The sequence below is a fragment of the Conger conger genome, chromosome 4 (genome assembly GCF_963514075.1).
Source record: "Conger conger chromosome 4, fConCon1.1, whole genome shotgun sequence".
Classification (NCBI taxonomy): Eukaryota; Metazoa; Chordata; class Actinopteri; order Anguilliformes; family Congridae; genus Conger; species Conger conger.
Genome location: NC_083763.1, coordinates 8,962,264 through 9,105,909, shown reverse-complemented (window position 1 = coordinate 9,105,909; position 143,646 = coordinate 8,962,264). Strand labels below are relative to the sequence as shown.

At 48.3% G+C, this 143,646-nt stretch overlaps 3 protein-coding genes and 1 non-coding gene across 4 annotated transcripts in view; 3 read left to right on the top strand and 1 right to left on the bottom strand.

The window, feature by feature from the left end:
• timm44 (translocase of inner mitochondrial membrane 44 homolog (yeast)) overlaps positions 1-10,399 on the top strand; it is an 11,545-nt gene extending 1,146 nt beyond the window's left edge. The window contains exons 2-13 of the mRNA XM_061239630.1: positions 1-99; positions 261-437; positions 1,124-1,204; positions 1,366-1,515; positions 2,072-2,208; positions 3,377-3,462; positions 4,732-4,824; positions 5,341-5,465; positions 5,606-5,656; positions 6,256-6,345; positions 7,187-7,297; positions 8,324-10,399. The exon at positions 1-99 is cut by the window's left edge and continues 6 nt beyond it. Of these exons, the coding sequence (XP_061095614.1) occupies positions 1-99; positions 261-437; positions 1,124-1,204; positions 1,366-1,515; positions 2,072-2,208; positions 3,377-3,462; positions 4,732-4,824; positions 5,341-5,465; positions 5,606-5,656; positions 6,256-6,345; positions 7,187-7,297; positions 8,324-8,443 (1,320 nt within the window). The 3' untranslated portion in view covers positions 8,444-10,399. The remainder of the gene's footprint in view (positions 100-260; positions 438-1,123; positions 1,205-1,365; positions 1,516-2,071; positions 2,209-3,376; positions 3,463-4,731; positions 4,825-5,340; positions 5,466-5,605; positions 5,657-6,255; positions 6,346-7,186; positions 7,298-8,323) is intronic.
• Positions 10,400-32,841: 22,442 nt separating this feature from the next.
• Positions 32,842-44,332, top strand: LOC133127277 (cortexin-1). Its single transcript, XM_061240023.1, has 2 exons — positions 32,842-32,976; positions 42,468-44,332. The coding sequence occupies exon 2, from the start codon at positions 43,552-43,554 to the stop codon at positions 43,813-43,815; it is 264 nt and encodes an 87-aa protein (XP_061096007.1). The 5' UTR covers positions 32,842-32,976; positions 42,468-43,551; the 3' UTR covers positions 43,816-44,332.
• Positions 44,333-47,911: 3,579 nt separating this feature from the next.
• fbn2b (fibrillin 2b) lies at positions 47,912-121,192 on the bottom strand. Its single transcript, XM_061238308.1, has 64 exons — positions 121,017-121,192; positions 113,837-113,919; positions 112,941-113,042; positions 107,986-108,081; positions 107,456-107,551; positions 99,875-100,072; positions 96,668-96,793; positions 91,654-91,779; positions 88,232-88,384; positions 85,713-85,913; positions 84,900-85,043; positions 83,411-83,530; positions 82,896-83,021; positions 82,252-82,374; positions 81,102-81,377; positions 80,254-80,307; positions 79,702-79,827; positions 79,322-79,447; positions 78,843-78,962; positions 77,362-77,499; positions 77,094-77,144; positions 76,625-76,750; positions 74,533-74,760; positions 74,026-74,151; positions 73,215-73,343; positions 72,678-72,803; positions 72,064-72,189; positions 71,417-71,539; positions 71,190-71,315; positions 70,298-70,423; positions 69,626-69,748; positions 69,163-69,285; positions 68,923-69,048; positions 68,187-68,309; positions 67,814-67,936; positions 67,183-67,344; positions 66,596-66,664; positions 66,081-66,206; positions 65,568-65,693; positions 64,659-64,808; positions 64,441-64,512; positions 63,769-63,894; positions 63,104-63,229; positions 62,459-62,584; positions 61,957-62,073; positions 61,138-61,266; positions 60,767-60,886; positions 59,892-60,017; positions 58,968-59,120; positions 58,333-58,398; positions 57,880-58,005; positions 57,190-57,309; positions 56,720-56,842; positions 55,969-56,100; positions 55,277-55,402; positions 54,305-54,511; positions 53,542-53,667; positions 53,090-53,212; positions 52,395-52,511; positions 51,715-51,843; positions 50,996-51,115; positions 50,338-50,569; positions 49,580-49,742; positions 47,912-48,361 (listed from the first exon to the last, which is right to left on the bottom strand). Exons 1-64 carry the CDS (start codon positions 121,190-121,192, stop codon positions 47,987-47,989), a joined length of 8,628 nt encoding a protein of 2,875 aa, XP_061094292.1. The 3' UTR covers positions 47,912-47,986.
• trnae-cuc (transfer RNA glutamic acid (anticodon CUC)) lies at positions 81,447-81,518 on the top strand. Its single transcript has one exon. It is a non-coding gene; the product is annotated as a tRNA-Glu (tRNA).
• Positions 121,193-143,646: the final 22,454 nt, after the last annotated feature.

Below are 143,646 nucleotides of genomic sequence, written 5' to 3'. Positions count from 1 at the left end.
GTCAGAAGGAGCTGTATACTCTTGTCCACGTGTTCTTATGCCTCCACATACAGAAGATATGCCTACAGGATATGTGGGCCCCTCGCAGTCCCCTCACAGGTAACAATACCCTGATTCTAATTTACTACAAAATACGTATATCGCTGTGATAACTGCCTCTTCATGTACTATATGGGTACAGCGCAGTTGCTATTATATTGTGGAGCGTATTCAAGTGTGCGTCTGTGAGGTTTTTGAATGTTGTTGGCGTGCCGTCTCAGGTACGGTATGCGTCGGGCCGCGGAGGTGGACGCAAGGGCTTTTTGGGAGAGTTTTTGGACACCATCAAACAGGAGCTCAGCAAAAACAAAGAGATGAAGGACAACATCCGGAAGTTCCGCGAGGAGGCGAAGAAGCTGGAGGAGTCGGAAGCGCTCAAGCAGGCGCGGAAGAAATACGTAAGTGGCTCTCGTTCGTAAGCTGCGAACTGGAACGAGACCAATAACGCTACCGTGTGCGCGTGCTTAAGGATCCCAGTCACAGTTCTCTTAGACTGTTAGACCGTTTCCCATCACATTTTCATCTAAATGGTAAATGGTCTGGATTTTATGTAGCGCCTTTATCCAAAGCGCTGTACAATTGATGCCTCTCATTCACCCATTCACACACAACTCATACACCAACGGCGATTGGCTACCAACCAGCTTGTCTGGAGCATATGGGGGTTAGGTGTCTTGCTCAGGGACACTTCGACACATCCAGGGCAGAATCGAACCGACAACCCTCCGACTCCCAGATCACTGCTCTTACTTCCTGAGCTAATGTCGCCCTATTAAATAAATAAAATTAATTATATGTAATTAAATTAAGTAAATAATGCCCCTCAAAACCGAATGTGAAGGAATAATAGAGATATCTAAAATGTTTTCATTTTGTGTTCTGGGCTAATACGTATTGGCACTACCTGAAATTTCTTATCAGTATTGCTTCAAGTAATATATAATTCTATATAGGCATCAACCATATTGACATTCCCGTAGGGACTGGCATATCTTCATGAATCTACATTGCCTCATGAGATGGCAACTGTTGATGGCAACTGTTGGTCCAATATATCTCTTTCTCATTCCTCCATTGCTCTTAGAAAACTATAGAGTCTGAGACCGTGAAAACCTCTGAGGTTCTGAAGAAGAAGCTGGGGACAATCTCGGAGTCTGTGAAAGAGGTGAACCCAACTGACGCTAACGTTACACTGCTGTGCCTCCACTGTTAAAGTTAATGCTAGAACTTACTGTACGTCTGTTCAAACTGCCACTTTTGGATCAAATGCGTGTTGAGTGTACATTTGAGTGCCCGAGCTGAGGTCAGTGTGCGGTTTGAACGCAGGGTTTGGAAGAGGTGGGCCGCTCCGACCTGGGGAAGAAGATCAAAGAGGGGGTGGAGGAAGCGGCCAAGACGGCCAAACACTCGGCTGAGAGCGTGTCCAAGAGCGGGGAGAGGCTGGGCAAGACCGGGGCCTTCCGCGCCATATCACAGGTATGACCCCGGAGCAGTCCGCTCAAGGGCCCAACTTCAGTTTGAGTATGAGGGTCAGGGGGCAAGCCCCCAGAGGACAGGTATGGGCCGATCTGAAATAAGCCACTGCATTTAGTCATTTATTCAGTGGTTAGTTAATTCAGCCATTTTATTGCTGTTCAATCAACAGGAGTCCGCTCTGACATTTGAGTCCAGGAGAACCTGCTTTTGTCACTTATGGGACAGTGTGTTGAAATGGAGAACTTTCAGGAATGATATGTCTCCATTCAGATTGTGTAAACACCAGAAATTTTAAGAAGTCCGTAAATATTGGCTTAGCAAGTTAGCAGGCTTGCAAAAGCAAGTAAATTCAGTTTATTTCCCGAATCTTGGAAGATCTGGATGTAATCATACGTGAAGCCATGTGCTTCAATTGCCTTCAGTAGGCTGTTACTCTTGTACAATTGACTCATTTGCTAATTTCTATCCGGTCACAGTGCACTGAGCACCCCCTGGGGGACTTCATTGCTGGTGTGTGTTTGTCTCTGACCCTCGTTTCACCTGTCTGTGGCCCCAGGGCATGGAGTCGGTGAAGAGGGAGATTGACGACCTGGGCGAGAGTGGCCCCTACCGGCCCCCAACGCGATTACGGAAGAGAAGCGACTTCTCCTCCAAGGCTGGGGCGGCCGAGTCCAAGGTCTTCGAGGCCAATGAGTACGTCTCTCTCCATCTCTCCCCGAACGCCATCGGCCCTCTGCATTCTCCGCACTGGGTTCATTCTGTACATATCCTTACTAATAATAATGATAAACTTTACTTGTAGAGCACATTTCATGCTCGGCATGCAACTAGGGGCGACATGGCTCAGGCAGTGAGAGCGGTCGTCTCATTGGCTCAGGCAGTGAGAGCAGTCGTCTCATTGGCTCAGGCAGTGAGAGCGGTCGTCTCATTGGCTCAGGCAGTGAGAGCGGTCGTCTCATTGGCTCAGGCAGTGAGAGCGGTCGTCTCATTGGCTCAGGCAGTGAGAGCAGTCGTCTCATTGGCTCAGGCAGTGAGAGCAGTCGTCTCATTGGCTCAGGCAGTGAGAGCGGTCGTCTCATTGGCTCAGGCAGTGAGAGCGGTCGTCTGGCAGTCGGAGGGTTGCCGGTTCGATCCCCCGCCCGGGCTGTGTCAAAGTGTCCCTGAGCAAGACACCTAACCCCCAAATGCTCCTGACGAGCTGGTCGGTGCCTTGCATGGCAGCCAATCGCCATCGGTGTGTGAGTGTGTGTATGAATGGGTGAATGAGAAGCATGGATTGTACAGCGCTTTGGATAAAGGCGCTATATAAATGCCGACCTTTTACCATTTACCAACTCGAAGTGCTTTACAGAGCAACAAAATCATCTAAAATGGTGGAGCCATTCAACAACATTCTTTTGTTGTACGTCGCTCTGGATAAGAGCGTCTGCCAAATGCCAATAATGTAACGATAAGAGCTTTGGATAAGAGCGTCTGCCAAATGCCAATAATGTAATGTAAAATGTAAATTCTATATTTACAACACCAATAGTAAAACAAGGCAAACGGTAATTTCTGAGCTTATCTCAAGCCCCTCCAACATCATCACATCAGGAAGGGGCGTATTAGCGGCCCGATGCTGCTTCTTTTCCTTCTGCAGTCCGTCAGCCGATCAGCCTCTGTTCAGCGTTCAGTAACCCTGCCAGCCAAACCCTGCTGAAATGGCAGTTTAGCCAGTCATATTGCCCCATAATGTTCTTACCTACAGTCAGTGCTAACAAGGTAAGAACAAGTGTTGAGCTGGCAATGCCACCCAGAAGCTCCTCTAGTCTTGTTTTAACCCCAAAAGGCTAAATGTTGACGCTGGAACTCTTTATTTCAGAGAAGCCATGGGTGTTGTACTCCACAAAGACTCAAAGTGGTACCAGCAATGGAAGGAATTCAAGGACAACAACATGGTTTTTAACAGTAAGAATATTCTCTATACCCTTTCTGTTTCTTGTAGTTTTTACATTATGTAGGGATGCTGACGCTACCAATTCACCCTGTTCCCTCTGAATCTAATATTTGTATTCATCCTGATTAAAAAGGCCAAATTGAAAGTTGTTTCATGCTAATATGGTCATGTCATGCCAATTGTAGCCACTAGGTTGAGCCAGTAGACAATTAAATGGCTTGATTCTCCAAGTGAGACCTCAGAATGGTGCTTGATGCAGAGGTGCATGTTAGTGAACTGTAATCACCTAGAAAGAAGCAGCTACCTCTGAGAGAAGGGGAGAGGAGCAGGTGCGAGACACGGTGTTGGCTAGTGCAGGTTAGCAAACGGTCTTCTGGTCCAATTAAAGCCTCCTTAACCTTGGCACTAATGAGGCCCAGTTAATGAGCACAGGGTAATGGGAGCACTGGTGTCTCGGGGGTCCGGGGGACCAGTAGTAGCTGGGAGCGGGGGAGAGGGGGCGCAGGTGAGAGGCGGTGTTTTACAGGGCGGAGGGTCAAACACAGGGATGGCCTCGATTCACCATTTCAAACGGGCGGTGCTAAAACCAAAATAGTTTTTATATAGCACCATAATTACTGATTAGCCACTTGGAGCAGACAATTTGTTATTGTTATTATTATTATTTTTATTATTATTATTTTATTAGTATTATTATTATTATTCATTATTCATTAATTCAGCGTTCGGGCTGCATTGTGGGCAGTAGTTGTATCTGTGGAGCAGTGGTCCTCACTCCTGGTCCTGGAGAGCCGCAGGGTGTGCTGGTTTTCGTTTTCAATCAACAGCCAATTCAGACCGCAGAAAACCAGGTGGGCTGAGCTAATTGTGTTATTTAGCTGCTTTAATTAACCAATTAAGTGCTGAGTAAAAACAAAAGCCAGCCCACCCTGCGGCTCTCCAGGGCCGCGAGTGAGGACCCCTGCTGTAGATGTAAGCGAGTAAGGTGTCAGTGCAGTGGCTGGTAAACGGTGGCTCTGTGGAAAAGCACTGCGTGGCAGTCCTGCCTCGCCCTCTTGTTTTCGCGGCCTGGTCCCGGAGCGCTGGAGGACTGAGCATCCCAGCAGCACCCTGGGGCTTCATTAGGCGAGGGCAGCGCTGCTACCCAGCTGGCGGGGGCAGCGGAGTGAGACGGGGATTTGGCTGCTCAGCGGAAACTCCCGTGCTACTGGAACTGAGCTGAGCTGGGCTGGGGTCTGTCATGACGGCCGTCTGTCTGTCTGTCTGTCTGTCTGTCTCAGGGTTCTTTGAGATGAAGATGAAGTACGACGAGAGCGACAACACCTTCATCCGAGCATCGCGGGCCGTCACGGACAAAGTCACCGACCTCATCGGTAAGCCTCGCCTCTCACCCCCTCTGCCCCCTTCACCCCTACCATTACAGCAGTTATTCTGCTCACACTTTTATCCAAGGTGACTTACCTTTGATTTAACAAAGCAGGGGCTAACCCCCCCCTCAAGCAATGTGCAAAGAGGTTAAGGGCCTTGCTCAAGGGCCCACAATTGCACAGATCTTATTGTGGTTACACTGGGGGTTGAACCACCAACCTTCTGGGTCCCAGTCATGCAACTTATCCTATAGCCTATAGGCTACCACACCTCGTTTGGTAACTGTACCTTCCTGCCCCAGACTCCTCAACAGTACCTCTGACATTATTCTGCCTTTTCCCCACAAGTCTGATGGTTCCACCCCAGTCAGCACTTAGCATGCTAATTCATCATTTTTCAATGATCTCATTCATTCTGGGGAATCTACATTTCAACATCCGAAAGCATCTATAAAAGGCAAGAGCTATATCCGGGACATTTTCGTGACCGTGACCTCACAATAGTCCGTTCTGTCTGGTCAGGCGGGCTGTTCTCCAAGACGGAGATGTCCGAGGTCCTGACGGAGATCCTGAAGGTGGATCCCAGCTTCGATAAAGACTCTTTCCTGAAGCAGTGTGAGCGGGACATCATCCCCAACATCCTGGAGGTGAGCAGGCCGGCGCGGTCCTCCCGGTGCATCGTGGGACCTCTGCAGTGCGCTGTGTGGGTTGAGTGAATCTGTTGGGGGGGGTGGGGTCTGCGCTGATGTGGGTCGGGTCTCTCACACCATCTCCCCTGTGGTTCCAGGCTATGATCCGTGGAGAGCTGGAGGTCCTGAAGGACTGGTGTTATGAAGCTGTAAGTGCAATTAGGCCTCTGCATCGATGACTTTGTTCATTTACTCATGTTTGTTCCTTGAGCTATCAAGACTTAAACTGTGAAAGGTCGTCCAGTAAGATTCTGAGGTGGGGCCTGTGTGGCCCCTTTTATTTGACCCTTGAAGGTGTAGGATCACGAACATGTGATGACGCTGAGGCAATGATCACTACTGGTAATTGAAAGCAATTGAGTTCTCGGATCACAAATGCAGTATGCGATTAGAATGTTCTAGTGGTGAACATTCTAATGATGATGTAACAATCACTACTCGTAATTAGTGTTCTAGAACACTGACTTAGAATTTTGTAATTCAGATAACCTGCTGTTGAAAGGGTCAAAGTCCCTTATAGGTTAAGGGTCTTTAGATAACTATAGTCCCTTATTGATTAAGGGTCTTTAGATAACTACAGTCCCTTACAGGTTAATCGACTTTAGATAACCAGAGTCCCTTAAAGGTTAATCGACTTTAGATAACTATAGTCCCTTATAGGTTAAGGGACTTTAGGTAACTGTAGTCCCTTATAGTTATGGTTCTTGGTGCGGGTGGGCCTTTAAACCCCCTCTTCTCTCCACTGTAGACGTACAGTCAGCTGGCTCACCCCATCCAGCAGGGCAAGGCCATGGGGCTGCAGTTCCACTCAAAGATCCTGGACATCGACAACATCGACGTGAGTCTCTGAGTGACGGCCTGTGACTCTGCTTAACCCCGCTTTCTGCCTCGCCCTGCATTTCACACAATGTTTGCTCAGTTTTCACTGTCTCTGCACAAAAGTAGTTACTCATTTATTTTGGCTGTCTGTTAGAACCCAACCCCCGTTGTGGTTTACATTCACTTTCAAGGGGTGGCCTAGCCAAGAGTGCAGCTTACACATATGCAACCGCTGAAATATTCTGTGTGTCACGCGTGTGTATGTAGCGTGGTTAGCTCGGGCAGTCCGCTAGTAAAAGGATGGTGAAGTGCAGCGAAGGCTCGTAAGCAGGTTACCGCGACAACGCTCCCTGATGACATAATCTTCAGATTCAAAATCAAAAACATTGTTTGCCCTAGGCTAAGGTTGATTTCTCCTTTAGCTGACTGGTAACACGTTTTTGTCCAAGAAACCTTTGGATTAGTCAGAGGCTAATGGTGCCCATGTCCCACCTCAGACTCGGGCACCAAAGTCATACCTGTTTTCATGGTGTGAAATTGCCCCTGGGTATTGGGGGCACTAGGGGGGCTGTATGTGAAATGGGTATTGGGACACAAAATGCCCCTTGAGTACTGGGGCAAGATGGAGGCTGTATGTGAAATGCCCCCTTGGTACTGAGGCACTATGGGAGCTGAACTGTAGCTGTTTGGGTCTTTCCTTGTGATCTTTGCTTCTTCTCCTCTTCATCATGGAGACTGCAGCTCATACAACTGAACCTGTAATAATAACTAATTCGCCCAGCCTCCTCTATTTCGGCCTCACAAGGCGTACGCTGTGTGTCTGCACAGCTAATCTATGTCTCTGTCTCTGTCTGTCACAGCTGGCCATGGGCAAGATGATGGAGCAGGGCCCAGTGCTGATCATCACCTTCCAGGCCCAGCTGGTCATGGTGATCCGCAGCCCCAAAGGAGAGGTGGTGGAGGGGGACCCGGTGAGTGTGCCCTGGGGGTGGAGGAGAGGGACCCGGTCAGTGTGCCCTGGAGGTAGATGAGGGCAACCCGGTGAGTGTGCCCTGGCTGGGAGTCGAGGAGGGGGACCCAGTGAGTTTGGCCCATGGGTGGGCTAGGGGGCGCTGGAGCTCAGTTTGGATCAGTGTTCTCCCCCAGCGCGTGCCCATAGCAGACCCGTGGCTGGAGACGGGCAGCTTTGTGGCTGAACAGCCGTCTCTTTTCTTCCTCTGTGGTAGTTACTCAGACGGTAATGGGGCTTATGGGACGTCGGGGGAATGCGGCCGTGGGTGAGGTAATCCTCGCTCCGCGTGATCGATCGCGGTGTGGTCCTGCTCGCTCGCCGCAGCCAGACAGAACCAGGCGCCGGTATCGACCCGACGATTATGGGCCGGCCTGTAAAAGCCCACTCGGCACCGCGCTGTAAATCTGACTCGAGTGCTCAGTGAAGGCACCTCGGATGGGCGCGCCTCTGATTGGACAGGTGCAGGCCTGGCTCTGGCCAATGGTGAGGTATGCTGGCACATGGGCCTCCTCAAACGCTACAACCTTTTCTGCCAAACTGACAGCTCTGAGATGGGCAGAAATGCAAAGACCCAGACAGAGAAGAGCCTTTGGGGGATTTCATAACCTTTTTTTGTCACAATTGAGACCTGCTCACAAATTGCGTTTACTCATATAGAACTAAAAACTGTTAATTAATGTCACTCACAAAGAAGCAACGGGTTAAAATCAAAGAGAGAGAGAGACCAAGAGACAGAGAAAGGTAGAGAGAGCAGGACAGCTGGTGAGAGACAGAGACAGATAGAGATTGTATTAATTATGTAATTATTGTTCAGGTTTTACTTTTACATACTGTTAAACATATGTATTTTTCATGTTTGCTTTGGCAATATTTACTGACGTATTTCCTGCCAATAACGCACATTAGAGTGGCAGAGACCAAGTGAAGCTGGGTCAGTGTAGTGTCCCTGGCTCTGACCCCCTCCCCTCTCCTCCCTCCCCTCCAGGAGAAGGTTCTGAGGATGATGTACGTGTGGGCGCTGTGTCGTGACCAGGAGGAGCTGAACCCCGACGCCGCCTGGCGTCTCCTGGACATCTCCGCCTCCAGCACGGAGCAGATCCTCTGAGAGAGGGGCCCTCAGGACCGGAGGGGCCCCCAACCCCCCCATGGGCCACGCCTTCCCCAGACCGCCCGGTCTGATTGGCCGAGGCAGCATCCTCGGGGCGGGGCTGGGCGTGTCCTGCGGACTGAGCTGACCTGCGGTGGCCTCTGGGCCTCAAAAAGACACGAGAGTCTCACTCAGCGACACGGGGGTGTGTGGAAATCTGCCATTCATGCCTACAATTTTGTAAAGAGGCTCAATCACATTGTAAAAATTCAGGAAGCCAAATCAGGAAGTATATTTATTTATGAAATGATTGTCTTTTACTGCATCCCGTTGGGCGCTGTCCATCTGTGTAATAAAAAAATAAGACGTTGATGTTTATGTGCGTTTCAGCAGAAACCAGGAAAGTGAAATGCAGCGTGCTGCAGTTTTTTAGACTTGCCTTAAAACAAATCTCCGAGCGGGGAATTTCTGCTCAATTACCCAGCGTTTAAAAGCACAGCTACATTCCGCGTCTTCGGGAAGGGGCGGGTTGCTATAAAACGGCTTTTTGGAGAAGCGGTTTAATCTCTCTTTGGTGGCCCGCACGGTCAGGCGGGGGGGTAGCGGGTAGCAGAAGACGGGCGTGGCACTCCGCACGCTCCGCTTGGCAGAGGTCCTCCTTGGCGGGAATTGGAGGCGTCTCCACGGCGACGTGGCGAGCCGCCAGCGCGCACCTGGTCCGCAGACGTCCCTCGAGCGCAGCGCTCGCTCCGAGCTCACGCTCGCCTCGCTGAGTTTTTAGGTTCGTGCGGCTCCGCCTCTTGTAGAGGACGTCGAGCCTTTTAACCGGTGTCCCTAACAGCCCTGAATTGCATTGTGGGATACGTTTGTGCAGGTAAATCACTTCCCTTTAACCCCGCCTGAAATTTAACATTGAATGTTACAGACGCTTCTGTTTCTTCTACACGATCTGATTTTACATGATTCAAATTGGCAACCACAGAGTGGTTATTTACATTTCAAAACCATAGAATTATAATGTTCTATCTGACGTTTTTGACAAACCTGAGTTAATGGTGTCATAAATGTTGTTTATAGGGCAATTTGATGGGATTTTGAGATTGTACATTGAGAACTTTTAGGGTGTGTCATTTTGATTTATGAAGAACTGCCCTACATTTCGGCGGCACGGATGGTGCAGTGGGTAGCACTGCCGCCTCACAGCAAGGAGGTCCTGGGTTCGAATCCCCGTTGGCCGGGGCCTCTCTGTGCGGAGTTTGCATGTTCTCCCCGTGTCTGCGTGGGTTTCCTCCGGGTACTCCGGTTTCCTCCCACAGTCCAAAGACATGCATGTTAGGCTGATTGGAGAGTCTAAATTGGCCGTAGGTATGAGTGTGTGAGTGAATGGTGTATGTGCCCTGTGATGGACTGGTGACCTGTCCAGGGTGTATTCCTGCCTTTCGCCCCAATGTATGCTGGGATAGGCTCCAGCCCCCCTGCGACCCTGTTCAGGATAAGCGGGTTCAGATAATGGATGGATGGATGCCCTACATTTCAGTTTTGCGGTGATGGGGCATGAAAGCTTTGAAGATCAGATCAATATCACTAAACTATTCAGAACGCCGATAGAACCTTATAATTTATTGCATCAATGCTGGCAGATGAATTGAGCCATGTACTGTATCTCTGTATTTGTGGTGAACGTTTGAGTTGACCTCGGTAAAGAAACCTTCTCGGGTGAACCGGGAGGCTGTCTCAGAGGGCCTGAAGACTGAATGCTGCAATCGCTTAAACCATTATGCACAACTAACAGAGTAAATTGTTTCCTGTATGAGTGAAATGGCTGGAATCCAACCGAAAGGAGAGTGAAGTGCTGTAGAGTTATTCCATTAAGTCCGTGCCCCAGTTAGTGTGGGCAGAGTGCCACCTCTCCTCTCCCTGGGGGATTGTGCTACGTGTACTGCAAACAGTGTTGAATAAAGACTCTAGCCTGCTGACCAACGTCATCACATTTCATTTACGGAAATGTAGTGTCTTATTTTTCAAACAAGGTTTGAGTTTGAGTTTTGTTTTTGTTTTATATATATTTTTTTTAATCAATAATGTCAATTGTATCACTTTAAAAAAAAAATCCCATCTCTTTTAAAATTTGTATACTCATAGATTTTTCCCCCTTTAAGCTCTGGCTCTCGTGTGTCTTTGATTGACCGATAGCGGACAGATGTGCTGGCTAATATGCTCACACACCCCACCCCAATGCCACCACTGCTCAGTTGTTTTAACAACCGAGTACAATACACCCGTAAGACGGACACACACATTTATGACCGCCTGACAACTGATCGCCGTGGTGATCCTCTTAGGGGCGTGTCCTCTCAGACCGGGGGGCCGGGTGAGGACAGCGGAGTGACCGAGTGTTGTCCGGACGTTGAGGAGGCGGGGGTGAGGGGGAGCAGATTAATCACCTGTCCTTGGAGGGGGGGTGGCGGTGGGGGGGGGTGCCATGGGGGAAGCCTGATAAACAAGCCCAATGTTGCCTATTGATTCACACCTCCCTGCTAGCAGCCTGCCTGTTGGGGGGCCCTCGTGATGAATCCCCCAGTGAACCTCACTGCGCTGAGACTGCAGCTGTAACACTGTAGCTCTGACAGTCCTGATCTCTCTCACTGCTCTAACACAGAGTCCCCCCTCTCTCTATGCAGCTCGAACACAGATCCTGACCTCCCACTGTCTCTAACACAGAGTCCCCGTCTCTCTCACTGCTCTAACACAGAGACCCCCCTCTCTCTATGCAGCTCGAACACAGATCCTGACCTCCCACTGTCTCCCTGTCTCTCTCACTGCTCTAACACAGAGTCCCCATCTCTCTCACTGCTCTAACACAGAGACCCTGATCTCTCTCATGCTCTAACACAGAGACCCTGATCTCTCTCACTGCTCTAACACAGAGTCCCCCCTCTCTCTATGCAGCTCGAACACAGATCCTGATCTCCCACTGTGTCTCTAACACAGAGTCCCCGTCTCTCTCACTGCTCTAACACAGAGACCCTGATCTCTCTCTCTGCTCTAACACAGAGTCCCCATCTCTCTCTCTGCTCTAACACAGAGTCCCTGATCTCTCTCACTGCTCTAACACAGAGTCCCTGTCTCTCTCACTGCTCTAACACAGAGTCCCTGTCTCTCTCACTGCTCTAACACAGAGACCCTGATCTCTCTCCCTGCTCTAACACAGAGTCCCCCCTCTCTCTATGCAGCTCGAACACAGAGTCCCCATCTCTCTCTGCTCTAACACAGAGACCCTGATCTCTCTCTCTGCTCTAACACAGAGTCCCCATCTCTCTCTCTGCTCTAACACAGAGTCCCTGATCTCTCTCACTGCTCTAACACAGAGTCCCTGTCTCTCTCACTGCTCTAACACAGAGTCCCTGTCTCTCTCACTGCTCTAACACAGAGACCCTGATCTCTCTCCCTGCTCTAACACAGAGTCCCCCCTCTCTCTATGCAGCTCGAACACAGAGTCCCCATCTCTCTCTGCTCTAACACAGAGTCCCTGATCTCTCTCACTGCTCTAACACAGAGACCCTGATCTCTCTATGCAGCTCTAACACAGAGTCCCCCCTCTCTCTGTGCAGCTCGAACACAGAGTCCCCGTCTCTCTCACTGCTCTAACACAGAGTCCCCATCTCTCTCACTGCTCTAACACAGAGACCCTGATCTTTCTCACTGCTCTAACACAGAGTCCCCATCTCTCTCACTGCTCTAACACAGAGCCCCTGTCTCTCACACTGCAGCTGGGAAGCCAACTCTCCAATTTCTTTTGCTCCCCTAAAATGGCGGTGACTATATATGAAAAGGGATGTAATTCCTATGCAGAAGACCCGATATGATATAAATAGCCTCAAGGTAGAAGTGACAGTCTGCACCTCAACCACATGTTCATTGTTTCCATTTTAAAATGTGCTGGCGTACCGAGCCATGAGATCAAAAAGTATACCTCTGTCCAAAAACTTACGGACCTCAATGTACGTACGCAGTCCCTGAGGGAAACCCTGTGATATATGTACAAACGTCCTGGACAGAAGATGAATTGAGTACACGCAGACATACGCAGCACGACATGTTCATTTCACACAGATCCATACACACACGTTAAGTGTAACGCAGACATTCGGACGTAGACGTTATCTGTGACAAGAGTCAGATCAGAGACCTCAGGCGCCCGAGCGCAAATCTTGCGAGGTGATCTCACGCACACACACGCCTACGTTCAGGGACACGCTCGAAACCCCCGTCCGCCCTACATCGCAGCCCGTCTGCCATGACAAACGTTCGCTGACGCCACCCTGTCTCTTGACAAAGTCTCCGTCTCAAACGGGGGAGCGGCAGCCTTTTCGGCGCGTCCCTAAGCTGTCTGCGCGACGACGCGCCATCGACACGGGACGCGGGGGCTGCCAGGTCCGCTCCCAGACGCAAACTCTCACTGACACATGCCCAATATACCCCCCTCCTCACGGACTTATTGACCTCCGCCAACCTGTGGCCCACGTCACCGCCAGCCACTTTCAGCTGGGGACTACCGGCTCTCTCAAATAAACGCTGTAAGGCTTCAATAGCCCTCTTCAACCAAGGGTCCATAAATTAAGCTGCCATTTTATAGTTATGGAGGTACAGTATTTTTAGCATATTCTGGGCATATACCCTTTCCAAATTAAATATTAAATATCTGAATGTTTTTTGTGTTTTTGTCCTGTATTTGGCTTTTATGAACGTGTTATTGAATTGCAATTTGATATACAGATGTTTCTTATTTCTATTTTAATGATCGTATTCGTCCTTGGTTCTGTTTAAAGATGTGTTTCCTGTGTATTTCCACGCCCCCTATATGTGCAGTGAGCATAGCACAGTAACGCATTGATCCTGGAAAACATCCTTGGCCTGCATTGATTTTAAACTGACCTTTAATTTCTGCTCTCTGTTCAGTGTCCATTTAAGGTGTGGATGTTTTTATAAATCAGGCCCCGGGGTGCTCTCCTTCCCTCAGTCACACCTGGAACTAGGGGGCGACATGGCTCAGGCAGTAAGAGCAGGCGTCTGGCAGTCGGAGGGTTGCCGGTTTGATCCCCCACCTGGGCTGTGTCGAAGTGTCCCTGAGCAAGACATGTAAACCCCAAATGCTCCTGACGAGCTGGTTGGTGCCTTGCATGGCAGCCAATCACCGTCAGTGTGTGAGTGTGTGAGTGTGTGTATGAATGGGTGAATGAGAAGCATCAATTGTCCAGCGCTTTGGATAAAGGCGCTATATAAACGCCAACCATTTACCATTTGGAAGGCAGCTGCTGCCTCCAAGACTGCAAACAGCAGGTCGTCCAGCAGGTTCAGCTCCTCCAACCACAGATTATGTGTACGTACCTCTCCATATGCTTCATATGCTTTTATTTAATGTATTTTTATCAACTCGTATCTGTAACTATGTTACTGAGCTAGCTAGTTTGCTAATCTGCCGTTGTTAGTCAGCTAGTTCTAAAAGCTGCTGCCTTCCAGGCGTGACTGAGGGGAGGGGAGTATCTTGGGCGAGATCAGGTCTGAATGGCTGGAGATGAAACGGACTGAGTGGTCACACGCTGCCAGCTTTCCACCATGTTATTTTCTGTTTAATAAACATTTTGCTCGCTTATCTCTCTGACATGGCCCCTCTGTTTAACCCCCACCCCTGCCCCCTTTGTTTTCCCTTCCTCTTCTCCCGAAGCTCCAGTAATGTGGCCGTCCTTCAGTTCAGCCTCTCCACCGAGCCTGCACCACAGTCCCATCATGCCTTGCTCCTGCCAGGCCGGGGGGAGGACGTGGCCAGGGCTTGTTCTGCCCTCCTTGGGGCCTTGTTGGTGGAGAGAGAGAGAGTGGGAGAGCGAGAGAGAGAAACAAAATGTTCTTGGTTGCTCTGGAAACATGTAGAACAGTAAGTGTATACCAGTAAACCCTGAGGCAGAACAGAGAGAAACAGCATTTAGATAGCACAGCTGAGGCTCGACACACTGGGGTTACTCAAGAGGATGCTCGATGATAACAGCCTTCAATGTAGTGACGGGAAACATACAGTAAAGCATACAGTACAGGAAAGTATTATAAAGAGTACAATACGCCTTTTGCTTTATTAGCTTCAAAGGAACTCTCATGGTTGATTTTACAGTGCATGTCTGAGGTTTTGCAGACGCCTCACTGCAGTCTTGCTGCTGGAGAATACCCCTGCACTGATTCAGTCTCGTGTTCAGTCAGCCGTTAAGACGCGGGGCTGAACCTCCCCGACACGCCGGGGCTGGAGCGCCCCCCCGCGCTTAAACCGGACCCCCCCGTTTCGAGCCCCCCGGCAGGGCGAGCTGCCATTGTCTCTGCCCGTCAGCGCTACCGCGGAAAAAAGGTCAGGGAGGCGTCCGGGGGGCCGCCCGAATTAGAGCGGGGCCCCCTCCGGACCCCGTCTCGAGGGCCGGAACGTGGACATCCGCTCTCGGAGCGTCAGAGGAAGGGCTGCGAGTCCCGGGAGTTCCGGGCCCCGGGGGGGGGGGGGGGGGGGGGGGGGAGAGGCGGAGGGGATGTTAATGCAGCCTTTGAACCAGTACAGAATTACCACACGGGGCTTTTACAATGGCGGATTCTGAGAAGGGCAAGTTAGAGGGGAGAAAACAGTCGCTCTTTATTCAGCTTTCTTTAGTCCGGTCCCCCGGGGCCTTGGTTTCTGAAGGCCCCCATTCAGGAGGTATTTACATTGCCTGAGCTGTGCCAAGCCGAGATTAGTTTGAAATTTATTTTCATTTATAATATTATGCCACAAAGCCAAGTCACCCTGGTTTTCTTATCATGATATTGGATGTTGATTTGCTTGGGTGTTTCTTCTTTTTCTTTTATAATCATTGTTGAAAAGGTGATGTTTGTTTCTTTTAATTTTATCTTCTTTATTCTTTCTTGTGTTGCGTTGCCTCCTTTGTGGTGTTTTTCCTTCACCAAAGATGCTCTTTCCAGCTGTTTAGTTCTGTTAATGCCACTTGAAAATGGCATTTGATCATTCATGGCATGTTTATTTACTCTATTCTATTCATGATCATGACCTCCAGTTCAAGATTCTCGGGCCATTCAGAACACATACTGTACGTCTTTAGGTATTGTAGGCACATTCAAAAGGATGTGTTATTATCAAGCACAGTTTTTGTGTCAACACATATTGTGTCCAGATTACTACTTTTGTGTTGACATATACAATTTCTGTGTTACAAAGGGAGACTTTTATACAGATGTATAAAACACAAAAACACAAATGTAACATGGATGTGTAACATTACACCTGCAGTCAGTTTCACAGACGCTGGACTAAAGTCCTGGACTGAAATGAGTTTTGTATGGACAAAGTTCTGTGTCTTAATCTGTGCCTGTGAAGCTGGCTTTTGGCTTTTTTTCTGTTTTGAGTGCATACCCTGTTGTAAAATCCTACTATGACCACTTTAAAATTGAGCTGGTCAAACTGGTCATAAGCTGGTCTGGCTGGGTCTCAGCTGGTCAACCTGCTGTTTCAAAACCTAGCTTGAGCTGGTCAAGCCATGTCAAGCTTGGAGCTGGCTAATGCTGGTAGGTTACGTACCTGTTGTGCACTGTTCTTTTCGAACAGGGTTGTGTGCCTTGATGCTTTTGAGAATCTTTGAAGGAATAATCAAATTCGCCTGAGACTGAATTGGTCCTGGATAGCATTAGCCACAACGGCCTGGTCTTTAATTGTATGGAGAAAGGCCACGTTGGACTGACAGTGACACTCTCACACTGTAGCTCCGCGCTGACAGCGGGTCAGAGGGAGCGGTCGGAGATGTGCCCCCCCCCGTCAGTAATGCGCTGAAGCTGTCCGTCCGTCATGCTCCCTGACACCCTCGCCCGGGGAAGGGGGGTACAGGGGGTCGTGCCAGAACTCAAACCCCGGGCATTAGCCCTGCATGCCGGCCGCTTGCAGTCTCTGCTTGCCGTGGAGCTGCATACGATGGGCTTATAAGAGCGCGGCGAGGTGGAGGAGAGCGGGGAGCCAAGCAGCCAAGTGGTGGTGTGGCTGGGGATGGAGGTAGGGGTGGGGGTGGGGGTGCACCCTCTCTAAATCAAACCTAAATCGTGTCTTTCCTTCCGACACTCTCACCGGGCCCCCCCCCCCCCCCCCTCCTAATTGCGGGGGCAGATTCTTTACCAGAATGTCTGTTTCTCTCCTGGAAAAAAAAAAAAAACAGGAAATCCTATTTCCATTGATCCGGAGAAAGCTTCTGTTCTCCCCGGTAGCACTGTTCAGGGAGGTTATTTGTCAGAAGATTTAGTGGGTAGTCATATCTGGCGCTCAGACTGGAGACAGAGGTAATTTTTTTCATAAGAGGGGAAAGGGTTCTAGGCAGGAAATGCAGGATTATATGTTAAGCACAATTAAACGGCTTCGTAAGTGCTCTGGCCGTGTTCGTGACTGGGGGCTTTCTGCTGCTGTAGGCGTCTGCTGCAGGTCTGGGCCTCTCTTTCCGTTCTCATCCTGTCTTTTCTCCAGAACGTTTCGGTCCGGTGAAGCCAAGAAAACAGGGCGGCAAAGCCTCCCCGTGTAGCCTCCTAAGCTTTCAAGATCCCAATGACGTTTCCCTTGCTATGCGGGTTATGAAGGAGTTGAAGGTGCTATAGAAACACTGTGAAAGTATCGAAACATGCACAGTCCCCAAAGAAATCCACACAATCCGTGTGAAAAAAATATGCATTTAAACAAACCATTTGGAATTCTGTGAAGTGGTGACATCACAACAATATGTGCATTTGCATATATCAGCTTTCAACATGGCCCACCTTGTAGCCAGAAGAAATCAAGGCACCAATCAGCTCGTCAAGAGCAATTTGGGGTTAGGTGTCTTGCCCAGGGTGGGATCAAACTGGCAGCCCTCTGACTGCCAGACGACTGCATGAGGATACTGTTCTACGCTAACATTTTCTCCCCAGGAGTAAATTTGCAACTAAGTTGAAAAACTTCAGAGCACACGCATGCATCTCGATTAGTAGATTTCCACTTAACATGTAAATGCGGCTGAAACGCTCGTATGGAATCACAATCTATCGACAGTCACAGATGGCATATCTATGGATGTGTGCAGCCCTAGCGGGGGCCTTAGTGGGTGTGTGTAAAAGGGTCATTGATCCTTGTCTCTTTTTTTTCTCCTTTTTTACCGCGTCCCAGTTCTAATTTCCCTCTCAGCTTCGCAAGCATAGCTGTAATCAGCCGAGTGATAAGAGCTAAATGAGTTTGGAGTGATGGATCCCTCCTCGAATAGCAGGACTGTGAGGGCCTCCTCAGATAGCGGGATTGTGAGGGCCTTCTCAGATAGTGGGATTGTGAGGGCCTCCTCAGACAGCGGGATTGTGAGGGCCTCCTCAGATAGTGGGATTGTAAGGGCCTCCTCAGATAGCGGGATTGTGAGGGCCTCCTCAGACAGCAGGATTGTGAGGGCCTCCTCAGACAGCAGGATTGTGAGGGCCTCCTCGAATAGCAGGATTGTGAGGGCCTCCTCAGATAGCAGGATTGTGAGGACCTCCTCAGATAGCGGGATTGTGAGGACCTCCTCAGATAGTGGGATTGTAAGGGCCTCCTCAGATAGCAGGATTGTGAAGGCCTCCTCAGATAGCGGGATTGTGAGGACCTCCTCAGATAGTGGGATTGTAAGGGCCTCCTCAGATAGCAGGATTGTGAAGGCCTCCTCAGATAGCAGGATTGTAAGGGCCTCCTCAGATAGCAGGATTGTGAGAGCCTCCTCAGACAGCGGGATTGTGAAGGCCTCCTCAGATAGCGGGATTGTAAGGGCCTCCTCAGATAGCGGGATTGTAAGGGCCTCCTCAGACAGCAGGACTGTAAGGGCCTCCTCAGATAGTGGGATTGTGAGGGCCTCCTCAGATAGCGGGATTGTGAGTTTGATGGTACGGGCTTGGGGAGGGGGAGGCTGACACCTTGCCGTCTCCTTTTTCGGCTGGCCGGTGACTATGAGGACGAAGCCAGCTCTGTCCGAGGTGAGGAACGATCGTAACCCCAATGTGTGGAGGGGGGCGAGCTTCCAGATGCCATGGGGAGACCACTGAGACGATGGAGGTCTGTGGGCTACACAGTTCCAGACAATTTTCTGGGTGTGGACCATTATTAAAATGGCGTATACTAAAAATATATTGGAAAAAATATATTAGCAAGTTATTGCAAATATGAATTTATATGGGCAAATTATTGTTCCTCTCAGATATTGCTGTATTTTACATATTTTCAGGCCACATGATAAAGTCTTTTTGGAATGCTTTTTCAAAATGTAAAAAGTCAGTGTTGGGGAATTTACCAGTAGTGATTGTTACAGCAGCATTTGAATGTTTAGTTAGGAATCGCATATCCCATATTTCTGATCTTACACATTAAAGTAGTATATTCTATTTGCATACTGGAACAAGAGACAGACTAGCCACTGCTACAGTGAGGTAGGTGAAACACCCTTGTGTACGGGTGTCTCTCTTTCCTCTCCCCTCCCCTCTCCTCCTCTCCCCCTCTCCTCTCCTCCTCTCTTCCTCTCCTCCTCTCCTCTCCCCCTCTCCTGCTCTCCCCTTCTCTTCCACTCCTCCTCTCCGCTCCTCCTCTCTTCCTTTCCTCCTCTCCCCCTCTCCCACTCACCTCCTCTCCTCCTCTCTCCCCCTCTCCTCCTCGGCTCCTCTCTGTTCCTCACCCCCCCGCCCCCCCGCCCCCCCGGAGCGCAGAAATGACAGACAGCTTCACCTTTGCCACAGGGGTAGCCGCTGCCACTGCCGCTGCTCACAAGCGATTGTTTGCTCTGCTAAACTGACGTTTAATCTATCAGCGTAAATCAACGCCGGGGGCGGCGAAAGGGCGGGGCTCGGGGGCGGGTGACGGACAGACCTCTCTGCGGCCGGGGCCCCTCCGCTCTTAAGACCCTATCAATAACAGTAACGATGATGGAGATCCTATTAGATTAACTTTCTGCTCGCAAGAAAAGAGGTCGTTCTATTATTAATTATCGCGGGAGGCCGCTGAAACGCCTGGCGGGGTGAACACTGGCAAGCGTTCAGCACAGGTTACCGGGCTTTCACAGTTCTCTTGGCTTCGGGCATTAATTACGCCCCAGAAAATGTCGTGCCCCCCCCCCCTTCCCTCCTGCTGTGAGTCCATAGGGAGACCTCAGCAGGTGGGGGGTCACCATGGCACCGAATGGCTGCTCACAAATTATTCACAAGCTTCTCTGCGGTGTCTTTCCTTACCTCTTACCTGAACTCTTAATGCTGATGGCGTAATTAAGACGCAGCGCCGCAAAGACGCAGGCGGGGATCACAATCCCCTGCGGCCGCAGGAGAATGGGAATTCCCAACGAGTCGTTGGAAAGTAAAATAAAAAAATAATACAAAAAAAAAGGTTCATCCAATAACAACAGCCTAGCCCCGAGAGCCGGTGGCAGAACCGAATGGGGTGCTGTACAGTGAGAAATGACATGGCGTGAAGGGCAGCTAAGTGTTAAAGTCGCGGGGGAAATGAGCTCGGGGTTGGAGGCGATGGGGGTTGTTGTTGCAGAGCAGTAACTGCCTGGCCTTCCCCACTCTCTCACAAATAAAGGTACAAAACGTGCCTAAAAAGGCATTAAAAAAAAGCAAGCAGCTAATGTCGTTGTTCTGGTGTACCACACACCTGGAAGTCCTGTTCACTCCCATTCACTGTGCTTCTGGTACCTATTAGTTCTGGGCTTACATTACAATTTGTTCTGTAATAAGCTATGGTATATGTAATGGAATGTCACACGACTTTGCCATAATCATTTATTATCAGCTTCTAATGAGAAAACATTCCATAATTTCTATGCATATTGATATATTGTGTAGGTATAATTAAACATTTTTTGATCAAAAAAACAAATAAACAAGTTAATTGCCTAATTAACTTAGTTTTGTATTAATTGCCCACTCTAACTTTGTGTTCTCTATTCGGAAACAAATGGGTGAGGTGCTCGTTATTTACCAGCGCCTTCGAATGTTTCTATTTCTTGGGGATTAAAAATGTAATTTTGTATTAACCTTTCATAGCCCAGCTGTTTATGGTATGTGTCGTTTTTTTATTAGTCTTTACCAATATAAATCATTTGTACACAAAAAAATATATTTTGCTTTGCTGTGAGAACCTGGTCGCCAGTTGATTATCGCTCTTCCACAATCTGCTGTCATGTGTCCTGTGGCCTAGCCGTCGGCAGCTCATTCTGAGAGTCATCTGTGAACTCTACTGTTGACATTATCGTACCATCTTTTGAAATAAAGACTCCTAGATCTACCGGGTTTTCCAGACTGAATTCATCACCTTTGCTGCAAATCAATAATGTAAAGATCTTTCCGACAACTCAACCACCGGACCGGTGACAGAAGTGGTGTCGAGACATCAGAGAGAATTAATTACCACGGTCAGTTAATCCTAGTTATTTTATGCATGTATTCATTGAAAGTAATGGATTTCTATCGAGTAACTCTTGATACGGAAATCTGAAACAGAGCTGTCTCTCAAAGCGGCACACATACATTTCGTGAAACAGCATTAAGAAACAGAGACTTGCGGTGATGTAAAATACGTGGTGTTGAATGTGTCGCTGTTTGGCGAGACCTGACGGATTGGACCTGGCCAGCCTGGCAGAATAAATAGCCATATTAGCAGCCGTACAGCTGGCCTGTGCATCGCTTACTGGGCTATGAAATCTGCACCGTGGCGGAGACCGGGTCCTGCTCCGTGATAAATGAGTTATATTCCCCGGTAAAGCGTATTAAAGTCAGATCGCATGATGGATAGCAGAAGGAGGAAAGGGAGGGGACGTGTGGGAGGAGGGTATGGGAAGCAGAGGAAGCCTTTGATAAAATATGAAAAGAGAGGAAATTAAATCCCAGACCAAAATATCAAAATCAGCCTTGTTTTTCCAAGTTGTCTGATGACTGAAGGGCAAATTAGAAATGTTGTGTACATTTCTACTATATGACCCACGCCCACCTCAAAACTGTGTACCCCTGTTGATAGAGCAAATATTTAGGTGTTCTCAAAAGAAATGAGACAGAGCTGGCTTACAAATCCCCAGACTAGAGTGCGTATCACTCTCTGGTAGGTCACAATGCACTGAGTAAAACACTGAGAAAAATGTTTTTTGTTCTTTGCTCAAATTCTTTCCCTAACTTAAACGATCTGTGCAATCCAGCGGCAGCCTATATCCCAGTGCAGTGTTACTCACCTTATGTTTGCATTCAGTCCTACAGTGCGCTACACCACCTGATCTAACCAATTATTAGTGCTTGACTGGGACCGGAAAGGTTGGTGGTTCAAGCCCCAGTGCAGCCACACTACATTACATTACATTATTGGCATTTGGCAAACGCTCTTATCCAGAGCGACGTACAGTTGATTAGACTAAGCAGGAGACAATCCTCCCCTGGAGCAATGCAGGGTTAAGGGCCTTGCTCAAGGACCCAACGGCTGTGCGGATCTTATTGTGGCTACACCGGGATTAGAACCACCGACCTTGCATGTCCCAGTCAGGTACCTTAACCACTACGTTACAGGCTGCCCCAATCAGCTGCTGGGCCCATGAGCAAGGCTGTTAACCCTATGTTGCTCCAGGGGAGGGGGGGGGGGGGTTTGTCCCCCTGTAAGTCGCTTTGGTTAAAAGGGTCAGCCAAATAACTGTAGTGACAATGTTAAGTATGAGATGTGCAAAACCCAAAAAAGAAACAACTGCAATTGCTCATCAATCATGTCTGAAAGAACTGTTATATTTGCTTGAAGCCCGTGACTCATCCACACAGAGTGCATTCAGGCACCATTAACCTTCTCTCTGTCACTTTTACCAAGTTAGAGGATACTCTTGCACTTTCCTCACAACTCCGCCGCAGAAAAGTCGTGAAATGTCTCCCATGAGCCTTCTTCATACATCGGTGGCTCTTCCCTATGCAATTAAGAGAAGCCCATCAATAAAAAGCATACTTAGACGGTGTAAAATCCATACAGTTTCCCTTAATTACGGCCCGCACTCCTTCGCTCATAAGTAAGGTTTTTTTTTTTTTTTTCATTTTTATTATTGATGTTTTCTCGTCTTGGAACACTTCATTTTATAGTGGCAGTAATTACACAGAAAGTATAATTTAATTAGCTAAACGTCATCGTAAGCTATGGCAAATAATTGCTTTTCAGCCCGGTTTAATTTTACACTGCCACAGTGCTGCGCGCTGGCTAATGGTGAAACCTCGTCATGGGCTGCGCCGTGTGGAGGGTGGGGGTTGCACATGCAATTTCGTGGGTGGGTGCTCGCTCCTCGGCTGGGAAGACCCACGGCCCTCCTCTGGGTCCCATTCCTCCTCGGGCTTATGTCATCCCGTCGACATCCTGATCTGGATGAGACGTCCAGTCGGCCGTCTCTGATCCACGCCACGTGAAGCCGGTTAATGAGGGAACGTCACTGCGCTCGCGAGCGCCCGGCCCTAGAGAGCACGATCTATCGGAGGCGGAGAGTCCAGGGGTCGGAAAGTAAAAGTCCTGCCATATGCTTCTTGCACACGATGAACTCGGCTTTGGATTTCGCTAATTAGCTCTACCTCCTGGCTGAAGTAACTGTGCTAATTAGCAAATCCAGGTAATTGGAACAAAATGCTGAATACTGATTTTCCAACTCGACAATCTGTATGGGCGCGATTAACATGTGTAGATACAGTACAGTATGACTGCCGTCTTACGGCCTGGTTTGCTAAGACTTTTAAGTGCACACAAAACCTTTTAGCACACACAAAATCAATAACGTGACCAATGATTGGTGATGGTATTTGTTTTGCGCCAATTGCCCCCTGGTTGTCTTGTTCTTTTTGCGTGTGCTAAAAGGTTTTGAACATACTAATGGTCTTCATAACCATGGAAAATACATAATGAGAAAGTAAAAGTGCTCTCCAGCACTTTAATGCTGAAGGGTTAGCCATGCTAAAGGTCTTAGTAGGCCAGGCCCTTAGCGTGTGCACTTCAGTTGTCTTCATTTCAGTCCTCCCCGGATGGGCCGTGTTTGTGCAGAGCTAAGGTAGGCGATAGACCAACCGAAAGAGATGCATTGCAGCCCTACAGCCTCCTGCTCGTGCGCCATACCGTAGCTCTGCTCTCATTCCTCATCCATTTATTTATACATTTTTCATTAATTTATGAAAATGATCAGTCATTTTTAATGGGCCCAGAATTAATACGCATATGGGAGAGGTTTACCGCGGGCATCATCAGTCATCCGGGCCTGTTAGCCTGTCTCTCCTCTCCGGTTCCTCTCCCGGTTCTCCCCCCTTAGGAGCGCAACTGCGGAAATGGAGATCTGTACTGCAGAATGGCTCTCATATACTGCAGACAGGGCCCTCGCTAGTGGTAGGTAGTGGGTAGTGACAATTCTAGGGGCCCATAGCTTGTTGGGGATCACAACTGGAGAGAGCTCACAAATATTCCAGTAGGATGGGGGAGGGGTCAGAGAAATATTCTTTCAGAGGTCCGAACTTCTGAGAATTCCTAGCTGCACCCCCACATTTACCCTGCTTTCAAGTGATGATGGGTTGCTAGCTTTCTCCAAGTCGGGAGTACAGCAAGACTCGGTCATCTGACTCATTCACGTTCACATGCTTTATGGTCGGACGATAAAAAGAAAGATTATGTGTGACTGCATGTTAGTTTCTACGGTTCACTTATTCTTTTATTGTATGACATTACTTTGGTCTGTTCGACCATGTTAGCAAGTTCGTGGCCAATTTGAATTGATCATCCAATGCAATAAGGTGATGATATGGCGTGAAACTATAGACCGTAAATCTGACACCACTTGAAAGCAGGTATAGAGCCTTGAAAGACTAGGAGAGCAGGACATCTTAAACAAGGAATGAGATACAGTAGTCGAATTCAGTAACCAACTCTATTTCAGTTTGTTTATGGGTCTGGGACTCCTGGCCTGCAACCATTTGAATGCATTGGGTCGACCTGTGAGATGTTGTGTCTGCTCAGTAGAGGTGACTTGGGGTCATTTGATATGGAGGCTTGGCCAGTCCCTTTAATATAGATTTTCTTTTCTTATTTTTTGTTGGACTTTCCTTCCTTTTATTTTGTCTCATTGAACCGTTGGAAGCCTTGGTATCTGAATTTAGAACAGAGACAGTCAGCACTATTGGCACTGCTAAATTATATTATTACATATCGTATGGTCTGCACTTGCAGAATGCCAGCTTTAATGCAATGAAGATGGATTCATGCTTCCTGATGTATCAGCGTAAATTTCCCAAATATCTATTGTATCATAGAGAGATCTTCTATACTCCTACTCCCCTGTTTTCTGCATACATCTACAGCATTGGGGAGCAGCGAGGGCCATATCTGTTTCTGGTTTTCTATCTATCTATCTATCTATCTATCTATCTATCTATCTTTGGCATCTGATATTTTCGCTACAATTCTTGATAAGCAAATTAATAACAGCCAAAGACTATTCTTGTGTCCGTACATTAAACATTCTACTGTGATCTAATTTACGAGTGGAGCAGTCTTGGTGACATGGGAGCAAATGTACAGAGGAGTAAATTTAATTGTTTTAAAAATCCCACTGGTGTATACAATCAGTTAGCTCATTTAGGCAGGGTAATTGATGGAAACAAAAACCTGCATAAACACCGACCTTCCAAGACTGGAATTGCCCACCGCTCATCTAGAGTAGGCATTGTGGTGATAGTATCACTAATGTGTGTTGCACCGGTGTAAACTAAAAAAGCTCCACTTGAACAAAATGAGAGAATACCAACTTAGTGTTTCATACAGGTCCACAAGACCCTGAGGCTTTCTGTCTACTGCGGCCAACACAGGCCTGCTATGTCCTTCATGCTGACCGTTTTGGAATGGCCAGCTGGTCTACTCACTCTTCCTGGAAGAGCAATACCAGTATAAGGGAAAAGTACATGATTTATGACTGTACACTCAGAACAAAAGAAGGGTTCTGTTCTAGTACGAGTACTGGCTGCCACCGCAAAATGGCCGTCTGGAGGACAAAACACAAAGGACCGCTCTGTCAAACCATGTCCCAGCAGACAAACACATCCCGAGTAAACACAGGTACGGTGCTTCAAACTGTTTACCATTATCGATCGGCCATGCATAATTAAGGCCTGATGAATATTTAAGTGTGCATTAAGGCCTGAAGTTGTTTATTTTAGTTCTAACTGCAAAATAGGGTAGATTTTTCATATGAGTCGGGCATCAATACTGGATATCCAAGGCCAGTAAAGTGCTCATTGTATCCACTTAGTAGTTTCATTTTCACTCAGTTATGCTCGGTCCCTGCTATAAAATCCAGCTATGACCATCTTGAAAATCCAGCTACCAACTGTTTCAAAACATAGCTTGAGCTGTTTCTTTCAGCAGGGATCAATTCAAATGCTAGAGTAAGCTTGTGCCTAAGCACTGTTGCTAAAGATTTGGACTACTGGTCTGTTTGCTCATCCACTGCCAGGCTCAGGAGGTTCTAATGTCAATCACTCTAAACCTGGCTCTAGGCAACCACAGCTGGTTCGTAGGGCATCATACATCAGGCAGGGTGGGGGTGAATGGTTAAAAAAAAAATCAAAACCAATGCATTCCATCCATGATAGTGGATCTACTACCACCCCGCTCTTGCCCTTGCCCGGTCCATACTCACTGCTCAACCCCTCATACTCATACCTCCCCCCCCCCCCCCGTATTAGTAGTTGCTCACAACAACCCCTCCTGTTCCCTGTTCCATCCTGGTTTTAAGATGGCCCAGTTGGTGTGAAGCTGACTTGGCGATAGTCAAGCTGGCAACAAGATTCTCCCGACTTTGCAACCCTGCTGGCAAGAGCATATCCAGTTGGTGGCCCCGCTTGGTACAGACAGTAGACCATCTCGGCCAGTAGACCATACAGGCGGCCTGTAGCGTAATGGGAAAGGTAAATAATTGGGACAGGCAAGGTTGGGGGTTCGAATCCCAGTGCAACCACAATAAGATCCGCACAGCCATTAGGCCCTCGAGCATGGCCCTTAACCCTGCATTGCTCCAGGGGAGGATTGTCTCCTGCTTAGTCTAATCAACTGTACGTCGCTCTGGATAAGAGTGTCTGCCTAATGCCAATAATGTAATGTTATGTAATCTCCGAATGAAGATGCTAGTTCCAGCTAGATTCTATCTCAGGCTGAGAGCTGGATGGTCCACCAGGGAAGAAGTCGCCCGTGATGGCCCTGCCTTTCACCATAACCACTCCTCTTTACCCTGACTCACCTTATGAGGACCAAGGGGATTAGCAGCTACCTGAGCTTTAACCTCCCGAGGCCCTGTGTCCTCAAATGAGAACATTACATTTTGGCTTCCCTGAGCTCAGCACAGTACTCCTCTTAACATAAGTGAAATTCAATTAAATTGAAATAAAATTTATATTTTTTAATATTTTCACTGCGTCAAGTTTTTGTAATCCATAAACCTTGTAAAATGCTGTGAATACTTTAGCTTTGTTTCTCCTGGGTCTCTGGAGGGAAGTTGCAAAAGCTCCACCAAAGACGCCCAGAGGGGACTGTGGAAAAGCAAGAAGCCCTGCAATGTATCTGGCAACAGCACAGCTCTGAAAATGCAATGATCGTGCATATTCTGTTCGCACTACATTGCCCTGGATAGCGGCGTCCATCTGCTAAGCTAAATTTGGTTAGTGAGTTGGATGGACAGCCGTGTTAGGGGCAGCGGGATTCAAACAGAGCACTTTACTGATCCGTGAGCCCGAGTCCATAGGATCGGTCCAAGTCAGCACAAATCGGATCGGGTGGTACCGTGTGCAACATACAAGTGGGTCAGGGCGGTGACCATGAAAACTTTAGCGCTAATCGTGCAATCTTCGGGCTAGGAAACTGGCAGGGAACACACAACAGACCATCCCTTCCCTTCTGCAACTCCCCTTCCTGGGGGGTGGGGGGGGATAGAGGCCCTGGTGTAAAATCCAACAATGAAATGACCAGCTACCGGCTCTTTCAAAACATAGCTTGAGCTGGTCAAACCGTGTTGAGTATGGAGCTGGTCTATGCTGGTCAAGCAGCTAGCAGCTGTTTCAAAACATAGCTTGATCCGGTCAAACGACGTTAAGTATGGAGCTGGTCTAAGCTGGTCAAGCATCTACCAGCTGTTTGAAAACATAGCTTGAGCTGGCCAAATCATGTTAGGTATGGAGCTGGTCTAAGCTGGTCAAGCAGCTAGCGGCTGTTTCAAAACATAGCTTGATCCGGTCAAACGACGTTAAGTATGGAGCTGGTCTAAGCTGGTCAAGCATCTACCAGCTGTTTGAAAACATAGCTTGAGCTGGTCAAATCATGTTAGGTATGGAGCTGGTCTAAGCTGGTCAAGCAGCTAGCGGCTGTTTCAAAACATAGCTTGAGCTGGTCTAAGCTGGCCAAGCAGCTAGTTTTAGGGTAGGGGAGCCCCCATGCTGGGCTCACATGTGGGGCCTGCTGGTGCTCTGGCACAGGCCTGACTCTGAAGGACACTGTGCCCATGACAGAGCGCCCAGGGCCGGTGTGGATGGATGCTGCCGCGGTGTGGCTCTTCTCAGCCGTTTGTGTTACAGTGCAAAGCGTAACATGGTCCCATAATCGCACAGAAATGCGAGGAAACAGGCCTACAGTCACAAGACTATAATTGGACATAATTGGCCTCTTCCTGTCGGTGGCAGGGTAGGTTTGGTTGGCATTAAATCATTTTAAGTGTGCACCAGGCACTTGCAGGTTACCGGCTGTTTTCTGCGAGAGAGACCTGCGATTGCCACCTCCTGCCTGTCTTACTGTGTGGCCTGCAGGGTGTAAGTGGCTGGCTCAGGTGAGTGAACGTGATTACAGTGTCTTCCCATCTAGTTATATTGTCTTATTACTCCAACGTTTGTCAGCACATTGGTTTGGCGAGCACTGTGAGGGATATGATTGTTGATAATGGCGAAAGCTGTCCTGCTGATATAACTGCATTTGTGCACAGGGTTGTATATGAAAACTCAAATCTGTATTCTTGAGGTACTGTTCAGTCGATTTGTTCACACCATGATGTCTAACCAAACTTATTTTTGACAGACACTTAAAATATGTGAGGTCTGGGGACCTGCACTACAAAGCAGGATTACTGAGTTGGCTGGATAACTGCACAGAGTAAAAACCTGGAACAGCTCTTTTTACTTCAGTCCATGTTCCTGATTTGGGGGGGTTCCAGGTTTTACTCAGTGCAGTTATTTGGCTAACCCACTAATCCTGCTTTGTGAAACAGGCCACTAGTCAAGCCTACCATTCTTGGAAGTAAATTAAATTTAAAAAAGGTTTGGGATCCACTGTATGGCAGTGTTGTGCCTCCTGATTTGAGCAATGGTTAAGGAAATGGGCACAGCCACATTTTCTCTTTTTGATAAACCGAAAAGCAACAAGACGGGAAATAGGAGAAAGTCTTCTGAAACTGTAAAGGCCACTGCGCTGGGTTTGCGTTGAGAGAAGGAGACAATGCTCTTTACGGGAGAGGGGGCGCATTCTGCCCAAGGGGGAGGCGATAATGGCCCCCCTCGGATCTCATTATCAGGGTTATTGATTCGATCGGGCCACCTGCTTTCCCCCTGCTTCTCCAGCTCATCCACCCCGCCGCCCTGCTGGAACAGGCTGAGGGCTGCCAGCCCGGCCTCTCAGGGGTTATGTGTGAATCCAGCCCCCGCAACACTGACCCGCTGGCTGATGAGACGACAGCGCAAATGACAACACCTACAGACGCACACACGCGCACACACACACACACACATACAGCCACTACGCACACACACACACACACACACACACACACACACGCACACACACACACAGATACACACACACACACACGCACACACATACATACGGCCCCTACACACACAAACACACACACAACAGACACACACACAGATACACACATGCCGTATAAGCACACACACACATGTAAACACTTATACACACATACATACACACACAGAACAGACACACACACAGATACACACATGCCGTATAAGCACACACACACATGTAAACACTTATACACACATACATACACACAGATACACACACACACATGGATACACGCACATGCACACACACATACACAAACACACAGATACACGCACATGCACACACACACACATACATGCACACCGACACACACACAGATACATGCATACTGTATACACATACGCACACACATGTAAAAACCCATACACACATGCACACGGATACACGCACATGCACACACAGATACACACACGGATACATGCACATGCACACACACATACACACACAGATACATGCACATGCACACCCACACACACACACACACACACACATACTGTATACACGCACAAACATGTGTGATTGCGGTTTGCCCACCTGTACTGCCACGTATAAACAGTCCAGCACTATGCCACTGAACACCATCTTCTCTATAACAATTCTCTTTGGGGAACTTTCCACCTCACTTTGAAACCATCCTAAACTTTACTGGTATCTGCTGGTTTACAGTCTACTGGTTTTACAGTCGCCTAAATTAAGGCATTTGGGGAAACTGTCTGAAGGAACTGAATGGTGTGTGAATGCAAACTGTAAAAAGCATGTGAAATTGAAACTTCTGTCAGCATAAAATTGCCGTTGGGTGCAGAGCAGATTTCCAAGCTCCGGAAACACAGTGGCACAGTGACCCTGACCTGGCGGCAGAGGACCCCTAAATCCCGTTACGGGTGGCCTCAGCCTGCCTGCCTCCCAGGGCCCTGTTCCACAAAGCAGAATTACTGAGTTAGCTGGGTAACTGCACTATGTAAAACCCACAAAGCAGGATTACTGAGTTAGCCAGGTAACTGCACTGTGTGAAACCCACAAAGCCGGATTACCGAGTTAGCTGGGTAACTGCACTGTGTAAAACCCGGACCCTGGCCAAATCGTGGACATGGACTGAAATAAAAAGATCTGTTGTGGGTTTTACTTAGTGCAGTTATCCAACTAACTCTGTAAGCCTGTTTTGTTGAACAGGCCCTGGTCTGTAATAATGGCATACCTGAACCTGGGGCTGGGTGACGGCTATCAGTGGAGATTAAAGGGAGGGGGGCAGGGAGAGAGGCAGAGAGGGGGGGGGGTCCACACCCCCTTACCCTGTCTGTGATTTCAACCAACCCCCCTGGTTCACTATAGCAAATTTACACCCCCCTTCCCCAACCCAGTCTCCGATAATGATCTGATACCCCACACCAACCCGCTCCTCCGGTCAAGTTAAAAGTCGAACTCCGCCGCAGGTTCTGATCCGGTGAAGTTGGCGGCGTCCGGGGCGGCTGGCGCTGGTGAGTCCTGGTGCCCCGCTGAGTGGGTGGCAGCCGGCGGCACCAGATGCCGCCGCGGTCACCTTCCATTGGATTGGAGGGTTTCCGCGGCGACCAGGTCGAGAGGTTAAACGACCACCTGCCTTACCGCCAACAGGCTGGGACTCGGTCGGTCGCTGGCACTACGATAACAAATCCTCTCTTTGAAATCGCTTTTTTACCCTCTCTGCATTTTAGAGACTGGTCTAATATCTATTATAAGTCATGTTTTTTTCCTCCGATTTCAAGGAGCTTGTAAAATTCACCAGCTTATGTTTATTGCTGTTACTGCAAAGTTAGAACGTTGTCAAATGATGATACATTATCATGGTCTATTGTGCAGTTTCTTAGAAGTTACCCTCATTTAAGATGACTTACTTTTTTGTGTGTTTTGAATATCAATCATTTACATTGCCAGAAATTTGCTGAAGCAGTGAGTCAAGCTTACAAATTTAGTCACATCTGAAGTTCCCTGATCACTACCCCACACTTGTGTTCTCCAGCTAAATATTTCCACTAATATAAATTACATTATACGTGCGTATAGGCTACAATTATACAAGCTTTATTATTTGAAGTATTCCTCCCTTGACTGTGTTGCCCGATCTGCTATCTGAGCTCGTCCGGTTCATTAGCAGCGATGGTATTAGTGCATGCCCGCTGCCTCACCAGATTTAAAGTAGAGAAGAATTTGTTGGCAGTTGTTCCAGCGGGCACCACTGTTGTTGTAGTAAGCGTGCAGATGGGTGAATCGCAGGAGAACAGATGGTCAACCCAATCAATTTTGCGGGGCAGTGCATAACGAAATGTGTCTGTCTATTGCGGGTGCTGACGTTTTCTTCTCCGGGGGAACCCCCAACGAGCAAGTGCGCCTCAATTCACACGTTGCGCAGACGTTGGATAAAACCTTTGAGAGCCCATAGCTGGGTACTCTTTGGGGACAGTCAAATAAGACACTGGAATGAACTTGATTGCAAATGCAACACTGAAGTCATGAACGAGACTTTATGCGCAAAGAGTATAGCCATTTTCGATTTAACTGTACAACAACATAGCAGTTACTAATAAAAATTCAAATCAGGGCTTTTAATTTAAGTGACGTAAAACATAGCATATATTGATCCAGGATAGCTCCTGTCAGGAATGCACTAAACCACTACATATCTCCCTCAATATCAAATGACAGCTGGTTTCTTCATTCTAAGAACAGTAATGTTGGTTATTATTGGTTATCAACAATGCGCAAATATGTATGTGGCGTCAATAACGATATTATGAAATGCGGTCCTTTGTGTTTGTGATTTTTCCTCCGTGGGGCTTATTGCATGGCGGAAACATCTGTAAATACCCCCTGGTGAGATTATGCGTGTGTAACCAGTAACATATAAAGGTCAGCGTCGAATAATGCGCGTTACATAACACAAAACCCATTCGTTCTACTCATATTTTAGTCTTGAAAAGCGCTTTCGACAAAAGCCTCATGACAAGATGCTCTCAATGAAAAGAGAGACGTATAGTATTTAGAAATTTGTCAACAACACTTGAGCCCTCGGCCAGAAATTGTGTGTAGGAGTAGGCCTACGTCAAAGGGTAATGAGCCTTTGTATATTTCATAGGTTTTATCCATAATAGGATGCATTTCGGTTTTGCATTAATCATTAGATCTCATAAATTAAATGTATAAGCCTATAGATTTTTAGGTCACCAATTAAGTGATTATATTGCGTTGTTGTTGTTATTGATATTTTGGTTGTTGTTGTTGTTGTTGTTGTTCGTCTTCTTCTTCTTCTTTTTCTTCTTCTTCTTCTTATTATTATTATTATTATTATTATTATTATTATTATTATTAGCAGCAGCAGCAGCAGTAGTAGTAGGCTAGTGTAGTAACAGTAGTACAACCGGCTGTGAATTTGGTTGAGACCTCCCAGCTAAAATTGTTTTGGTGCTTTAAGAGGCTGGCGCTTTGACATGTCCCTTGTTAAACAGATGGGCGCCCCGAGCAAGTGAGCGCGCAGAGCACGGAGCTATTAAAGAGAAGCACAGATCGGAGCGACCGCGAGAACTTTGTAGACTTGCAACTTGTAGATAAGGATAACGACGAATCACCACAGACAGCAAAACACTGCGCTGAATTACGAGTAAGTGTGTTAGTTTACACCCTCCTTCAATATGTCAGTTTTTAATCCAGCATTTAGATTTTTTGTTTCGAAATCTGCTACAGGTATTTATGAGATGCTGCCAGGGAGTGTGTAGCCAGTTCACTCAATCTGTTTTTATGACATACTGTAATACCCTGTATCATTGTTATTTATGGACAGCTGATATAATTTACGTGTATGATTTAATATAGTTGATTTTGGAATATATGCTAGTCATGTATTGATCGAGAAGTGTATCTAATGATGATTGCTTGTATTTTTCGCACATATATTATTTTTATAGAGTGGGCGTCTACCATTTATTATATCGTTACTTTTCGTAATGAATTTCGATCTATAACCTTCCTTAACGTCCTTAGAAACAGTGAATCAAGTCGAGTTGTCTTGGTTAAACTGCACAACGAAGAGTCTGCGTAATTATTAAGAACAAAATTCGAACGTGAAGAGACATATTTCCGCGCTAATGCGTCGCGCTGATTTAATAGTGTTTTACTATGTGACTGACAGATCAAGTCATTTTAATCCAACAAAATGCCAAAACACAATTAGCTAATCATAGAGTGGCTTTGCCAAAAATGTGGCAGTAAACGCCTCGTTTCTGTGGTTGATTTTGGCTGGAGGCAAAATAGCCCCCGGGTGGGAACACTCTACTAACTAAAGAAAACAATCTGCACCGGGCCTGCCCTCCAGAACTCGCGAGGTAATCCATAAATTACTCAGAGTTGGGTAGGAAATTGTGAACGGGAGGTATAATATTACTTAATTTATGGATTTTGAAAATGAACGCTTTTGAAGAGTAAATCACAGTCTTACATGACAGTAAGAGTGAAAATATTATAAGTTATTGTAAGTTATTGCTTCGTCTAAAATAATTTATGTTCAAATAAATTCATGATTGCATTTATTTGCGTTTCAGGGGTAGCCTATGTTTTGTCAGGATTACAGGTGTTTTGATACTGTATAACTGTTTGATACCTTTTGTAGAGATATTATTTTTTGCGATTAATATTCATTACAAATTTCACAGCATGTAGCCTATGAAATGCATAGGCCTATGAAATTATATATGTATTATTAATGATACTTTGATCGTCGACTTATATGGCGCATATGCTGGACATTGCAGTTGCACAAGGAACACAATTTGATTTATTTGATTCGTAGAAGCAGAAGGTCCATGCGCTCGGTGGGCCAGTGTGCCATGAAATTGGTATGACAATGTGCGTTTGAAAAACTATAGAATCCCCCCTTCCTCATTTGTTACTGGCGAGCAAAAACGGAAAACTGTTTCGCAGTATTTGCTCCCAGATGTTTTTTTGTGTAGCCCTATGCAACGCCACGTTTATTTAGGCTATATTTTTCAAAAATCTGTCAAAATGTTTCGGTTAAATTATTTGTTTTAACGTGGAAACGGTGTGCCTTATTTTCAGGCTTGTTGAATGAATATGTTTATGTTTTAAGAAACCCTTAAATAAAGATATCTGTTAAATGCACTCATAGGCTACAACATACCAAGAGAGGGGCCAAGGACACATTTACAGTACAATGAGAACACCTTACTTAAAGTGTCATCACCGGTGCTGACGGTTCAGATTTCGAAATCCCTGCAAAGAACCTCTCTTCACTCACGGAGTGTTTGTTAATTCCTGCATTGCACTACGTCGTTATTAATTCACGAAGCCTGTCAACTGTAATGAGTAACTGGAGTTTTTCTCTCCTTTAATCTCGTGTAGGTGTGGCAGTGCTGATCCAGTATGTAGTCACGCTTGCCCAGGGTGTAATCATCAGTAACGCGAGGAGCTTCGGCAAATTGTCCAGGTAGACGACAGCGAAATTAGACGTTGTTATGGGTCGTCATTTGTTTGAAAGTGTCAGAAGGTTCTTCTATCGGTTACAGTAGTCATCCTGGTATATCACACGATGCAATGTACAGTATGGCAGTGGGAACCTGTGCTTGTGTCAAATAGCCCAACTTCACATGACAAAGTAAGGGCGATTCCTAGTAGTATACAAGCTGGTAAGATGTTTTCAAGGCAAGTATCATTCTTTTGCAGTATTGGTCTGTAATTCCCAGAAGACCTACAATACATTTCATTGAAATGTGATTATGAATTGACCAAAACAAGTGCAAAACAAGTTTTATTGGTCGTTTATAGTGTATCAATACATGAAGTCAGCCAACATGTCGACCTTACCTAAGTGGCCTCCATTCCCTTCTAAGATCACTCTTCAATAACTCATTCAATCAACCGAATAATCTGGAGCCAGTTGCTAATTGATACTGAGACTGGTTTTATTGTCTCCATCCCTGCCCGTGGAGTGCCCTCAATGATAGCCCTTTAGCCACACGTCCCGAGTTCAGGGGCTATCTTCTCTTTTGTTGGGAGGCGGAGTGGCTTGTCGGGAGTCGAAGGTGCTGACGTCGAAGTGTGCTGCTAGGGCTCTCTCTTCGCGACTAAATCTGTGAGGTTTGCCATCCTCGGAATTGAATTCCACGGTCGCTGGAGAGCCTCACTACCAGATCCGGTTCATCTATGAATGGTATTAGCGCCCTGCATCCATGCGTGCATCCTCTTGCCATAACACGCATAAACATAAAGGAGTTTAACAGTCTCAGAGTCAGCATTTATCCGCTGCACTCAAACCTGCGCTACAGTAGGAGGACTGTAGTCAGCACACAGTATATACTTTGTCCCCTTTTTTACAAGTGTACTTTCATGTTTGTTGGACAGCAAAAGTCTTAATAAAATTTTGCGTGTGTTGTGACCGTCTTGTTTCTGCAAGAAGAGCCGCCTCAGTCTTCCTGTTGCCCCCCCTCGAAGTTGACTTTTAAAATGGCTGACTTCGCCGGTTCTCCCTCCCCCGGCCTTAAAAATGAATGACGGTCACAGAATGCAATATATATTTGATATTTCCCAGTCGGCGTCAGCTTTACCCTGTCACCACGCCGAGCCACGAGGCGGATCAGAACGGGGCGATTGAGACTCCGCGAGTGCTGACCACTCCGTTTCCTGTCCACTTTGCTCCCGCTTGCATAGTTTTGATTGATGTTATGAAAATAAACCGTACCCTTATTCTGAAGGATTAGCATGCCACGCACCCCCTCTCCCCTCCCCTGGCCCCTCACCCAAGCCCAAAACCGGTCCCCATCTCTGCTTCAGCTCCAACACATCCAGATGGAGTTGGGGGCTGGGTGGGTGAGCAGGGGGCTGGAAGGGGGGGCTTCTATGGACACAAGGAAGCCCTGACAGAGCTGCACTTCGGACAGTCTCACGGCTGACACCCCCCCCCCCCCCCACACACACACCCACCCCCAGCACACTTAAATATTTCACGGCGTGATTTCGAACGTAAATTAAACATGCAACGTCAACGGGTCTGACTGCTCGGATCCTCATTCCGTCTGACTCGTGAGAGCGCTGCCACTGTTTTTAAAGCAGTCTCCCATCGCACCTCCCCCCCCCTTTCACTCCGCGCCTTCGCTCAAATCCACAGGCCTTTGACACGCGGGAGGCTGGGTTGAGTCAGGCTCCTCGCTCTGATCTAATCAGCTCTGCGCCCGTCTGTGTAATACAGGGAAATCAGATACTTTTCCCCCGCTCCTGTGGGACTGCTGCACGCCCCCGTGTGAGATGAAACAGTCCGCAGGCACAGCGTGGAGAGCACTTTAAAGCTCAATCTAGCCGTCAGCGTGGGGTCCTCATGGGGTACTCGAGGGGGGGGTCCCGAAAGGGCCAGGAATCGGTGACACAGACGATCGAGACAATCGCATTGAAATTCTGGAGCGGATGCAACCGCTCTGCAGCTGACGAAAGGCAGGCTCTCCTTCTAATGTTTCCCCTTTTCCCCCAGAACAGCTCCTTATTTCATCCCCTTTTCACACGTCCAACTTACTGTGAGGAAATGCAGCTTTTCACGTACTTTACCCGTAACGGATTTTAATGCCTTTATCGTAGGTTCTCACTGCATTGTGTACACGGTCCTCAAAGGAAACTGGTCACCCTACACTCTCAGAAATAAAGTGACATTGGAGGTAAATGTTTCTTCTTCAAGGATCAGATTTCTCATATGTACCCTGAAAGTACAGTAATGTTCTCTTTGAGTACAAATGAGTCAATTTTCCGAGCCAAATAATTATAAATTAATAATATATTGCTGGCTATGGGTACAATTTTATGTATTTATGCATTTCTTCCTTTTTTATTTCTGAGAGCGTTTTGATAGTCTGGGCTGTTAGTGCTGGCGGTTTTGGATTGTATGCCCCCGTGTTTTAGGAGATTCCATGGAGTACATCCGTCCCACATCCGAATCTTCACTGGGAACAGCTTTGCCGTGAAGATAACAGCAAAAGCGGAAAAGTCCTTGTTCGCTAATGAGTCCTGTGGATTTGATTAATGTTGTGGGCACTTAAACGGAGAAAATCAAAGCCATTGTTTCTCACGTCCGCAACGGACTGCGTCCTTCTAACGCCGCACACAGCGGATCATAATGATGAACGCTTTTAAAGGAACCGACAGATCATTTATAACGCTTAAAGGACAGACATTTACCGGGAAAGTACTGCGTGGATTATACTTCAGTCTTATTGGGAGTGAATGGCGGAAAGTGGAGGGTTTTATATGTGAACCGGCACTCCACGGGAGTAGTGAATGCACAAGTAGCCTCTTTTCTGTGGTCATTGCATTATTTTAAAAGGTCAGCAGTCTTAAGTGTTTTGTCCCTCCCTGAATACGCTTGCTCAGCAGAAAGAGAGAGTGAATTTCTCCATCTCCACAGTCTGTCTGTGTCTTCCCGGAGGTGCCTGGGCTAAATTGGCGATTTAGTCCGAACAGCTGTATTTTTAATTAGAGGACTTTATCTTCGTTATCTGCCTTGACCTGCATCAGCGTGGCGGAGGCAGCGGGGTAAATTCAATTCAACCGCAGCGTGTGCTGATCTCCACTTGCATAATAATAAATACCCGTCCTTTCGCTGAGGTTGCGTTTCCTCCTGTTCTTATTCAGCACTTCGTGTTGCTGGGAAACTGCTGAAATTCATAAAGTTTCTAGAAGGGATGGAAAGACGTACTTGAGTACAATATTGTACTCAAAGATAAAGGACGTATTACTGTGTGTTTTGATTGAATAAAAGCCTCTGTGTGTGAGGTATGCATTTCTATCTGTCTGTTATTGTCCTTGTCCCTAAAATATACATCACCTTGACTCAGGCTCTATATATAGCAAGGATCTGAGCGATTTGACAGTCCTGGAATTTTGTGTACATTCACAGCTGAAGGTGACCTCATCCATGTTGGTCATTAGAAACATGTTGTGTGCACATGTCAGCTTCATTAAAAAGCGAGCTAGTTTGAAAAGTTTTTAATGGCTTGACAACTGAAGTTCTGTACCATCCATTAGCCCATGTTGCATAGCAAATGCATATACATTTATCTCGTTGTGGTAAAACTCACACAAACTCAATCTGGTTTTCCAGGAAGTGGATGGAAAAAAAACTATTAACATTTTATACATTTTCTGCAATACGTACACTTTAAGAGGTGGTCGTATGGTTATGAAGAACTGACAAAATGAAGGAAAAGGTGAATTTTGATTTCAACTTGTCTTTAACAAATAAAGGTTTGCCATAACAAATAAAATCTCCAGGACAAACACAGAAAATGTGTTTTTATCCCCGTTTTCTTTTTGTGTCTTATGGAACTCTCAGCCGAAGTCCACGGAGTTCGTCAGAACTCCCGTCTTCTCCTTGTTTGTGACCTCTAATTACCTCTGGACGAGGGCCAGCAGACGAGCTGTAAATAATGACAAATCAAGCCCGTTTCCGTGCGACGCTTCCGCCCGAGCTTCGCCCATAAATTACGGGCGGGCCGCGTCAGAGGGATGCTGGGTAGTTTCTCCCTGACTGACTGCGTGTGTAATGACGGCGGTACACCTAATGAAATGACGCCGGTGCGGTGCGCTCCGCTCCGGGGAAGGGGGGGGGGGCTGCAGGATGGATGGAGGAAGCCGGCCGGGGCGTCTCTCCTAAACGCCATTTATTTCTTCATTTGCTACGAGGGGGATTTGTCATTGTTTATGTGAGAGCTGGAGGCGCCTCGCTCGAAATGTGCCGTGCGGCGAAATGAATGGCTGTTAAAATTAATGGATGCTTTGGCAGTGGGAAGGGGGGGGGGGGGTGTAATTGTATAATTTCCTTTGTTTCTCATGTCTGAAGACATTGTGGGAGGGGGGGGGGGGGGAGTCAGTGCAGATGAATGAGAGAGAGTGAGGGTGTGGATGACGGAGGGAGTAGGATGGAGCCAAGGGGAAAATAAGCGGAGTAAATCTTTTTTCACCGTTCACACTGATCAGTGTAATGTTCTCCTCCTGTACAGTAAGTGCCTAATGAGCCCCCCCCCCACCGCCCCACCCCGCCATTTTAGTGCCTGGCTGTTGCGTCAGGCCTCTGGAAGCGTCACAGACGGTCTCAAACATGCTCGGAGGGTCATGGCTCTTAGCCATCGTGGCTCCATTAGACCGCTGGCCGCTGGACCTTGGCGGTTTTTTTAGTGCGTAATAAAGGACGCCAGACTACCTTCATCGAGCTGAAGGTGTGTCTCTGCGCTGTTCACAACGCTGTAATGGATCTGCTGGGAAATGGTACTCGGACCCCTGACTCGACGGCCTCTCGATTGAACTCCAGCTGATGTTTAAAATGGCCGCCAAGTAGACCACGTTCATTATGAGTGTTGAGTTGAACCCGGCTGCGCGTGCGAACAAGTGACATGTAATTAGTTAGACGCTTGTCTGAGAGTGGCCTGCGCTGCTCTGTTCTGTGCCCCTTTGAAGCATCGCTGCGCGAGTTTGAGTCGCGTGCCTGTGATCACTGAGAGATGCTCTCTTTGGGGCAGCTCTGGGTGATGCTTCGCTGCTCTGTGTCACTCTGCTCTTGAGAGAGGTCTGGACATGAGACACATGTTGAAAGGGAGACTTGTTTTGTGTGTGTGTGTGTGTGTGTACGTGTACGTACGCGCGCGAGCGAGTGTGTGTTTCTGCTAAAAACAGGGACAGCATTTTTGACTGGCCACCTATGTTGTGGGGACTAGTTTCCTTGTCTGTGTGCATGTGTGTGTCTGCATGTGTGTGTGTACTCCAGGTTACAGGCGGGTGTGTGTGTGTGTGTGTGTGTGTTTGTGTTTTAGTGAGTGTGGTGTGTGTGTCCCCCAGGTTCCCGGTAGGTGCGTGTGTTTCAGTGAGTGTGTGTGTGCGTGTGTTTGAGTGAGTGTGTGTGTGTTTGAGTGAGTGTGGTTTGTGCCTGTGCTCCAGGTTCCAGGTAGATGTGTGTTGTGTTCCAGGCAGGTTAGTCTGGGGTGTGAGGTGAGAACACAGTTGGGAGGGTCATGTGGTGTTGCCATCTGCCCTGGCGCCTCAGTCACACCTGCACTGCCGCAGTCTGCAGGCAGGGGGCGCTGCCCGGGCCCCGTCCCCCCATCACCCAGATCGAGCTCTCATCTCTTCTTCTCCTGCACATCACACAGTTTACCTTTTCCTCTGCTTATATAGTGCACTATCAGAGTACTGGGCCCTGCTCCACAAAGCAGGATTGCTGAGTTACCTGGATAACTGCACAAAGTAAAACCCGGAAGAACTCTTCTCTCTTTCAGATTTGGATGGGATCCAGGTTTTACTCAGTGCAGTTATCTTAGTAATCCTGCTTGGTGGAACAGGCCCCAGATAGGGAACGTGTGGGCACCCTGCCATCCAAACAGCCTTGGACATATATCCTTGGGGGGGGGGGGGGGGGGGCTTTGGATAAACATCAAGTAGCCTTCCCCTAATATTAGCGTGTTGTATTGTAGGGGCAGCCTGTAGTCTAGTGACTCTACGATGCTTGACTGGGACCTGGAATGTTTGTGCAACACCCTTAGCCCTTAATACATCGAGGTGGGATTGGCCCCTGCTTAGTCTAATCAACTGTAAGATGCTAAATAACTAATGTAATGTATTGAGTGGTACTGTTACTGTAAAAAAAAAAGCAAAAAAAAGAATGTTCTGTTTGTTGTCCCCGTCCGGTTGAAATGAGATCTGCGTCCTTGTAAACAGCATGATTGAGGATGCTTGACAGTGTGCTAGTTACTGTGCCTCTCCCGTTATGAGAACGAGCCCCTGAACGTTCAGAGACATGTGATAGGGCGGCGTTCACACGCACAGGAGCACGTAACAATGGCCGACCAGAGGAGGGGGGGGTGCAGGAAACAGGCAAACACTCAAAACCCTCCACGCTCAAGATACTGAGGGGTCCTCCATCACCTTCAGCTGTCCCCTCTCCCTACATCCATTTTGTCTTTCTCCTCCTCTTTATCTGTTCTTCTTCCTCCATCCTCTCTGCCCAACCCCCTGCCCCCCCCCCCCTTCCCACTCCTCCAGATACCTGCTACTGTCACACCGTCCACTGTAGCTATGCGTCTTTTTGATGGACTTTGTTCTGATGCACGGGTGTCATGTTTTCACCTTTAACCCCAACAAGAACAATGGCGTCTAATATAACCGGTGCTTGTTAGCGCCGACCCGTGAAAGGTGATCTAATTACCCCTCTCCTCCTTTCCTCCGCTGAGCGAATGACCCCTGCAATGTGCCGCTGATGAATGAGTGAGGCATTGCCAGTATTAATGACCGCGCGGCTGTATTCATTACCTCTTAATGCACTGGTAATGCGGCGGTAATAATCCTACAAATAATAATGATTAAGGCAAATGTCAGCGCGGTAGACATGCGTACTCCAAGCCCAGCTGGCAAATGCCAACCTGTCATCTTTACTTATGGGTTGGAGCTTAGCTACAGTATTGCACTGTGTGGCGGGGAACGGTGGGGCAGAATGTGCAGATATAAGATGGTCACAGCAGTTTGGTGGGTATGCAATGCATGGGAAGACTTGTGGCGGCTGTGTAACTCTTGACAGATTGCCAGGTCATATAATTGATGGAGAGAGATGGGTGTTCAAGCCCAGCTCTGGCTTGCTGGCTATTCTGTCCACACTAGGTAAATGATGAGCCAAAATGGACGTAATGGCCTGTTTTGGGACTTGTATCACAAAGCAGGATTTTTGAGGTAGCTGGATAACTGCTCTGAGTAAAACACAGAACCCTCCAAAATCTGGAACATGGACTGAAGTAAAAACAGCCGTTCCAGGTTTTTTGACAGTTACATAGCTAACCCAGTAATCCTGCTTCGTGATACAGGCCCCCGGTCATTATTTGTTCAGACGTTCTTGGGTGCATTTATTAGCTCTCAGAGCACCAGGGTGCTCTCTGGCTGTTAGGAAATTCAAAGTGTTTAAGTCCTGGGAGTGTGTGCGGAGCGTGAAGTGGATGCTCTAGCTGAAGAGATGGTTTATCCGAGCGTCTGGTTGTCACACAAAATGGCTGACGAGGTTAACATCATTCAGAGTGAATTTAGGAACGTACCCTTTATGCTTTTTATGTTCTGTGTTTGCAGGGTGTGAGCGAGGGAGACAGGAAGCTGTCAGAGTCGGAGCGGACGACAGCCCGGGACTGCCAGACAGTGTTCCCGCGAAGAGGGACTCGACTCTGGAAACAGACTGTTATCCCTGACACCGCTGGCCCGCAGAGGACGGCCGCGCGTCTTCCCACTGTCAAACTCTGATATCGCCCTGCCACTCTCCCAGCTCAACGAGACAGCCGAGATACTACCGCCTACAGGGCGCCGGCATCGGGAAGAAGGACATTGTGAGCGTCCTACGCGATAGCTGCTTTCCTTACTACTACTGACCGACTGTCAGCTCCTTGATTTAATGCACAATCAGCCTGTGTGTGCATAAGCCAGCCTATCAGAGGTCCTCATCCCCCCCTCCGCTCAGGCTAATGGGCTGTTTAGCGGCTTGAGACCTAAGGTCAGTCAGGTTTACGCTCTCGCACATCGATTAGCATCCCCTCTGATCTCATTAGTTGTATTTTCTGCCCTTTTGCTCGCCTTTTGTTCGAATTATCCGTTGGCCCGCCCCCTTCAGCACACGCTGTAAATAGCGAGTGTTGTGTCCTGGTCCCGTTGAGCTGGAGATTGCTGAGCTCCCCCCCCCCCCCCTTTTAACCACTGTAATTACCGTGTGCTGCTGACAGCACCTGGATATGAAGATCCCATCTGCGGACCATTAGCCCCCGGTGAGCGGATAGGAATCCCCGGCCCGCCTCGTGTGTTTCGCCGGGCTATTTATGCATGCGGGGCAGCTTGTTGTGTCATGTCCAATCAATACACCCCAGCGAGAGTGGAGATGGCGTCGGTGTGATAAATAGGCCTGTTGTCTCCCGCCTCCGCTTCAGTCGCTTTCTAGGAGGGCCGATCAGCTCCAGCCCGAGTTAGATTGCTTTCTCGTCGTGTGTGGGGGCCTTTCTTCCGGTGTGTGTGTGTGTGTGTGTGTGTCTGCCTTCTCGTACTGTAACTCTTGCATCGTTCAGAGCTTGTGTGCACGGCCGCCATCTTAGCCTGCCTCAACCTGGCCAACCTGTCGGCGCTCCCCACCATCCAGACGGTCTGTAAGTTCTGCCGCCGGGCCCCTTGGAGGATGAGCGATGTCCCCACGCTGGACTACGAGGCGCTGTCCCCGGGGCCCTCGCTGTCCGGGGCACCCACCAGCCCGCCGCTCTCGGGCGACGCCGAGCAGAAGACCGCCCTGGCCTTCGTAGGCCTCCTGCTCCTCTTCCTCGTCTTCCTGCTGGTGCGCTGCTTCCGAATTCTCCTGGACCCCTACAGCCGGATGCCCGCCTCGTCCTGGACCGACCACAAGGAGGGGCTGGAGAGGGGCCAGTTTGACTATGCGCTGGTCTAAGGGCGGACCCGTGGGGTACGCCCTTTGAAGCCCGACTCCTCCTGCCCTCCCGAGAGAGGAGACAACCAGTGCACCCTCTTTAGGAGTCAGTGCACACACACTGGCTAAGCCCCTCTAGCGTAGCATTTCCAATCGAGAGGAACGCCTCTTGAGTAGGCCCTGAAAGCACATTGCTGTGAGAGGAATACATGGTATATCCGGAGGGTAGCAGCTCCTAATGCGGCCTGCTGGGAGGTAGCAGAGGCATTATAAATATCACTGACGTAACACAGCTCTCGCCATCACTGTCCTTTCACTGCCTGATAATAGAGCCCTGGGGGCGGTGGTCCACACTGCCGCAGTGACGTGCCGCGATCCGGCTTCTTACGCGTGACTGCGTTTATGTTTGTCCTTGGCACCGGTACAGAAAAAAAAGCGGTGCGATAATACCACCTGATAGCAACAATTTTATGTTACCCCAAACACGTTTCTTATCTGTTTCGGGGGGACAGATGGAAAAAGAAAGTGAATTGAGCTGGTGTATATGTACCCCCCCGTCCTGCGAGTCTATCGAGTAACTGACCAGTAAACTGACAGTAAAAGTTTGGATTGTGTTATTACGACGTTTACAGGAGTTGATTCCCTTTAAGAAACCTGGCCAGATGTTTTGCTTCATACTGTAGTCACATGTTAAGGTGTGTAGGCTTTTGCCTGATCAAACATAGTAGCTCTGTCTGTCTATAACCAAAAAAAAGCCATATCTGTAGAAGGCCTTTAATTGTATCGCTATTGGTCTTTCTCTTAGCTCTATCCTACCTGCCAAGCTTGGTGAAACCTGTTGTGTACGAGAGCAACTTTTAGAGATTTCAGAAATGCTTTATTTTTGTATTCCGACTCTGGTTTTGAGTCCCCTTTTGCAAATATTCACTGTGTTTTTCCTGGTTTTGTAGCTCTTGGCATTATGATTGGACAATGAGTAGCCAATCCTTGGGAAGTAAGGTTGATGAGTTTGTGTTTTGCTCACATTTTTCCAAGATTTGTAAGTAGATTGGATATTTTTCGTACTGTTTTCTTTTTTTGGCTAAGCATAAATTGTGTTTAATAAAATTGGGGTTTTCTTCTCTACCCTTTTGTCTCACATTTTCAGATTTTGAATGAAAAGTTGGTGGTTCAGTTCATTTTTATTTTTCAAATGACTAACAGCAAAAATGATGTGCTAGCACAAAGTGCTTTAATCACTAGAACGTCTGTTGCAGGAAATCTGTTCTCAAAAAAAGACATTCAGACATGAATCATTTAAAAATATAACCCACAATTTTTATTGCCATGTTTGTTTCTGATAAAAGGAAAAAAACAAAAAAAACAAAAAAAATTATGATTGTCAATAACTGGCAGTACAGATTACAGATGTATGTGCCCAGACTCAAAGAAATTATTCTTTTTGAATCTTCCCAGCATTATGAAAATGTTTTTGCAAAATGAGACATTAGTTGGCGAGAGAGAAGTTCAGCCAGGCCTTAGAAATGGGAACGCTGTGGCTCAAAGTGTAGTCATGGAAACCCAGGTACAGTTTCAGGCAGAAATACAGCTCTAGGACCCAAATGCAACTCCTTCCTGAGCTCTTTTTGGGAAAAAAGATGAAGTTTGTTTCTTTCTCCTAAAAAAAAATTACAGGCTATATGGTTTCTATGGTAACAGTACGTTTCAAGTTTGACGCTGAAGCTGAGATACAGTACACACACACACACACATTCCTTTTTTGGCATGTAGTGGCAAATAAAATAAAACAAACAGAAAGAGATACATAGTATACAAGGTCCCATGTTAAACGGTTATGCATAAATATAGCTCAGGCCATTGTACAGTGCAGTAACGATGTTCAGAGAGGAAAAGAATAAAATAAAAAAAATCACTGTTTAGCACCAGATATAAAACTAGACACTCTCAGATGGTGAAGTGCCCAGTGCCGAGTTTGTATCGTTCCTCTAGGCTTAATTCAGCTCCTTGCTGGAACTCCGTGGAAACCGCTGTACCTTATTGTTGTCGCTGGACACCCACATTCTTCTTTGGTTTTTATATTTAAAAAAACAAAACATTTTTACTGTTATGAGCTCAGAGACTTTGAGTTGGACAATATGTAAACAGTGGTCTCTATGGCGATGTTCTAAAATCGGTGCAGGATGCCGACTGTCGTACAGTTTTTTGAGCAAGACAAACTTAATCAGCCCTTTGAGGCCTTCAATCGTGTGTTTAGAATGACGTTTTTTTGGTTTGGCAGCCTTGAAGCTCTTTAAAATAACAAAACAAACAATCTACATTTCACTTAAAAATATACAATTTAATTTTCAAGAAGCAAGTTTAATAATATTGGTTTTCAGCATTGAGACAGAACGGACAGACAAAACACACAACAAAAAAACCTAATAAAATGTCACTTTTTTGCAATCAAGATTCAAGACTGCGATTTCATCACTTTTTGTACAGAGTGAAAGTTGGAATTGTTTAGCACCATTCTTTCGTAAAGAAAAAAAAAACACGATGTATGTGCGGACCCGATGAAGGCTCGACTTACATGAGGTTCAGTGTTTGCCTGCGTGTGCACGCCTCTCTAAATGTGTATAAGCCAGTCGGAACAAAGATGTACATTAACCGCTGGACAGTTTGATTAATTCGTTTTACTACGTTTAATCGCAATTGAAACGATACAGTACGCTACAGTAACTGTGAAACTGAGTCGGTGATAAGTGTTTTAAACTGAACGTTTGTTGCTCAGTAAGGCACAAGAACAGCTCTGTCCTAATTGTAACCATCAAACCGGTGGTCAAATGCTCAGTTTGCTGCCATTTTAGGACAGATCTCCCTGATTCGCATAAAGGTTTCAGTGCGTGATGACACAGTAGAACCAAGAGAATGATCTCCAGTTCAACGTTGTACCCTAAACGGTCGGAATCATTCCCGTAAGCTCTCTCTAGTTCCCGTTAATGAGGCGCCCCCTGCTGCCTAGAGGCAGCAATGACACTGAGCTTTACCGCGGTTGAAGTTAATTCAAGGGATTGAGGTAACAGAACGTGACAACGCATGCAAACACATTGAAGGCACACAGCTCTCCACCAACGACAGAGAGCTGACGATAACAGTACTAACCGTCTATTTTACTTTTTTGAAGTTTGTTCTTAAAAATCAATGTTCCTTTCTTTTTTTTTCTTTAGACCTGAAATGTTGCTTTTTTTAAAGTTGCAGTCCTTCGTGTGAACATTTTCTCTTACTTTGTCTTAAACAGTATAATACATTAGAGATTACACAGAATACTGAATGGAGCAGAGGATAACCTTTGACCCCAGCATTGCGAGATCATGGAGATTACAGAAAGGCGAAAGGCTGTTTGGGTCACAGCTGGCACGGCACACGTTTGGTCCTTCTCCTCTCTCCTCCTGCATTGCGCTCTCGTTCGTCAGGAGAACACAAACATTAAAACATTCGGTGGAGAGAGCCTTGTCATTTATATCAGTCGTACTCTGGTCAGACAACATGACAACATGCCATTCCAGAGACGCCACTCGAACCGAACGGGACAAGGTAAACGTGAAGCTTCCTTTTGACTTGTTAAAACAAGTAACATTCTGTCACTTCTGTTTAGCCTTGCAAACACCCACGTTTTCCCCATCTTTTAACTGAAAAGCCTCTCGAAAACTGGCACCAAACACTTCCGATGCTTCCAGCTCTCGCTGCATCGTTTGTTTTTTCTCCCTCCCCACCTATAGTTACCGCATACAGAATACAGGTCGGGGAGCTTCACCCCTGCCAGGTGCTGGCGATTCCCACAGAGGCGATAGATAGGAGGTGTGACCCAAACACTAGGCACCTTCCTGCAATCTTCTCAAAGAGAAGGGTGGGGGGGAAGGGTGAGGGTAAAGGACGGAGGGGCTCGGAGAACGTGAACGAAAACAACAAACAGAAACTCAAAAAAATAAAAAAAGTGGTGGTTGATAGTTTCAGTTTTTTCTCTCTCTCTCTCTCTTTTTCTCTCTTTTTATTAAAAAAAAAAGGACCCTGCCCCTCAGGCATCGGTTGGTCGTTGTGTCGGGTTCGGGGGGCGGGGCGTAGGGCGGGCGGAGGCAGCTCTAGGGGGCGGCGGGCGGGCGGGCGGGGCGGGGCGGGGCGCGGGGGGCGGGGGGCGCAGGGCGGGCGGCGCTCAGTGCAGGTGGATGTGCAGCTTGATGCGCAGGGCGTCCCCGATCTCGCCCAGCAGGTAGTCGCCGTCGTGCTGGTCCTCCAGCTGCCGCAGCTTGCGCGGGCCGAACAGGGGCAGGCTGGCGATCTCCAGCCGGTACGCGCCGGCGGGCGGCGGCTTGCGGCCCAGCCTCAGGACGCTCTTCCCGTCCCGGCGCTCCAGCAGGCGGAAGTGCTCGCCCTGGTTGCCGTGGGTGATGACGTAGCGCACGTGGTGCTCCAGGGGCTCCAGCGCCGGCAGCAGCTCCAGCAGGGGCTCCTTGTTCAGCAGCGCCGCCAGGCTCAGGTTCATGGGGATGGACGACTGCGTGTCCACGCTGGCCATGCTGACCGACGGCTGGTGGAGGGGAGGGGAGGGGAGGGGAGGGGAGAGAGGGACAAATGCTGCGTTCCATTTACCTCGGAAGTCGGAAGTCGGAGCTGGGAATGACGTCACACCCGAGTTGACCGCATTCCAGTAAACAACTCGGATAACCAAGATGGACGCCTCCAGTGCTATTGTTGCTATCGTTGTAGCCATTGTTAGCAATACCAGTTGAAAACACCACATTACACGGTATTCTATACATACAAACACCGTAGTAACATGTCCACAGATAGACGTTGGACAGTACTACGTATACCACTTATTTAATTACACAAAAACAAAACAGAAGCGCTAAATAATACATTACGAGAGATTTTATTAACCGTTGACGCACGGAGCAGCCATCTTGGATTTCTAACTCGGGGTTACTCAGTTCTTCCGACTTTCCCAGTCGGAAATCCCACCTCAGGGGGCGTTCCAGTTGAAATATCCGACTGGGAACTCGGAAATTCCGACTTCCCAGTACAAATGGAACGCAGCATCAGTCACATCATCCCCCAGGTCTACCTGACTAACGAATGTTCCCTAAAATGCAGGTTTGACATTTACTTCCTCATTAATAATATAACTCAGGGCTTGACCACTGGCTGAGGAGAGGAGACCAAACTGGGACCTGGAAGGTTGGTGGTTCAAGCCCCAGGGTCTAGCCACGAAAAGATCCATGCAGCTGTTAGCCACAATAAGATCCATGCAGCTGTTGGGCCCTTGAACCCCATATTGCTCCAGAGGAGATTGTCGCCTGCTTAGTCTTATCAACTGTAAATTGCTTTGGATAAAAGTGTCAGATAAATAACTAATGGGAGAGAAAGGGAGAACAGATGAGGGAGAGCGGATGGAGAGAGAGGGAGGGAGAGAGAGAGAGAGAGAGAGAGACAGAGAGAGAGAGAGAGAAACAGAGAGAGAGAGGAAGAGAGAGAGAGACAGAGAGAGAGGAAGAGCGGGAGAGAGAGAGAAACAGAGAGAGAGGAAGAGCGAGAGACAGAGAGAGAGAGACAGAGAGAGGGAAAGAGGGAGGGAGAGAGAGAAACAGAGAGAGAGACAGAGAGAGAGGGAGAGAGAGAGAGACAGAGAGAGAGAGAGAGGGAGAGAGAGAGAGAGGGAGAGAGAGAGAGACAGAGAGAGAGAGAGAGAGAAACAGAGAGAGAGAGGAAGAGCGAGAGACAGAGAGAGAGGAAGCCTGATGAGTACCTGCAGCTCGTTGTCATCGCTGTTGCGTCTGTGGCGGGAGCCCTTGCCGGCGTTGCCGTTGATCTTGCACTCGTAGCAGGCCTCGGGGGACAGGGCGTCCTCGTCCTCTCCCTCAGCGCCGGGGCTGTACTGGCCCTGGAAGCCCATGCCCGTGATGCAGTGACTGCAGGGGGGACAGAGCAGAGCGCGTGAGGAACTGGTCTCGCTGGGTATGAGCTGGTCAACCAGCATGGGCAAGCTGGTCTCGCTGGGTATGAGCTGGTCAACCAGCAAGGCCAAGCTGGTCTTGCTGGGTATGAGCTGGTCAACCAGCATGGGCAAGCTGGTCTAGCTGGGTAACTTGTCTGAGCTGGTCAAACCATGTCTAGCTGGGAGCTGGTCTGAACTGGTCAACCATCTACCAGCTGGTTCAAAACATAGCAGTTTTCTTCCACTAAATTCATTTGCAGGTTATTAAATCAAGGCAGTTCCTAATAAAAAGATTTTACCCATTGTAACGCTGAACCTTGTGTTCAAAGTACAGGAAGCCCCCTCTTACAGGAATTATAGTACAAGAAGTCCCCTATTACAGGAAGTAAAGTACAGGAAGCCCTCTATTACAGGAAGTAAAGTACAGGAAGCCCTCTATTACAGGAAGTAAAGTACAGGAAGCCCTCTATTACAGGAAGTAAAGTACAGGAAGCCCTCTATTACAGGAAGTAAAGTACAGGAAGTCCCCTATTACAGGAAGTAAAGTACAGGAAGTATGTCACACTTACCCCTGTCCTGCTCGGTAGTAGCCCCCGGGGCAGCCGCACAGGTAGCCTCCGTCCGTGTTGGAGCAGCCGAAGCTGCAGGGGTTGTTGTTCATGGAGCACTCGTTCACGTCCTGGCAGGACCCGGCCGACTGCTCAAAGTCGAAGCCCGACGGGCACACGCACTTGTAGCTGCCCAGCGTGTTGTAGCACGAGGCCGAGCCGCACAGCTGGTTGCCGCTGCACTCGTTCTCGTCTGAGGAACAGAAAGAACAGAATGAGAAAACTTAAACTGCAAGAAAACCAAAGGATAAGACCACCTCGTAACATCTTCTTTCAGACTTAAATATTAAGACTTGAAATGAGACTGTCTCAATAAGTATTTTAGTCTTATATGTTTAGACCGAAATAAGATGGTATCAACATGTATTTTTGCCTTATATTTAGACTTAAATATTAATACTTAAATAAGATTGTTGTTATAGTATTTTAGTGACTTCGGCATCTGTAAAAACAGAACAGCAGTTGTGAATTGATATGATGTGCTGGGAGTAACATATCTGGCATCAGGTAAGAATGTAGCCCTGCTTTTAGCCCTGCTTTGGAACAATGGATCCACTGGTACACACAGCCACTCGCTTACACACTGGTCATACTGGCAGTGTTGGATAGAGCCACTCACCCACGCACTGGTTCCACTGGTAGTGTTGCACATATCCCTGGGGGCAGCCACAGCGGAATCCCCCCATCATGTTCTGGCAACCGTGCTGACAGCGGTGGTTACCGCCACACTCATCCACATCTGAGAGACAGAGAGAGACAGTGAAGGAGAGAGAGAGCAAGCAAGAGAAAGACAGTGAAGGAGAGAGACAGAATTATATACAGCCCTACTGTCACGGCAATAAAGCTAGCTTGAATTATGAGAGAATTGTTTGTAACCCTAAACTTTTACAACAGTACATGTAATTTGATGCCAATAGAGTACTTAGAAAATGAAGCTGAACTGTGAGCGAGTGAGAGAGGAAGAGAGAGGGACAGAGAGAGGAGGCATAATAGAGATGGCTTTCCCAGCAGACCTGTGAATTATAGATCCCTTCATTATATCTGATGGTGGGTGACTGAGTGACTTATCACAACTGTGAAAGAGGTGGTGGAGTGACTGAGTGACTCGTCATGTATGTGAAAGTGATAGACATGGGTAAAATACGTAATTGTTGTGGATACAAATATTGAGGTGACTGAGTGACTCATCATGTCCGTGCGAGACTGCAGGGTGACTGAGTGACTCATCATGTCTGTGAGAGACTGCAGGGTGACAGAGTGACTCATGTCTGTGAGAGACTGCAGGGTGACTGAGTGGCTTGTGTCTGAGAGTGACCGCAGGGTGACTGAGTGACTCACCCTCGCACTCCACCCCTGTGGTGTCCAGGTTGAAGCCCTTCTCGCACTCGCAGTTGAAGCTGCCGGGGGTGTTGAGGCAGGAGGCTCTGGAGCCGCACAGGGTGGGCTGGCTTTGGCACTCGTTATTGTCTGTGGGACAGACACGGGCGTGAGCCAGAGCACAGCCCCATTCAGACTGACAGGAGCAGACTGTAGCTACGCACACACACACACACACACACAGACACACACACACACACACACACACACACATATGCATACACACACACATACAGTACAGACTCATGCAGGTTAGGGTTAGGATTAGGGTCAGGATTAGGGTTAGGGTTAGGACTAGGGTTAGGTTAGTAAATAATCTTTCTTTCCCAAGTTTGCACTGGCCATTCAGAGTACTGGAACCTTTAAGTGGGAACAATTTAGTCCCTTGTGTGTTGGGAGTTTTAACTAGGGTTAGGATAAGAATTAGGGTAAGGGTAAACGTTAGGGTCTGCTAAATGCCTGTAATATAGTGTAATGCCTCACACAGACACACATACAGACAAAAAGACAGACAGGGTCACATACCCCAAAATTTATCTTGGTCTTTCTCTCTCCCTCACACACACTCACACACACACACACACACACACACACACACACACACACCCCCTTCCGTGCCAGGCTGGCGTGCCGTCACTCACCGATGCAGGCGGTCTGGTGCTGGGTGAAGCCCGAGGGACACTTGCAGGTGAAGCCGCCGATGGTGTTGACACACAGGAACTGGCAGTTGTGCTGCTTGGTGGAGCACTCGTCCAGGTCTGCGTGACAGGGGTGGACGACAGGTGTCACAGAGGAGAGAAAACACGTCGCTACGCGTCTATTCACCGGTCACACACCGCCCCGCTCATCTTCGGCTTAAACTTCCAAGGGCTTTCTGTCGCAATGAGCATGGCAAAGAGGAGCTCTCTTCAAAGTTAAAATATAATACTGCATATGTCATGTATGTAAAACTTGCAAATATAATAATTCACATTGTATGCCACAATATGTAGGTTCTCTTTCAAAATACAGGAAGAGACAGCTGGAGAACAGAGTTCCTCACCTTATAGCTCTGAACCAGTCTGAGCCAGTCAGAGCCAGAGAGAATCAGTTAGAGCCAGAAAGAGCCAGATAGAGCCAGATAGAGCCAGATAGAGCCAGATAGAGCCAGATAGAGCCAGATAGAGCCAGTTAAGAGCCAGCCAGAGCTAGCCAGAGCCAGATAGAGCCAGATAGAGCCAGATAGAGCCAGACAGGGCCAGATAGAGCCAGATAGAGCCAGATAGAGCCAGACACAGAACCAGTCAGAGCTAGTCAGAACCAGTCAGAAGCAGGCCCAGCTGGTCAGGGTGCTCACCTTTGCAGGTCTTGCCGTCTGGCTGCAGGATGTAGCCTCTGGGGCAGGAGCACAGGTAGCTGCCCTCTGTGTTCTTGCACAGGAAGTTGCAGGGCTTGGGAGACTGGGCGCACTCGTCCATGTCTAACACGACAGGAACAGGAAACAATGAGGAGCTGGCAAACACGGGGCTCTTCCTGTGATTTCAGCAAAACTACTCAGCGGATTCCAGGTTCTATGGTCTGTGGTGGTGATTCAAGACTGGTTTACAGTCGCAGGTCCAGACATGGTATTTGGATGGGGTTACTGAGCAGAACGACTTCATGAAGGTGTACTTTCATATTTGATCGAGGATAAATACATTGGAATAAATGCTGTGTATGTGTGACAGTGCAAGTGTTTGAATGTGTGTGTGTGTGTGTGTGTGTGTGTGTGTGCGCGCATGTGTGTGTGTGTGCCAACACAAGACGTACCAACGCAGGATGTTCTGGTGAAGTCCGTGGTGTAGCCGGTGTTACAGTGGCAGCGGAACGACCCAATGCTGTTGACACACTGGCCATTCTTACAAAGGTTGGGCATCACCTGACACTCGTTGATATCTGGGAGGAAACCAATGAAACCATTTACCCAAAACACTCAAAACAACGGCTGCACACAAACCAAAAAGGCAACACAATTTAAACTGTGGCTTACACCTGGACATAACTGTCATGACATTCTAAATCGAGCTCATGTCTGAAGATGCGTAAGCGCTAAATTGCTTTCTTTACACCTAATTCCAGCTCACCGAAAACAAATCTCTAATGCTAGTCTCTAATGCGTATACAGACACACATCTGCTGAAGCTCATTTGAAGTTAGGATATAACGAACGCTACACCACAGGACAATGCTATTTCTGCCTACAGGAGGGCGATGCACTGCAAAAACCAAAAAATAATTACATCTCCGCAAGCAGTGTTATGTTTAGAATTAATTCATTTTATTTGCTTTATTTTATAATAACTTTTCCAATGAGGTGAGAGTTTTACTCAAAACTTGTCAAGGAGGTAAGAAAAGGAAACGGTAACTAAAAATACGCTAATAGTTTTTACTTGAGAGAAAAAATATGATTTTAAGTCTCATTATCAGCCTAAAACTCTTGTTAAGACAGATGATTATAATTTCTTTGCAGTGTGAATAGCGCTATGCTAAATGCTACTTTCCATCCCTTCGCGGGGCCCGGGGCCTCTCTTACCCCTGCCGTCGGTGGTGTAGCCGGGCCCCAGGGGGCACATCCTCTTGTACTGCACGGTGCCGGGCAGGGGGCAGAGCTCACAGTGCGGGCCCCAGCCTCGCCCGCCGTTACAGCAGCACTCGGACTTGGTGACGCTGTTGCGGTTGGTGGAGGACTGCTGGCACATGGTCTGCAGCACCTCCGTGAAGCAGAAGCCCTGTCTGTTGTCTGCGGATGAGGGACAGAGTCAGGTCAGGGGTTTTTATGCACTAGTGAGGACCTATGTACTAGTGAGGACCAGGATGGACTTTGTGTGATTTATTTCTTGCGTGAAACTGAAACACCCTGCTGCAGGTGTCTCAAATAAAGCTACAGTATATTAAATTGCATTATGTATGTATGTGGGTTCTAAGTCCTTGTGTGTACACGTGTGCATTTGAGCACGTATGCCGTGTGTGTACATTCCTATGTTGTGTGTGTACATACTTATTCTGTGTGTTTGTGTGTGAGTACATGTTTATGCCGTGTGTGTACATGACTACGCTGTGTGCGTGTGCATATGCTTGTGTGTGTGTATGTGTATATATGTGTGTGTGTGAGCGTGCATGTGTGTGTATATGTGCATATGCTTGTGTGTGTGTGTGTGTGTGAGCATACGAGCGTGTGTATGTGTGTGTGTGCGTGTGTGCGTGTGTATGTGTGTGTTTATTTGTGTGTATGTGTATGTGTGTGTGTATGTATGTGTATGTGCATGTGTGTGTGTGTGCGTGTGTGTGTGTGTGTTTATTTGTGTGTATGTGTATGTGTGTGTGTATGTGTGTGTGTGAGCGCGTGTGTGTGTATGTGTGTGTGTATGTGAGCGTGTATGTGTGTGTATATGTATGTGTGTGTGTGTGAGCGTGTGTGAGCGTGTGTGTGTGTGTATATGTGTGTGTGTGTGTGTGTGTATTTATTCTCTTCAGAGGTGTCGTGTCCAGTGTCTCTCTCACTCACCGATGCACTCGGTGCCGGTGGAGCTGGCCTGGAAGCCCTCGTTGCACTCGCAGCGGTAGCTGCCCACCATGTTGACGCAGCGCCCGTTCTTGCAGATGCCAGGCTTGCTGCGACACTCGTTAAGGTCTGCCAGGGGGAGGGTGAGAGGGTCAGGTGTTTGGGAGTTAAGTAGGGCAGCACAGCCCCACGCCGGGCCCGGCCACAACACACAGCAAGGGCAGGCTGACCCCCACATTCTAACGGAGCTACCACATCGTCTAAACTTAGCCACATGCTGCAAGCGGGGTAACTGAAATGTGTCTTAAAAAGACCTTCCCTTACTGAAATGGGAACATACTGAAATTATTGCTCCACAGTATATGGGAAAATACAACAGTACAACAGTATTGGTGTTTTCAGATATTTTTCAGCAATACATCACACTGCTCTGATATATATTCGTCATGTGAAGTCTACGTACATGTCGATCAAACAAACCGAACCTGGCTACATTTAATTCTAAAAAATCAAATGAACCAATAATCAGTAATAACAGATGAGAGCCCATTAGCTCTTCGGAGTGCTCCAGAAGGACTGAAGAACCACACACGCGTTAGCTGATCTAAAGCACCGTGTCGGGATCGAGAGAGACTGGAGCGAGTCCCGCGCTGCTGCAGCAGGTGCCCACAGCGCCCCCTGGTGGCCCCACTCACCCATGCAGCCCTCTCCGTCGGGCCTCCTCTGCATGCCCGGGGGGCAGATGCACATGAAGGTGCCGATCAGGTTCTTGCAGGTCATGCCCTTGGACTCGCAGTCGTCCAGCCCGTCTGAACACTCGTCCTGGTCTGGAGGGGGGGGGAGAGGGGGGGGGACACGCCGTGAGTAAGGGGTTGGGGGTACGTACCTGAGAGTGTATTTCATATAGAGACAGCGACGCCAATAGAGACCCATGGGGAAAATTCTGCCACTCAGGGCACCAGGAATTTTGTATCCTTGGTGATATTGACAGTGGAAAACGCTTGCTCAGTTGCCAAACGAGGGTGCCAATATTTTACGTCAGAGGTATTGTCTGGGAAATAAAAACATCTTTATCATTGTTTGTGTGCGAGGGGAAAAAATTGGACCTCGGAACAAATAATGAGGTATTGCTTCATGTGAATTGCCGAAAGGAAAGCTCGAAAGCTGGCCACTTGGTACATAGGACACAAGTACCTGGGAACATGAAAAAGGACAGCACTCAAAAAAAAAAACCCTTCCCTTTTTCACCATAGTCCTACAGCAACCAAATAACACCAAATAAAACAAATGCAAAATGTCATTAAATTACTAGGTCATATTTAATTAAAATATTCCCCTTAATAAGTTCTCAAGCAGAGTTTATTTAATCTCTGCTCTGGTCTCCGTTGCCCCTGCCGACAGGGTTGGAGTGACAGCCGTTTCCACGGTGACGAAGGTCCCCCTCACCTCTGCACATCTTGTGATCGTCGCGCAGCACGTAGCCCGACGGACAGGTGCACTCGTACGAGCCGAAGGTGTTGACGCAGCGGAAGGCACAGAGCAGGGGGTTCTGGGCACATTCGTTTACATCTGCGGACAGACAGACAGACAGACAGACAGTCAGACACATGGACAGGCAGGCAGACAGACAGACAGACAGGTATTTTCCAGCTACATGAACAATAAGAGACTGACTAATAAAAATCCAAACAGGGTGTCACATTCAAAATGGCAGATGACATAGCCGAGAGACGTTGTCATTACAGAACGTTATCGTTCATCAATGCGGACGCTCATATTGTTATTGTTATAGCTCTATCGCTATAGTTATACGTAGTCCTTGGTGTGGATGGGGCTTAAAGCTGGTGTAAGAGTAAAACAGAACGACCACAGGAATTAGGTTTTTATGTCAAAGTGTTAATGTGATTCTCACTCACCTTCGCAGGTCATCATGGAGCCGGGCTCGAAGCCCTCCTGGCAGGCGCACTCGAAGCCCCCCACCACGTTGGTGCAGGTCCCGTTACCGCAGGGGTTCCCGATGGAGCACTCGTCCGCGTCTGAGGGGCAGGACCGGGGTTACGGGGGGTTAACAGCCGAATAAAAGAGGTGTTACTAGCCTGAATTCCCTGTACTGCCTTTCCAGGAACTAGGCAAAACACCTTAACCTCCTTAGACCTTGCGTCCTCAAACGAGGACATTCAATGATGGCTTCCCTGTGCTCTATAATACAGTATTTCTCTTACAGATAAATAGAATAAATACAAAATATTTGTACTACAACATGTCATCCAAGACACTTGTATTATGTAAAAAAAATGTTTAATATTTAAGCTTTTTTTTTTTTTCATGGGTCTCAGGAGGTTAAACTGGAATCACAGTAAAACATGTTGACTGCACAAGCCTTTTTGTTTCACTTGAAGTAAAGAAACCTTTATGACAGTGTATGTGTAGGGTATGTGCTGATAGTGTATCTGCATATTTTTTGTGCTATAATGCAACATTATGCAGGAGAAAACTCACTGTGCTGACAGTGTATGTGTAGTGTATGTGCTGATAGTGTATCTGCAGATTTGTAGTGCTATATAATGCAGCGTTATGCAGGAGAATGGCAGTTAGAGACCCCTCACCGACACAGTTGACTCCGGTGTAGTCCAGGTTGTAGCCGAACGGACACTCGCAGCGGAACGAGCCGTCGGTGTTGATGCACATGCCGTTCACACAGATCCCCGGGTTGTCCAGACACTCGTTCATATCTGTGGATGGAGAGAGAGAGAGAGAGAGAGAGGGAGGGAGAGAGGGAGAGGGAGAGGGAGAGGGAGAGAGAGGGTACAGTGAGTTATAGCCAGTGGAGGATATGCAGTTAGGTTTAGTTTGGGCCTTTATGGTTTATTTTAAGTCCCATATTGTGGAAAATGACAGGATTATGAAGGAGTTGAAGGTGCTATAAAAACACTGTGAAAGTATCAAAAAACGCATAGTCCCTAAATCAATCCACACCATCCATATGAAGAAAATGTACATTTAAATGAGCCGTTTAAACTTCGGCTGAAGTCGAGACATCGTTTTAGAGGTTTTCTCACCTTCACGACCCTCCCCTGGGCCCGGCAGAGCCCCGTGACCGTACGGACAGAGGCTCTCGAAGGCAGCTGTGAACACAGGAGAGGAGGGGTTAGGCGAACCCTTCCACTGAATATTTGGACTTTTACCGCTCAACCTCGAGGAGCTCATGAGTGATGAGAGGCACTGTTTACACATTATCACACATTTATAATAGGCGTACTGTTTCTTTACAGACAGTTTGTTCCTATCCCTCAGTTGACTTGTCCTTTCATCTTAGGGTACACTTTATGCTGTGAGCCTCCAGGGATGTGCCATCCAGGGTAGTCACAACACAATGAAAAGGGTACCCCCCCCACCCCCCCATAGCTGAATAAAGCTGTGACAAATCTGTGGCGAACGGGTAGCTTTCGACCAAGAATATGCGTCTTCAATGGTCAGAGACAACAAGGTAACTTGCAAGCCGCAACCCAAAACATTACAACTTGCAGTGTCAATGGCCCTTCTGTTGAGTCCTCCATTTTGTGCTCTCAACCCCCCTCCCTCCAGTCACTCACTCTCCTCCTCCCCCCCCCCTAACCCCATCACTCACTCTCCTCCTCCCCCCTCCCTCCAGTCACTCACTCTCCTTCCCCCCCTAACCCCCCCCATCACTCACTCTCCTCCTCCCCGGGGCACAGTTCACAGGGGTCCCCCCAGCCCTCCCCGGGCATCTTGCTGCAGCAGCACTTGGCCTTGGTGGTGTTGGAGGCTTTGGGGATGGAGCACTTTCCCGCCTCGAAGCGCGTGAAGCAGAAGCTCTCGCGGGTATCTGGAGAGAGAGAGGGAGAAAGGGAGAGAGAGAGAGAATTGTTATTGCCTATCTGTTACGTTTGCATATGTACATGTACCCTTACCATGCCAATAAAGCTCATTTGAATTCAAATTGAGAGAGAAAGAGAGAGAGAGTAGATATACTATATACTACCCATTTTGTATGTTTCTTGTTGCTTTTGAAATATTTACAACATGTACTATGTATTATATCCTGCCAGTAAAGCTCATTGAGTTTAACTGAAATTGATAGGTAGAGAGACAGAGACAGAAAACATCAGACTTAATTACCTTAACAAATTCAAACCAAATATTCCCATTTTTGAAAAATGATCTGATAACGGAAAAATTCCCAATAATTCTAGGAGACGGATGCACAGCACGCCTAGCCAGGCGTTTCGTAGCTGAGTGCCACAGCCAAAGGGCCAAAGGGCCCAAAGGGACAGTGGGAGGGACACTGTCAGCATAATTAAATGCATTACAATTTTTTTTATTTTATTGATGTTTTTATTTTTTTTGTTCTTGTTCCATACCTTAATATTAAGTTCATTAAGGTCACTGCTTTGGCAATAGTGTGATGATTACAGTCATGCCAATAAAGCCTTCTTGAATTGAATTGAATGGAATTGATAGAGAGAGAGAGAGAGAGAGAGAGACAGAGATAGAGAGACACTGCCAGCGAGTGGGGAGCCAGGGCAGCGGGATGGCCGCCCCAGACAGCGGGGGAGGGGGGGTGGAAGGGGGGTTTGGCTGCCCCGGACGGTCTCACCGAAGCAGCGGCGGCCGTTGTCGGACAGGATGAAGCCGGGCTGGCAGATGCACTGGAAGCTGCCCGCCGTGTTGGCGCAGGTGCCGAACTGGCAGAGGTTGGGCTCCACGTCGCACTCGTTGATGTCTGGAGGAGGAGGAGGAGGAGGAGGAGGAGGGGGGGGAACAGGTGTGAGGAGGAGGGGGGGAGGGACAGGTGTGAGGGCGGAGGGGTGGCCGGCGCCCGCCCGAGGGGGCAGGTACGGGCCGGTGAGTCAGGGCTGGCACAGTGAGCACAGATGGGTAGAGGTCTCTATAGCCCCTAATAGAGGCAGGGAGGGGCATCTGCCCGGCTGTATTATCAGGTGGGGGTGTGCTAATTAATCATCCCATCAGCATGTGTATTTATAGATGCTGTTTTTAACTGATTTTAACTGGTCATTGTGTATGTGTGTGAAGTATTGTTTTTGGAGTGTGTTGGTGTGTAAATGGTTTTGTCAAGAGGGTCTTGTTTTTTATGCATGTATTTTTCATCAGTGTGTGTGTGGTATGTGTGCATGCGAGCGTAAATGGTTCTGGGCACAGAAGTTTGGTTTTGTATGTGTGGATGATAATTTCCAGTAGTGTTTTTAGTGCGTGTGTGTCCTGCGTGGCATCTCACCAATGAGTACAGAGGTGTGTGTTTGTGTGTGTGTGAGTGAGTGAGTGTGTGTGTGTGTTGGGGTGGTGTCTCACCAATGCACTGCTAGTTGTGTACAGAGGTGTGTGTGTGTGTGTGTGAGTGAGTGTGTGTGTGTGTTGGGGTGATGTCTCACCGATGCACTGCTAGTTGTGTACAGAGGTGTGTGTGTGTGTGTGAGTGAGTGAGTGTGTGTGTGTGTCGGGGCGGCGTCTCACCAATGCACTGGTCGTTGTGTACAGCGAAGCCAGGAGGACAGATGCAGCGGAAGGACCCGTCCAGGTTCTGACAGGTCCCTGGAGAGCAGGTCCCCGGGAGGCTGATGCACTCGTTAGTGTCTGGAAGAAGAACCAAAAGGTCAATCCAAGCGCCCAAAATGGCTTCCTCTGCAGTCTATGGTTCAAGCCCTTTTTGTCAGGGCAAAAAAGGACAAGCTCAGGCCTGCTCATTGCAGATAGAGGAGAGGAGGAGAGGGGGAGAGAGGGAAAGGGGGAGAGAGGAGGATGAGAGGGGGAAAGGAGGACAGGGGAGAGGGGGAGAGGAGGAGAGGGGGAAAGGAGGACAGGGGGAGAGCGGGGGAGGGCCTTACCGAGGCAGTTCTTCTTGTCAGAGGTGTGCTCGTAGCCCTCGTTACACAGGCACTGGAAGGAGCCCAGGCTGTTGATGCACTGGCCGTGTCTGCACACCTGCCCAACCAGCGCTGAGCACTCGTCCACGTCTGCAACCGCACATCAGAGCGTCATGAGTGTGCACACATACACACACACACACACACACACACACACACACACACACACACATACACACACACACACACACACACACACACATACACACACACACACACACACACACACACACACATACACACACACACACACACACACACACACACACACATACACACACACACACACACACACACACAGACACACACACACACACACACACACACATATACACACACACACATACACACACACACACATATACACACACACACACACACACATATACACACACATACACACACACACACACACATATATACACACACACACACACACACACATATACACACACACACACACATATACACACACATACACACATACACACACACACACACACACACACACACACACATATACAAAATATAATCACTCAACCCACTCAACACAGGTTAGGGTACACCAGGATTTTAAACTTGGCATGTCTTAAACTTAGTTTATTTTAAGTCTCACTTAGACCTACTTAAGTTTTAAGAATTTGTAAGCCTACTTAAATGACAAGTTTAAGTTGAGAATGGTAAAGTTAATGACACCGTATACACAGCTGGTCTGTGCGGGGCTCAGGGTGTGTGTGGCACTGGTCTGTGTGGGGCGCAGGGTGTGTGTGGCGCTCGTACCCATGCAGTCGTTGTTGTGTGTGAGCTGGAAGCCAGGGAAACACAGGCAGTTGTAGGAGCCCACCGTGTTCTTACAGGTGCCGTTCCCGCACGGCTGCCGGTCGCACTCGTCAATGTCTGGGAAACAGGAAGAGGCAGAGGTCAACAGGATGTGACATCACAGTCATTTATTTTATTCATTTAACCTTTATTTATGGCCCTGATTTATACAGGGTAGGTCAGTCGAGCATGCAGGCTCTTTCGAGCATCATTAATAATTCGTTTTCATGCTGTAGCCAGCATATTACAAGATCATTCGCATATTTCTCCTGTATGCTGCCCTTCTTGTACGAGTGTAAAACATTTTCCATCTTTGTATCTAGTTTGTTTTACGTTAACATGCCGTCGTGTTGCAAAACAAAAGCCCAATACATACATTCAACATATACACACATTATTATTATTATCATCAATAGAAAACGTAATAACTGCATGGTGAAGATGGTAGGGCGCAGTGGCTCACCCATGCACATGGTCTGGTCGGCCGTGGCCTTGAAGCCGTTGTGGCAGATGCAGCGGAAGCTGCCCTGCGTGTCGATGCACTCCCCGTGACTGCACACGTTGGGGATCTCCTGGCACTCGTTCCGGTCTGCAGAGAGACGGGGGGGGGGGGGGGGGGTCAGTACACCTGAGGGCCGGCAGGAGGGCCTCAGAAAGGGGTGGCCCTTTTTCCTTTACCGTACCAGTATTTTGGACGTTAAATCCCATTTACTTACAGTGTATATATAGCGTAGTACACAGTAGTGCAAAGCTTTTTAGATTTTAAAATTTGTTCTTCCTAACAATTTGATTTTCTACCAGACAACCGTTGGTTTCCATTATTTTCCGTGCGGTATGGAATAATTTGCAGATACTTAAAAGTTGCTTGAGATTATCATGGAAATAATGTCTTCATTTTTTTTTGTCATTATAACTTTATCATTAGATAATAACGCCTTTAAAAGTGTGGGCTGGTATAAAAACTAGCTTGGCTGGTAGGCGAGGAGGGAAGTTGTTTCTAAATGACGGAATTACTTTGTTAGGGAACAACATCAATCCTCAGTGTGAAGAGTGTAGGATGGGCGTAAGACCTGCCCGGTTCCCCTGGGAGAGAGGGACACACACTCACCCACGCAGGCGCCGCTGGGGGAGAGCTTGAACCCGGGCGAACACTCGCAGCGGTAGCTGCCGGGGATGTTTATACAGTTGGCGTTCCGCTGGCACAGGTTGTCCCCGCTGTTGCACTCGTCGATGTCTGGAGAACGGAGCAACAGGCGCAATCAGTCAAACGGCCTATAAACATCTCACGAAGAGAAACTGTAACTCACTGTAAAAATGAGCTCGGCCGAAGAAAGGCCTGGCTTATTTCCCACCCCCGAGCTGTCTGACACCTTCGCCTCCCACAGAGTCTATGCCCCCCCCCCCCCCCCCCGGTCTTTAGAGAGGAGTATTTCATGAAGAGAAAGACGCCATTAATCCTACTGTTTAGTGGGTGCCCAGAGACACTGAGGGAGAGAGGGGGGGGGGGGGGGGGGGAGAGAGTGTGAGAGAGAGGAGAGAGGGTGTGAGAGAGGGGGAGAGAGAGGAGAGAGGGGGGGGGGGAGAGAAAGGGTGTGAGAGGATAGAGAGAGGGAGAGAGTGAGGAGAGAAAGGGAGAGAAAGGGGAAAGAGAGGGAAAAGGGGAGAGAGAGAAAGAGACAAAGAGAGAAAGAGAGATAGAAAGGGAGAGAGTGTGTGAGAGAGAAAGAGAGAGACAGAGACGGACAGAGAGGTAACAGGAAGTGCTGCTCCCACCTTCGCAGATGAGCAGGATGTTGTTGTAGCTGAAGCCCATGGGACACTCGCAGCGGAAGCTCCCGATCTGGTTGATGCAGACGCCGTTAGCGCAGATGCCCGGGATCTCGCGGCACTCGTCGATATCTGCAGAGAAACGCACGTCAACTCCGAGCCGCACTCTTCACACCGGATTCCTAACCTCCGTTTGCATAGACCAACGTACAAATAGTTTTTTTTTTTTTTACGTGAATTCTAAAGCCAAACAGCTAATAAATATCTCATGTAGGAACCAACGTGAAATGATTCACCCTACAATGTTAGTCCAAGTTTAAAATGGTACTTTATTGAACCCTGTGAGGTCATTTGTCCTCTGCATTTGACCCATCCTGGCTACTTGCAGTTGGCAGTCAAAGTACAGCAACCAGGGACTCCAGTTCTAAGACCAGTGGCCTTGGTCAATAGCAACAGCAGGAATAAATCTAACCCGACATACTGTACATGTCTATCACGTTTTTATACGTGTGTATCATATGCCATGGCCAAGATAACAAGTGAAGTGTCCAATGAGGATTAATAATGACCTAATTTAGTCTACTTAGTGGTAGAAAATGGCATACACTGACAGAATCCCACTTGAAGATGTGCTGTGATGCGATTGGCTGTATGCCCCGCCCCCTCTCGCCAACTCACCAATAGGCTTTCCCGTGTGGATGTCGATGATGAACCCAGGGGCCTGGTTGCCGCACAGACGCTGGTACTCCGCTGTAGGGGTGGGGGGGGGGGGAGGAGAAGAACACGGTGTCCTGAGATTTTTACGCAACACAAACGTCCTCATAGCGCAATACACGTGAATTATGTAGTGTGTACGCGCAGTACGTGCGACAGCAGGCAGGGGGAGCCAGACTCACAGGTGGCAGGGGTGGGGCAGGCCTCGCAGGGCTTGTTCCAGGCCTTGCCCACGTTGTAGGCGCAGCAGCACATCTTCTTGGTCATGTTGAAGGACAGCTCGTTCTCGCAGGTGTCGTTGAAGTTGCGGTAGCACACGCTCTTCCTCATGTCTGTGAGGGGGACAGGACGAGGGAGAGGACGGTTTGAGCGCACGCCGCGGCGGCAGCGGAGGAGTTCTGGTTCTGGTTGCGTCCAGTGATTTTAGAAAGCTACAAATATACGACCTCATAAGATGGGAGTCACGTGTAGATAGGTACACAAATTGGTAAGGACTGTTTTCTCGACCTCAAGTGTGTGGCGGGCGTACTGGTTCAAAATGGCAGCCGTGCATCACCCAGGCGGGTGCTACACATTAGTGGTGGTTGAGGCGAGTTTCCCTCTCATCACAGTAATGTGCTTCGAGCGTCTAGAAAATTGCTATATAAATGCAATGAACTATCTATCTGTCTGTCTATTTATATATCAACACGGGGGCCTCCCTCCATACTGTCAACCAGCAGCAGTGAAGTTCTGAGCTTTGGCTGAGCTGCTTTCCTAATTCCAGCCACTGTCCGTAAAGCCGGGATCGTCAAATGTGGGCTTTGAGGCTGGTTTTCATTCTTCCACTGTAATCAGTACTAACTTAAAACTCAAGACACACTCAGGTAGAAAACAAAACCAGCTGTACAACCGGCCCCGAGGGCTGGATTTGAGTCTATCTCTGCTGCTGTAAAAGCAACAGCGCTTTGTGAACGGATACCAAATAACCACATCGTCATCTGTTTTGTGTGTCTTGAGTAGCCTGAATCATTGCTGGAGCCAGAGATACCAAATCAAGGCCAAATGTCTGCCAGTGCACGATGACCCAGACGATGACTCATAGCACTCACCCATGCAGTTGTTCCCGCCGTTCACCTGCATGTACTCCGGGGGGCAGACGCAGGTGTAGTTGCCCAGCGTGTTGTAGCAGGTGCCGGGGCCGCAGATACCGACGTGGGCTGTGCACTCATCGATATCTACAAAAAAACGGAAATTCACAAATTACAATAAAGAACTGTGCCGAGGTCCAGGAATAGTCATATTAGTGAACAAATACAAGTCATTGTAATGCTTTTCTTATTGTAGCAATGGGCTGTAAAGCCATTTTTTACACACTAGGAAAAAGGGGTTTTTGATTTGTCTTCACAGGGGAAGCCATTTTAGTTCTTTATTGAATCCTCTGTGATAGGTGCCAAAAGGGTGAAAGCTCCAAGATTGAACCATTTCACAGGCCAAAGAAGCCTTGAACTAGATTGGCCCCTCTATGGAGACCCAGAACTCTTCCCTCTGAGAGGGTACGGTTAGAGACTTGATTCGTCTTTATTTTCATGTGCCCGATGGGCACCCTCGCTCCCCTCACTCACCCTCGCAGATGCGGGTGTCCTCGTTCAGGTAGTACCCGGCGGGGCACTCGCACTGGAAGCTGCCGAAAGTGTTGATGCAGTTTCCGCCCTGGCACAGACCCGGCAGCTCCTGGCACTCGTCGATATCTGAACCACAGAGAGGAGAACATCGCCGTTAGCCACGAAACACACCGTGCTGGTCAGAGCCCTTCTCACCAAGAACGATAGCTATAACTATAACTACAAATATATAATTTTAAAAAAGAATCCTAACTCAACAACAATGACAAACGATATCATCGGTATCAGTTTCAGAGCAAATTTTCTCCAGCTGCAGGAATGATAGAAACTCTAACAGCCAATCGTAATTCAACTGAATTTACAAGACTTCACGTTCAAAATGGCTATTTACAGAACATTATCTTTCATTAGTGTAGGCGCTCATATCGTTATAGTTGTAATTCCTGGTGTGGACGGGCCTTAAGGCTAAAACCCCAGCGTTAGTGGGGGGAGAGAACAAGCGCCAGGCAGCCTACCCTCCAGGATGACGGTGATGGGGTTGGGCCTGAACCCTTCTCCTCCGGGACACAGGGTCTTGTACTCAGCTGGAAAAAAGAAGCACTCAGTCAGGAACAAGCAGCACTGAACCACTAGGTCCAAAAACCTATTATTGTATGTCTATTATCTATTATTGTATGTTCTATTATCTATTATTGTTCTACATACTGCCATGCAGTGAGACCGTAATGGATTCCATGTGCTTCACTCTCAGCTCAACACAAAATGTTCTCACCATGTTGCCTGTAGCGTAGCGCCAATATTATAATGCTGACAAAACATTCCAATAGCATTGTGAGAGCATTTTGTGTCAGCTGGATTGTTTACATATTTGTCATCATACTAATCTATAGGTCCTTATCTTCGTGGTCATTCCTTGCACTTGAAACAATACTTTCCTCCTGGGTCTTTCAGAACACTTGTCCCTGGTTATGGGTACGCACTTTGTTGTATGTCGCTCCGGATAAGAGCGTCTGCCAAATGCCTATCATGTAATGTAATGTAGGCAGGGCATATGCTATATCTGCACTGCTGTAGCTGTAGCCAGAGCCTGCGTTGCACTTACTGGAGTTGACCAGCGGGCACAGTTCGCAGGGGTTCCCCCAGGCTCCCCCCAGAGAGCAGCAGCAGGACGCCCGGGTGACCCCGACACCGATCTCCGCGCTGCACGAGATCCCCCCGTCTCCTCGAGCCAGCGTGTCCAGGAAGCAGTTTCCTATCCGGGTGTCTGAGGAGAGAGCGAGAGGGAATGAGAGACTGTCCATCCCCGCTGACACCTTCACAACCTGTGGTTGGACGTTTTAAACTTAGTGTTAAGGGGGCGATTCAGGTTCCCTTTGTTTGCCTGTGGCCTTTTTCCATTACCCTTACATGGTCTATCGTCCCCTTAGAATTATACGGTTCTATCTGTATATTTAAGACACTAACTAATTCTTTTTTGTCAAATATTTCAGTTAGAACCTTAGAATTCTAAGGTCTCAGTATTGTAGGGGTCCATTTTGTTCTCCGAGGTACAATCTCTGTGTTCACACGCTGGGTCATATTTGTACCTTAGGATACGCATCTGAAATGGCAAAGGGTATAACGGCCGGGTATAATGGCCCCAGTGACAAGCCCTATATGTCCAATTTATGTAAATTTCTTTCTGCTAGTGTGTGAATTAGCGTCGAAAGCCACCACCAGGGCGGCGCCCTTACCCACACAGCCCACGCCGGTGGGGTTGAGCTCGAAGTCTGGGGGGCAGTTGCAGAGGTAACCCCCCGGCATGTTCACACAGTGTCCGTTGATGCAGTTCACCGGATCCGCACATTCGTTCACATCTGTAACGTACAGAACCAGAATGAAGGTGGAGAACGTCTGCTAAGCTTCACAAAAGCTTCACAAATTGAGCGATGGGACTCCACACATCGGAGCTGAAGAGATGACTGGACGCCGGATCCAGGCGTCCCCAGACTTCCCGTGGCGCACCAGGTGCATGATGAGGACCACCTGCCTGTTATTCCCGCACCCTTAATCACTGTCTCCGTGCGAGGCTGAGGGGAGGAGGTCAGAAAGGTGAGTCAGTCTCACCTGTGCAGTTGCCGCCGCTGCGATCCAGCTCGTAGCCGTCGTCGCACACGCAGCGGAACATCCCCGGCAGGTTCTGGCAGGTCCCGAACACGCAGATGTTCTGGAAGTTACACTCGTCGATGTCTGTGGACGGAGCAGAGAGGGTCTCTTGAGTGCTCCAGAGAGGGGGCTTTGCCAGCGTGCTACATTGTGCTACATGCTACAGTACCCCATGCTTCATGCTACATTATTTGTTCTCTCTTTAATGATGTTCTGCACAACCTAACATGTTCTTTATCTACTGTATTTATGTGTCTTATCCTGATTTCCCTGTGACCTTGGTCGTGACCATGGATGTCTTGAAAGGCGCTTTATATATCGTGCTATGTGCTACACCGTGCTATGTGCTACACTGTACTAGGTGCTACATTGTGCTATGTGTTACACCATGCTACACGCTGCATTGTGCTAAGTGCTACATCATGCTATGTACTACACCGTGCTACGCTGTGTTACGTGCTACATCGTGCTATGTGCTGCAGTGTGCTAAGTGCTACATTATGCTATGTGCTACATCGTGCTATGTGCTACATCATGCTATGTGCTACATCATTCTATGTGCTACATCGTGCTATGTGCTACATCATGCTATGTGCTACATCGTGCTATGTGCTGCATTGTGCTACGTGCTACACCGTGCTAGATGCTGCATCGCACTATATGCTACACTGTGATACGTGCTACACCGCGCTCATACCCTGGCAGGCCTTGGTGTCCTCGGTCGGGGTGAAGCCCATCTCACACTCGCAGCGGTATCCGCCCGGCGCGTTCAGGCACTGGCCGTTCTCACACAGGTTCACGTTGTCCGCGCACTCGTCCATGTCTGCAGGGGAGAGACGGGGGAGAGACGCGTGATTGGTTACATTCATCCGTTCATCCCTTGCCGTATCTCGCGGTGTCGTATTTCGCGGCCCTCGGGGGGGGGGCCCCGTCCCACCTGAGCAGCCGAAGCCGTCTCCGTTGAAGCCCTCCTTGCAGGTGCAGCGGTACGAGCCGGGGGTGTTGACGCAGTCGGCGTTGGGGTGGCAGCTGTGCTCCTCCGCCGAGCACTCGTCCAGATCTATGGGGGGGCAAACACAAGAGAGGGGTCACCATGCGGAACAGCTGGCCAGGACATGTAGTGGAGGCAGAAACACTGGGGGGGGGTTCCAAGACCAGGCTTGATACGGTCCTAGTTACTATTTAGCTTTTGGGCAAACTAAGCTGTAGGTAGCGGTACCCTTTAATGGTATGAAAAGTTGAGCATTGCTGGACTGAATGTCCTGTTCGCCTCACTATGTTATGTTATGTCGTGTTATGTTATATCTTCATGCCGCCTAACAAAAATAGCAAAACAAAATATTGGGGCACTATTGCCCACCCCTGGTGGTGCCCTCCGGCCCGGTCCCGGGCGTACTCACCCACACACTTGATGCCGTCGCCCACCCAGCCTTCTCGACAGCGGCACTTGAAGCTCCCGGGAACGTTGACGCAGGCGGCGTGCAGGTCACAGTTGTGCGCCCCGATCTCACACTCGTCCACGTCTGTGGGAAGCCGGGGGACCAGGAACAAAGCCACAGATTAATAACTAAAACAAAACCGTGCATTCAGAACCACAACAGCATCACAGGGAAGCAGGAGGACCAGGCCACAAAGCCACAAATTAAAAAAAAACACTGACCAGAAATTAGCATTCGAGACCACATCTGAACCCTTTATCAAGGTAAACTACAGAATGGACAATGCCTTTAATTTGCTCACATAAGAAAATGGACTGTATAATAATGCTGATTCATGCAGTATTTGGGTTTCAAAAAATAATATAGCTAGCTCTGAGCTGTACACAGTGATAGGATTTACTAATTTCATGTTCAATAGGACGGTTGATTAAAATACTCAAATTTTGATTAGAGGCTTGAGATAAGCTTTCGGTTCCAGGCCACGCTATCCCATGGTGCATCTGGCTGCATGTCCAGAGCACCTGCCCTGTGCTGGCCTCAGACCGCCCTCCCCAAACCCCTCTTGCACCTGCCCCGGGCCCCAGTCCACCCACAGCCCGCCCTCGGCCCGCCCTCCCCATGCCCCTCTCGCACCTGTGCAGCCCGTGGAGCCCTTCTTAACGAAGTAGCCCAGCTGGCAGTGGCAGATGAAGGAGCCCTTGGTGTTCTCACAGTCCCCGTGCAGGCAGATGTTGGGGTTCAGGTCGCACTCGTTCACATCTGGAGAGAGAGAGAGAGAGAGAGAGAGAGAGAGAGGGAGAGGGAGGTGGGGGAGAAAAAAAGGATCACAGCTGAGCCTCCTTAACAGAGGAAAAGAGGGGAGGGGTGTGACACTTTGGAAATGACCTCTAATCCTCTATATTATTGTGCGCCTTTACTAGATCTAGAACAACAACTACTAAAACCAGTGCAGAAACTACCACCACCATGAATGTCAATGCTACTGAGTACGCCAAATACAAAGGATTTACTATTTATATTAATATAAATGTGCATATACTGAATACTAAGGACCTGATTTACTAAGACATTTAACACAATGCAAAACCTTTTGCGAAAACACAACTAATGATTGGTAAAAAACAAATACCATGACCAATCATTCATGTGTCCTAAAGCTCTTTCTGATTCAGGCCCTAAGCATTTAGTATTTATACTAATACACTGTCAATGCACAGTATGTATACTAAATACTTTCTATGAATACTACATACTGTATACTGAATCCTAAGTATTTAGTATTTATACTAATATAAATGCACAGTATGTATACTAAATAGTGCATACTAAATCCTAAGTATTTAGTATTTAACCTAATAGAAATGCACATTATGCATACTAAATACTAAATCCTAAGTATTTAGTATTTATACTAATATAAATGCACAGTATGTATACTAAATTAAGTATTTAGTGTGTATGACTGAAGTAGTAGTATGTTGTATGTATGTATGTATGGAGGGTTTGCTGTGCCACTGAGCCTCACCGATGCAGGTCCTCATGTCCATGGAGGCCATGAAGCCATCGAAGCACAGGCAGCGGTACTCCCCGGGGATGTTGGTGCACTGGCCACCGTCGCAGATATCCGGGGTGTCCTCACACTCGTCGATGTCTGCGGGGAGGGGGAGGGGAGAGGGGGTCAGACGGGAGACGGGGGACGGGGGACGGGGTCTCTCTCTCTCTGTGGGCGGGTGGGGTCGCCCCCTCACTCACCCGCGCAGGTCCGGAGGTCGGGCATCAGCGCGTAGCCTTCGCTGCAGCTGCACTCGTAGCTGCCCTCCGAGTTGGTGCAGTGCGTGTCGCAGCCGCCGTTCATGATGGTGCACTCGTCGATGTCTGCGGGGGACAGAGGTCAGAGCAGGTCACACACACATTCACACACACACGGGCACACACACAGCCAATTCATCTTCCATTTGTAACATTTGTAAATCTTTCCCTAGTGACATTTTTCAGTAATGAGCTTTATTTAATCTGGCTGTTTCTTTGGTTCCCGTTTTATTCTGTTTATTCCTCAATAACCGCAATCAGCAATAACATAAAGCAGTTGATAATATACAATAATAGTGCTACATTCCCCCTGAGGGAATTACAGTAAAAGAGAACAAGGACTACCACAACGAGGACCACAACAGAACTATCATGACTTATCAAGCTTAGTTTCCTCAATAACTTGACTATACATATGGTGGTTGCCCAAGGGCTACTAACACTATGTATATTTTAAAACATCAATATATAATGAAATAAATCAATCTATCAATCAATGAATCCATCACTCAACACATAACAGGCTCAAGAGAAAAGTACCAGGCCCTGAAAATCAATGAAAATCACAGAGGGGACGGAGGAGCACTCACCCACGCAGCCCTGCCGGTCGGGGGTGCCCTGGTAGCCTGTGTCGCAGGTGCACTGGTACGTGCCCACCAGGTTCACGCACTTGCCGTTCCTGCACAGGTTATCGCTCAGCAGGCACTCGTTCACATCTGCCCAGAAACGAGAAACAACGGGGTCAGCCGACACGTCTCCGCACCCTTAGCCTGAGGGGTACGAGGTTCAGAAAACGCCCCGTCCCAACTCTGCTGTTCTCCCGCTCCAAACGCGGCAGCGAAAACTTGACTTCCTCGGTTTTTGAAAACGCTTTTTCGCCTGCCCGTGCGCAGTTAGCGGGAGATGTAACAGGCAATTGGCTCATATTTCTTCTCCAGCAGGGGTCCTCGAGGGCCGGTCTGCGTACTGGGTTTTTGTTCCAACCAATTGCCTTGTTTTTAATTTGCTGACAGCTCTATAAATGACCCTGGTTCTCAAGCCGTGCACTTGAGCAGTAAAAACATTAGGACACACTCGCAGTCTGCGGATGTAGCTGGTACTCATACACATGTCAGATAAGACATGATTGAGCCAATTAAGACCAGAAGTTGGCACAAAATCCGTGTTGTGCACCCCTGTTCCACGGTCTCTGCCTGGGACTCACCCTCGCAGGACGACCCCTCGGGGCTGAGCTGGTGCCCGGGAGGACAGTCGCACTCGTAGCTGCCCTCCGTGTTCAGGCAGGCCCCGCCGCGGCACAGCAGGGGGTCCCGTTCGCACTCGTCGATGTCTGCAGGGCCACAAAACACAGGGGAGGGGGGGTGTGAGAGGGTGTTCGTTCAAACCACAGCATCATAGCAGCAAAGCATTAACCTCCTGTGTTTCAGTTTTTCCACATTTTCTTGACATAATAAAAGCGTCTTGGATGGCAAAAACATGGTGCAGTGAAAATATATTTGTAAATATTGTATTTAATTTTAATTTGACTGTCCTTTGTGTTAAGGGAAATGCTGTATAGAGCTCAGGGAAGCTGAAATGTAATGTTTGAGGACACAGGGTCTCAGGAGGCGTGGGGGTGAGTTTTTGGGGAGAGGACGTCCTGGGGCTTCGCTGATTGGTCCCCAGCTGGGGTCGGCGGGTGGGGGTTGATGTGTGTCTGTGTTGGGGGAGGATTTGGGAGCCGGCAGGCGGGGCGTCTCACCCATGCAGTTCTTCATCATCATGAAGCCACTCTCGTAGCCGTCGAAGCACTCGCACTCGAAGCTGCCGGGCGTGTTCACGCAGGTGCCGTGGCCGCACAGGTCCGGGGAGATCCGGCACTCGTCGATGTCTGCGGCAGGAAGGACACACACACACACACACACACACCAGGAGTGAGACGCACAGGAAAATGTACAACTTTGTCTGAGCTTATGTCTGACCACTGACCACTTTCAGAGACCAAAATGACACCATTTCATGAACAATGGCTGCTTAAACAGCCACACTGATTGGCAGACTAAGTCGTAACTATTCACGCTAGGCACCAAAAGTAATTGGACAGTTGGCTTCTCAGCTGTTTCTGATTAGTCAGATGTGTTCAATCCTGAACCTGAGTGCATGCATAAGAAAGCTTTCAGTATCTAATCTTGATTCGAGGCTTTTGATTGACTTTGGAGTTATTGGGAGTTTGCCAACATGATGACCAGGAGTGGTGCCAATGACAGTTAAGGAAGTTTTTTTGTTTCTCCCTTGTACAGATGGTGTTTACTGATGTCTTAAAAATGGTTTTAGTCTTGTAACAATTTCTCAAGTAGAAAATATTTGCTTGTTTTACAGTAAGTTACTTGGAAGCAAGACAAGTGAATTTCTCTCACGCCATTGGCAAATCTTCAAACTTTCTCACCTCATTGGCAGTTTCTTTTTAAATCTCATCAGCAAAAAAAGTAACAGAAGTAAGATTTTAAGTGTAAATATAAGACTAAAAGTGAGTTATTTCTATTTATTTTTTAGTTTTTTTGCAGTCTGCTCACCTGTGCAGTTCCTCTCCTCCATGGTGAGGGCGAAGCCGCTGCTGCAGCGGCACTTGAAGCTGCCGATGGTGTTCCGGCACGTTCCGTGGGAGCACAGGCCCTGGAACACCTTGCACTCGTTCACGTCTGCGCGGGAGAGAGGAGCGGGGCGAGAGGCGGGGATGGCAGGGTCAGGGCACGTGAGCGGAACCGCACAAGAGTTTTACAGTTTTTATTTAGTAACATCGTATCACTCCACCAACTTATCGTATCATTCGAATACATGTCAGGGAAACATATCAATACAGGGGAATTCCCTCTATATTAAATGTAAGTGTTGTTGCATGTTTTTAATACGTCACAATATATGAAAATGTCACTCAATTGTACATTTGCCCACATACTGTGATGTGCTGCAATGTACAGTATGATTTTTGATGTCTTAGTTCAGATTATACCATTTCCATCAGGGTGTGTAAGTGTAAGTGTACGGACGTATCCTCGTGCGTTGTTTTCACAGCGGGGTACCTTTATAGAAGGGCCTGCCCGTCAGGATGTCTCCCCGGTTGGCGAAGCCGGGCCCCCGGGGGCAGATGGCCTTGTACTCTGCGGAGCCCGGTTTGGGGCACTCCTCGCAGTCGATGCCCCAGGCCGCACCCACGGAGCAACAGCACATGTCCACGCGGTATCGCCCCGGCAACGGCTGCCCGCAGTCGTCCTCGTGCCACTTCATGTAGCACTGCTCGCTACGCACGTCTGCAGGGCGCAGGGGTCAGAGGTCAAAGGTCACACACTTCAGCACATTGACTGTGTCTCAAACTTGCGGACTAGTTTGTGCGTAAATCAAGGGCAGAAGTTAACGGTTAAGTGGGTCCAAAACTCTAGTATAAAAACTGGCAAGTACACAGTAACTTCGTGAGAACACGATACTGTACACAAGTGCGCAATTTCAGACACAGTCCTTGAGTTTTCCAGTACACCATGGGTCAAGTAGCCATTTGAAGAGTATGTTTTTTGGTATTTTGTTTTGAAAGTCTTAGTCAAGTGTTCTTGGAATTCCATTGTGTTCAATCTCCAGTCGTGATGGTTACATCAACATTCAAACATTCAGTAAAGATCCACATATTTGTGATCTTACTCATTAAAGGATTAAATGTGGCTAGGCCTATAGAGTATCTCTTCAACAGGTTGTCCAAAACTTTAAACATAGCTGATTATTAATCACAAAGACTCCTTATCCGTGATTGTTTTATCCAAGATTCTAAGATTAACGTTCCTATTGCCGCCCCAGTAATTTCTAAAATAAATTCTAAACTGTCACTTGTGGTGGTTTAAATTAAATTGGATATGCTCACAGCGGTACCTCACAGCTGTACGTCATGGCAGCCAGACAATAAGTGCACTTAGCCAGCCAGTAATGCACTTCTAACTCCAATTGGTATGCTGTCCACAAGAAATGTATTACAAGATGAAAAACTAGCTTAATAGCTACACAGCACTAGGCATTTGGCAGACACTGGGCCTTGATAAACATTATACTTTAATTTGATGGCTAATCGATGGTTACATTTAGGTCTTTATTGAACTAGCTGCAAAGCAAACTAGTTTGAGAGTTTTGATTACATGAAAACTTACAGACATCTAATAGCTATCTAATATCTTTTTGGCAGATAACATTTGGTAAGTTATCAAAGGTAATTGGTTATGTTTGTTTCTCACAGTGTGCAGTACAGTATCGTTGGAATGTTTCTCTTGGCCATTAATCTATTGAAAATAATTACTGTGCATGACTAAAAACATGGGGGAAGATAGTTAATTATAAAAAGTGCCTCGGTTGTAAATCTTCTAAATTAAAATAATAAATGCACTATGAAAGGTATGACTACTATAAATTGAAATATTAGTTCAATAATTGCTTTGGCAACAAGCCTTAAAACTCCCTAATATCTGATCATTAGCCGCTTGACTAGGTAAGACCAGCCATTTATTTAGCTATGAAAAGAGATCACAGTGACATCATATTTAAGAAACTCTGGGGGCTTTCAGTACCAGGCTTGATAGAGTGATAGATACCATCTATCTTTTAGATGAACTAAGCAGTAGGTACATTTTAGTGGTAGGAAAAGGTGAGCATTGCTGGGCTGAATGGCCCACTCTCGTCACTATGTTATGTTATGTAAGTCTGTCACACTGGATCACATACTGTACCTCTGTCATATTGGGACCAGAATGCTTTTAGGTAAACAGCTTTTAGGCAGTACGTCTAGTTTTGTGGTAGGAAAAAGTGAGCACTGCTGGGCTGAATGGCCTGTTCTCACCATTATGTTATGTTATGTTATGACATGTTATGTCATGTTATGCTATGTCATGTCATGTCATGTCATGTTATGCTATGTTATGTTATGTTATGTTATGTTATGTTATGTTATGTTATGTTATGTTATGTTATGCTATGTCATGTCATGTCATGTCATGTTATGCTATGTTATGTTATGTTATGTCATACTTCATGTCCGTCATTCAGGATCACAAACACACTTCAGGTCTGGCGTTCAGGACGGAAATGACATGGTTGTTTGGGTGCTTTACGGAGCAATCGCCCGGTTCCTCGGCCTCTTACCCACGCAGGTGCGTCCGCTCCCGTCCAGGGTGAGCCCCTCATTGCACTCGCAGCGGAAGGACCCCTGGGTGTTCACGCAGCGCCCGTTGGTGCACACGCCCGGGAACACCTCGCACTCGTTAATATCTGAGGAGGACAGAGAGTCCGTCAGCGCCCGTTACACACGTTAATTCCCCTCAGCAGGAAGGGAACGCTCAGCTCATACTGGGATGCTCACTGCGTAATAATATTTCCGAAAATATTAGCTTGTTTTAAGTTAACTTTTTGCTTGACAAGCGAACTTGTCGTAGCCCATTGGCAAATCTTGAGTAACTGTCTCACCTCATTGGAGATGTATTTGTCTCATTTAGCAAGAAAGTAGTACAAATAGGCTCTTAAGTCTAAGCATAAGACTAAACTAAGATTGACTTATTTTTTAGTTTTTTGCAGTGCACCTTGGGGTAGTTAGTTAGTGTAGTTGTTGTCGTACCTTCACAGTTGACCCCCTTCATCCGAGCGAACCCTCTGGAGCAGGCCGTATCTGTGGAGAGAGTCGACGGTTACACAAACTGTGACAAACAGCATTCTCTCTCAGGGACAGTGGGTGTGGTGCAGACCTGGGTGAGGGGGGTGAGATGGGGTGAGAGGGGTTGTGAGGGGGTGAGAGGGGTGTGAGGGGTGTGAGGGGGGTGAGAGGGGTGAGAGGAGTGTGAGAGAGGGGGTGAGAGAGGGGGTGTGGGGGGGGGGGGGGTACTGACCGATCTCGCAGCGCTCACAGGGGCTCCCCCAGGCCGCCCCGAGCGTGGAGCAGCACTCCGACTTCAGCGTGGCGCCGTTGATGTTCACCTCGCAGCGGCCATCTTGGATGTTCAGCCAGCAGGTGCCCTTCATGCTGTCTGCAGGACGGGAGAGACGGGACAGGGATGAGGGGGGGCTAACGCTATGAGTTAGAGATTTGCCTGAGTCCGAGGTGTGAATGTGAACCCCGGCCTCGGACTCATCCAAAGAATTGCCGCATGAACGCGTTACCAGTCAGCTAAAGACGAAATCGGCCATAGACATGGGGAACAACATTCTTTTGCTCTTTTGCCAAATGAGTTACGCCATCGGGGAGTGTTGTCGTGACAACCTGCTCCGGGCCTTATGGGTGAACTAGCCGAGCTAACCCCTTTACACTGACTGTAACCTTTCCAACCCATTTGTTATAATGGAATTTTTAACACAGTTCTGTTATATCCATCTACTATTACACCTTGCCGGCCAGCGAAGGATGGGCTCCCTCCTCTATAGCCGGGTTCCTCCTGAGATTTATTCCCATTGGGGAGCTTTTTCTCACCAGTGTCTGAGGGTTTTTCTCCCCACTATGGAGTTTTTTTTACCTCACTTGCTATTTTGGGGATTCAGGCCTGGTGCCTTTCCACTGCTCTGTAAAACGTCTTTGTGACAGTCTCTGTAAAAAGTGCTATGCAACCGAACAGAACTGAATGTACACACCAGCCAAGGGGAGTCGTGCCAAGCGTAGGGCCCCATTAATGCAGATGTAATGCACGGAGCAATAAGAACCTCTTCGGCTCAAGCTAGTCCACATGTGGGAACTGGAAACAACTGGCAACGCCCTGGGAGGGAAGCACAATAAACGCAGCTATGTGCGCCGTGCTAGGTGCCTTCTGCGTCAACGCTCGCATTACACGCGCCATTAAGCTTAACGGCCTGCTATTGAATATCCCGTAAGTCTTCTGGGACTGCGATAAAGAAAACACAAGGAGGTCAGAGAGCAACGATCACTTGCCCAAATAACAAGAGCCTCAAAGTACCAAAATGTGGTTTACATTAACGCCGTCGTGTGACAGGTCCTTCAAACTATGCGTTCAAGAGGGACAATTCAATGGAATCCACGATTCCGATGTATGAATGATACATTTTGTTTATCCAATGAGTCATGCACAGACCCTCTCTATTATAGCTGCGCATGAGTGCTCAGCTGAATCTGGAACCGCTTCCAGAACTGTCATCTCCCGTGTTTATTTAAAACGGGACGACCTTCATAAGGACAGTGAGAGCCGCGCAAGAGGTGGTACTTCTCAGAGCCGAGAGCGACAAAAACCTGGCACCGATCCTTCCTTTTACTCACGGTCGTGGTTTGAGTGCAATTAGAGTTGGACAAAGGCCCTTCGCAGGGAAGCCCAGCCGCTCAGTAGGTGCCCTGTCTGAAACAGGCACTTGGACGAACGACTCTTACCCACGCAGATGGTGTTGGTAGAATCCAGCTTGCTGCCATGGGAACACTCGCAGTTGAAGGACCCGGCAATGTTTCGGCACACGCCGTTGACACAGGGGCTGGACTCGCATTCGTCGACGTCTGAAACGCAAGGACACAGACCCGGTATGGGTAAACCAGTTGATTACCATGTAACATGTTCACTAAGAAATAAGCTGAGGTTCGAGTAGTTCGTCGAATGGAAAATAGCTTTGAAAATGTCCCCAGTCTGTGCTCTGTTATAATTGCACCCTCTCCCCGGTCCGCCATTGGTTCCCACACCACCCCATCTTATTCACGATGAAGTTTCTAGGTGCTTAAGCTTCTTGTCGTCCGGTTTTGACAAATCATAAAATCGGGGATAAGATGCTTAATGAACATGGGCCCTGATCTCGACGTAGGCCAGCAGAACAGTCTGACGCTGTGTGGCGTGGTCAGGGTAAGGTCACCACCGAACTCACCTTCACAGGTCTCAGAGTCGGCCTTGAAGACAAAGCCCTTGGGACAGGAGCAGGAGTAGCTCCCCGGCGTGTTCCTGCAGAAGCCGTTGTCACAGAGCAGCCTGTTCACCAGGCACTCGTTGATATCTGCGGGGACACGGTCAAACAATCAGCATGACACCCAAAATGATCTTTTTTCAACTTGATGATAAAGTTTGTGATGAGTGACAGGTTGTTTCTTCATGCAAAATAGATTTGGGGTTTTCAAATTCAATTAAGCTGCTTCTTATATTTTAGGGGTTTAGTGAAGGCGGACAAGGGGAGTATATACAATGTTAGAACTACACAAGGGTTAAACCTGCAGGTCACCTCCCCGCCATGTGGGGGCAGTACGCACTCACCCATGCAGTTTTTGCCGCTTGTGTCGGACTCGTAGCCGATGTTGCAGATGCAGCGGTAGCTCCCCCGCAGGTTCTCGCACATCCCGTTCGGACAGATCTCCGGGTCCAGGGCGCACTCGTTAATGTCTGAGGAGAAGCGTGGGAAGAGATTAGCCGCTTGTGTCCCCCTGTGTGCCTCGCCGACACTCACGCTAACACAGCGCAGGCCGCCGGTGTGATTAGCGATTGGCAAAACCGTGAAGTTCACACTAACCGTGTACTTTATTTAAGACTGATTTGAGTCGTTAGTCTTTTACATGGCCAAACGCCACCACTGGATATCACCGCTCCAGAGTGATTATGGTATCCGTGGAAGAATGCTGCTTATAAATGATTTTTGGTGCTGTTTATACTCAAATTACTTCATGTGTAGAACCCCCCAACACCTCTCTGATGACCCATCCAGCAATCATATTTGGGCTCCATAACTGTTCAATGTCACAGGGAAGTTTCGGTGACAGCAGGGGTGTGTCACCTCATATCATGCGAGCAAGTTTGGTTGAAGTTTCTTACCTCTCCCGTCGGCCGTGATCCCGATGCCACTGCTGCAGACTGCCTGGAACTCGGCTGTGATGGGATGTGACAAAACAAAGGGGTCAAAGGTCAGCAATCAGCAATCGCCCATGGCAACAGTCCAACAGGAACAGGCGCCACCAGTCACACTAGAGCATTGTGATCAAACAACATGGCCACTGTGCCTGTGGCAGCTACAGAGAAGCAATTCATCGAGGTCATGCAAGTACACCGCACTGTAGCTCTTGACACAATCACTGTTGCACAATCAGCGTTGCATACTCAAACTCACGGGTGGCCAACCCCTGGCCAGGAGATAGTCAGGGCCTAACTCAGCAACGCAATTCATCAAGGAAAGCAGCTTAGTACACAGATAACCTTCCACTCATAGTTTCTTGGCTTCAACTTTTGGGTGAAAATGAAACCAGCAGACCCTGTTGCTTTCCAGCTCTCCTGGAAAAAAAAACAGTTCAAGCTAGGTTCTGAAGACCAGCTCCCAGCTTGACATGACTTGACCAGCTCAAGCTATTTTTTGAAACATAGCTTGTCTGGATGTTTTTGGTTGGTTGACCAGCTACCGGCTCGGACAAGCTACCTGCACTAGCCGGTTGACCAGCCCATACCCAGCTAGACCAGCTCATGACTAGCTTGGCCATGCTGGTTAACCTGTTCATACCCAGCTAGGTTAGCTTATGACCAGCTTGACCTGTTAAATTTTCAAGCTAGTCATAGCTGGATTTCACAGCAGGGAGGACCAGTGTTGGCTACTCCTGACATCCTACTCCTGACTCCAACGGACATCTCCCCCCCCCCCCCAACCGAAAGCAGCCCACCCAGGACAGGCTCACCGGAGTTGCGGGCGGGGCAGGGCTGGCAGGGCTCTCCGAACCCGTGCTCCGGGTTGGCGCAGCAGCACTCGGACTTGGTGACGGCCCCGGGGAAGGGGCGCGAGCAGGTGCCCATCTTGATGGCCCCGTAGCAGGTGGTGCGCATGTGGGTGTCGACGCACACGCGACCGTCCACGTCGATGGCCAGGCCCGGCGGACACTCGCAGCGGAAGGACCCCTCCGAGTTGATGCAGCGGCCGTTCATGCAGATGCCTGGTGTCTGGCACTCGTCGATGTCTGAGGAGGGGGGGGGGGGGACAGCCAAAGGTGAGCGATTTCAAACATTACATTAGATAAACATTGCATTCCCTGGTGGTCTAGTGGTTAGGATTTGGCGCTCTCACCGCCGCGGCCCGGGTTCGATTCCCGGTCAGGGAACACTCGGGATGAGTAAAGTATCTACCTATCTATCTATCATTACATTACATTAAGGGCATTTGGCAGAGGTACAGTTGGTACAGATGCACAGTTGGCAGATGTACAGTTGATTAGACTAAGCAGGAGACAATCCTCCCTTGGAGCAATACAGGGTTAAGGGCCCAACGGCTGTGTGGATCTTATTGTGGCTACACCAGGGATCAAACCAGCGACTTTGCGGGTCCCGGTCATTTACCTTAACCACTATGCTACAGAATCAGAATCCTACAGCAGTGAAATGTTCAGTGTTAATGCAACTCGAACAGAGTGCACTCGACAGAAAAAAAGGTATGAAAACTGTCAATAAAGGTACAACAGCTTGTCTCTGGGGTGGTACCCTATAGGTACATAAAATTGCACCATTAATATTTCCTGCATATTTCTACCCAAAAGAACAGTATTGTACCGTTCAGGGTACATTTGGGAAATTTGTTCCTCAAAGAACTTATTTCTCAGAGTGTAAATATAAAGAGTCCAATCGAGTCTATATATACAGCAAGAGTTGATTTAACACTGAATATTTCACTGCCCAACTTCATAAAAGACCAGTCCAAAAACAATAAGGAAGCACACAGTTATTTTACTCATTGAATGAAGAGGACTGGAAGAGTCTGGACCTTCACGAGCGCTAGCTTTTCCATTGGCTGTTGAACAGCAGGGTAAGCCTATCAGAAGCAGGAGGTGGCCCACGTACCTGTGCAGTACCGGCCGTTGGGCGCCAGGGCGAAGCCCGGCTTGCAGATGCACTTGAAGCTGCCGTCTTCGTTGATGCACATCCCGTTCAGACACATGTTGGTGGTGGCGCATTCATCATGGTCTGAAACGAGAAGAGAGCGACTGCCCTTTAGCGCACCAGAGGGATCTAGCGGCATTAGCAGCTAGCGTTCGTCACAGTGACTTGGGGCAGGAACCATCAATAGCAGGCACAGGTCTAGCCTTTCGGTCACTCTAGGTAGGACTGTGGAGGGGGCGCAATTGTGCACCGGGGGAATTCCTTCATTTCGTCTTGCAAGAAGCCTCGCTTAAAGTCTCATTTCCTTACCTCAAGTACACATTTTTAAATGTTTTAAGTTACTTTTTGTGTAATGAGTGAAACTGCCTTACGTCATTGTCATATTTAGCAAAAAAGTCATTGAAAGAAGATTTTAAGTCTGAATATAAAACTATTCTTAAGACAAATACTTGTTAATTACTTGTTACTTGTTATTTTTTGCTTTTTAGAGTGCAAGTAAATAAACATCCAGCCGTATAAATTGACTGTGTGAGCTGTGCGAGTTGCTCTGGACGAGAGCGTCTCCTGATTGGCCGAGTGTGCCTTCCTGGCGCGGCAGTGCCCACCTATGCAGTTCTTGCCGTCGGGCGTGAGCTCGAAGCCAGCGTTGCAGATGCACTGGAAGCTTCCGTCGGTGTTGACACAGCGTCCGTTGCGACACATCACCCCGTTGAAGATGCACTCGTCGATGTCTGAAAGGGAGGACCGCAGACGTGGTTAGGAGTTAGGAGGACAGCTCTGCACAGAGCAGCGGTAGCTCTCACGGAGATACAGACAGCTGGGCCGAACTTTAGTCGATTAAAGCACTCATTCATTATTAAAGGTCCAATAGGCATGATTTTTGTGTTAATTACCACAGCCAATGGCGTGGGGCGAGTTTCAACGTCAGCGCGTTCACAGAGAAGGGGGAGGGATAAACAGTGTCGTGGTCTGAGGGTGTTTGTTGCTGCAATTCCTCTCTTGACCGTTAGAAGTCCTCAAATTACCTATTGTACCTTTAACTCATTGGCTACAGGCCACTGGCTGAGGTCAAACACAAACAGGGTTCAGTGTATGTACATGTTTGATGTGCGGAACATACCAATGCAGGATTGCTTGGTAGAGGTGCCCTGGAAGCCCTCGTGACACTTGCAGTGGTACGATCCGGGAGTGTTGACACAGTCTCCGTTGACACAGGGGTTGCTAACACACTCGTCGACATCTGAGGGAGGGAAGAGAAGGGTCAGTCATACGCTCTCTTTCCTGAACTGCATTTTTCCTGACTGTCACCATAAACATCTGCCTGAGTGAGACTGCTGTCTTCGTGTGATGACATCACAGGATTGCTGAAATGTGTAGTTGCGCAGCCTGGCCTGCGGGTGGCAGCACAGCCTGAAATTCCTGGAAAGCGGTTTTCCGGGAAGTGTCAGGGTTTGTGGCCTTGCTAAATGTTTTTCGACAGCAGTGCTGAACTTGGCTGAACCGGGATGAGCCGGGTGGAGAGCCAATCGAAGGGCGAAAGCGAAATGGCAGATTAAAATAGAGGAAGCTGGATCGGGCTCACATGATGAATGGGAAAGTCATCAGTGCGGAAAGAAGTGCATCAACACTGTGTGTGTGCGTGTGTGTGTGTGTGTGTGTGTGTGTGTGTGTGTGTGTGGTTGCATGCGTCTGTCTATGAGTGTGTGTGTTTGTGTGTATGTGAGCGCGTGTGTGTGAGTGTGCATTTCTGTGTGCATTCATGTGTGTGAGCATGTGAGTGTGTGAGTGTCGGTGTATTCATCAAGCACCATTCTAATGGTTAGGGGACCGCTCTTGTAATTGGATTCTAACATTGGCAGGTAAAATGGGGCAATGATATTTTAACCTTGAGCAAAGTGTATCCAACAGTCGAAAGGAAGTATGAATAATACAGTACGCATAAGCGTCACCATGAAAACTGCTCCGGATAAAAGCATCTGCTGAATCCATACAAATGAAAAAATGAGGGCTGATGTGACACCATGTGTGTGTGCGTTTGTGTGTGTGTGTGTGTGTGTGTGTTTGTGTATGTGCGTGTGTATGTGTGTGCATGTGTGTGTGCGTGTGTGTGCGCGTTTGTGTATGTGCGTGTGTATGTGTGTGCATGTGTGTGTGCGTGTGTGTGTGCGTTTGTGTATGTGCGTGTGTATGTGTGTGCATGTGTGTGTGCGTGTGTGTGTGCGTTTGTGTGTGTGTGTGTGTGCGTTTGTGTATGTGAGTGTGTATGTGTGTGTATGTGTGTGTGCGTGTGTGTGTGCGTTTGTGTATGTGTGTATGTGTGTGTGTGTGTTTGTGTGTGTGCGTGTACGTGTGTGCGTGTATGTGTGTGCGTGCATGTGGATGCGTGTGTGTGTGCGCGTGCATGCGTGCGTGTGTGTGCGTGCGCGTGTGCGTGTGCGCGCGCGTATGTGTATGTGTGTGTGCGTGTGTGTGCGTGTGTGTGTATCCGTGTGTGTGGGGGACAGGGAGGGAAGAGGAGGGGAGGAGAAGAGACGAGAGGAGAGGAGAGGAGAGGAGAGGAGGAGAGGGGAGGAGAGGAGAGGAGGAGAGGAGGAGAGGCAGGGCCGTACCGATGCACTCCCCGCGCACGTCTTGGCGGAAGCCCATGTTGCACTCGCAGCGGTAGCTGGGGGCCGTGGGGATGCAGCGGCCGTTCAGACACAGGTTGGTGAAGTGCTTGCACACGTCGATGGTCTGGTTCAGCGTCGCCGTGCCTACGGGGGGGACACATTTCACACACGCACATAATGAGAGAGTGTCGGATCACGTGTTCAACAAGTGTCAGAAACAGGTTGTTGACCTGTGTCGATGGCTACAAGGCTGATCAACTTCAAGTTACAATGCAACCTCCGTTATAGCTATTATAGATAGTGTTTTGTACTCATTGAATTACTGGTGTCAAAAAATGTCTAAACAATGTCAAAATGTTTGGTGGGTAGGAACAATTCAATGTTACACAAGAGGCAACCGTAATCTGACTCATTCTGACTCATTTCACACACGCACACAAAATTAGAGAGTCTTGGATCGTGTGTTCAGCAAGTGTCTGTCGACTAAACCACAACAGGCAATAAAAACTCCACAAACACAAACGTGTATTATCTTAACAGGCCTGCGTTCCTAGACAGAAGCCAGGGTGTCAAAAAAAACAAAAAAATATGAGAATATTTGTTGCTAACAACAGAGCACAACAGAGTGTTCCTTCTCTCCACTCTCGGAAATAAGGACACAGCGGAGGTACATTTTCGCTCATTAAGGAAACAATACCGTTCTCTTCTGGGTAGAAATAAGGCCCTTGTACAAACGAAAGCTTTTTTTCTCTAGAGAGTGAGTCACACACCGGGCAGCTTGCAGCAGTGCGCCAGGGCCAGGCTCACACTCACCGATATTGAGATGGCCGTTTCCCCCGATCCCTCCCAGGCCTCCACCGTTGCCGTTGTGGCCGCCGCCGTTCCCGTTGGGCGGCAGTTTGAAGTGGTAGCCGTAGCCGCCGCCGCCGCCCCCGCCCCCGCCGCCGATGGGGAAGCCGCCGTTGCTGCCTGTCCCGTAGGGCACCCCCTCGATACACAGACGCCGGTACTCGTCTGCCCGGGAGAGAGAGAGAGAGAGAGAGAGGGAGGGAGGGAGGGAGGGTTAGGGTTAGGTCCACATCACAGGGACGTCTAGCAAGCCAGCGGGGTCAGCTATCTAGGCCAGAGACGACACGGATCCCCCTCTTCCTAAAGGAGGCTGTGACTCCTGACAGCTCCGGCATTGTCTGACTCAATAAGCGTTTTTAGTGTTGTAATGAGACTCATACCCTCAAATAGGAAATATTAGCTTGCTTTCAGTTGCCGTTTGCTTGACAAGTAAAATTTGCAGTAAATGGGCAAATCTTGAAACGAGTCAACTGTCTTTAAGTCGTTGGCAATATTTTGTCTTATTTAGGAAAAAACTCAAAGAAATAAGATTTTAAGTCTCAATATAAGTAGTAAAATACTTGGTTTTTGCAGTGTGAGATATACAGTCAGTTATCACTGGGGCCGTCAGTGAACCATCAGAGGATATACTTCTTAACGGTGATATATGGACAGTTTAAAGTTAGGAGTTCAGACACTTCAAAGAGTGCCCCAAATCATGCCTCCCCCAAGCTCTGGTGCACAGATCGTCCGCGGTGAGAGTGCAGTGAAACAGGGGAGTTTCCAACAGGGGTGATAGAGCCAAGGCCAGGCAGAGGGCCCCTGGGGCAGCATATAGCCATAGATCCTGTCCTGTGTTTGCAATGGAGGGTTTGAGAGTTTTTTTTTTTAACTCATCTACTTGCTACTTTGGGGCTCTGGGATTCTGCCCTTCTGTTACAGGGGTAGCCAACCAACCCTGTTCCTGGTGAACCCTCCTGTGGGTTTTCACTCCAGCCCTAACAAAACACACCTCACTCCACAGCTGGAGATCCTGTTGAGCTGCTATGTAATAGATTTCCAGGTGTGCCAAATTAGGAATGAAATGAAAACCTACAGGATGGTAGATCTCCAGGAATAGGGTCGGTGACCACTGCCGTAAAGTGTCTCTTCTGTAAAATAATACAAATACAAACTGAATTGGATTGAATGGACTCTACTCCCAGCCCGTAGCGGCCTCCTTCTTTCACACAAAGGGGCAGGAGGCAGGAGGCAGAAGGCAGAAGGCAGGAGGCAGGAGGTATTAGCAGAGGGAGCAGTGTGGGGGCCGGCTCTCCAGGCCAGCTGGGGAATGCGGGGATTTGGAGCTGGCCCGAGGGGTGCTGGGCCTGGTACCCCCATCTTTCTCACGTTGTGAGGAAAGCCAGGGATAAGCCCTCTTTCTTTAACCCCGGCCCTCTTCCCACACTGGCCAGACCGCGCGGCCTGATCTCCATCCAGGGGCCCCATCGGCACTGACATCATCGCACGCCCGTCTCCCGTCTCCTGTCGGCTCGTTCACAACCCTGCCTGCGTGTGCGTGCCAAACTCTCAGAGGTATCTGAGATCAAATTTCCCAATTGTACCCTGGAAGTACAGTACCCTGCTGTAAAATCCCGCTATGCCAGTATGACCAGCTCAAAAATTCTGCTGGTCAAGCTGGTCATAAAGCTGGTCTAGTTTGGCATGAGCTGGTCAACCCGCTAGTGCTGGAAGCTAGTATCAGCTGTTTCAACAGCTTGAGCTGGTTTTTTATCAGCAGGTTAATGTTCACTTTGGGTACGGGTGAGTTTTTACCTTTTTTCCAAGCAAAAAAGGTACAAATTCATTATATATTGCTGGCTAGAGGTACAATTTTACCGCCCCAGCTTTTTAGGCATTTCTGAGAGAGAGGGTGCCAGCAGAGACTGCCACACATCCTGGGCGAGGCCTGGTCTCAGACGGCCATGACAGATCGTGACAGATCGTTCACCTCCTGCCTCCTCGAGTAGACGATGATGAGATATCCTTTTATTATGATTGGTGATTCATTCCAGGAAAGAGGAAAGGACGGATGTCAGCTGGAAACCATCGGTTCCGCTCGAGTTTCTCCGCAGGTGCACCTGCGTGGACGTCTGCCGCTGATTGAACACACGTGCGTGTGTGTGTATGTCCGTGTGTGTGTGTGTCCGTGCGTGTGTGTGTATGTCCTTGTGTGTGTGTGTGTATATATGTCCGTGTGTATATATGTCTGTGTGTGTGTCTGTGTGTATGTATGTCTGTGTGTGTGTGTATCTGTGTGTGTGTGTATCTGTGTCTGTGTGTGTGTGTGTGTGTATCTGTGTGTGTGTGTGTGTGTATGTCCGTGTGTGTGTGTGTATATGTGTGTGTATCCGTGTGTGTGTGTGTGTGTGTGTGTGTGTGTGTGTATGTCCGTGTGTGTGTGTGTGTGTGTGGGAGGGATTCTGCGGACGTGCGTCTCTGAAACGGGGGTGATGAGCACTCACCGGATCCCCTGACGGGGCACATCTCGGGGATCTGCCCCAAGGCCCAGCAGCGGCCCGTGTCACAGCAGCACTGCATTTTGGTGAACTGCGCCTGCAGATCGCCCGCACACCGCCCGTTCGCCAGGGCAGAGAAACAGGTCCCCACTCGCTGGTCTGAGGGACGGAGAGAGAGAGAGAGAGAGAGAGAGAGAGAGAGGGGGGTAGAGAGAGAGACAAAGAGTCAGGGTGTGTGCTACGCTACACAAGTCAAGTTTTCCTCAACATGCACATCCATACATCCGTTCACCCACTGCTTCCTCGAGGAGGCCAATGTTGAAGGAACTACATTTCCCATGGTGCACGCTTGAGCTCTTGCCGATGGTGCAGAACGCAGCAAAAGAAAAACGACCACAGACTGAAAAACCTGGGGCCAACGGTGGGGACCGGCCAGACGAGGGGGAGAGGAGGGAGGGCACCTTCAGCAGAGGAGTCGCACCCCCACCCCACACCCCCCCAATCCCCAAAACACCGGCACTTGTTTTTCTTGTAACTAACAAACCCAGGAAGTACAAAGGACACGAGTAGTTCTTTTCATGGTAGCCTGTTAGGAAGTTACTTTATGAGGTTGGGGGGCCCGTTGAGGTTGTAAGGGCACCGAAAAAACAGAGGGATCCAAGGGCCTCCTCAAATTGTGTCAGCCCCTACAGTTCCCCTGGGTTTGGGGTGGGTCGGGGTGGGGGGGGGGGGTCATACCGGTGGGAGGAGCCTCGGAAAGGGGCGTGGCTTGAACAGCAATAGGGTTAAGCAGGCATCGATAGAGGACGTGTGTATGAGCACGTATACTCCTTCACGAAATATCGTAAAGGCGGGTGGGGGGGTGCGCTGGGCGCTTAAATTTGCTAACGAGCCGGCAGTCTGGAACCAATCAGTTCCATGTGGGGCAATCCCAGCCAATTACGTAGGACATGAGAAGCCGCTGGTATGGGGCAACAGCCGTATACTTTAAGCAGCACTGCTGCGCCCCCGTCCCCCCACCCCCCCGAGAGAGAAGCCCGGTTGGGGGCAGGAAGGGGGGAGGCGGGCCACGAGGTGGTGGCCAGGAGGGGGGTAGTTAAGGGGGGGGGGGGGGGATGATGATTTAAATTGGGAACAGACCTCGCACACAAACGCATGCTTTCATTTTGCGGCCGTTTTTACAGACTGGGGGTTTACAGTGAGACGCGCATTAGGGCTGATTAGCGTCCGGCTCAACAGCTCCCCTTGGAACGCAACGCCATGGCGTGCAAAACCCCGCCTAGGGCCACGGCTCCCAAAAAACCAGCCCGCCGACGGTTCCAGGACCCCCCGCTCACCTCATCTGTTCCCAGCTGGGGGGGGGGCGGGGAGGGGTAAATCTAATCAAGGAATCTGGGCCATGTTAGTACGACATGGGGCTTAGTCGACGCCAGGACCCTGCCCTCCAGAACCCGAGAACACAGATGCAAATCTTCTGCTCGGGGAATGTGAATAAACACAATAAGTAAAGCGGGCCGTGTTTTTCTTTTTTTTTGCCGAGCTCAGCACGTCTTGACCTTGATAAGAATTTATACGGGGCGTGTGTCGGAGTGTCAGTCCCGCGGACCTGTAGAATGCCTTTTATTTGTTCCAGGGGACGTTACGGTTCGGGAGGTTAGGGAAGACAGATGGCCGGGCCCGGGTGAGAGAGGAAAACAGGAGAGAGGAGAGGAAACGAGGGGAGGGTGAAAAAGAGGAGTGGGGGGGAAGGAGAGAATGAGAGAGTGGGAGAGATAAAAGCACAAGAGCAAAGGGAGAGGAAAAAGAGAGGCTGACGGCGTTTGAAAAAAGAGACGAGAGTAAAAGAGAGAGACAGAGAAGTATAGAGATAGGTATAGAGAGAGTGAGTGTGTGAAAGAGAGAGAAAGACAGTGTTAAGGAGAAGTATAAAGAGAGGGATATACAGTATAAAGATATTGACAGTGTGTTAAAGAGAGAGAGAGAGAGCAGAAAGAGTGGAGGGAGAGAAAGAGGCTGAGTAGAGGGAAAAAGAGAAAGAGAGGGAGAAAGTGGAGGGAGAGATTGGGAGAAAGAGGGAGAGATTGGGAGAAAGAAGGAGAGAGTGGAGGGAGAGAGGGAGGGAGAGAGAGACAGAGAGAGAAAGAGAAAGAGAGTAGAGAGAGAGAGGGAGAGAGAGACACAGAGAGAGAGAGGGAGAGAGAGTGTGGCAGGAGACAGAGAGAGAGAGAGAGTAGAGAGAGAGAGAGAGAGAGGAGAGAGGGAGGGAGAGAGAGAGTGTGGCAGGAGACAGAGAGAGACCTGGACCCCTGAGGCAGAACCGGACCCTGGGCCAGAATCAGCAGAGAGCATCTCTGGTCCGTGCAGCTCAGGAATGTTAGCAGGGGGAAATAGCAGAGGCATGACGTTCTGGCGGGGCCCTTCCTGCCCGGCGGAGGGGTCCAGGGGACCTCTAGGGGGCGCTCAATCTTTCCCCCCGTCCCGGCCCTCCCGCTCCCGGCTCCGAGCGAGCCCCGTCAGAACCTTCTGGCAAACGCTCGTACGTGCATGCTCCCAATTATCCACCACGGCCTCTCTCTCTCTCTCTCTCTCTCCGACTGCTGCGTTCCTTCATTCCCGAGTTTTCCACAGGAAAACAAATGGAATATTTTCCTCCGCTGGCACCCTCTCCAGCCAGGGCTGTATCCCAGCACCCCCACCCCTATTCTGAGCCTCCCCCCTCTCCATTTATTGTTGTTGTGGAGTCGGCTTTGTTCCGCCCCGGCCGTGTAAACGGTCCCAGATGTTCTTTACCTTCGACGCGGAGGAACAGGCCGCTCCTTGTGAGCTCAATGTCAACTCTGTTCGGTCCTCAGGAGCCGTTCGCATTCCCCAGCGCAACACGGAGAAAAAAGAAAAGCCAACCCCGACTCACGCGGGCGAGCCAAAGGCTTTGAAACGATGACATAAAGGCGACAGCGTGCCAATGGAAAAACACAAAAAGAAAACCCAGAGAACAGTTACACGAGTGTTTGAGTTACAACAATGCGTGCCCAGTCAGGGGCGGGGCTCTTCAATTAAAATAATCAACCCTCCACCTCATCATCACGGGGGCCTCGAAGGAATGCCGTTTATTTTTATTCGGACCTGCGAACTGACCTCCCGTCTCCTGGCCGTCGGGTTTTTTCCACGGCTAAATTCGCGAACGCGGCCGTCGAGCCCGGTTTCGCTTCAGCCGCGATGTCACCACCCTCCACAATGACTCAGCGCGAGAAACCCAGCGTGCGGGGAACGGGGATCGAGGAGGCCGCGTTGTTCGGAAGACCGCAGGCCGACCGCGGGCTGACCGCGGGGCCACGCGACTCACCGAGCCGAGGGCCCGAAAACTAACCGACCGCCCCCCAACCGTGACACCCGGGGTTCGGACGGGGAAGGGGGGGGGGGGGACTTACCGACACATCTGGAACCATCGCCGCTGGTGATGTAACCGCGGGGACAGGTGCAGACGTAACTCCCCGCCGTGTTGGTGCATTCGCCTCCGTCGCACACGCCCGGGATGGTGCTGCACTCGTCGATATCTGAAACACACACACACACACACACGGCGGAAAATTAGGCCGGCAGGCTAAACCACTGTAGCCTCACACACCAAAATGGTGCTGCACTCGTCGATATCTGAAACACACACACACACACATGGCGGAAAATTAGGCCGGCAGGCTAAACCACTGTAGCCTCACACACCAAAATGGCGCTGCACTGTCAATATTTGAAACACACACACACACACACACACACACACACACACACACCCACGCACACGGATATACACACAGCAGCTGTAGCAGCTGAAATGCGGTCAGCTTCATACACTGAGTTACGACGGCTTGGAAGCGGCTGCTATTGCGTAGCTCCGAGGCACTGTTAATCTAATGAGGCTCGCTTTGATCGCGCCATTCTTTAAACCGGGAGAGGAAGATGATGCAACGCAACGCGACCGTTTCATTCATGCAGTTGCTGCGCCGTCTTCAGCCTGCAGTGAGTGACCTCACCGCGGTGAGGACACAGCGCACCACATGCGCGCCGGTGAACTCTCACCTACTCCGTTCGTCGCGTTGAAGCCGGCGTGCGCTAAAGCCGCGCTACGTAGCGGGACTCACACCTGTGCGCAATTACTCTTGAGCGTTTCCCTCATCCGAGCGCATTCTGTGCACATTCGCTGTAAAAGACCGACAACGGATTTTTATGAAGTTTGTCCGTCTCCTTTGAAAGATGGTCAGCTGCAGTGCCTCCCTTGCTCGTGACACGGTAGGTATTAGTCAAAAGTTAGCCTTCACAGCGTAGGTCCAGATGTGTTCGCGAGCTGTAAAACCCTCAACACCTAGCACAACTGCCTAACAGTCCAGTACATTATAGAACTAGCGTTGCTGTATGCTGTCAAACTAGAAACATATGAATGACATAAAATTAAAGAACCAATATTGCCTAGACACGCTCTTTATTTTTTGCCATGCATGTATACTCTCAGACAAAAAGGGTTCTTCGGCTTTTCCCCATAGAGGAACCTCCCAGACAACAAACCGTTTTGCCTTAAACAAAGAACCCTCGAGCTAACTAGGGTTATTCTACGCAATCACAGGGAACCATTTTTCTCTGAGAACATGGGAGTTGGGGAGTGTATATAGTGGCGCACGGAGGGCGCAGCCTGGACTGCTGGTGGGCATATGTGTGGCGCGGCCTGCGCTCTGTGCTCGGGCACCCGGTGGCCCGTAAAGAGGCTCTGCGTTCCCCCCCCCCCCGCCCTGCGCTGCCTCTGGTCCAGAGACGGTGCTGAAGCGCTGCTTCTGGAGTCATTAGAGCACAGAAAATAAACCCGGCGTCAGCATTCCTGACTAATCGGGGCAGACTTTACTCAGCACAGACACTCGCGGGGCTGTGTTCAAAAGGAAATGTCTGCCACCTGGGTAAATGGCCACTGTTTAGGCGCGCACGCCTCCCTCCCGCCCTCCCTCGCTCGCATTCTCTCTCCCTTTCTTCTCTTCTCTTCTCTCTCACTCACTCTCTCTATTTTTCTCTCTCCCCTCGGTCTAATTCAAATTGAAATGTGCTTTATTTGCAAGACAAGTACACTTGCGTTGTAAAAGCGTTGAGACACATTCATTGCAAACAACAACAAACCCCCACAACCAAGAAAGGAGGGGAAAAAAGACTAACGTATACATATGGAATAGACACACGCCCACATACAAACCCTCTCTCTCTCTCTATCTCTCTCCCTCTCTCTCTCTCTCTGGTGGGGGGTGAGTAGGCTTATTTTAATTCTGTGTTTTTTATGTGAGAGAATGGTGTCAAAAGTCTTTCTCTCTTTCTTTCTCTCCCTGCCTCTTTCTTTCTCTGTGTGTATTTGAGAGTGTGTGAGAGAGATCCTCGTATAAAGCGCTAATGTGCATCTCTTCAGACCCCCCTCACCCTCCGCCCAGCAGTAAATTTCTTGTGTCCTGCTTTGTTAAAATGACAAGAGCAGCTAGCCGTTTTTTATTAAAAGAATAAAGGAGAGAGAGAAAAGAAAGAGAGAGAGAAAGACAAGCTTGGGACGCAGTCAAAAATCGAAGGATTTGGGAGGGACGGGGTCACGGACGTCTGAGTTGCTTCTGACAAACGGCGATACGCTCCAGGAGGCTAACGGCTAGCCGGGGGGGGAGCTCAGGGTAGCTCTCTGCGACGTTAACGGAAAAATTAACGTCTCGCCTCGTTCTCTTCTGAGGAAGCGAGAGCGTTTACAGACCTCCGGGCGGCCTTTCGAGTCGACATGCCGGGCCTTCTCGAGCCGCAGAGTGAATATAACAGAATAAGTAGGGCTGACAGCCCCACTGAAGTAATAAAATCAGGTCCTGAAACATAGCCTCCCTCCCTCCCTCCCTCCCTGCAGACCAATGCAGCCTCCTCCAGGGGCTGCCTCCCCACAGTCTCCCATTGTCCTGTAATTAGCTGCCCCCCCCCCCCCCCCTCCACCTCCTCTCTCCCCTACCCTCCTCTCCCACCCCACTTCAAAGAACACAGGCCACCTTTCTGCCCAGCTTGGTCAATTGGGGCTTCAGTGGCAGTTTGGTTAAGACACAATTCAGCTGTTTTCTTGCGGGGGGGGAGGGGGGGGGGGGCTGTTAGGGAGTCAGTGTATCACTTGATGACCTAATTAAAGGATGGGTATCTTGCTAACTCACACTGACCTAAGGCAAACATAGCTATCTCTACCCCCCCTGCTGACTACAGTGCCCAGTGAACAAAAGGCTTGTTTCCTCGCCTTGCTCTCTCACACAAGCCCACACAACAAGGCCAAGAGAAGGGGCACTGTGGATTCTGTTTGAGCTTTAGGGGTACACTGCAAAAAACGTCTGTCTTGACAAGTGTTCTAGTCTTGTAATGAGACTCAAAATCTCATTTCTTTCTCCCGGGAAAAAATATTAACTTCTTGTGATACTTTTTGTTTTAGTAAAATTCTCTCACCCCATTGGCAAATCTTGAAATGAGTCAAACTGGCACACCTCAAACTGTCTTATTTCGGAGAAAAGCTATAGCAATAGGGTTTATATAGCTTATACAATAGAGCAAGCTGAATATAAGACTAAAATGTACTTTAACACCAACATATTTTGGGGGGTTTTAGCAGCAAAGGGCTCACACACTCCCGACTGGAATGTGCATCTGAGATCTAAGCCGCGGTGACAGCCAGCTCCTCTCCGCCTGACACAGTTAGCCTGAGCCTGAGCTCCAGGCCGGTAATTACACATGCCTGTGTCAGAGCCTGTGATTAACGGGGGGGGGACCCAGAGGGTGGGGGGTGGGCAGGCTCCTCTCCCAGCCCTCCCAAGCTCTAACCGAGCCGCGCAGACACCAGCGCTGCAGCTGTGATGACACGATATGCGGCTGGAGCTAGCGCAGAAGCTAGTGCTGGAGCTAGTGTTGGGGCTAGCGCAGGAGCTAGCGCTGGAGCTAGCGTTGGGACTAGCGCTGGAGTTAGCGTTGGGGCTAGCGCAGAAGGTAGCGTTGGGACTAGCGCTGGAGTTAGCGTTGGGGCTAGCGCAGAACGTAGCGTTGGGGCTAGCGCTGGAGTTAGTGCTGGAGCTAGCGCAGGAGCTAGCGCAGGAGCTAGCGCTGGAGCTAGCGTTGGGACTAGCGCTGGAGTTAGCGCTGGAGCTAGCGCAGCCGCGGGGCTGTTTTATGGGCCCGGGTCTCCTCGGGACAGGCAGGAATGTGGCTCTCTGTTTCACCTCGCTCTCCGCCTCTCCTGGGAGAGCTCAGGTCAGCGCCAGCGGTGTGAGAGAACACAGATCCCGCCGTTTTACTGGTGAACGACATGACACACACCCACACACATCGCACGGACACACACACATCGCACGGGTGCGCACAGCCACACACATCGCTGCACACAATCACATGCGCACACAAGCACAACAACACAAACTTGCATTCATACAAGTGTATACACATGTGCATACCCCCCCTCACACATAAATAAACATAGACACACACACGCACCTGAACACAATCAAACGTACACGAGTGCGCACCAACAAACACTTGCACTTATGTACGTGCGCACATACATGCACACAAACACACACTCATACACACACACACACACTTAAACCTGGCCTCCACTTCCTCAATCTACAGCGGGTCTGAGGGCCACATCTCAGGCCCCCCACAGGGGAGCCCCCCCCCCATCCAAACCTCCTGACCCGGCCCTGCAATGCTCCTGTTTGTTTTCACTTAGCATTGTTTAAATTCCACCCAATCAACACACAGTAATGTGACCCCCCCCCCAGCACCGAGGGGCCTGTAATCTGAACTGGAGCCCGCTCTCTCTGATTACTGCCCTCCGAGTGCCGATGAGCCCTCCCATGCGCCGGGCCACGGCGCAGCCAAAAACCCCACCGCTCCAGAAAACAAGGGTCCTGAAAGAGCCTTCCGACAGCCTGAGAGACTACCGCAGCGTTTCGCTTACAGCGAGAGAACAACAGCTGCATTCAGCGCACGGCAAAAGCGTTGTGCAATCGCATCGTGTAATCTTCTTCCCAGGAAGGCTTTACCCAGCCCGTCCTGTTCCTTAACCCTTGTGTGGTCTTAAGGGTCAAAACTGACCCACCGCAATGTTCCACAGCACAGAAAACGCCCCAAAATGATCTTTTTTCCAACTCGAAATTTGATGACAAAGTTTGTGATGAGTGACAGGTTGTTTCTCCATGCAAAATAAGATTTGGGGTTTAAAATTCAATTAAGCTGCTTTATTTTAGGCGTTTAGTGAAGGCGGGTAATTTTTTACCCTTAGGACAAAGGGAGTGTACAGAATGTTAAGACAACACAAGGATTCAAAACCAACCGACGTGAAAAACCCACTACGCTGAGTACATAGGGAGTGTTGGATGTAAAATGACAGTGAATACGCGCTTAGCGCTGACTTACCCTCGCACTTCTGGTTGATCTCGCTCTGCCGGTGTCCGGCGGGGCATTTGCACTCGTAGGAGCCCACCGTGTTGATGCAGTTCCCTCCTGAACACAGCCCCGGGATGGCCTGGCACTCGTCCACATCTGACACAGGAGAGAGAGAAGGCAAGCCATTTAGCACATCCGAAAAGCTCTGTACCACACTGCAAAGACCAAAACAGTCACTCTCGACAAGTATTTCAGTCTTATATTCGGATTTTAAAAGCATATTTCTATTACTTTTTTGATAATCAGACAAAAATGAGGTGAGACAGTTTGACTCATTTCAAGATTTGCCAATGAGGTAAGAAAATTTCACAAGGAAAGCAAACTTAGTAACTGAACTTAGTAACTTAACTTAACACAAACTCTTATTTAAAACTTAAAAAATAAGGTTTTTACTCTCATTACAAGATCGAAATACTTGTTACGGCAGACCTTTTTTGTAGCGCAGCCCTGAACCTGAGTATGTGCACCGCATATTCTCTACGGACGCCCAGTGTGGGTTCTGCTGTAGAACACCATATATAGGGCTGGCAGAGGAGCAACAACGGTTCGTTAGTCCCGTTAGCTTAATACCAAAACTGTAACCATGTCAACATATAGGTCAGTGGAGGATGGGCATCCCCCTACATCCTGCCAAGATTCCCATCTGGGAAGTTTTTTGTAGCCAGTGTTTGGGTTTTTTTTTCTCCCCACTAGGGTTTTTTTTTTTTTTTTTTTACCTCATATGCTATTTGGGGGCTCAGGGCTGGTAGTTCCCCCTTATTCTTCTCCCCTTCTGTTACTCTGCAAAGCGTCTTTGCAACAGTCTTCCGTGAAAAAAGCGCTCCACAAATAAAGCTGAATTGAATTGAATTGAATACGGATCTCAAAGTTTGCAGGGTGAATTCTTCGCTGGGGTAAGGCAGCGGTTCCCTTGAGCTGCACGGTATTTAACCAGAACAGCGTGAGCACAATGTCCAACTGTCTAAACCGATTACATGTAATCAGTTCAAGTCGTTCTCGATAAGAGCGGATCGCAAATTACACGACGTAAACGCGGAGAACAGCACAATCGAATAAAAATGCCATTGTTCTGAAGCGGCGCCGATGGGGCAATAACCTGAGATTAAACAGCCATTTGGTCTTCTTTAGATAAATACTTCTGTCCAATTGGGAAAATTACGATGAGCTCATCTGACATTACAGCTGCTTCCCACGTTTAGGTCAAGATTCCTCGTGTCTCCGCGCCCCCGCGACACTTTCCCATCGAAGAGGTCGAAGACCGAATCGAGGTCGCAGACGTGGTATTTCTTTATTAAACGCAATGAATCGTGGCGGACGGACCGGCGGAATGTCGGTTTTCAGGTGGGGCTCCGGTTGGAAAACCCGAGCGGGCAGCGGACAACAGCTCCTCCGTTTCCCCTGTTTTTAATGGGACGGAGCGACATTTGTCACCTCGTCATCGTCTCTCCTCACACATTACCACATCGTTTACTCAAGGGTCTGGAGGAGCGAGAGCCACGCTCAACATTGACCGAGCGAAGGCAAGGCGTCGCCGGTTCCAGGCTCGTAAAACAACGCGATCGACTGTCCCTCTGGTTCCTCAGTACCCAGGCCATGTAAACATGGCACACGGAGACAGTCCCCGCTCTGTCTCCCGGACCTGCTTTGCTTTGACTGCCCCGTTCTCACCAGAAAGGCTGGTTCACCACATGAAGGGCCAGCCAAAATATCCAGCTTCCAACAATCTGTTTCTCGTTGGCCTAAATTCTCCCCAATAGTCATATTCTTTGTTTGTTTCTGACAAAGGCTGCAAATATGTTCTTATTTATGTCAGACCTCCAGAATGTTCTCTTGGCTTCACCGTTCGCATGGCCTTGCAGTGTGCCAGCCTTGTTTGCTTGCGTGTACTGGCGCCACCAGAGATGTTTTGAGCACCATGTAAAGATTTCACAGAGGGTCCAGCCAGCCCAGAAAATCCAATACACCCCCCCCCCACCCACCCAAAAAAAGAATGGAACCCCTGTCTACATGCTGGGGATTCAAAACCTGAAAGCATCCCCTGCCAAGTGAAAATCTGCCCTGTTAAAACACCCAGGGCCAAGAATAGACATGATCAGGATTAAGGTAAGGTAAAAAAAAGACCCTTTAAGAAGTACATATTTACTATTGCCTGTGTACCCCAAATCCTAATCGATCTAAGGTATGATCAGCACAATTCAGTTAAAATTGTGAAGAAGGCTACACATGATTTTGGCGTTATGGGTGTTCTATAAAGCAACTTCTGGTGTTCTTACACTGTTTTTTATCCTCAGAAATCACCAGGGGGCACGCGAGAAATCACAGCAAGTTAGTCAGAAACGTCACCTGGTGACAGCGGGGGGGGTGGGGGGGACAGGCCCAGTATCTGAAGGCCTCCAGTGGAATGTGACTGAGAAACCCTTTTTTGTTTTCACCCTGGGGAGACTCGCCCAAGTGGAAGGCATGCGAGGCTGTGAACCAGCCGTGCCCCTCGGACCCCCCCGCCCCCCCCCCTTCCCTGGGGGTTTTCGGAGGTGAAGTTTTGGGCAGCGGTGACCGGAGGGCCCCGGGGGCTGATGGGACATTAACATTCTCACACTGTTGATGCAAAAACAGAGCCTCTAAAGGGGGGGAGGTTCCTCCAGGGCGCTGGCTAGATTTAAGCTAATCGCTGGCGTTACCCAGCGCGATCGGGCCTTTCGCTGGAGAAGACGGCTCCTTCATGTCCAAGAAAAGGCAGATAGCGCGGCAGCCCTTAGGAGACCGCCTCGAGGCTCAGACATTGCTCTGTTTGACGTGCTCCGGCACAGACCCCCGAGAGCCCTTCACGGACAGATATGTGAACAAGGACAATGGGTACGCTGGCAGAACACATCAGCCCGCTTGACCTGCTAGACCTTTCCAGAAAGAAGGTCATTAGTGCAAAGCTGACAGTAAAACCCTTCTGCAGTAGCAGCAGTGAAAAAGGGAGGAAAAAAAAAACAGACAAAGCCACGTGGGCCCTGCGGGATTGTGGGTAATACCACTTCCAGTTAATCAACGCGAGTCATTTCGGTGCGAAGGGAGAGGGAGGAGGAGAGGGAGGAGGAGAGGCTGACATTCGCCCAGGCCCAGGCCTGTGTCTGCCCTGACGAGGGGGCCGGGGGAACCGCGTTTCGGGCGGGCGGGGTCGTCCCTCACCCTGGCAGGCTCCGCTGCGGATGTTGGGGATGAAGCCACGGCGGCAGGGGTGCGGCTGGGCGGGGCACATCTCGCAGGGGTGGCCCCAGGCCCGGCCAATCGTGGCGCAGCACAGCGTCTTGGTGCAGACGATGCCGCTCAGCTGACCCTGGCACATCTGGTTATTCACCTGAGTGAAGCACGGCCCGGTCCGGTAGTCTGAGAGAGAGAGGGAGAGAGAGAGAGGGGGGAGAGAGAGAGAGAGGGAGGGGTGGGGGAGAGGGAGAGAGAGGGGGGGTGAGAGAGAGAGAGAGGGGGAGAGAGAGAGAGAGAGAGAGAGAGGGAGAGAGAGAGAGAGAGGGAGAGAGAGAGAGGGGGACGGAGAGAGAGGGGGGGAGAGAGGGAGGGGTGGGGGAGAGCGAGAGAGAGAGAAAGGGGGAAAGAGAATGAGAGGGAGAGAGGGGGGAGAGGGAGGGGGAGAGGGAGGGGGAGAGGGAGAGAGAGGGAGAGGGGGAGAGAGAGAGAAGAAAACAAATGTCAATACATGCAGTTTAAAACCAAAAACATCAAAAACTGAAAAAGAAACCTCAAATTATCAACGCAACTCCTTTAAGAGAGAGAGAGACTTGACTTTGATTCCCCCGCATTAAAACACAGTCAATTCATTACACTAGAATAAAAATAAAGAGAGAGAGGAAGACCAGGAGTCAGCACGCAGCACTGTAAACAGGGAATATTCTCCACCCTCAACCACAAATTTAGGGGGGGGGCAGTGTTGGGGGCTTTAAAACACAGCAGGTTGATCTCATTTATTTTACATTCCACTTGTCATTTTGGGGGGGGAAGTTAAATTGACCAAAGACAAAAGAGGAGACGCAGAGGTCTTGGAACACAGGGGGACTGGCATGAACTGAATGTTTTGTCTATCGGCTTTAACCCGCTGGAAGACTGCGTCTCGCTACAAATTCCACACAAGAAACACTGTGAACCCAACTGGAAAAAGGATAGACTCCGGGCTTCTTCTCACTGTGGTATAATAGGATTACCAAAATAATAAAGAGTGCCACCGCTTTTTACAGCCAAAAAGCAAGTGTCTCGTGATAGGTATTCCAGTTGAAGGCTTAGGAGGAACAACACTGCGGATTGTGAATTCACAGCGCTCCCCCTCGACAGCGTACCCTGAAATGAACTGTGAGAACAGGGAGCTTAAGGAACTCCCTTGCTTACGCTTGCCACCGTGCTGTGCCGATTGCCAGGAAAGACAGTTTAATCTTGTTAACTGCACTTCACAAATCAAACACGGGTGACCTCAACCCGAAGTAACGCGGGCAATACCGTGTCCGCCCAGTCGCACGTAATAAAACCGAATTGCCTAATGATGTCTTAGACCTTTTAACGGCCGAGGCCCCGCCAGGCTCAATGGCGGCTTTATGCCCGGCAAATCCGCCGCGCGGGAGAAAACTCCAGCAACGCGCCTGGCTTAACCTTTCCCACCAGTCCCGCTTTAAAACAGGGAGAAGAGCGGATATTGCGGTACTTGATACTTCATTGTTTTCGGGGGTAAATTGAAAAGGTAAATCAAATCTTCTGATACAGTGAAAGTAGGTCAGGTCCTCATGCTTGAGAAGCCCCCCCACCCCTCTCCCCCCCCCCCCCCTCCCCCTCTTCCTCCCTCTCCTGCACCCATGACCTGACAATCTTTCCTGGACAATTAGAGTCCAGGAATGCGAGTCCCCTACAAGACTCGGTGACCCACTGAAGGAGCGTCGAGATACATCTGGAGCTGGTTACCACAACCCAGCCAGGTCGGGGACACAGAGGAAGGGCCTACAGCCCAGATGTGTCCGTCTACGTCCTGTTCAACTCCGATTCACCACCCCACCTCCACCTCCCACCTCCCAACGCCCCCATCACACCTGACCCCGCCGTCCCATAGGCAACCACATCGCAGCGTGCACGGTGAAAATGTGCGTAACTCAAACCTGCAGCGAAGGCCTTTGTTGTCTGACAGACAAAAAGAGCACTATCTCTAGTACTCCTCCAGGAATTTTTTGCCTGGCCATTCCGATTTCCCAGGAATTTCCTCGCTGATCCCACCGATCTGACAGAATGAGGTGAAGGCGGCCATTTTCCCAGCACCTGGACCATTTGTCACACATCTCTGAAAGTGAGGTTTCAGACAAAATGGCTCCCGCAAGCCTTCTACCTGTGTTGTACTCTGCGCCTCAGAAGATTCTCCCGGGTGTGAAAATCCAGCTGTGACCAGTTTGAAATGACCAGCTACCAGCTGTTCCAAAACATAGCTTGAGCTGGTCAAACCATGTTGAGTACGGCGCTTATCTGAACTGGTCAACCAGCTACCAGCTGCTTCAAAACCAAGCTTGAGCTGTTTTCTGCAGCAGGGCAATGTCATATTACATTTTTAATCGTAGAGAAAAATCTGTAGGGAAACGAAATGTGGCCCGTCTCATTAATGCGTAATCGTTAACGGAAGCCAAGGAGGCATAGCGTGTATGGCACGACCGAGCAGACCACCCCGCTGTGCGAGACGTGTTTTCACAAAGAACAGAACGAGAAGGCTGTGGAGTCCGTCCAGGCGACTGGCTGCTACCACGCCCACGGCAGAACGAACAGTCTCTGAAAACCCAAGCGTCTGAACAGCTCCAGAGCGAGATCGGGTCCAAGGCAGGGCCGGAGCCACAGATTACTCGGAAGACCAGGCCGATTCCAGGCCTCCCGGTCTATGTGTGCTCACGGCCGTGGAAAATCAGCGCCGCCCGGGCCAAACAAAAGACTGGCGGCGAAAAACGGAGCTCGTTTTTTAACGGACTGAATAACAAAGCGCACGGCCAGATCCCCGAGTTCTCCGGGGGGGGGTGTAGTCCGAAACGCCACGCCGCTGAGCTGGAGGGACCGGCAGCCATGTGAGCGGCTCCTCTGTCTGGGAATGCCTGGCCGGGCAGGTTGGGAATGGGAGTCGGGAAGGGGGGGGGTGGAGGGTTTGGGTTGGAGTGAGCTTTGGAGTGGGGAATGGAGTGGACATTCTGAAGCAATTTACCCTGATTACAGTCGAAATTGCCATTGCAGATCAAAAACCTTTCACAAGTCCGCCCCCACCGCCCACGGTTTTCCGTCCTGCTCCCTTCCCCCCCTTTTTTTCTTCTGTTCTATCACTCCACTCCTCTTCTGTTCCCATTTCATGCCTCCGTCTCCCCGCTTTCAAACCCGCACGATAAATGAATCGTAAGACCAGCCTCGTTTTCATTCAAATCTACAAAACAAAGGCTCGATAAGACACCACACCAAAACATGCCGTGCAGACATCCGAAATGAAAGCCCCCAAATTTACTATTGAATTATATTTAGCCACAGGAACGTGCCAAGGATTCAGCTTGGGCCAAAGGAGCAGTCCTGATAAATCTGACATAGTTCAGATGTGCAGCATATGAACGTTAAAGGCGGCCAGACATTTTTCTTGGTCGCAGGGCATGAAAAGGATTTTAAGAAACATTCAAATATTTTTTTTAAAGAAAATCAAAGGGATGAAAAAAGGCAAGTTAATCCGGTCAGGAACGCCGGGGCTCAGGGAGAGTGGAGCACTAGAGCTGGGAACCCAGCTGAAAAAAAACTGCATAAAGCTAGGTTTTGAAACAGCTGGTTCACCAGTTCAGACCAGCTCCCAGCTCGACATGGTTTAGCTGGTTGGCCAGTTCAGACCAGCTCCCAGCTCGACATGGTTTAGCTGGTTGACCAGTCCAGACTTGACAATAGTTTGATCAGCTCAAGCTATGTCTTGAAAGTTGACCAGCTACCAGCTCAGACAAGCTACCAGCACTAGCTGGTTGACCAGCTCATACCCAGCTAGACCAGTCTTATGGACACATTGGTCATGCTGGTTGACCGGTCTTATGACCACATTGGCCATGCTGGCTGACCAGTCATATGACCACACTGGCCATGCTAGACCAGTTTATAACCAGTTTGACCAGCTCGGTTTTCAAGCTGTCAGGGAAGTGCTCCATAGCAGCCTTCCTCCACTGCCTCCGGAGGACCGTTCCACTCTGAGGGAATCCACAGGGGGATGTACACTAGCAAAATACCAGTGGTGGCTGGTGAGCCTATAATGAGCAGGGCAGTCTCAACCTGTTTTCAGTCATTTTCCTGGATTATGAATACAGCGATTAAGTCACGAAATGCTCAATGCTGCTCGCTCTCCACAATTGGGCAATTCAGTGACTAATACAATGGCGCATCTTCTTTCGTTAAGTGTACTTAGTGAAAAAATGTGTAGATGCATAATTTCATGTGAAAAGGCTGTGCGCTACTTGCCAGTTGGTTAGTCAGATCTTCAGCACGCTTGCTAATAAAAAAAAGAATGAAAACAGGTTGTGACCAAATGATCAGTTTTACGGGAAAGCCTTGTGGCCCCACCGAATTTTCAGCTCACCACCTACACTACAATAGACGCAGTAAGGGAGAGGAGCCTTCGTTACATGGAAAATGAGCGGTTGGGAGCTCGCCTCGGAGAGGTCAAAGATCCCTGAATAAAGGAGATACTCGACAGACGGGGTTTCCTGTGAGTGTTTTAGTGTTTCCGGGAAAGAACAGCCCACGTCTGTTAAGAGAGTGGGGTGATTTACAGGACACCTAAGCATGACGGTCAGAGCTTCCTCCCCCGCCCTCTCTCTCTCTCTCTCTCTCTCTCTCTCTCTCACTCTCACTCTCTCTCTCTCTCTCTCTCTCTCATCCACCCACAGGGGATGGTTTTACAGTAAGTGATTATATTTTTTCCCCTAATTTCCTCGATGTGACTGTGTGTGTGTGTGTGTGTGTGTGTGTGTGTCTGTGTCTATGTGCTCATCTATTTGGATAATTTATGATTAATTAATGGCATCCATTAAAAGAATATCACTTTCATGTATTTTCTTTCCATGTGTTTGCACAAGCCTGAAAAGAAAAATAAACTGATTTTAATTGGCACACTTTTGCCCTAAACACAATGCCCAACTTTATCCATTCGCACACCACTGGGCTGGCCATGTTAAAAGGAGTCTTTCACAAGTTAATGATGAAAGCTTCAAATGTCAGATAAGCATCGTTTGTTTATAAGAAATCACATTTGGCACCACTAAGCTCTCGGCCTCATTTAACAGATAACGGTCTCCCACGACGACCACAGAGGAGAACAATGCACAACACAAGTGCACTTAAACATGGTAATTTTCATAGATAAGCCTTTAATCATTCACAGGTGATTAACATCTCTCGAGCGCTCTCTTTCTTTCTCTCCCCCCTTGCGTTTTGTGGGGGTTCATGGGATTTCTGTACCTTCTAGGTAATGTACTGTAGTATTGTAGTGTTGTGATAAAGGTGCGTTAAAACTCTGTCTCTCTCTCTCACACTCTCACTGCACGTTTATATTCATGGACAATTGCAGTCTTTTTCTTTGGTATTGTACCGTTTCCTCTAATAATCCGCGGAGCCGTGAATCTGTCAGGCTTTTGTTTTCCTTTCAGACACTCCAGTTGGGAGCACTGAGCTATGGTAAGAATTCACTTGACTTTCCCACCAGCTCCACAAACTTCCTCCCGTTAATTTGCACTCACTCACAGGTTTTCACTCATTCACAGGAATGCAGAAAGACTGTTTTCTCAATAACGGCTAAAGGGATATGAGGGAAAGTTCCCTGTCAGGTACCAGAACACTGAATCACTGTTTCTTCCCGTAGTGAGACATCGCCGCACAAATTAGTCCCAGACTCCCACCTCACGCTCACACACACAAAACCGAATCGCAAATGGGCAGGGAATGAGTCATAAAGCGTCAAGGTGCCATTCCAAAAACATCACTGTGGACCCCTGTTTTTCATTTGCATGTATAAAATATATATATTAACGGCCAGCTGGCCAAGTGCATTATAGACATTTTCCAGTTGTGTATTAAATTCGGCACGGTGATATCATTACAAAAATAAATAGGCACAGGCAACACCCCCCTGCGTGGCTCTGAGCTCATTACTGCATGAACGCTCCAGCTGCAGACAGGACGTCCCACATGCTGAGGACGCTGAGGGGTACAGTTCTCACCCCTCTCCCACCCTTCCACGGGGGGATTGTGTTCCACGCAACCAGGCCGGAGCGCGGAGCCCGAAATAGAGAAGTCTGTCTGCAGGGCGAATTTCCAAACAAGCCCCTTTCCATCACCTCAGAGATGACATCATGGGCCAAACACTCCCACCCCTCCCCCACCCGTTCGCTCCCGGTGACCCAGAAAACCTGCTTCCCGCCGGGGCAAGATCGCACAGGTCCGGGGGAGCCTGGGAAAGGCCCGGGACACGCCGGAGGACGCGTCGAAGCTCCCGGCACCGCCACACCGCCCCGCGGGTAATGAGAGGGCCCGGAGCAGGGGTTTGTGGGTAGCGGCCCGTGATTACAGAGGAGCGCCAGCCCGCCCGCTGGGCTCGGCGCTGTAATTCACACCTCGCTCCGCGCCCAAAAACCCCACCGCGCACCCTCTCGTTCTCCCGCGCTGACACGCGGCTCCCCCGACCGGGCGGCCGGCCCAGAGGCTCGGCCCTCTGACTCATCCGTGGGGTTACGGGACGCAGCCCCAGACAGAGACGGAGTCTGCCGGAATCTGCGGTCGGGCCGCGATAAGCCCACGAGCCGGCCCGACCGCAGATTCCGGCAGACTCCGCCTGTGCCCTCCGGGGGTCACGGTTCGTAAGAACGATTCTCCGCTCCGTTTGACGCTCGCGGAGGGGCAAAGATAGGACGTGTCGGTTTCTGCTCAGTTTATACAGGACGGCAAGTCCTTAAGCTGGGTTTATTTGAAGATCACACACAAATCTCCCGAGTTTAGAGAAATGTGGTGGGGAGAGGCTGGGGGGGGCTGCTTTACGGCCCTCCCCAGGTACTGCGGAGGAATATAAATAATGATCTAAAGGGGGGGGAAAAGGGAACGGGGGCCGTCTTGGGGAGGAACGGTGGTGAGGCCTGCTTGCTGGCACCGGTGAGGAGAGGTTTGGGGGGGACTGGAGACTGTGGGGGCCTGGAGGTGGCAGCTGGGGTCTGGTTCCCTCCTCGGCGGACCTGGCTCCGTGTGGAGGAGACACCACTGTTTGTGCTCGCCTGGGCCTGGCTGTGTGTACACAGCTGGGGAGTCCATTTTTACACCCCCCCCTCTCTCCCTCCCTCCCTCCCTCCCTCCCTCCCGGCTCCACTCTTCATCAGGAAATGTGCAAGGTTCCACAAAGAACGGCTATTCTGCCATTCCGAGGGAGGCGTATTTATTGCCAGATGTCTGCGAGTCTCGACCCCAGAGCTCTGTTTTTCAAGAAAACAAGACCAGAGGCTTGTGGGGGGTTGGGGGGGGGGCAGGGAGCTTAGGAAAGGGGGGTTAGGTGAGGAAAAGGGGTTGAGGCTTCGAATGATGACCCGCACCCCCCTAACCCCCATCTCTACCTCTTTCCAGCCAGGTCTCTTTGAAGGCATTAATGGGCGGGTATGAAATTCAGGATTCAGATGAAAAAAACTCCCACCCCCCCACAGGCTTCATGACGGATTTCCCCTCCCACCCGAAAGTGGAGCAGTGACCTCTTACCTCTCTCGCACTGCGGGCCAGTGAAACCGTAGACACAGGCGCATCGGTTGGGCCCGATGCAGCGGCCTCCATTTTGACATCCGCTCTCGCACACGGCTACGGAGAGAGCAGAGCGGGGATTTAACGGCGCACCGTGACAATGTTCAGTCTCTCTCACTGGACTCATATGTACTTTGTTTGAGGGGTATTAACCACCTGACACTTTACTGTGTACATGTCACACCTCACACCCACAACCAAAAAATACATTGTAATATATTGTCACTAATGTCAACCCACTTTTGAAAACACAATGATAAATATATAACACAAGTGGGGAATTTCTTATGAAATACACTGCAATATATGAAATGGGTAATAGTTTGCATATTTTCCTGTGTTTTTTGCAGAGTTACAATATCAATATTTCATGAATTTCATTAATATAATGTGTTATTTTTGGCATGTTTCAGCTCCCCAATGGGCCCTTTTGGACTGAAAGGTGCACCAGCAGGGAGGTTGGATTGGGGAAATAAATTGGGGGTACTCACGCTGGCCACAGTGGGTGCCTGTGTACCCCTTCTGACAGTTGCAGGAGTCCTCACTGCAGCTTCCTCCGTTCATGCAGCGGACGTTACAGGACTGCACTGCAGGGGCGAGAGGAGCAGGAACACGGGATCAGAGCGGGCAGCCAGCAGAGAACACACCAAACTCAAGCTTCACATGGGGGGCGGGAGTGAAATGGCGACCGCAATGCAACCTGTAGCCTAGTGGCTAAGGCGCATGACTGGGACCAGGAAGGTTAGTTGGTTCAAGCCCCCGGTGTAGCCGCAATGAGATCCATGCAGCTTTTGACAAGGCCCGTAACCCCAAATTTCTCCAGCGGGGATTGTCCCCCTGCTTAGTCTAATCAACTGCAAGTCGCTTTGGATAAAAGTGCCAGCTAAATAACATGTAATGCGGTGTACTGTAATGCCCTAGCTCTGACCTCAGGCAGGCGGCACTGCACACAGAACTACTCACAGCACGCAGAGCTACTCCACTCCGACACCAGAGACACACAGTCGGGGCGAGCGGAGAGGGGCGAGAGGCCGGCCAGCTGTGTGAGACAGCCAGGAATGCAGTCAGATGCACGGCCGGGGCCCTCGAAGCACCACACGCTTTGGGGAGGGAGGGGGGGGGGGGGGGGGGGCGCAGGTTTGGGGAGAGGGAGGAGCGGGGGGGTGGGTAAGCAGGACCCCCACACCGCTCTGTAAATCACATCTCCCCGGACCAGACCAAAGCAGGAAGAGCAGCGTGAGACTGAAGGAGAACGGCTTCTCTTTTTTTTTCTGTCCCCTCCTTGTCTCTCCTCGAGCCCCCGGCTTCAGGAGCGATCGGACTGTCGCTGGCGAGCGGACCCTTCGAGGAAGCCAGAGGCCCCAGGGCGGAACTGGCTTAAACCCCCCCCAAACAATGGAAAACTATCCTCTTTTTTAGCTGTCTTCCATTAATGCTTTTCTTTCTTCCTTAACTGATAACGGCAAGGCAACTGACACCTCGACCGCCTTCGCCTCGCGTTTTGGCCTCCTCCTCACAGGGCCCGTATTCACAACGGGACCTCAGAGCAAAGAGTGCTTACCTAGGATCAGGTTTCCTCTTTCCATATCCCAGTATTACCCATTGTGAGCGAAAACGTGAAACTGATCCTGGATCAGCACGGCTGCCCCGGGGCTCCTTATTGAGTGCAGGCGCGGGTCTTCGTGTTGTCTTTATGTTTTGGACCTGCACTCCACAAGTGGCTCCTACTGGTCTGCTGTGTGCCAGCAAGGCCTATTTGCAGCACTACTGGATCTGAATATATCTGCAAACCTTTCCCACGTCTAAATTCCCACATTAAATCATCCATATATTTAGGAAATTTATTCCGACTTGAGCGAGGGAGTGAAAAATGAATAATCGCTCTCCCCGATGGCTCCAGCTCTCTCAATGACAATCCTACGGGGAGAGAATTGTGGAATTTCTTTCAGAAAGGAAATTATAGTAGACCTTGAGAAAATACATCATTTTCTCATTGTTTTCAAGAAATAATTTATCAAAAATTAGACTCATTTCTGGGAATCAGAGATGTGAGCTGGATGGAAATCAACCAAGACCATAGCCTCTCTCCCTCTCTCTGCTGGTTTGGCTTTGTGTTGCGGAACGGCCAGGGCTTGTGGGTTTGGAGCCGGTCACACGTTGACCCGCTCCGGGGAGTCTAGGAGTGAACAGATTTCACTCTGTTGAGTTGTTCACAGCCTCCAGTGCCAGACAGGGGGGGAACCAGTTTCCCACCCTGTACTGGGAACATCAGGCAGGCATGGCAACGCACAGGAAAGGGAAGAGCAGGGCGGGGGGGGGGGGGCAGATTTAGGGGGCCATAACGCATCTGGCTGGGCTGAATCTATCTGTCTGTTTTATGGGCTTTTTGAAGGATGACAGGAACATGGTCCTACTTTCATAGGCAGCCAAAAACACAAATGAAAACACTCATTTTTCAGTTACCGATTGAAGTGCCGTCCCGACGTCCCGATGTTTCAAGGTAACTTATGACAAATACATAAAGTAAACACGTAAGCGTACGTGAATTTGACAAGCGCATCGCTCCTTCTGCAAATCCACTTCCTCAACTGCGGCAATGGAAGTAATGGAAGTAATGGAAGTATCATACTCCGCTGCGGATGGGTATTGAGCGCAAAGCTAGCTACGAGCGGGTAATAGGAGCCGCACTGAATGACTTCCTCTTCTCGTCCGAAGATCAAAAGATGGCTCTACTCATACGGTCCCTGTCTGCAATTAGCCAACAGCGCAGAGTCACCGTCTGCAGTGCCATGTTATTGCTAGCGGCTCTTTTGTGTACCACGCCATGTGCAAACACACGCAGTTCCACTGCGAGGAGACTCTGAAGCACCGTCGCGAGACAGGATGTAGCCTCGGAGCGCGGACGTGTAGTGCCGCGGACGAGCCTTTGAGGAGAGGACAAGCTACGTTCCGCGGCTGCTTCCTTTGTCTGCAATCCTGGAAGTGTACCGACTCAAATAAAATAAAAAAACGTTCTCCGCGCGCCAGTTGGCCGCATTCACCGAACCAGTGCTGACGGCGTTCTCTTGACAGCTGTTTTGAAGAACTGAGACATAATACACGTAGCAATTACGGCATAATTACAGCTAAAGAACAAGGCTGGGAAGATTGATCTTATCCCGCGCGTCCTGTGCAAAGCTGCTCTTTCCTCGACGCGGCACGGCAGCCAACAAGCGGTAATTTTGGATTCGCTGTGATGTAATTAACGTAGCGCACTGCTTTCCCCCCACGACTTCAGGCGGTGAGCGGCTAGTAAAATGCAATTTCCTATGAATGACTCAACAGCCCAAATAACATTGCTGAATGCCGCAGCTGAATCCAGCGACAGAGCAGTACAGTGTACTTTGTCCTTAACTGTGAGTTCATTGGAATTTAAGGAAATGTTGCTTTAACTTATGTTCTTTATTAATGCAATAAACCAATTATTATTTAATAATATATAATAGGAAATATTAAGCATTAAGTTATACATAGGCTTAAAAGTGCTATGCTGAGTTATGGACGAAGGATTATTATTTCCTGGTCTGAATAAGTCACAGGCTAGCCCTGGCTTTACGGACAGACATACTGTAACGCTGGTCTCCTTTACAGCGGGTAATGATTAATGGTTCCAGTTATCCACAGGAATGCATTTGTGTTACACAGGAAGTAGCATATAAAAATAGCTATGCCTTCTGGGTAGCCCATACCAATGCATTCAGGAAGGTGATCGCCATTGGGACACCTCTGTCAGCACTAATATCAGCACTGGAGCTGATCATAAACATTAATCTTTTTTTTTACATTCCTCAGAGGAAACATGTACTTTATGGAGGAAAACACTAACTTCTCTCCTTTGAGTGTGTTTAAATCAACAACCAAGCTGCGCTATGATATGTCTGAAGAGAATTTTTTCTAAATGACCACGAACTGGGAAATCAGCCGCACATAAATTTAATTCATCAATCACTGAGGAACTCTGGATGCCAGAATTGGCTTCATCAGTCAGGACAAAGTTTGATACTAGAAAGGGGTTTTAGGAATGACCCACTTCTTTTTTTTTGTGATTATAGGCTTCGGCCAAAAATGTAAGACCAAAAAAATATTTGTAATGATTAGCTGGTTTTCCATTTTTGGGTTTGATTGGTCCGGGTCCATGAAATAGTCAGAGATGTCAAATAGTGCAGTACACTGCGTTATTATTGAGCGCCTCCCACAGAACACGGTCTGGCCGCAATTACCACAGGCAATATGCGTGACAAATGTAAAAACATCAGTATCAAATGTGCCTAATTCAATTTATAATGGCCGAGGCTGAACAATATGAAGATTGTTCACCGCCTCTAAACAAGGGCGAAATGCCACAAATCTGTTTCGGCCATTTCAGTAGTGGCGTATAGGTGTCTCAATCCTGCGTTTCATCTCCACGGCAGTCAACTAGCGGCGACCTCTGATCCCATAAAACCCTTCAAAGGCCAGAATACTGTACGTTCTTTAATAAAAACTGCCATCTTGATGTGTTGAACCAAGACTCATGCGTACAAAATATGAAGTGACAGGACACTATTGAGTCCAGGGCAGGAGAATTCAGAAACTCAGCCAATATATAAATAGTACTGTGAGATTCTGGTTTCCACAGATAAAAGACGGGTGTGTGAGTGCAACAATGAGTTAGTCATGGAACCAGTGGGCTGTACACACTGGAAAAATGACTTCATCGTGTTTCCCACCTGTTAAGACAGAGGAAAACTGGGAGGGGCTCACATATTTCTTGTGGGCCCTGATAACGTGTTAAGAGACACATCACATTACAGTTATTTAGCTGTTGCTTCTATCCAAAGCGGCTTGCAATTGATTAGACTAAGCAGGGCGACAATCCCCCCAGGAGCAATGCGGGGTTAAGGGCCTTGCTCACGGGCCAACAGCTGTGCGGTTCTTATCATAGCTACCACGGGGCTTGAACCACCAACCTTCCGGGACCTAGTCGTGTACCTTAGCCACTAGTCTATAGGCTGGCCCAAAAACCAGGTGTCAGGCCTAGCCGTCCAAGCGTTGGGAGATGAATGTTGTTTTACATTTCTAGGTGAGACTTCACGGGCCCAGTAGAGTTGATGTGGACGTGAAAATACTGGGTATGAGTGATGAGGAAAGTCTCAGAGCTCCAAGCGCACAGCAATCTGTACAATTTCACACTTCACCTAGACAGAGGCTTCCAGCCTCCCAGGTGCAACCCAATCAATCCACCACAGAGGAGGGAAACCATGCCGTCTGGAAGCCGTCAGCCACACATAGACGAGGCGCTCCCCTGTTGTGTCTTTTGACAGATTGGGATTACTCTACCATCTAACGGGTCTGGAGATTCTGGGCTGCAGGTGGTGTTTCGGGGGGTGGGGGGTGGGGGGGGTAGTTTTGGGGGTTCAGAACTCACCTCCGGAGCTGGCCCCACAGCTGGGGGAGAGCTGCCCGTTGGAGCAGGTGCACATGTTGGGCCTGGAGCAGAAGCCCTCTCCGCAGGAGTTCCGACAGATCGCTGGCAGGGACGAGAGAGGAGAAGATGGCCGCTTATCAAAATGGCACAAAGAAGAGCGACAACACTCCACCTCCGCCTCCCCCATTACATTACTTTGAGCGGCACTGGGGTGACATTAGCTCTAGGAGGTAAGAGCAGTTATCTGGCAGTCGGGAGGGTTACCGGTTTCGATGCCAACTTGCTCCGTTAGGAGCAAGACACCTAACCCCCCCAAACCCAAGACACCTAACCCCCAAATGCTCCTGACGAGCATCAATTGTACATCGCTTTGGATAAAGGCCCTATATAAATGCCAACCACAGAACGGGCCGGATAAAATACAATCCACAAAGCATCAGTTGTACAGCCATGAACATTAAGTCTAGTACGCATGGCTAATAGGCCAAATCAGTAAGGAATTATGTCCGCAACTGCAATACCCTCCTCAAAACAGCAGGAAGTGAACATTAGGTCCCTGTTTCACAAAGCAGGATTACTGGAGTTAGCTGGACAACTGCACTGAGTGAAAACATGGAACCCTCCCAAATGTGGAACATGTACAAAGTAAAAACAGCCTTTTTTCGGGGTTTTCCAAGTAATCCTGCTTTGCGAAACGGCACCCGCGGTTCCTCCTGGATAGCACATCCAATTTTCCTCCCTCACCTAAACTCGCATAAGGAACAGCTGTGGCTTCATAGCATTCATTTAGCCATTAGCACACTTGCCAGACACAGCCCGGAAAAACACAGAGGCGGTCTGACGAGGCAACGAGAAGACTTAGAGGCTTTGAGGCTGAGTGAGAAAGCGCCACTTACGGACGATGCACTGGTTTCCTCCTGGCAGCGTCTTCCAGCCAGGGCAGCAGTAGGAGTGGAACCGGGATCCACAGACATTGGGCCTGAGACACACAGACAGACGGACAGACACGTTAAGTTTTCACATCAATAGCGTTTGCGCCACAGCTTTTACAATGCTTCCTATTGGTTATTGTTGAACGGGGATGGACTTGGAAGGACTCCGGCAGGAAGTGGTGTTGTTGGCCTTCTCTTTGAATGAAACAGAAAATGCATATCCCGGTGCAGTGATGGGGATGCTGTACCGTAGGAGACTCTGATGTTTTGGTGGAGAAATGAAACCATGGTCCTAACTCACCCTGAAAGATCCCTCATTGCAAAGAGCATGGGGGGGCGTGGGGGTTCCTAATGTTCTTTTGGCTAAATTCCTTCTGTGCCCACCTGGCCATCTGCCTGCCTAATTGGCTTAATAGACCTTCTCCAGTTCAGGCAATAAATGGTGAGGGTTTTGGCGCAAAAATGACTGTCATGCATCGTCAAGGATTGTGCTCATGTACTTCTTCATGACTGTGGAAAGTTGGTTGATATAATGTAGGTATCACCATTGCCATTGGCCATAACAGCCATAAACATTGCTTACTGATATCACCCCCAGATATTCCATATTGTGCACCCCAAGTATTATATAAACATATTATATTATTAGGCCATTGTTATTAAACGTATGAGTATGGTCTACTTTTGAACCCGAAGAACTTTGGTGTTTATCATAACTAAAATACCCTATATCCATCAGCGGTCTCCTGGGTTTATATGCATTTTTAAGGGTCATTACTCAAAAAATCTACAGTTTGTTTTTGAATTATACCTCGCCATCCCCGACATGAGAGATATTTACAAAGCTGCTCCCAGGGCCCCTCTCCCCCTTTTTCGAGACGATGACTTTTGGCAACGGTCCAAAATTCAAGACTTCCAAAAGCCTCACATCTGACTGCTGATTGGGAAAGAGGCTGTTCTGACCCCTGACACATGTAAGAATCATATCACCGTGTTTCAAAGCCTCTCTCGGGAAACAGCTTCATTTTGGCTCTGTTCTGTGGCTCCCTTTTGTGCGAAATGTAACTGTCCCCTTGTTTCTGCTAATAAGGAGACCTCACAGCCAAGATGTTGCAATCACCTCAAACATGCCTTCCCATGCTATTTTCACGAAAGCATATTTTTGGATTTGGGAGTCTCTTTCCACTCTTTATGCTGTGTAAGCAGGAGAGGGGTCTGTGTGGATCTGGGCGCTGGGTTATTTATCGGTGGCAGTCACCTGGGCCGGCCCAGAGAGACAGAGACAGTCCAGCTGTAAACCGCATATTTAGATCAACATGAGAGCACGAGCAAACCACATTACCAGATGGTATGGGCTCAGGCAACAGGAAGAGGGAGCCTGAGAGAGTGAGAGAGGAGAGGGGGATGGGAGAGACTGAAAACAAAGGGAGATAGAGAGGAAGAAAGAGAGAAAGAGTGATATTGAGGGCGAGAGAGAGGGAGAGACAGAGGGAGAGCGACCTTTAACTTCTCATTATTAACAATAGGAAAAAAAGATACCCACAAATCAACAATCAGTGAAAGAGAGAGGGACAGAGAAAGGGGGGGGGCATGGGAAAGGGACCAGTGGGAGGAAGGGAAAACAAGCTGGAAGAGGAAAAAACAAAAGGGTAGGAGTAACAAAAAAAGGCTGAGGATTTGAAGGACAAATATACAGTTTGGGGGATGCTTTAAAACAAAAAAAGTGTTTTTTTAAACACAGAAGAAACGCTCAACATCCTGAACCACAACTAAGCAGAAACAAAGCAGAGCACAAACTCCTCCCTCTGCGTTCTGACTGTGTCTGAGGTACAAGACTACAAGACCGTCTCCTGCATCAGCCCACTCAAATATGGATACATCAACATTCGGGGGATTACTAGCTTTGGCAAATGTATTGCTTGAGTTGCTGCTCGCTTGCCGTAGCTCAAGCCGGACCTAGTTCCTCGCGAAGTCTAAAGGCTTCAGCCCACGGATTTATCTCGATATTGCAATGCCGGGCGGTTCTCAGCAGTCAATTTAAAAGGGATTATCTCTCGCTTGCAGAAACGCTTTGAAGTAGCCGTACTGTCCACGGTTTCTCCCTCATTAACTTTGATAATAATAACAATAATAAAAATAATAATAATTGAAAAAAGATGGCCACACATTAAGCAAAAGAAATATTAAAAAACCAAAGAAGAAAGGTCAGACCTTGGCCTTTGCTCAATCCCCCCCCTCCCCCAGGTGGTGTTTGGCTCTGGGAATATTTCGGAGACAGATGGAGTACATCGGGCTGACAGATGCTGGCACGGGGGGAGCAAACAGAGGCCTTTGTTTCGTGATAGTAACACGATAGGACTTTTACACCACTAGAAAACTGGCACCGGACGGAACCGTGACGGTTCTGGTTCTGGTTCTGATTCTGGGTTCTCTTCCGCTGTCCGCTCTGTCGCTGAAAGGAGAAGGGGGCTATTTCAGCCCAGCGATCAACCTGAATTAGCAAAATGGAGGCTGATTCCACAGCTATTGTAAAAAGGTAACCAGAGGAGTGCTGCTCCGTAGGGGCTAGATTTATTTTTTTAAATCCCACTATAAATAGCCGGCTTGTATTTTAGCCAAAGCGGCATTAAGTCTTACCTCACTGCACAAGCAAAACTGTTTCAATGGTAGAAGTCCAAGCTGGACCGAGGGTAGTACGACTGTACGAAGACACAGCCACAACCAGCTTTCTAGTCAACGTGGCTTCCATCTTTTCAAATAAATCCAATACCCCTCTATTCTCCCTATATGTGTCTACTGGTGGGCTGTGAAAGGAAATGCCATGAAAACACAAAGCAGAACTATTTTCTGGGTTGGGTTCATAGTTCACTTTACGCCTGGTTTTAGTTCTGATGTGGAGAGTCGACTACAGGGTCTTTGGTGTGGAAGTCTTTCGTGTGGGAGCTGCTCTTAATTTCACAAAGTGATAAAAAGACGACTGTTTTTAATATGTGATTTAACTTGTGTTCAGATGTCTGTAGTAAATCTTTAATTGCCCTGTTTTCACTACCCCTTTCAAAAAAGCGTTTTGCTCTGGAATATTTGTTTTTAATTGCACAGAACTCAGAGGAAAGTGACAAGATCAAAAACCATGTGTGTATATCGGGAGATATTCAAATTTTCCCTGATCCAAAAACACATTCCGAACAGAAACAAAACAAAACAAAATATTTATTCTGGAACGGGGATCCAGAGACACATACTCCGTTTCTGGGACACCAGACTATTGCTCTGTAAGCTCTGGACAAGCCTCAAATACCTGAAAAGCGGTTCTCTTAAGAGAACGCGAAACCACGGCTTTAGACTCGGTGGGCCGTCAGAGAGAAGCCACTCCTGACCCAGGAGCTACTACCGCCCTTCAGTTGGGGGGGGGGGGGGGGTCAAAGGTCGCCCCATTGGCATCCGACCCCGGTTACAGAACCGTTGGCTATTTCTCCCGTGAGTCAGCACCCCTGCTGTTCGTGTCAGCCCGGACAGGAGCGGGGGTTGGGTCGGGGTTGGGGCGCTTTGGTCCTTTGATGCGTCTCATCGTCTCCTCTCCGGCCCCCTCGAGCGCGTTTTCCGTCACCGCGGCGATCTGAACCCTGAACTCACCGCGGTCTAGACCAGGGCTGGAGTTCACCGCCCGTCCCCGGCAAAGCAACGAGGTCTGCGTGGCGCGCGCTGTGGGTTTCTGGGGTTACTCCACCGCTCCCGATGGACGTGTCCGATCTCACAAAGAGTACACAGCAACAAATTCCCTTTGCCGGCTTCCAAGATTTAGTTATGAGACAAAGAGAGATTTATAGCTCGGCTTGGAAATCTGAAAGGTGCTTCTGGAATGACGAGCATATGGTTTCCAAGATCTCCACAAGATTCACGTAAATCAATACGTTTTTATATATAAACAAAATAGACATCTCACATATTAGTCAACTTATTGAGTCCGATTGTCATTCGAGAAACATGTGCATATGAACCTGTTCAATGACATGTATTAGCTCTGTCACAAACGAAACAATATGAACTAAAGCCAGATGTCTGGAATTTCTCGAGTTGGAATCACCTCTGGGCCTGTCTGGCTAAAACACATTCCTATAACGCAGACATATAAAAATAAAAAAGGCACTAAATGCATATAAAATTGTATGGACTTGGCTCTCCTTTACCTATAAAACAATGACTTTCAGACCCTACTGTTTTCCCCTTCAGAAAATGTTGGCTGATGAATACCAAATGAAACAGGTCATTTCATGAGGTATTGCTACACATTGACCATGCCTGGACCCAACGTCATGGGCACTGAGAATCGCCTTTGCATTGGCCAGCTGAATAGGACTGAAAAGAACTCACTTGATGCTCCAAAAAACAAATGTGGACGTTTAACCGTTCTAACATATCAATCTAACAGTTCAACAGAGCCGATCTGGTCGAAATGTGCTTAGGTTTTTTTGGAGAATCAAGAAAGTGTGTCAAGAAGTCTTAATGTGTTCCTGTGACCCAGCACCGTGCACCAGTTTTTGGTATGCCTTTGCTTTCTCTGTCCCTGGTGTAAAATCCTGCTATAATCAGCTTGAAATGACCAGCTACCAGTTGTTTCAAAACATAGCTTGAGCTGGTCAAACCATGTTGAGTATGGAGCTGGTCTGAACTGGTCGACCATCTACCAGCTGCTTCAAAACCTAGCTTGAGCAGATTCTTCAGCAGGGATTACAATTTAACATAACTGACATGGTTCTGGGGGGGAACCTGAGCGTCTGAATGCACTATTGTCCTGAGAAACACGACCAAGTGAGCAACTCTGAATACATTTCAGATGAGCTCACCGCTGGCTACACGACCCACACCCTGGCCCTCTTTCAAACACAAGGACTCACTTGGCCGTATTATTTTAAAATGCTGTTATTTATCATAAACCCGAAAATAGCTGGCACTGACGGCTATGGAGCAAGAAGGCATATTTTGTTTCGCTCTGTCTCTCTCTCTCTCTTTCACTCTCTCTCTCTCTCTCTCCCCCAAATCCTCGAGCTTTATGAGAACCTCCCTCGATTTAATCAGTGTCATTCAGCAGATCCTCAGCAGCGCGGCCAATGGGAGTCCCACCGCGCAGCGGCCAAATTGAGTTTCGCCGTGGGACCCCAGAATAAAATCGGACCAACTCGAACAGACCAACTCGCAAAAACCACACAGAGCAGAGTCATCTAACAAAGTTAAAGCCTCCAAAGGGAAAAAGGAGACTCCCAGGCCAAGTGTTTTCACAAAAGGCTGCATTATTGGGCTACGAACGCGGGGCAATCTAATCCACTTCATTATGCCTCCACCCATACAGCCTGTGTGACTAACCTGCATTATGAGTGAATCAGACAAAGCCTTACGTTGTTGTTCACTTATTTTCACAAATGCGCCCTACATTATTTTCTTCCAGTCAAGGGTATATCCTGCCAATAGACTTTCCCCACACCCCAGAGCAAAATATGATTGGCATAAAACAGTTCCCAGTCATCTGGGGAAAATGCATTACCGTGTGCTGCAAATCAAATGAAATGTTCTTGGACAAGCGTGCAGATCAACAAATTCGCTCTTTCAACAGTAGGATGAAAAAGCGATCCAGGACTGACTAAATAAAGGCCACTTTGGGCAAAAGGCCTGGGCTTGTGAAAAAGCAAGTTTGACTTTGTAAATACAATTACCGAACTGATGGGATCATATGGGGTTGTTCTAGCTCTGGATCACAGGTGAACGTGCGAGTTTTGGTCAAGGTTTCCAAATCGATTCAAATCACAATTTGCTTTGCTGCAAACAAACAAGTTTCCACTTCGCTGTAAGCCAAATTTAGTTTCTGTGTGTTTCCAATCAGAGCTGTAGATTTTTACATTACATTACATTACATTACATTAACGGCATTTGGCAGACGTTCTTATCCAGAGCGATGTACAGTTGATTAGACTAAGCAAGAGACAATCCTCCCCTGGAGCAAATGCAGGGTTAAGGGGCCTTGCTCAAGGGCCCAACAGCTGTGCGGATCTTAATATGGCCACACCGGGATTTCGAACCACCGACCTTGCGTGTCCCAGTCATTTACCTTAACCACTACGCTACAGGCCGCCCCCTAATCACAGCCCGGACTGGACACGAGTCGAGCATGAAGTGCCCCACTGTTGACTTTAACGTGCTACAGGAAGGGGAGTGTCGCATAGGGCCATATTTCATCCACTCTGTTAATGGAGTCATCCTGCCAGAACCAGGGAGTACTATCCATCATACTCACCGACAATGCGAAAACACTCCATCTACAGTCACTAAAACATGATTACTGATCACAGCGGATAAAATTAAACTTGGTCACTCACAGGCTTTTCTTTTTGTTTCTTTTAAAAGCAGCGGTTTAGTAAAATGTGGGCTCTATTTTCCCAGGGGTGGCCTGGTCACCTGCAGCAGTGGGAACAAATGTCCCTTGTTGTTGGCCTCGAACCAATCAGAATACATCATTTCCTCTGGTGGTAGGCAAAGTACTTAAGAGGTGGTACAAACATGAGTCTGAGGGAAATAACCGACGTTGATGTTTAAAACCGCTCGGAAACAAAACATTCCTTGTTTTTCGGCTGAGAATAAATATACAGAGGGCAAACTCCATCCTCCCAGGCCCTGGCCATTGAGAAAGGAGGGTAGTGCCTTTTCTCATACAATTCCCCCCTCCCCGCCTCATTTTCCCATAGTGCAGTTACGCAGTTACTTCTGCTAGTGAAATGAACCACAGCAGACCTGATCGTAGATAAGTGACTCAGACAGTGAATCTGTTCCACTCACTGCTGAATGGTGAAAGTACAGTAGCTTCTGTGAGAAGGATTCAGGCACGAGTTTTACAGGTTGGAAAAAAAAAACTACAAAAATGTGCATTATCGAAAAAAATTTTTAAACCTGACGTTCCTAAATAAAGCACAAGCCATCACCTGGTACCATGTTTCAGTACCAATCCACCAAAAATGATTTATAAAAGAAAGAATTGAAACTTCCCAGAACTCTTTAGAGTTTAGACGAGCACAATTTCCTCTGTCAGAGCCCTCCATAACCAAGCAAGCAAAAAAAAAAAAGAAAAGAAAAAAAAGAGAGATAAAAAAAGCCTTACCCCCGAAGTGACTCCTGGCCCCTCCTCCTGACCCTCTGCGCCTCCCGCTCGTCGAAGCGGCCCGTGAAGCGGCTGGCCTGGAGGTTTCCCTCCCCCTGGCCCTGTGCTGTGTGCAGGGTGGCCCAGCACACAGCCACCCAGCCCAGCACCAGCCTGCCCATCCTTCCGGATCCCATCAGCCCGCCCTGGGATGCTCTCTGTGCCCCCGTGCAGACGTGTCCCTGCCCCCGTGACTCTGTCCTCGCTCGATGCTCCTTGCTTCTCCTCCCGCGGTTACCCCCTTCTATGGATCCGTTACAGAGCACTCCAGTTTTGAGGGGGGGGCGTGTGGGGGGGGGGGGCTGGAAGGGCACACACAAAAATGGGGGAAAAAGCAGAAATGAGACATCACTCGAAAAAAAAAACAGCTGCCGTAGTGCCCGGTGCCATTCCCAATTAACCGACCTGCAAATGACGTGGTCAGGAATTTATTTGGGCTGCAGGTCAGGCTATTCTATTTATCTAAAGTGGACGTTTCTTTCCATACTCGCTAACTTTATAAGGCTCTAGTTAGATTGTGCATTTTAATAACTTTGGCAGGAAAAACCACAGCCTTTTTCTTTTCTTTTTTAGCAAAAAAAGAAACTGGGGAACTTGCAGTCATTCCCCATAGACTAGGAAGGAGAATGGAATCAGGGTCTCTCATTAGAATTTATAAATCGCCAGTACATTAGTCTGGGTTTCGAGAGCAAGCAAATTGCTAATTACATACTCATAAGATTACTTTTACAACTGTGTTATACGTATAAGTACGTATGGACTTGAAATCCTTCCAGCTCAAAAATGGTCAAGAGACCGTTTTATTTTTTCTTTCTCTCATTAAAACAAAGGTTTAGTGCCATGCTTTTGGTCCCTAGTGATTTATAACCTTGGTTTAAATTGGTTTCGATTTCAGTGGCTAGAACACAGAGGGAGAGATTGGTGAGGTTGAACATTTTCTTTTCAGCTGTGGCAGACTAGATGTCTTGGAATTTAACAAAATAACCCTTGAATATTGACTATTATTTTACCGGAGTCTGAAACTGAACGGTAGAATAACAGGCACAGGATCATTTTTGACATAGGCATCAAATATGTAGCCTTTTGTATTGATTTTTTAAATTTTTTTATGAAGAACATCTGTGCAGGCAAACAATAATTAGTCATGGTATTGCTGTGAACAAACACACGTTGCACAAACAAGCACAATTTTAGTTCCATACAGATGTGTTGGAACATGCCAAATATTAATTCATTTAGTCAATAGTAGAAAAACTCCGTGCCGCAATACAACCGTCAACAAAAAAAGAGAACATTTAATTGATATACTCCCGAGACTACAAACTGAAGAATTAAGTGCTTTTTCTAAACATAAAATAGCTGCGTCTATTCGAGTGATGTGATGTTATTTCAAGAAAAAAATTTAAAAAAAGTTTCGTGGCTTTGGGTGAATGAATGGGGGAGGGACATATTTTGAGACCGAACAAAGAAAGGCTTTTGAAGAGACCATTTTTCTCGCTGTACAGGTAAACTCTGTTCCGTTACATCCACAAATAGCCTGTGTAACTACATCTGGACCATTCTTTTAATAAAGCTTACCAAGAGAGAAAATTAGAAATCACAACAATAACTTATCAACATTAGCCAATAGTTCTTAGACTCCATATCGCTTCTTCATCAAACTGTAAACTCTTACTCTATTTGATCGCCCACATTATCAGCAACCAGCAAGCAACACCTTACATCGCGGTGCAGATCAGCATTGTCCTAACCTGTACCATTGTATAGGATTGTAGTTCACTCTTTTACAACCCAGGGAGTCTTATTGGACCGATAGCCTATTGTTCCTGACATGTACCCCGTTAGAATATATGGCATAAGACTACTGAAGTTGGTCATCATTGTAAAAAATAAATAAACTTCAATTTCAAAGCTCAAATCCAATTTCACGGACTAAAAAGTAACGGTAATCTGGCATGCGTGAAACTTTAAGATAGCGAATTTTAAATACATTTTAACCTACTCATTACTGGAACCAACCATACCTGAGCATGCAACAGGCGGAATTACATCTTCAGTAACTAAAGTTATGCAGATATCTATGCTGCACAAACATAGCTACACATTTAATCACATATTAAATAGCGAATAGCACGATACCTTGTAATTGTTTGGGGTGCCTTGAAGTTGATGAGTCCAGAGACGCTATTGGTAATGGTGTATATTCTTCAGAGTGGGGAATTGAACTGTCCCTGTGTGAGACAGGGGGAAAAAGGTACCGATTTACTCTGATTGGAAGAGGGGAGGTCCTTTTTTAAGACACGAGAGAAAGGGGGGTTACTAACGGACTTCAGGGCAAACCCACCGCATTCCTCGACTCTCTTTCGCCCCTACTCCGGTAGACGCTCTCACACGCGCACGCATCCCTTTGCTTGGAAGAGGGGGGATGGGGGACGTGGAAAAAATGTTAACTTTCCTTGAAATCAGATTACTTCGTCTACTGATCACCGTTTGCTTTGCTGTCACGCTCTGTAGGATTTCAATTTACATTAGGTGCAATATAGACAGATCGTCGCTTTGAAGAATCCTTACGCATGCAGTTTATCACCAGTTTTATCACCAGCCATTGACACTTACAATATGCACCGAATTCCGCGACTCACAAAAGCAACAATTCACCAGACAAATATGCTTTATTATGTCCCATGATTTAACTACTCTCCGTTTGTAAAGAGATCCAATGGAAACATGTCATTTGCAGTTGAGGAACATGACATTGTCACTTATTTTCTACCCAACTTTTAAAAACCAAATACAGTCGAATGCCATTCGTGTACTTCAACAGAGCTCATATTCAGGTTCCTGTCTTTTGCCAACCCCGTCCAAGGAGTGGGCCAAAGCTTGAATGCAGTTCACTGTAGCTGTGCCTGTACAGAAACAATACTAAAGAGAACAAGATGGGGATTGTATGTTCTGCATCTAATAGTTTCATACATTCATTTCTCCCACACGAAAAAACGTGCTGCCCCCATATGAACGGAGGGACCACCTGGGTTGCAAATTGATTGAACAGCTGAGCGCATCCCAAACGTTGGCTTGTGGCTTGTTGTAAACTCTAAACAAAATGATCACATTTTCCCCTTGTACAAACGTAATTTTCATTCATTTCAACAAACGTAAGTCTTGTGAAAAGAGCGAGGCAAAAATGTGTTGACAAACTACCACGAAAATGGATAACCATAGAAACATGCTATGAATCATCACGGAGGACATCTGGTTGTTACCGGCAGCTAGTACACAAATACACATAAGCAGTACCGTTACAGTCTACTAATAATAATCGCAGTACATAGATTGGGCTTCTTTAAAATTGAGAGTATTCCTGCACATATGAAATAGCACAGGTCATTTGAATTGTGATTAAAATATGTTGATTTCAGCAAGGAAACCCAAATGGCCACCAGTGGAAAAAATAGTCAATGTAATTAAAGCTGTACTAAAAAAACAGTCCCTACACACGCATTTACATGCACACGCACACACATATACACACAATTCTGTTTGTATTACTCATGTCACCTCGTTGGGAATACACCCGAGATTTGTCTGAAAAGTGAAGTCATGGGATTGATTTGTGATCTGTGTTTGAGAACTTGCGTGTCATGTGCCGAAAGTGGGTGAGAAGCATGTTCTTGCCTGATTACGCCCAAAAAACTGTCAGTCTTCCCCAACCCCCACCCTCTAAACAAAACCACATTCCCCCCCCCCCCTAATCTACAGCATTCCAATGTAGCGCTGCGTGAATCTGTTGGCACTCCGGATAACACTCTGAATTACCCTTTCATTTTTCTCTCTTTGCCTCTCATTCTTTCCTCCCTGGAGTTGAGCTTGGAGAGAAGGTTAAATGGCTTGTCGTGTCCACGCAACATTTAAAGAGGACACAATGTGTACAATGGTGATCACTGCATAATTGTACTCTTGAGGCCGACTTGGGCGACTGTACTTCCTGTCTTTGTCAGACATACAGAAAGAAGGAATGTAATATTTGCGTTACTTTCTGTAAAATGGTGCAAAAGTGGTCTATAAAATGTATAACACAATGCCTACACGGGCCCCACATTGTAATATAAAAATAGCAACCTACTCCCACACATGTTCTACATGCATACTCACGATCTGCATACACGATCGTGCAAACAGACGTTTAAGAAAGTTCATGTTTGTATGTAGTACATGCTCCAAACCTACAGTGTTTGTCAAACCATTTTGCTAATTACAACAATAAGTCATTCTTATTACGTCCAACGGGACTGGAAAGGGGTTGCTTTTCCTACACAGGAAACAGAACCAGAAATGCATACTTTTGTTTTGAAATGAATCTGTGGAGTTCCTTCCAGCGACTATTCCGTATGGGGGATGTCAGGCCACGCGAGAAACCGCAGGAGGATGCTAGCGGTGTCCACCAGGGGAAACCTCAGCTCCTCTGCTCGTTCTAGCGCACGTTTACCGTTCAAACCCCATACTCTGGATGTCACTTCTGATTCTTCGTTGCGGTGCGTCAGGGTTTGGGCGCTGGGATTCCTGATCTTCGTCCCAGATTGTTCCTTCTTTCTCCGCTGGAATCCCTGGGAGCCAAGCAAAGAGCCTGGAGCTTGGAGAGCATCAATCAGCTGACGCGCCACGCTGGATAGCCATTGAGGGGGTGGGGGGGCAGGGTTGGGGAGAGGAGGGGTGCGCAAGCCAGCATATTAAACTAACCAACCACATCAGATCCCTTACCATTCCCACACATTCCCACAGATTCAAGAAACAGCGGCGTAATTGATAACATGAAAAATTCTTTAAACATATTCCCCAGACTTCCCTGGGGCAGTGTTATCTGCTTGCGCCTATGTAACACAAAATAGCGAAGAAAAAAAACAGCCAAAAAAAACCCATGTATTTTGGACAGCCACATCTGTGAAATTGGATCCTAATGGGGGTAACGCCTTTGCCATACCGCTTTGAGCGGTAGTGAGCCAGGTATAAACCGCCACGCTGTTTGAATTCCGGGCCGAACGCTTTTCAGACGCCGATGTAAAATCCAGCCTCTCTCTCCGCTGACCTCATCCAGAGGTTTGGCACACAAACGCAGGCGGTGTCAGAAGAGGATACATACGGAAACATCTGTAAATATACACATACTTTGTTTGGAAAGCGAGCATTAGCCTGTAAGCCGCAGCGAACGGGAAGGGGAGAACGGGTCTTGCCGGGGTGAGAGTGAACCTTAGGTGAACATCTGAATCCTGTATATTTCACAGGATGCCTGTCGCGCTGGTCGCATCCAACACTAGCCGCAGCGGGTCTGTGTGTCTGTCTTGGCCTCGCGATTCTGGAGGGTGGAATTTATAAGTCCGATCCTAGACCTGGAAAGCTCTGGCGCTCCTTGTTCCCGAGCTATTTTCACACCGTCGCTTTTTCGGAAAAGGGCAGCGACCTTGACTTTCGAGTGGAATTTCGAAACGTCCTCTTAAACCGGACCGCCCGTCTCTTTCGGGGCCGCTCTCCGGTTAGCGAGGGAAATTTATTTTAAAGGTTCTTTTCTTTAAAACGAGCTTCAAATGCAGTGTTGCGGTTTCTCCCGAGAGAGGAGGAGGGACGCCCGAGGAGGTTGTGGGGGGAGACCGCAGGGAGATGTGGAAGTGTCGTTAGTGAGGTCGCGTGGCGGGGATCGAGGAGTTCGGGGCGGAGCGGGCCACGGAACGGGATCCCCGAGGCTTGGCACTCTGAGGGACTTGGGAACGGGACGGTATCCCGATTAAGGGAGGAAAAGCAGAACCCGGGGTTTAATTGAAGCCCTTTTCCCCTGAGTCACTGTTCGTGCGGTATCTGAGGTCGGAGATCAGTGTGGTGTAAGGCCACGGTGATTTAGCGCCAGGCGCGGCCAGAGGTCATTACGACGGGCCGTCGGATGCCCTTGTGGTGAGAGAGGGAGGCGGTTTGCGGCAAACTGCGGAAGTGGCTACACAAACTTTCCTCGTAAAGCCCTTTGAGCGGGCTGTTTTACTGGCTTTCTTTGGGGGTATTTTCTTTTTACATAATTTCTTAAAAAACAGCTGAATGGGAATGCCTTTGTTGGGGGGGGGGGGGTCTGGAGGGGGGGGGTGTGTGGGGGGTTAGTGAGTTTATTTCTTCCCCATATCCTCTTACATCATTACAATCATAAAAAAAGAAAGCTGGTAATGCTAAATGAACCCGCTCTCCGGACCAAACTGTGCCCGTTCCTACTTTCGCCCCCCCCCCCCAAGAGCCCTCGACCTGGCGCTGTGCAGATTCGGTGATGTAGTGTCCCAAGAATGCCCTTCAAAGGGAAACGGAAACGCGGGGAGGCAGTGTTCGGGGGGTGACAGAGTGGGGTGTCATTTCAGAAAAACTGCACAGACTGATCCACTTATGCCGCGAGGGAGGCTGCTTATCGTTTTAAACCGCCGTTCAGAGGCTGCGCACGCACGCGCACACCTGAGCCCCGCTCTCTCCCCCGACGCAGGGCGTTCTCCGCAGCCCCTCTGGAAGGCTTCACGGGGCCGTATAAACGCACAGCGGCGTGAGCGGGAACGCCGGGCCCCGTCGTTTAGCCGATGTTTGGGAGCGCTCCGGAGTCATCGGCCCGTGCAATGACACTTCCTGGGAAAAGATTCAGAGATTCCACGATCCCTGTAACTGTTAAAAGAAAGGAAGGATGAAAAAAAAGAAAGAAAGAAAAGAGTTTGAGAGAAGAAAGTAACGTGTGGGGGGGGGGGGGGACTGAAAGAATTCTCCGCTCTGTTAGAGCTCCCCGGACTAATGGCTTTCAGATGTGCAACGTCTTTCATTTTCAAAAGAAAAGTACATAAAACATTCTGTCTCCGGGGAATTCAAGCAACGGCAGGAATTCACCAGATACAGTCACATTTCGGATTACACAAAGAAATGGAAAGGTGCACCTCAATCAAATAGTTCAATTGTTCTCCTTGTGCGCAAAGACTAAAAACTAAAAAACAAAAACAAAATGATTCAAATAAACCTTTGGTGCTTCCACACAATCTGTTTCTTTCTGTTTTCTCTGGGTGATTTTTATTTTCTCACGATCGCATACCCCCAGACGAGTACAGCTGAAACCTAGAGGGAGTGAGGTCACTTTTAATGCTGACTGTAAATTTCTCCGAGGCAATGACCTGCTCAGAACGTCATCATTTTCACGAGCAGCGAAGTAGATACAATATCCATATTTCTGTCCCCGGCAAAAAAACCCGAAAAAAACGCCTATACTGTAAATCTATATTCTATTATTGCGCAGCATCTGTGCCGAATTTTTGGGAGCCGCTTTGACGGGGCGAGCGGCCCCTCCCAAAGCTACACGGTTACTCATGCCTCACTCAAAAAAATCGGGAGAGTGAAAAACGGCCCTCTGACCTCCAGTACGCAGCAACAGCCGAAAAACCATAGGGGTAACAATTCTGCCGCGTAAGAACTGCAGTATATCCCCTTGATATGTTTGCAGTTTGGCGTGCTGTAAACACGTCATGTCGGCCTTCCCGGGTAGTATTTCACGGCCTGTTGGGATACATACCGACCTGTAAAATACGAACCTGCGAATTATATTAAAATCCTAGGTCCACGTGTAGAAGGACAGTTGATTAACACTCTATTTGAAGGGTGCTACATAAGAGCTATATAACTCCTTTGTGAGCACTACATCGCCAATATGTCAATAACCGCGAATAGGCAAATGGTGGGCTATGTCAACATTGCCACGACATACCAACTGAACTGACAGAGGATCCTAATTACGGTAATTGACATAAGTGCTTATGAATGTACATGTAGTGCTGATGAATGTGCTATGTATTGCTTATGAAGGAGTTTATATAGCTCTTGTGTCGGACCCTTAAAAGAACTGTCATCGATAGTTGTCACAAGTGGTGAAAAGCTTGATGATTCGGGAGGGGGAACGTCTGTGCTTCTCTGTCTGCTGTGTAGCATTAGGCATGGCGCTTAGGTAAAAGAAAAGGCATTTTGGCAGCCGGAGTCTACACCAGTGCAGCTCACATTTAGCCAGGAGTTTGTTGGACAGGGAGCTTTTGTCTCTGCTTTTAATGAACGGGATCTGCAGTCTCTATTGCTCTTTGAGACACTAAGTGTACGCTAAGATTTTAGAACTTTTTTTGAACTTTATCTAACCCTCCCCCCAATAAACGCCGATGTTAGCACCCATCCGTCTACTTTGCTGAACATATAAAATAATAAACTGGTTAATAAACACATCACTCTGCACATTTACACAAGCCATCCTGCCTTGCCAGGCCGAGTATTCGGACATTGTCATGGTCTGTTTGAGAGAGAGACAGAGAGGGAGAGAGAGAGAGAGAGAGAGAGAGAGAGAGAGGGAGTGAGAGAGAAAGAGATTTATCTCTAGTTTATGGGTAGCTCTGGTGCTTTAGGAAAGGCTACTTATGGGGCTTTTAAACCAATGTTGCACCAATGGAGGAAAACCCCAGGGACCAACACCAGTCCACTTCTGGAAAGCGAAAACAGGACGGTGATACAGGCAGCAGCCGCGGTAAATGAAAGCAAATGTAGCCGTGTAGTATTTTAGTCATTCTTCCCAATGAAATACTGCATTGTTGAGTAGATGCGGTGTCAGACAGATTCATGGAATGCCAACGGATAAGAGGCCAATAAAGATTTGTGGAATCGAGTCACTCGTGCTATAAACAGTATATACACCGCTGATGAAATACGTTTCAAAACTGTTTACACGTTACATTCGTAAATGTGCAGCAACTGCGTCAGAAAGTTGCGCAGTGTACAGTGTTCTACACTGTCTGTACAATGTCCGTAAGTCAGTTACAGAGAAAAATGGAACAGAATTTGTAATTGAACACAAATTGAGCTCTGGAGGAAAGCAAAGCTGCATCCCGCTCTCCCCTTTCCTCCCAGATCGAGCAAGAGAGAGAGGGAGCAAGCTAGCCGCGGACAGGAAACCGCTTCTCAGTGGACGTATCTTGAAGAAACACCATCTCCCCCAGTAATAATAAACCACTGGGAGCCTGCCCAGACCAGCTCCCAGCATGCTATCTGCTTATTTGCACAGAAAACTCACCGCTTAGCCTGTCTCCCACTAATTATTTTCATTGAAATTCTCCCAGTCAATACTGTTCATCAAGACGACAGTAACTGGATCCTGTTTTCAAAACAGGAAACACTTACAGATACTCCCGACAAAAATAATCCAGCGAACTAATCTTTGAAGGCGTCGCGCTCTTACTCATAACTGGTCAAATGCACTTAGCGTTAGTGAGGGTGTTGGGGGCAACTGGTGTCGGGGGGGGAAATAACAATTTACTTTTTTTTGTCATTCTTTAAGTCTAATCAAATAAACCACGCAGGTGACATACGCTCGCACATACACTTGAAGGACGGGGTGTCGGACATGCCTTGCTGTTTAAATTAGACAACCTTTCAAGTCCTGTTTGAACAATGTGTGGGTCTGACTGCGTTTGCTGGCGAAGACTCGGCAATCGGAGGGGTGCTGCGTACACCACTCATAGTACATCTGTTATGTAGGCGGCTCTCTGGTTGCTGTATTGTTTACACAATGAGTCCGGCCTACCAAGCCTATAGGAGAGAAACCATCTCCACCACGGAGGACAGGTCTGATATTTTAACTGACTCAGGGTGGGTAAGTGAGGGGGGGGGGGGGGGGGGGATTTTGGACGGTCACACAGAAGCCTTTCATGCAGGCGGAATTCCAGCGAAGCAGGTGGAGTGTAGACAAATGGAGGGGACAGCTTCGTTGTTGGTCATTACGGCTTTCGACAACAGATGCCGAGATGCTCCTTTACCCCGAACATCCTACCTGCGTCCCACGTCTGCCGCACTTCCTGCAGCTGTTTCCCCCCCGCCCCCCGCCCCCCCCCTCATCCCCAAATGGAGGTGAATGAAAGGTTTTACCCAAGTGCGGCTTTCTAAATATTTGTTTACCACTTTGAGGGCTAATGGGAAAAAGCTCCTTTGACACAGATCTTTTTTGTTTTTTACAGAAAAATGGCTTGAAAAAAAGAACAGTTAACCCAGATTTGCTCACATTCCTGGTGACGGTGATGTTTTTTTAATTTTTTTTTTTTTTAAGATCTGGCCCCATTTCTGCAACATGCAGACGCTATGACAGACCCCCTATACTGTCGCAATGGACCACCCGGAATTACACAAACCAAGAGCCTGGGGGACTTCTATTCAGTACTGGGGGGGGGGGGGATTACAGTAAGCAGTGAGAAAGAGGATGACCTGTCAGTTCCCACAGCAGCACACCCACATATGGTTACATGCATACAGCGAGCGTATGCCAACAGAAAGCCACACTCCAAGCTAGCATTACCCCCCCCCCCCCCATTTCCTCATCCCCTGGCACGAGTGTGCCAGTGTGGTCATTGCCTTAGCCGTTTTATTGGGGGTTACTGCAGCCAGCTGTATTTGTGTGTGCGTGTGCCAAAGGCTGGGCCGGCAGTACAGACCGACACAAACACCGCCCGACACACTATACTTAACGCGCAAACCGAACGTCCTGCGCTACAGCTGGCCGTCGGACGAGGCACTCAGGGTGCGACCCAGGAAGACGGCAGATTGACGTAGCGCGCGGCTACGAAGGGGCGCAGGGGTTTAATTCCTTGTGTGCGGCCTTGTGTGTTTTAGGCCCCCACCCCCCCCTCCTCCAAAACGGTTACACCAGCCTGCCTCTCCATCCCTTTCTCTCTCTCTCTCTCTCTCTCTCTCTCTCTCACAAACACAAACGTCTGTTTACACTGTATTAACAAGTGTGATCCCGTCGGCCTCTCAGCTGTGGCAGGGTGTCACCTCTCTGGCTCTCCCAGGCAGCTCCTTTGAAGTGACTGCTGAGATCAGACGGAGCAGACCGGTGGGTGGGGGGGGCGGGGGGGGGGGGGCTTTCTTACAGGGGGGGCCCGGATTCTGCCCAGTTGTTACCCCTGCGAGCTGCTCAGTGAGTGTGAACAGGATGCACTTGAGTCAATATTTACCCCCCCCCCCCCCCCTATTCTGCTCCCTGCTCACGATTTGGTGGAGTTAGGACCTGGGTCTTGATGGAAAAGCCAAACGTGAACCGTGAGTTCAATAATTTGAAGTTGTGGTCCTTTGAGTCTTATTCCAATCCGAGTAAAAGCGTTACAGTCTGCCCTGAGCAACTGAACTCCACTAACTTCCCTTTTTAGTGGCCTTTTCGCCATCTACTGGTAAAATGTAGGTACTGCTGATGCTTTGGGGGAGCTGCTTAGTGAATGATACATTAGTCCATCCATCCATTATCTTAACCAACTTATCCTGAACAGGGTCGCAGGGGGGCTGGAGCCTATCCCAGCATACATTGGGCGAAAGGCAGGAATACACCCTGGACAGGTCGCCAGTCCATCGCAGGGCACACACAACATTCACTCACACACTCATACCCACGGGCAATTTAGACTCTCCAATCAGCCTAACCTGCATGTCTTTGGACTGTGGGAGGAAACCGGAGTACCCGGAGGAAACCCACACAAACACGGGGAGAACATGCAAACTCTGCACAGAGAGGCCCCGGCCAACCGGGATTCAAACCCAGGACCTCAAACCCAGTGCTACCCACTGCACCATGATACATTAGTGCAGTGAGCAAATAAAAGTGGCTCAGATCTGGTAGACAAATGTAAGTCTACCAGATGTTTGATTCGATGACATATTTATAGTGATATGCAAAATTTGTTTGATCTGTGTTGCTTGCCTGCCCAAAATAAAAAAATAGCAGGCACTATATTCCCTATCCTGTCCACTGACACAGATTTGAAATAGTGGCTTAAAAAATAAATTGACCATAAAATTACTTCAAGGGATAGTGAGAAGGTCCCATCACCAACACTGTGGCGGGAAAAATAGAAATATTTTTTTTTAAAAAGGGCTCCACATGTTAATAAAAATTTTTAAAAAACACTCTCTCCAGTCATCCGCTTCCGTGAAATCCCTGTATCCCATCGGAATCTTGAGCAGGATCCAGGAGGAACCCCGACGCACCGCCCGGCCGCCTCGGAAGGAAGGAGTGCCGCTCCTCTTTGGGGATTATTCGTCTTCATTAGGAACATTCCCCGCATGTTGGCCCGGGCCTGATTTACAGCCCCCACTGCAGCAATGTGGCACGCATTCCTTACACAGCCCATTCAGGTCCTGCAGATAACCTAAACCCTGGTGAATTTACGCAAATAAGCCAGGATTTAGGAGGCCGAAAAACCAGGGAGGGGGAGGGGAGGGGGGGGGGGGAAGCGGTTGAAGCTGCACTCATCGCCCTTCTTCTTCTCTGGTTTCATGTGTTCGTCTGGGGGGTGGGAGGTCAGAAGGGGGGGGGGGGTAACTTAATAATAATAATATCTCCAGTCGGAGCACAGACACAGATCACTATGTTTAGCTCCGGTGCCAGGGAACTATGTAGCATTGTCAAGAAAGAGAGAGAGTTGTCCACTTACACGGCTTTAGTTGTTAGTCATTTTTAGTCATTTTTACTGGTCGTGCAATTATCATCAAGCATTTAATTGAATAGTAATTGATGCCTTCACAAGACATAGCGCGACATAGACGATTTTTCGTACTATGAGTCACTGGATTGGGGTGGTGGTTAGACAGTACGATGCCACACCATAATGGGGAAAATGGTTTTCCTGAGGAGGAGATTTTGTTTATTTTCAATATGTTTTTCTGAACAACACAGAATTTTCATATTTTGATTATCGCCAAGTTGCCATCTGTTGACAAAGTTGTACAATTCACTGGAATTGTTTAAGGGATAGCATCACAGTTCAACCACATTTAGCATATCACTAGAAATACGTAATTGAGTCAAACATCTGGTCGACTTATATTTAAGATAATCCCTATAAGTATGTGAAAATATGTATCTAAACTCTTGATGTTGACAAATCGTCAGCTGTAGGTCGTTAACTTAAAAATGCCAAAAATGAGTCTCGACCACTTCAGTAAATTGTTTTTTCTGTTCATCAAACGTTTTGTTTTTGTCACACATAAATAAATTGTTGAGCCTTCAAGTAAATATATAGCATTGGGGATATGCAGCACTTGGCACATAAAATAAACACTCATATTCAGTTACATTCTTTGCATACTTTACATTGCTTTATATACGCTGCTAAAAAAGTTCAGGCTTAGCCTTTTCTCTGAAAACCTTTTTGATTTTCTGAAACTCGCGTGTTTGTGCAGGGAGTAGTGACTTTGGTGTCAACTTTCAAATCATATTGGTCAGACAAGCCAGAGTAGGGGAAGGAATATGTTGATAGTGGTGATGAATTGCAGAATTACAGTAGAAATACAAAGCCATGGAGGGGGAAAAAAGAACCTGGGTCTCTGGCGCCAGACACGAACATTTTCAAACTAATGATTCTCCAAAGCAGCAAATAGCTGTGAGCCAAAATGTGTTTCCACTCTGGGAATCATCATGGCGTTCTCATCTTTTGATCCTCGGGCTCCGATTTTCTCTCTCTGCGGCTGCAGGAAGACGGTCAAATATGATGTAGCCAGAGGAGAATTTATGTATTTTAAAAAAACAAAACACTTCTGAACACATCCTGCTGACAAAACCAATGAGGTCATAAAAATACAACAAAAAGAGCAGGACGACCGTGCGCGTGTCATAACGTGCAGCCTGGGGAGAGGTCAAAGGCCGTGTCCAGACCGAGGAGGTGCGTGAGCTGACACACGTTTCAAACCCACATTTTCCTCACTAAGAACGCGGAGAAGACATTTCAGCAGGACTTCCCGTGTCTCTGGTAGCATTAACTTAATCACATGGATAGATATTTTCCTAATGAACAAGGACTACAACCGTTCTTGCCTTTCGCGTGTCGTATACAGGTCCTCAACAAGCGTTCGCCGAGGAGAAAATAACTGGTCTCCGCCGGTCCTTTTATTGCCACCCTCACCTGGTTTTGCTTTCAAGGCGGCCCATTAGTCAGACACATGTATTTAGGCCGTTCTTCGTCCGTGTGATTTCCCTCTAAGGGACTCTTCTAGAAGCCGCAAGTCATCTCAGCACAGCCTCGGGGCCTGTGGCGAGAGCACTATCTCCATCATATTTGAAAGACCCCTGCCAGGCCAGCCCACACCCCCCCTTTTTGTATGTAAAAGCCACAATGGTTATAAATTCAGATGGCTTTTAAAATGGATGGTTTTATTATTGCCAGTTTCCCTGGGTCCGTATGTCTTCACACAGTACATAGCAGTCCGAAGGGACACGGCTAGGAATGACCTCATGCGATTGGTCTTCTTCTCATGTTTTTGTGATGCATAAATTACGGGCTACAGGTTTAATGGACTGCATTTATAAATGGACTGCGTTTATATAGTGACTGTATCCAAAGTGCTTTAAAATTGATGCCTCTCATTCACATACACGGCGACAGGCTGGCGTGCAAGGCACCAGTTTGTTCTTCGGGAGCAACTGGGGGTTAAGTGTGGATCTTATCCCGGCTACACTACAGGCAGCCAGGTTGTGTCATGTTCTGTACAATATTCTAGTTTGTGCTATATGGCTCTTTCTCTTTCAGCAGTATAAAACGGGTCCATACCACTGAAATCCTAAAGGTTATATCCTTCAAAATGACAACATACAAGTCCCACTGGAGAATGGTGGTGGTGGTGGCTGTTTGTGTGTGTGTGTGTGTGTGTGTGTGTGCACGCGTGTCTGGGAAAAGGGATCTTACATACTTTCAGAGTGAGAAGGACATGAAAGACTGTCTCTGGCACGTGGGGTCCTGATGATGTAGCGCTGCGTTTGGTTTCGCGTTTGCCTGTAAATTCATGGTGTGAACAGGTGGGTGGGAGGGCTTAGGGCGAAAGCTCTGTTCAGCCTCTTTACAAGTAATCAGACAGAAACAATTTCTTAATAATCAAGGCCTACTTATACTTTTCACCACCACCGTCCCCTCCAACCCAAACTCCACACAACCCAAGAAAGTCACTGGCATCCCACGCCGGGGGGGTGGGGGGTGTGGGGGGGTTTGGGGGGTGTTGACAGCTGGATAAGAAGGACGTAAAGAGGTGGGGGGTGGAGGCTGGATAATTCTTTCCACTTTCCACTGTAGCAACTCCTCCAAAAAGGAGCCTCGTCTCATGAAGCACTTCCATTACACAGAAACTGACATGCCAACACGTTAATTACGAGTCACATTTCCTTTTCCCTTCCATTCATCGAGGCGTTAATCTGCCGACCGCTGAAAGAACTCGGCAAACATTTTGACGAGGACTCATTCGAAGTGTGAAACTAGGACCGGAATAGTAACATTATCTGATTGATACACACCGTCGTAGAATTAAAAACAAAGCGAGTCTATTGAAAATGGCCGACTTCTCGGGGGGGGGGGCGCTGGGACTCTATCACACTCGTGTCGGTCGGAGTCCAGCTGTCACACATCTGGGCGAGCAATAAGCAACTTTCTGTCACTACGCTACAAGACAAGGAAAAACACCACAACAAGCAAATCACTCTGTTTGAAAGAGAGAACAAACTGAGAGAGGGAGAGAGGAAGAGGGAGAGAGAGAGAGGGAGGGGGATGGGGGTGGTGGAAGGGGAGGAAAAGAGAGGTTAAAGAATGTGAGGAGGAAGAGATCCAACGGTACAGGCAGAGTGGAAAGACTGAGACAGAAACTGGGAAAAGCATTTAAAGGACACGGGAGAACCATAAACAGCGGACTAAAGAGGTGCCTGAACATCAGAAAAGACAGAGAGCAAAAAGAGCCTAATACACTGTTATAATGATGGAGAGGGGCTTATCACAGTACAATATTCAGTCCCTGGAATCACAACTCCAGAATCTTGCAATATCTATCATTTACAATGGTATGGTAACACATAGAGTGAGATTTGGCATGCTTGTGCTGTTGTGAAACATAGATTCCTTCCTTTAAGATATGTGAACAAGAAAGCCATTAATTACTGTGCCATGACAATGCAATAAGGTCTGGAAACAGAGATCAGGAGATTTACTGCTCTGGGAAAGATGGAGGCGCGCCCCCTACTGGTATGACTGTGCCACTGCGCCAGCTCCACCTCACTGGAAGAGCCTAATACACTGTTATAGTGTTAGACTGTCCGCCTCACTGGAAGAGCCTAATACACTGTTATAGTGTTAGACTGTCCGCCTCACTGGAAGAGCCTAATACACTGTTATAGTGTTAGACTGTCCGCCTCACTGGAAGAGCCTAATACACTGTTATAGTGTTAGACTGTCCGCCTCACTGGAAGAGCCTAATACACTGTTATAGTGTTAGACTGTCCGCCTCACTGGAATCTCGTATGAAGTGTCAGCCCTAGGCTTATGGTGGGGGTGGGGAAGGGTGGGGACAGAGTGTGATGGGCGTATCCTCACAGCTGAGATCCAATTCTAATGACCACCAAATATCTCAGATCAGATGCCTGCGGCTTGATTGTGCAGTGAACACTCCTCCAGTGATATTGGCAGGCCTGACATGGGAAAATTTGGTTCATATATTACATTAGTCACATTGGTTATTTTACCTGATGCTTTTATCCGAAGCAACTTACAGTTGATTAGATTAAGCAAGAGCCAATCCCCCCTGGAGGAATGTGGGGTTAAGGGTCTTGCTCAAGGGCCACACAGCTACACTGCTCCTACTGTGGCTACACTGGGGGTTGATCCACCAACCTTCCAGGTCCCAGTCAAGCACCTTAGCCACAAGGCTATAGGCAGAAGCCCACTGCCTATAGAACCTGTCCATTCTGGCTACTTTATGGAAAATCAAGACGTCCCTTTCTCATCCAAGTGGATAACTATTCTCATAGGTTTTGCTTCTATTTTAGACAAACTCATCATGTTATGACATAGATAGCGAACTTTGAATACATTGTAGTGGTCAGCACTCTAATAATTACTCATCATAGTGATTCATTCAAGAAACTGTTTTCATTGCCCAGGACCCAATGTAGCATTAGCCCATGTGTTTTTGGCCATGAGTGAATTCTAACTTGGGCTGCATAGCTACTGTACGTAGCATGTGTACAAGACAATATATGTTTATATCCCCACATCCCACAATATTACATTATCATTTAAGTTCTTAAATGTATTATTTCAGAAATTGCCTCAGTAGCTACAGTAGCTACACCTAATGTTTGAAGCTCGGAAATCAGCTTTATTTGCAGTTCAGTCTCACTGCTCCCATGCTACCCTGAAGCTGGTTGATAGACTAACTGCTGTACTTTAGTCAAACACTGGCACAGATGTTCCATATACAAGCCAGATGGTCAGATGGTCTGTGCTACTTCCGTCCTTTGTACCTGGTCTTATTTTAAGAGGTTCGGGTTTGTTCTGGTGCTCTTTTACTGCCAGCTGTGTCCATGACCTGCCCCCTCATAAATATTCATTGTGAGCAAGGAAATCACAACCGATCAATAACAGAACAGAAAGGTTACATGTGGTGGCAAGAATTCAGCCAAAAATAAGTTTGTGATTTATTCCGGATTAATGATATGAGACCTGCTGGGTAGCAATCTATCTATTGTCGATGTGTCGAGTATGAGGATGAGGCTTGTTTTAAAAAATGGAGCAGCATTTTTAGGAGTTCTTTCAGATTTGTTTTCTGCATTGCCATAACAGTTGAATTTAGGCTACTTGCATCTGTTACACGGTGGGCTATTGCACTACTTTGGTTTTATTAGGTGTTTCTTTGTCAGAAACCAAGTGGGAAAAGTTAAATTAAAGTAAATTAAATTAGGCAAAACCACAGTAGCCTACATTGCTAGCCTGCAGTCAACCATGACAGCATCATGTTCCAGGGAAATACTCTCATCACGCATATATACTCTGTTTACTACATTTGCAATTGTTGTCAACAATAAGTGATTCTTATTTGTACGAAAATAAATAAATAAGGAGCTAAGAAGAAAGTATGCATGTACTGTATCCGTTCATGCTCGCGTTACCTCATTGAAGAGGTTATACACGCCATGTCATCCCCCAGTCTAGATTCCGATTAGCTGAACCGTGCCAACTGGGGTCACTAAGAACTGACCGTGACCTGCGGCGAAGGGGTGATTTACCTTCCAACTATATTAGGATCCCCATGAAGTGATCAAACCGAGGGGGGCGGCATGGGAAGAAGTCGCCCCTGCAGCCACGGGGGCGAAGAATGGGGCCCGGAGCATCGGATGGAGGCGCCCGTGTGAATATGGGAAAGTGGGCCAGAAAAAGGGGCCTCCACTGTTGTTTTAAAAGTGGACTGACCGAAAGCAGAGAGAAAACAGCTCAGCGGGACGGATAGCTCATTCGGTTATTATTTTGTTTGTGGCCTTTGCGCAAAGTGAGTTTACAGAGGGGCAGGCTATTAAACTCGTTGGCATGGACAGAGACGATGTATGTTTTTCTGATCTATTCAAACTCGACTAGAGTGTTTGAATTTACCTCACATAGGCTATAAAGATAACGTATATAGCTCAGATATTTGAGGTATGATGTGTCTTATAATTATGCAGCGCTCAAATAATTTTGCGTTTGTGTGAAATGAATTAGGCTACGCATAGTTCGCGGCATTAAAATCCTTCTCGTTCGCAATAAGAATCGTCTCTTGTACGCCCTCTGCTGGAGTTCGGATCGCAATACAGTCACATAAACGCAAGAGTGAGGACAACCTCTGTCAGTGAGTGAGATTGTCAATTACCCCCACCCCCTCGGCAGTATTTATGACGTGAGTCGTATGTTATTGTTGCTTGTGAGCGGTTTAGTCTTGATAGGGGTGAGTTCTATTTTCTTTTGAACTAAGCCAGGGAGTTTGTAGTCGGGGGCTAATGGCTTGAGCCAAAAACAACAGGATGAAAAATAACAGTGGTGTGGAACGGGATTGGGGTGACAGTCGGGGTGAAAACGTACGAGATTTTTCTTTCTTTTTTTTTATTTTACCAGGGAGACCCCCACTGTGGTCTTTATATTCCTTATGAAACAGTGGCCTCGTTGTGCTGAAGCGGAGAAGAGAGGCTTTTTAGTGAAGACGCCTGGGACTGTGGTTTTGACACCTGGCAGTAAGATGTCCCTACTGAATATGATGCCTCCAGGCTGGGGGAGGGAGGGGGGCGTGGGGTGGGGGCGACCCCTGGGGGCTGGGATGGGGGCATGAGATAGCTGGGGCCCTTGGGAGGGGGCCGGTCAGGGCGGCTGGAGTTTGGATTGGATGGTTGGATGGTGTGTGTGTGTGGGGGGGGGGGGGGGCAGTTGAAGGGTGTGTAAGGGGGATGGGGGGGTCAGGGTGGTTAGAGTTTGGGGGGGTTGGAGGGTGTGTGTGAGGGGGGGGGGGTGTTGGAGGGTGTGTGTGAGGAGGGGTTGGAGGTCAGGGTGGCTGGAGTTTGGGGAGGTTGGAGGGAGTGTGTGTGGGGGGTGGACGGTGTGTGTGGGTGTGCATGTGGGGGGTGTTGGAGGGTGTGTGTGAGGGGGGGTTGGAAGGAGTGCGTGGGGGGATGTTGGAGGGTGTGTGTGAGGGGGGTTGGGGGTCAGGGTGGCGGGAGCTTGGGGAGGTTGGAGGGTGTGTGTGAGTGGGGGGTGGAGGGTGTGTGTGTGTGTGGTGTTGGAGGGTGTGTGTGAGGCTGGGTCGGGGGTCAGGGCGGCTGGAGCCACGCTGAGGGGCGGGGGCCCCTGTGGGAAAGCCGCGGGGCCTTTCCCGGAGGACGAAACGTGACTGGTCCCCGGCCTGGTCCTCAGCAGCGCAGCGCGATGTGAAATATGGGCTTCCTCCGCGCATTCCATACCTCCACGCCTGTGTTATTGTTGGCCCTGAAGGTGGTACCAGGCTGTGAGACGACTTCCAGACAGGGCCCCCCCGGGGAGCCCCAGGGCCGGCTGCAATATAGGTCACAGAGCCTGGACACTATTGTCCTCTCTCTTCCCTCTCCCCCTCTGCCCCTTTTTGTGCATGTTTTAGGTTATGCTTTTTTAATTTTATTTTATTTTATATGTCAAATACTCTCAGTCAGGGACTGAGTTGATTGCAAGCAAGGTCGACACAACAGTACATGAATTTTTACCAGCTTGGCAGAGATTTTTGCTGTATTTTGACAATGCTATCATACCTCACTGAAGTCTCATTTCTTTATTATTATTATTATTATTATTATTATTATTATTGTTGTTGTTGTTGTTGTTGTTGTTGTTGTTGTTGTTATTAGCAGTAGTAATAGTAATAGTAGTAGTATTCTCATAATTTGTCATCATACTAACAAGCAATATACTATGATGACATTTGCCAGGTATGTGTTTCTATGGCCCAATGGTATGAAGATGGACAAGTAACACCTAATGTTTCTGTAACATTTGAGATTAATGTGTCTTCTCTAATTAAAGACGTTAATAATTCATGAGCATGCATCTGACTCGTTGCGTGGCTCCATGTTTATGATTGTTTCATAAATTCAGTTCAGGTTCAACTGCACCGTCATTTCTTGGTCTAATCTAATTTGGTTCTCAAGCTGATTTCTCCCCCCTAAAGTAAACAATTGGTTCATTATTCCGTTCAAATTGCAGTGGTAACAGGTGTTCTGCATTACTCTCCAAGTGACACACTGTTGTAATAAAAGGCTATTGAAACTGTAAGAAACCTGAGCTCACAGTAAGAAATACGATCTGGCACGCGGGTAAAATCAACACTTTGCGAAAGAATGTATAATTTGAAAGTGTTTTTGTGTTTCTTCCACTGCTCCCCTACGTCTCATTAAAGGCTTAGATTTTCAAGAGGCTTTATTCTCATTAAGATTCTTTTATTGTTTACAGTGGCTGCGGTAAACATAAAGGCAGGCATCTTTAGCTTAACTGCATTCCGCCGTGTGTTTATACTGTACCCGAGTTTACCTCCGCTAGTCTTCACTGATCTCGCGATTGCTCGATGAACGCAAATCCATCGCGAACAATCGCCTTGACAAAATAATCGCTTGACTGACATCTCTGAGTGATAATGTCAAGAAAGGGAAAGGTCGATGACTAAAAAAAAAATGGTCTTTCAAAAAGAAAAGCCACACAAAAGGAGCAGTACTTATCTACAAGCTGAAAACATACTGTACAACCGATCAATGAGAGGAATGCGACAGTGACAGGTCTTATCGCTCTGGTCATGTGAGGAGGCTGTATCACGCGCGAGGACCAAGATGCACAACTCCAGCAGTCACCTGGCCGCAAGTCATGTGTCCGTTGCAATGAGTCACGGCCATACGGTTCACGGACTGCCAGCTCTGATAAATAAAGGTGACTAAGAATGCGTAAAAAGAAATCCGTGTGGCTGGGGCGGTACCCAATAGGTACATAAAATTGTAGCCCTAGCCAGCAATATATAATTAATTTGTACCTTTTTTTTTTACTAGGAAAACGTACTCATTTGTACCTAAAGGTAACATTACTGTACTTTCAGGATACATTTGTGAAATTCAATCTTTGAAGAACAAAAAATGTACCTCCGCTGTCACTTCATTTTCTGAGAGGGTGGTGTCACAATGAATACAGGGATGTGAACACTTTGTTGTAGCCACTTCTAGGCAAATTCTGTCATTCCATTTGAATGATTGACTAACTGCACCTGAACAAAAAAAGGGCAATTTTCACGGGTGCATCACTCCCATACACAAAGCTACGTAAGAAATCTATTACTCTATAGCAACAGGGTGTAACTAGATGTTTTCTTGCACTTGGAATCAATGGACTCCACTCTGCATGGTGGCGTGTCACAACTATTATGGGCTGTTCATGAAGCAATTTCAAAAAAAGATATTTGTTTGATGTACAGCTCTCACGTGTACTAAAATCTTAACGGGAAGATACAGCAGATACAGAAGATACTTCAGATATTAGTGACACTCGTCCAATGTGTCTGACATTTTCCAGGAAAAAGAGGGAAAGAGAGAGCACACGTGTGCATACTTGTATGCTTGCATTTTACGTACGTGCGTGTGTGTGAGTGTGTGTGTGTGTGTGTGTGAGAGAGAGAGTGATTGAGAGAGAGCGAGAGAGATTGGAATAGAAAGAGAAACAGACACTTAAGTAAATCACGGTTGTGTTTTTTAAGTCCAAGCAGCCGCTGGAGAGGAAGATTCCCGGCTCCTCTCACGGGAGCGCTCCATTAGGATGCCAGCAGCATTCCTCAAGCGGAATCACCTGCGCTATGTTTTCCCTGGTGGAATGGCGGAATGCCACTTCCCATGGCTGCCAGGAAAAATGATCATACCTAGCGGTGGCCCGACCCGATCCTGGGGTCCCTAACCGACCACAATGCACCCACAACGGGCTGCTTCAGGGTTTATATAAGTCAACAGAACTTGCAAATGCATATTTCAGAGCCCCTGATTACATTACATTAATGCCATTTGGCAGACACTCTTATCCAGAGCGACTCCCTCTTATTCAGACTAAGCAGGAGACAATCCTCCCCTGGAGCGATGTAGGGTTAAGGGCCTGGCTCAAGGGCCCAACGGCTGTGGGGATCTTATTGTGGCTACACCGGGGATCGAAACACCGACCTTGGATGTCCCAGTCATGTACCTTAACCACTACCCTAC

Excerpts from the sequence above, each read along its gene's own strand:
- fbn2b (XM_061238308.1), bottom strand. The coding sequence starts at position 121,192 with ATGGGATCCGGAAGGATGGGCAGGCTGGTGCTGGGCTGGGTGGCTGTG. Across the intron at positions 79,828-80,253 it reads GATCACGGCCGACGGGAGAG|ACATTAACGAGTGCGCCCTG; the intron begins GTAAGAAACTTC and ends GCTTCTCCTCAG. Across the intron at positions 63,230-63,768 it reads CATCCTGCTCATCTGCGAAG|ACATCGACGAGTGCAACAGC; the intron begins GTGGGAGCAGCA and ends TCCGTTCTCCAG.
- LOC133127277 (XM_061240023.1), top strand. The coding sequence starts at position 43,552 with ATGAGCGATGTCCCCACGCTGGACTACGAGGCGCTGTCCCCGGGGCCC.